Raw genomic sequence first — 144,179 nt, 5'->3', positions numbered from 1 at the left:
TCTCCCTTTTACCCCCACCTTCCCCTACCTTCCCTCTGATGTTTGATGGTCTTATAGATGCTTATATGTCTCTGGATCTGTTTTTGGCCATCAGTTTATGTTGTTCATTATATTCCACAAATGACTGAGATCATGTGATATTTATCTTTTATCTGATGGGCTTATTTTGCTTAGCATAATGTTCTCAAGTTCCATCCATGTTATTGCAAATGGTAAGAATTCCTTTTTTTTTTTCTGCAGCGTAGTATTCCAGTATATATATGTACCACAGTTTTTTAATCCACTCATCTGCTGATGGGCGTTTAGGCTGTTTCCAAATCTTAGCTATGGTGAATTGTGCTACTATGAACATGGGGTGCATATATCCTTTCTGATTGGTGTTTCTGAAAATTTAATTTTAGATTTTTAAACTAAAAATAAGAATATTTTCAGTTGCTTTGTCTATTGTTGGTAATCAGGCATTGTTTGCAATTAGAAATTTTATAAAGGTTAAACCATTCTTATATAGATTAAAGTCTAAATAAATTGAGACTAAGATTATATAAAACTATTCAGACAGTTTAAAATTAAACCCCTAGTTATGCTAATTTGGCCATGAATTTTGTGGGATGCTAATTTTGCCTTGAATTTTGTGGGATGCTAATTTTGCCATGAATTTTGTGGGATGGAGGAAAGGGATGGATGAAATACCTAGATAAATTATATGAGCCATCTGAATTTATTAGATAATTGTCCCTCCCCATTTTCCTTCATTGACCTTGGTAGGAAAATAAACTTATATAAAAAGCTTACTTGAGGATGATGATGATCAGCAGGAAGGTAGGTAGGGAGAGAGTGTGAGAAAGTGAAAGAGTGATAGAGGAGATTACAGATGTGTGTGGTGTGTGTGTGAGAGAGCTAGGGACAGATAGATTCTGCAGGTTATCCAAGGGGCTGCCAAACCAGGCAGTCTTAGACAGTGGAGCCCTACTCACAAGTCAGACACTTCTGGGCGACCAATGCTGGCACAGAGACCATGCCATCTTGAGAAACAGAGCTGCTTGAGACTAGGATTTCAGACACAAACCAGGACCCTGAAGCCACTGGGGACAGAGACCTGCAACCACAGCTTTAGACCAGCAGACAACAAGAATCCAGACATCTGAGTCAAAGAGCCTATCCTCCTCCCCTATTCCCCTTCCCGCAGGCTCTGGGATAGCACCATAGTAACTCATAGACCCGCTCCTTGCTGGGGCCACAGCGACCCTAAGGGAATTTGAGTTTGGGAGCACACACAGGGATCACAGCACTGCTATGGGAATTTGAGTGCGCACTCTCACAGAGACTGGTATCTGCTCCTTGTAATGCAATTGGGAAACTAAACCCAAAGTCCATGCAGGGCAGCAGTGCCACCTGACTTCGATTCTGGGCAAGTGCACACAGAAGTCTGTTTTCCACAGCACACACAGAAGCCTGTTTTCTGCAGCGCACACGAAAATCTGTTTTCTGCAGTGCAGGCATGCCACCGTGCAACCCAGTCTCCCATGGGGACAGGGACCCAGATTCTCCCTGAAAGAAGCAGCACTGAGCACCACTGACTTGACTCTGTTTCTTATAGTATATACCTGGGATCCCTGACTCACAGCTCATTCACGCTATGAGCCACTGACTCCAATTCTTGGTGCATGTGCACACAGGGACCCTGACCCTCAGTGAGAAGACACATGAGGAAACAGATACTCTGATACTCGATTCTTGGTGCAGACACAGGGGAACTCTGACTCCTGGAACACGCCAGAGGATTCTGATTTGAGGCACATGCCAACAGCGTACTGCAGGTGGGTCCCTGATTCTAGATGCACACACAATACCACACTGAATGCTGGTAACACTGACCCTGGGCGAGCCTAATTCCTACAAACCCATGGCAGCCACACATGTCTTAGTGTTAGAGTACTTCAGTGACATTTGGCTGGTGCGAAGCTTCCACTGCAAACAGCCCAGGTCCAGACAACTTGAAGTTTGAACCTTCTGGTGATAGTCAGTATGGGACACGACACAATCCCCAGAAGAAAGAAAATGAGGAATCGCAAAGAAAGGAAATCAGTGAAATTGAAGCATGCAACATGACTGAAAAGGTTTCAGAGTAATAGTTGTGGAATTCATACATTGGATGGATGAGAAAATCAATAACCTATGCAAGAATCAAGAAAAAATGAAAAGTGATATACCTATAATAAAAAACACCATGGAAAGTTTCAACAGTAGACTAGAAGAAGCAGAGGACCGAATTAGTGAGTTAGAAGATAAGGTAGAGAAACAAGCTCAATCTGAACAGCAACTGGAGAAAAAAAAACTAAAAAGCAGTAAGAGAGCCCAAGGGAGCTTTGGGACATGAAATGAAGTAACGTACGTATAATAGAGCTGCCAGAAGGACAAGAAGAACAGCAAGGATTAGAAAATATATTTGAAGAAATAATGACAGAAAACTTACCAGATATGAGGAAGAAAAAAAGTTACACAAGTACAGAGAGTCTCAAGCAAGATGAATCCCAAAAGACCCACACCAAGACTCGTCATAATTTCAATGGCAAATATTAACAACAAAGAGAGACTCAAAGGCAGCAAGAGACAGAGGGTTACCTACAAAGGATCCCCCATCAGATTACCAAATTATTTCTTAACAGGAACACATCAAGCGAGAAGGGAATGGAAGGAGGTATACAAAGTGTTGCAAAGCAAAGGACTGAATCCAAGAATACTCTATCCAGCAAGTCTATAAATCAAAATTGAAGGGGAAATCTGGAGTTTCCCAGACAAAATAAAAAAGCTAAGGGAGTTTATTACCACCAAACCAGCAATGCAAGAAATGCTAAAGGAAATGCTGTAAAAAGAAGAAATAAAAAGGTAAGAAGGAACACAGGCACAAAAATAGATACGATTACAAACAAGTACCTTTTCAGTAATAACTTTAAATGTAAATGGACTAAATGCACCAATCAAAAGACATTGAGTGGCTGAATGCATAAAAAAACATAACCCATATATATGCTGTCTACAGGAGATGCATCTCAAAACAAGGGACTCATACAGACTGAAAGTGAAGGAATGGAAAAATATCTTTCAGGCAAATGGAAATTAAAAAAAGTTAAGGTATCAATACTTGTATCTGACAAAATCGACCTCAAAAGTGAAGGCCATAACAAGAGATAAGGAAGGCCACTTCATAATACTAAAGAGATTGATACAATAAGAGGATAGAACCTTAATAAACATATATGAACCCAATGCAGGAGCACCCAAATACATAACAAAACTCCTGGAAGATATCAAGGGAGAGATAGACAACAATACAGTCATAGTAGGAGGCTTTAATACAGCACTGAAATCACTGGATATATCCTCTAGACAAAAACAAAAACAAAACAAAACAAAACAAAGCAAACAACAGCAAAGACACAGAATCCTAAATGACTCACTAGATCAGATGGAATTAATTGACATCTTCAGAACATTCCACCCCAAAGCCACAGAATATACATTCTTCTCAAGTGCACATGGGTCATTTTCAAAGATAGACCACATGTTGGGACATAGGCAAAGTCTCTTCAAATTCAAGAAGATAGAAATCATAACAAGCATCTTCTCAGATCATAGTGGCATAAAATTAGAAATTAACTACAATAAAAATAATCCAAAGAAATCAAACACATGGAGACTAAACGGCATGCTATTAAACAAGGACTGGGTTACCAGAGAAATCAAGGAAGTAATTAAAAACATCCTGATAACAAATGACAATGAAAACACAACAATCCAAAATCTATGGGACATAATGAAAGCACTGCTGAGAGGGAAGTTTTTAACTCTACAGGCCTACCTCAAGAAATAAGAAAAAATGATAATAAATCATCTAACTCTACAACTCAAAGAATTAGGAAGAGAGCAACAAGAAAAGCCCAGAGTTAGTAGAAGGAAGGAGATAATAAAGATGAGAGCAAAAATAAATGACATAGAAATAAACAAACAAACAAAAACAATACAAAAGATCAATGAAACCAATAGCTGGTTCTTTGAAAGGATAAACAAGATTGATTTACCTTTAGTCAGGCTCACCAAGAAGCAAAGAGAGAGGACTCAAATAAACAACATCAGAAATGAGAGAGTCAAAGTAACAACAGAACCCACAGAAATACAAAGGATTTTAAAAAATACTATGAACAACGTTATTCCAACAAACTGGACAACCTGTAGGAAATGGACATATTCCTAGAAAAATGGAACCTTTCAAAACTCAGGAAGTTTCTAAAAATCTTAATAGGCTATTAACTATGGAAGAAATTGAAGCAGGCATAAAAAAGCTGCCAGCAAACAAAAGCCTGGGGCCAGATGACTTCACAGGGGAGTTATACCAAACATTCAAGGAAGAACTAAAACCTATTCTCCTCAGACTATTCCAAAAAAATTCAAGAGGAAGGAATACTTCCAAGCTCCTTCTATGAAGCCAGCATCACCTTAATACCAAAACCAGATAAAGACAACACACTAAAAGAGAATTTAGAAAAAGAGTGTTGGAAAAATAATGTGAAAAGAAATAGAAAATAGAGAAACAAATAAAAACAGGGAAACAAAGAAACAAAGAATAATAAAAGAGATAAAATAATAATAATAAAAAAATAAACATGAAAAAGTTAAGTGTCATTCTTTTGGCTGGTTTACAATCGCAGTCTTCTGTACTGTTTTTAAGGCAGTCCCTTTGGACTTTCTGGAACTAGTTAGATTTTTTTTTTTTAAATCCTTTATGCTATTAAATCCTTTATGCTATTTAAATCCTTTATGCTTTATGCAGATACGAGGGTGGTATCTGAGTGTGGCTATATTGGTTGCCTGGAAACTGGAGGGAGGGGCTATCTCTTCAGGACAAGATGGCTGCCTAGGTCCCAGGCTTATACATGACTCAGCACCATACATACTGCCACTCCTCCTGGAATCCCTCTTATCCCCAGACTCTAAGAGTCTGCACCTTCTTTCTCACCCCAGCCCCCGGTAAGTGTCTGTATCCCAAAGTTCCTATGAACTAGGCACAGTGGAGGAAGGCTCAGGACACAGAGAGAGGAAGCCTGGGCCTCTTTGTGCTCCTCTCCTGACAGTGCTGTGTGGTCTGGCCAGCCCTGAGGATGTAGCTTTTTGTGACTGTGGACCCAGATCTAGAATCCCCTGAAGTCCAGCAGTCCTGTGGCCCTTCTTTCTATAGTCAGATGCTGTGCCTGTCCCCAGGGATGTGGGTTGGTGCTGTGGGGGTTCCCTCTGACCCTCTAGGCTCAGAGATCTGAGAGACTTTCCTGCCCAGATTCTCGATTTTACCTTTCTCCAGGGATCCTATGCCATTCCCAGCTTCACACTGTCTCATCAGCTGAGTCTCTTTCACCAATTCAGGTTGGATGTTATTCATTTCACCTGTTTTTCCTATCTTCTCCAGGACAAGGCCTAGGACACATCTATCTATTCTGCCACCATTTTGTCTCTCCCAGAAAAACTATTGAAAATGAATTTCAAAGAGATTATTGCAATGGGAAATAAGCAAGACAAGATAAAACATAAAATATATGTTGTGATAGATTTAATGGAGTTCCAGAGAAAGGACAAAAGAAACATAGTAATGTGAAAAGAAATTGTGGTTGAGAAGTTTCTGTAAAAAAATACCAATTCATAAATTCAACCAGTCCAACAAATCCTAAGCAGAAAATAAAAGAAATTCATTGCTAGATAAATCATAGAGAAACTACAATATATATTTTATTATATAATTTCCCTTCAAGAATATAGCAGTTATGGGCATCAAATTTCTCACAAATTAAATTGGAAATGAGAAGACAAAGGAAAATTATTTTAAATCTATCTTTAGAATATAATATTCAACCCTAGAATTCTATACTTAATGGAAATATATTTCAAATATATTTCAAATATATAGACAGAATAAAATAATTTTGCACAAAAATTCTTAATTTTTGCCAAAAGAACACACACACTAAAGGAAATTCTTAATTTTTCATTAAGTATAATAGAAGAAATTATACCCCAATGAATTATCATAGAAGCAAGAAGAAATGAAATGAATAGTGATAAAAATGATAAATATGTAGAAAAGGCTATATAAATAAATATTAGGTGTATAGACATATATATAGAAAAGATAGAAAAAAAGAGGGAGGAGAGGAAGATTAAAATAAAGTACACTTAGAATAAAAGTCAGGTACAAGATGGTAAAATAAAGTGTTATAAGTCCCAATCATTGTCCTGGAGAAAGATAAAAATAACAGCCAACATTTTGTTTTCATAATCCAAGGATATATATTATAATTTTTACTGTAACTAAAGTGTGTATAACTTTAAAACAAGTAGAAGGGGAAATGTAATAATAAAATTACTTAAAAATGAAAACCAAGGAATAAAATGATAAAAAATGGAAAATAGAAAACACAAGACATTTAAATAAGAAAATAGGATGATAGATTTAAAATCCAATGTAGGAGATTAAAAAATGGTGGTGGAAAAAGTGGAAGCTACACTGACACTCTCCCATGACCAAACTGGAAATACAACTAAAGTTCACGGGGAAAAAACAAAAACAAAAAAAAACACCTGAAAAATCAACTGAAGACTAGCTGGACAGAACCCTGATAACCAAGGATATAAAGCAGAGAATGCACAGAGACTGTTAGGAAGTGTGGAGGCACAGAAGGGCTAGCCAGCCTCCCAAAGACAGCAACTGAAGTTCTGGAGGGAATCTCACCTGGTGTGGGGGTTCACACTGAGAACTCTGGGCCCTAAATCCCAAAAGAGGCCCCACAGCCCAGAATACCAAAACTGAGACAAGTGCCTACATAATATCTGACTGTCTTCCAGGGGGAGAGATGGCTGAAGGGCCAATGCACAAAAATTCACATGCAGCAACTCACATTGTGATCTGGCAGAGAGAGGGCAGAGTAAACTGGAGCTGTGCAAGCAGAAGCCAGGATTGGGGACTCTGGTGTTGGAGCTCAGAGGCCAGTCACACAGGTTTCCTGTGCTGAGTCATTCCTTCATGATGCTGAGGACATCTTTCTCTGGTGAACCTTTGCTATCCCATTGTGTTTTTGCATGCGGGAAGGCAATTGCCCCACCCTGGTGGAAGACCTCTCACCTCAACATTTAGCTCATTAAGACTGTCAATAGGGCTGCAGGCAGAGCCATATCTCTGGAGGCTTTGAGTGTTTGCTTGATCTAATCTGGGACCCGGAGCTAAAAATAGCAGAGCCTTGTGCACATCTAGGTCCTTTTGAACATCACCCCACTCACCAGAGGGAGACATAAGGTATGGATTGCTGATAGCTCCTAACAGGGTATTCAGGGACAGTCACAAACAGCATGTGACATTGTCCTGCACAACTGACATTGCCCTGCACTAGAGATTAGGAGTCATAACAGATTTACCTAATACATAGACACAAACCGAATAAGTATCCAAAATGGGTAGAAAAAAAAAGCCCCAATTGAAAGAATAAGAGAATTCTACAGAAGAGCTAAATGAAATGGAGATAAAAAACTTATCAGAGATTGAGTTCATTATAATGATGGCAAAGATGCTCAACAGCATGAGAAAATAAACTGAGTGGCCAGATTATTATGATCTCTGAATGCATAATAATCTGGCCACTCAGTGTATATCCTATATAATAAAAGGTTAATATGCAAATTGTCCCCTCGACCAGGAGTTTGACCAGAAGTCAGGCTGGCCGGACCCCACCCATGCATGAATTAATGCACTGGGTCTCTAATATATATTATACACACTGAGTAGCCAGATAATTATGATCTCTGAAAGTGTAATAATCTGGCCATTCAGTGTGTGTATACACACACACACACACACACACACACACACACACACACACACACATATATATATATATATATATATATATATATATATATATATATATATATATATATATATCAGAAGCCCAGTGCATAAAATCATGCATGGGTAGGGTCCAGCCAGCCTGGCTAGGGGCAGGGGACATAGGCAGTTGGCCAGCCTGCCTGCTGGTCGAACTCCTGGAGGAGGGGACAATTTGCTTATTAACCTTTTATTCCTCTTACTTTTCTATCTTATCTTATGCTCTCTTTGATATCATTTGTGCTCTCTTTTCCTTCCCTAATTTTCTTTTCTCAGGTGGTTACTTATAGTGGGGTTATTGGTATTGTGAGTACATTTGTGCTTTGTTCCCTTTGTGTTGTGTCTTGTTGAGGTGAATTTTAACCTGTCTGGCCCAGAGCTAGACAGCAAACCACATTAACAAGACACCTGGAGAGGAAACTTCATCCAGGAACGGGTCATAACACCCCATACACAACTACAGAGGCAGGAAGAAGGTGGCAGTGAGAGAGAGAGAGCATGGATAAAAGAGGGAGCAAATGAGGAGTGTGTGGTCATGTGTGTGTGTGTGTGTGTGTGTGTGTGTATGTGTGTGTGTGAGCAAAGCGCAATTAGATCCCACAGGACCTTCAGGGGCCGGCTAACCAGGCTCGCATAACCAGGCAGCTTCTGCTACCATTGAAAACAGTACCAGGAGGCCGGCTTATCCCCAGAGGCCTAGCCTTTTTGAAGGGGAGAGCTACTGTAGCTGGGAGCCCAGACTTACCCACCTAGGGTGCCCTCAGAGAATACCTGGGACTCTACAGCCATCCCTGCCAGGGACCTGCTACCTCAGCTGTTGTCCAATAGTCAATGAGTATGCAGCCACCTTGGGTGCAGGCTCCTGTGAGTTCTGAAACGCACTTTCCTCTGACTGGCCCGCTTTAGCTCAGGGCACTGCAAGCATGCAAGCAGCACACACGTGAGCAACCTGCTCCTATCCAAAGAGCAGCAGCCCCACGAGAAGCTCCCACCACAGGCCTAAGAGAATCAGCCTCATGTGGCCTGCCCCTATCCAAGGAGCAGCAACTGTATAAAAGGCCCAATCCCCTGTTCTAGGAGCAGCAAAGACAAGAGCAGCCCTCCCCATCTGAGGAGCAGCAGCTGCAAGAGCAGCCCACCCATGATTGAGGAGCAGCGGCCCTGTACAGCCTGCCCCCCCCCCATCTGAGGAGCAGAAGCTACACGCAGCCTGTACCCTGCACCTGGTCAAGGAGCAGCAGCCATGCGCAAAACCTACCCCCATCTGAGGAGCAGCAGCCACAGGAGCAGCCTGCCCCCATCCAAGAAGAAGCAGCTGTGTGAGCAGCCTGCCCCCATATGAGGTACAGCAGTGGCATGAGCAGCCTACTCACTGTTGAAAAGCAACAGCTGCCTGAGCAGCCCAGCCTGGACTGAGAGCAACAGCCACATTAGCAGACCTTCCATGACCGAGGAGCAGCAGCCCTGAGCAGTCTGCACTGGTCAGAGGAGCAGTAGTCACACGCAGCCTAGACCTGTCCAACATGCAGCACCTGTGTGAGTGACCAGCCCCTGTCCAAGGAGCTGCAGCAGCTGCATGTGCAGCTCACTTCCACCCAAGGAGCAGCAGCGTCTAAGGAGAAGCAGCAATGTGATTAAAATGCCCCAATACGAGGAACAGCAGCATTGCAAGCAGCCCACCCCCATTCGAGGAGCAGCAGCAGCCCGCCCTGGACTGAGAGCAGCATCCACAAGAGAAGACCACCCATGTCTGAGGAGTGAGAGCCCTGCACAGCCTGCACTGGTCTGAAGAGCAGCAGGCACATGCAGCCTGCACCTATCAGGTGATCAGCAGCTGGGAGTGGCCCACTAATGTCTAAAGAGCAGCTCACCCTCATCCAAGACACATCAGCCTCATGATCAGCCCACCCCCATCAACTGTGTGAGTAGCCTCCCCCACCAGCCAGAGGACAGAACACTGCTGTGAACAGCACCCACCAGAGAAGCTGCTGCTACCCGAGGAGCATCCCCTGCGTGACTCGACATCTAGATCAATTGGTGAGACCAAAAATGGATAGACAAAGTAACCCATAAAGGAAATAAAAAGAGGAAATGCCAGAAAAGCAGTTAAGGGAAACAGAGGCAAGCAATATGTCAGAAAAAGAATACAGAATAAGGGTCATACAGTTCCTAAAACAGATGGAGAAAAAAATTCAACAACTTACATAAGAATCAAGAAGACATGAAGAGTGATATAGCTGCAATAAAAAACACCATGGAAAGTTTCAATAGTAGACTAGGAGAAGCGGAGGACCAAATTAGCAAATTAGAAGACAGGGAAGCAAAAGACACTCAAACTGAACTGCAATTGGAGAAAAAATTAAAAGACAGGAGGAGAGCCTAAGGGAGCTATGGAACAACATGAAGCAACATACGAATAATAGGGGTGCCAAAAGAAGAACAAGGGTTAGAAAACCTATTTGAAGAAATAATGTCAGAACACTTCCCAGGTGGGGAAGAAAAAAAAAAACACACAATCACAGATAATCCAAACAAGATGAACAAAAAAGACCCATACCAAGACACATCATAATTATGATTGCAAATGTTGGGACAAAGAGAGAATCTTAAAGTCTGCAAAAGAGAGACAGAAAGTTATATATAAGGGAGCTCCCATTAGATTATCAAATGACTTCTCAGCAGAAACACATTAATCCAGAAAGAATGGAAGGAAATTTACAAAGTGATGCAAAGCAAGGGACTGAATCCAAGAATACTCTATCCAGCAAGGCTATGATTCAAAATTGAATAGGAAATATGAGCTTCACTGACCAAAAAAAGGCTAAGGGAGTTTATCACTACCAAGCCAGCAATGCAAGAAATGCTAAAGGAAATGCTGTAAAAATAAGAAATAAAATGGTAAGAAAGAACACAAGCACAAAAAATAAAAATGGCTACAAACAAGTACCTTTCAATAATAACTTTAAAGATAAAAGGACTAAATGCTCCAATCAAAAGACATCCAGTGAGTGAATGGATAAAAAACCTGACCCATATATATGCTGTCTACAAGAGACGCACCTCAAAACAAGGGACTCACACAGATTGAAAGTGAAGGGATGGAAAAATATCTTTCAGGCAAATGAAAACGAAAAAGAGCTGGGGTTGCAATACTTATATCTGACAAAATAGACCTCAAAGTGAAGGCCATAACAAGAGATAAGGAAGGCCACTTCATAATACTACAGTTATTGATATAACAAGCGTACATAACCTGGGTAAACATATATGCACCCAATGCAGGAGCACCTAAATACATAACAAAACTCCTGGAAGATACCAAGGGAGAGATCGACAACAATACAATCATAGTAGGGGACTTTAATGTTTCACTTAACATAATGTTCTTCAGGTCCATCCATGCTGTCACAAATTGTAAGTCTTCTTTCTTTTTTACAGCCATGTAGTATTTCACTGTGCGACTTTAAATCCTCATGACAAATCATTTATAATTTATATCTCAACTTAATTTACCCTCTCTTGTCATCCCTTCCATTTCTGTCTTTTCTTTAGAATTTATTTAACTCTCAAATGTTTACTTATCTCATTGTTGACTTTGTCCTTTAATGTTTACATGACCAGGGACAACTGATATGTTAAACTTTTTTCTTTCTAATAAAAATTATTCCTTTAGCCCATCTCATTTAGCAATCAATAGCATTAGAATACTAAGCTTAGTGCTTTGTTGCCAGAACTAACTTGCAGCTTTACTCTGTCAGCCATAAGATATAGGAAAATACTATTGCCTTAATTATTCATATTTCTCAGTTCAAAATTCTGTTTCTCCCACAAAAGTTTCAACTTCAGAGAGCTTCATTTCTCCATTATTTTTCTATTTATTTTTTTCAAGCATCCCTGATGTAGAAATTATCTTTATTTTAAAATATGGCTTATGACTAAGACTAAGAGGAAGGTAGTTTATAAAATATTGTAAGAATGACTTGTAAATGTTTTGGGAGTTGAACATTTATATAAAAAGAGAATACATCTCAATTACAGAGTAGAAGAATGTCTAATGTATGTAATACATTCAATTCGCTAATGATTTTCCTATGTAGAAATCTATAAAGTGAATTTCTTGCATTTTAGTTTTAAACTGTTTATAGTAACCACATAATTTATCTCTATTTTCTACTTTCAAATTATGTATTATAATATTTTTTCATTCCATTTAGACACTTTATTTTTTAATTTTATTTAAAAAAATTTATATATATATATATATATATATATATATATATATATATATATATATATATTATTGATTTTTTGCAGAGAGGAAGGGAGAAGGATAGAGAGCTAGAAACATCCATGAGAGAGAAACATCGACGAGATGCCTCCTGCACACCCCCCACTGGGGATGTGCCCGCAACCAATGAATATGCCCTTGACCTGAATGGAACCTGGGACCCTTCAGTCTGCAGACCAACGCTCTATCCACTGAGCCAAACCAGTTTTGGCTCCATTTAGACACTTTAATTTGCTTCAAAATACACACTGAAATTTTATCTCACTTTATATAAAGTCCTAGATGGTTTCTCAGTAGTCTAGAAGTAGTTTTTGTGGCTTTAGGTTTTCTATTTACTAATATATAACATTGTTATTGTTATTGGACTTAATAACAAAATGAGTCATTTTGCTGATGCAGCTTGAGCAACCTAGAGCAAACTGACTGCTTAATGTCTAAGTTATAAGCACTGGAGTATAAATAGTTTTTAAATATATATTTTATTGTTTTTTTTTTTAGTAGAGGGGAAGGGAGACTGATAGTTAGAAACGTTGATCAGTGACAAACATTGATCAGCTGCCTCCTGCACACCCCCTACTGAGGATGTGCCTGCAAACAAGGTACATGCCCTTTACCAAAATCGAACTTGGGACTCTTCAGTCCACAGGCTGATTCTCTATCCACTAAGCCAAACAGATTAGGGTTTAAATATTTTTAAAGAGAAATCTTCTTCATTCATTTTTAATTACTTTTTATTAGCTGATTTAGTATATAAGAAAGATAGTATTCAGAAGTGGGATGAGCATTTTGTTTTCAATGCAGTTATTTAAATTTTATTTATGGTTATGCTTTTTATTTTTTCTTTAGTCCCTTTGTTTCCATAGTCATCATATAGTTAGGAAAAGCAGTCAGAAATAAAGTAATCCTTTTAACTGTACACAAGGGACAAATAACTACATTAATGTACAAAGGACTAGGAGTAGCTTTTGGTTAAACAAACTATATAATTCCAAGATAAATCTGATTATTTGTGAGCAGGCAAGGTGTGCACCGTTTTGCCATCATCAGTTACTCTATTAGAGTACCAATTCTCTACAGTGGACAACAGTTTTTGCTTTTTATCATAGTCACCACATTTTTTTTAGCTTATCCACTATTTTGATCACAGATTAATTTCACTGTAAAATATAAAGGAAAGAACCAAGATGGCAGCATAGGTAAATGCCTGGACTCGCTGCCTCCCACAACCATGTCAAAATTACAATTAAAATACAGAACAACTATTATCCAGAACTGCTGGAAAGCTGACTGAGGGGAAGTACTATAACTAGAGAGGTAAAGAAGAAAATACATTTGAGACTGGTAGGAGGTGCGGAGGTGAGGAATGGGCTGGTCCAGCACCTGAGAGTGTCACTTTTTTAATTGGGAGGGAGATCACCTCTGTGGAGACCACGGGAGGAGTGAGGAGTCCTAGCCCCACAGCATACCCTCAGCCCAGAGTTCCAGAGCTGGGGAAAGAAGTCCCTATGGGCAGTAAGAACTACAACTGTAAAAAACAGTGCAGTTTGGGGCTGAATGACACACAGGCTGCTAGAGACCCAGCAGCTCCTCTTAAAAGGCTGGCACCATAATTGAATTTACAAGCTCCCACGTCCTCTGAGCTTTAGTGCCAGGTGAGGCTCTGAGGGACTCAGACACATATGGGGGAAAAATGTATTGTATGGCATTAGGACAGGAACTTGGGGAAGGTTTTCTTCCCGACAGAGGTGCTCACAGCAGGCATTGTTTCCATGCTGGGCCCTCCCCAGTGCAGGGCTGACTGACAGCCATTTCTGTTTGCTTCCCCCTGGTGGTTCCCTGAGACCCCACCCCACCCAATTACAACCCCACCCAAGCTGTGTGCAGCAGCTTTTGCATATGAATGGTGTGTCCTTAATCAGGCTAAAACTTTGACAACCAAACTGAAGCTGGGTCAGGGAGCCCCAAACCTATCAATAAAAGGCCCAAGACCCTGCACCAGCACCAGCCTGCCTGACTTAACAGCTGTGCCTTGTCTGGGCACTTCCAAACCTGATACAAAGAGGAGGAATCTGAAGATCTCTCTGTAGCTCCTAGTGGATGATCTCAGGCAGTAGCTGACTTTATGTCTCCCTGGAGACCCAGCAGCCAGTGTACCCAGTGGTCAGTGTTAGATCATACCAGATTATAATTCTTCATATCCATAAGCAACACACTCAAGGAGAAGACTCAGTGAGCACCTCTGAAGCAAGTCCTGCTGAATAGGGTGTCTCCTGAATAGCAGCTCTCCCACTATAATTGCAGCTGGTCCCCACAGCCAATTGGTCTGGCATTCAATTCCTCCCAGTAATAACAATAGCAATCAAGGTTCAACTACAACACAACTGTGCACACAGCCCACAAAGGAGTGCACCAAAAATGTCCACCTCTGGTGATTGGGGTGACTGAGCCACTGGGCCCTATAAGATACTTACTACACAAGGCCATTCTATTAACTCCAGGAGACCTAGCAGCTACCCAATACATAGAAACAAACACAGGGAAGCAGCCAAAATGTGGAGACAAAGAAATAAGTCACAAATGAAATAAATGGAAGAAAGCAAACTACTAGACATAGAGTTCAAAATCAGTTATAAGCTAACTCAAAAAAATCTTCCAGAAACCTCCAAGGAACTTAATGCCAATGCCAAAAAAATAATAATAATAATAATAATAATAAATGGAAAGGACCAGTCAGAAATTAAGCATACATTGACTGAAAGAAAAATAATAATATACAGAAATTCAACAGTTGACTAGAGGATACCAAGAATATAGTCAAATATTTGAAATACGAGGAAGCAAAAAACACCCAACCAGAAAAGCAAAAAGAAAAATCAATCCAAAAATATGAAAATAGTGTAAGGAGCCTCTGGGACAACTTCAAGTGTACCAACATCCAAATTATGGGGGTTCCAGAAGAAGATAGAGAGCAAGTACTGAAAACCTATTTGAAGAAATAATGACAGAAAACTTCCCCTACCTGGTGAATGAAATAGACTTACAAGTCCAGAAAGCACAGAGAAACCCAAACAAGAGAAATCCAAAGAGGACCACACCAAGACACATCATAATTAAAATGCCAAGGGCAAAAGACAAAGAGAGAATCTTAAAAGCACCAAGTGAAAAAGTTAGTTACCTATAAAGGAGTGCCCATATGACTGTCAGCTGATTTCACAACCAAAACTATTCTGATCAGAAAGGAGTGGCAAGAAATATTCAATGTGACGAATAGCAAGAACCTACAACCAAGATTACTTTACCCAGCAAAGCTATCATTTAGAATTGAAGGTCAGACAAAGAGCTTCACAGACAAGAAAAAGCTAAAGGAGTTCAACACCACCAAACCAGTATTATATGAAATGCTGAAGGGTATTCTTTAAGAAGAGGAAGAAGGAGAAAAAGGTAAAGATAAAAAAAAATTATGAACAACAAAGTGATAACAAATACATATCTATCAACAAGTGAATCTAAAAATCAAATGAATAAAAAATCTGATGAACAGAATAAACTGGTAAATGAAATAGAATCAGGGGCATGTAAAGGGTACAGACTGATGATTCTCAGAGGGAAGGGATTATAGGGGAGTGTAGGAAGAGATTAGAGAAAGATCTTATATGCATTTATGCATTACCTATGGACACAGAAAATAGAGTGGTGAGGGCCTGTCGTGGGGTGGGGGCTGGGTGGAGGTGAGCTATGGGGCGAAATTATTGTAATAATCTCAACAATAAACATTAATTAAAAAAATAAAAGGTAAGGGACTTTGAGGTAAGGTAAAGTCCCTTACCTTTAATTAAAAAAATAAAAGGTAAGGGACTTTAATAGTCTCAACAATAAACATTAATTAAAAAAATAAAAGGTAAGGGACAGTTTATACTCTGTAAAAAAAGCAAATAGATGAATCTGATAACCAGTTAGGTACTGGCAAGCAGGTTATGAGTAAGTCATCTAGGGTGACCCCTTTTTATCTAATAGTTTTTACAAGAACAACATGTAACCTGTGACTGTCCTAGGGAAATCAGGACTATGGTTACCTGGAGATAGAAGAGTGTGAAAATAAGAAAGCAGGTATAAAGTAAATCTCCAAAAGAAATTTACATTATAAGTAAAAAGAAAAGTAAGATACAGACCTAGAGAACAGCTAATGGTGGATCTGACAAAAATATCACAATTACAAATGTCTAGTTCAAAAGGCACCCTGGGTTACTAAAAACACATTTCATAATCCCTTAAAAAACAATAGATGGGCCAAGCCAAAAAAGTCACAAAGTTATGACATTTATTTAAATGTATTAAATGTACAATCAATAATTTGATATTTCACAAAACATGGATATAATGACCAAGAATAATAAAATTTACTCATACCCATTGTTCTATCTTGTTGTATGGCAAGCAATCCAATAGAGGGAGCACATGTTAGTAAATGTTGACATACTGTACTAGGTCCGTGGTCAGCAAACTGTGGCTCGCGAACCACATGCGGCTCTTTGGCTCCTTGAGTATGGCTCTTCCACAAAATACCATGGCCTGGGCGATTCTATTTTGAAGAAGTTGGATTAGAAGAAGTTTAAGTTTAAAAAATTTGACTCTCAAAAAAAATTGCAATTGTTGTACTGTTGACATTTGGCTCTGTTGACTAATGAGTTTGCTGACCACTGTACTAGGTAAACCAGACCCCCATGAATATCGATAATAATGTAGGTATACAAATAATATAATTAATCTGTGACTTAATGTTAGCTTATACTTCATGAAGAAATTACTGTGAATATCTTCTGCCTTTGAAAACAAATCGTGTCTTCTCCCTTGCAGTAAATTCTTCATATATGTGCATACTGTTTCAGAGAAAGGGCAATTTCCAATTTCTCCTTTAGAAGTTTCTCTCAGAAGTTGCATGTAGGAGGAAAAGATAGTTTTGTGCAATCTTCTACATTAATAATGGCAGTATTTTTTTGAGACATGGTTTTCATTTATACTTTTTCAGAAATAATATTTTTATAAAATATTTTATTCTCTGAGCCTTTTATTGTGCACAACTAATATATTAATTACTTAATGCTAATCTTGTTAATCTTGAGGAAGAATGAGAAATAACACAAATATTCTTTTTGGTTTGGAGGGATCATATTTGTTTCTATGGATTTGTGGTACATATTTATACTGCAAAATCTGGCCTCAATTTATGAAGATCAGGCCATATCAACAGTAAAAAAGTTTGGTATGGTTTTCTAGCTTCACAAAACTAATGAACACAGTAAAAACCTATTTTATAAGTGTAAAACATCTTTGATTTTTAGTTCATTAATGCAAACATATACTGTTTGAAAACAAAAATGTCACCAAAGTCCTAATGATCTTTAGTTACTGATTTCCCCCAAAATATAAATAGCTTTAACTTTTAAAATAACTTGTATAAAGTTACAAATTTAGGAAAATTATAAAGAATAAAAATTTGTAAATATTCAAAGAAAGGTGTTAATATTATTTTGATGTACATATTTTTTACATTCATTCTAGTCACGAATTTATATTTATGTATATACTAGGGAACCAGTGGACAAATTTGTGCACCTTGAAAGGAACTGTGGCCTGCAAGGCTGCCGTGGGCACAGGGGCGGGTCTCGGGTCTCGGGTCATCCTCTGCACCGGCCCCCGTTGAACCCGCTGATGGCGCTGAGTGATCAGGAATGGGGCCAGGTATGAGCAGCAACTCTGGTGCTGGCAGCAGGTGCAAGCAGGGCCAGAGCCAGCAGCAGCTACAAGCACCCGTCAGGACCACAGTGTGTGGGAACAAATAATTTTCAGTAACCACCAGAGGTTCACCCCAATGACAGGGACTGGCACCTCGCCTTGGTCTGGCACCACCGCTCACCTGCTCCACCATCCTGCGGCGGCTGATGCCCACCATGTTCCATGCTCTGTTACCTGCTGCAGATGCCCGCCATGTTCCACGAGTGTCTTCTGATGGTCAGCATACATCATAGGGACTTGTTGTTTGCTTGTTTGGTTGTTCTGCCATTCAGTCTATTTGCATATTAGGGATACACACACACACACACACACACACACACACACACACACACACACACATTCCATTCCTTTTTTATTCTTCTTCTAAAATTTATTTTATTGTTAAAAGTATTATAGATTTTTTCCCTATTCCCCCCTCCCACTCACCCTAGTTCTTCCCTGTTGTGTGTGTCCACAGGCTATGCGTATAGTATTTGATTAATCCTTGCCCTCTGAGACCTGTCAGTTTGTTCCATGCTTCCATGTATATGCCTTATTTTGTTTATCTGTTTATGTTGTTTTGTTAGATTCCACATAGAGTGAGATCATGTGGTATTTGTCTTTCTCTGGGTGACTATTTTGCTTAGCATAACAATCTCTAGGTCCATTCATGTTGTCTCAAAGGGTAAGAGATCCTTCATTTTTATAGCTGCATAGTAAGTATTCCATTGTGTACATGTGCCACAGTTTTTTTGTTTTGTTTTGTTTTATCCATTCATCTACTAATGGTAAGTGCTGTTTCCAGATTTTAGCTATTGTAAATAATGTTGCTATGAACATACGGGGTGCATATATTCTTTATAATTGTTGTTTCAGGATTCTTTGAATATATCCCCAGAAGTGGGATTAAATTATACCTTTAGAGATATATGTAAAAAGTTATTGCAAACCCAATGTCATCTAGATTTTTTTTATATGTTATTCTGTAGTAAATTTATAGTTTTGATTTTCCCTTTATGTCTGTGATTCATTTTGAGTTAATTTTGTGAAGAATGTAAGGTCTGTGTCTATACAAATCTTTTTACATGTGGATGTTCAGTTGTTCTAATACCATTGGTTGAAATGATTATCTTTGTTCAATTGTATTGCCATTGCTCTTTTGTTAAAATTAATTACATCTATGTGTGCCTATTTATAGGCTCTCTGTTCTGTTCTGTTGATTTGCCTGTCTATTCTTTCACAAATTACTCTCAAATTATAATAAATCATAAGGTCAGTTCTCCAACCTTCTGGTCTTCTTTTTCAATATTATTTTGACTATTCTGGGTTGTTTTTTGTCAATATAAACTTTAGAAACACTTTTTTCAATATTCACAAAATTATTTTCTAATATTTTTTTCATACACTATGTCATTCAAAATGTTTATATTTTGAATGACAGTTTACTTTCAATATTATTTATATTGATTTCACGTGTGCCACATAGTGGTTAGACAATCATATATTGTACAAAGTGTTCCCATCGATATTTCCAGTACCGACTGGACAACATGTATAGTTATTGCAATATTATAGACTATATTCCTTATACTGTATTTTATATCCCTGTGGATATTTTGTAACTACTGATTGTACTTCCTAATCCCTTCACCTCTTTCCCTCAGTTCCTAAACTCTTCTGTTTGGCAACCACCAGTCCATTTTTTGTGTCTATGAGTCTGTTTTAATTTTATTTGTTCAATTATTAGATTCAAAATATAAGGGCAATCATATGGTATTTGTTTTCTTATGACTGACTTATTTTACTGAGCATAATATCCTCTTGATCCATCCATACTGTCACAAATTTTAGGATTCCATTCTTTTTTATGGCTGTGTACTATTCCTTTGCATATATTAGGATGTACCACAACTTTTTTATCCACTTGACTGCTGATTGGCACTTCATATCTTGGCTATTGTAAATAGTAGTGCAATGAGCATATGGGTGCATATATTCTTCCAAATAGTGTTTTGGGTTTCTTCAGATAAATCCCCAGAAATGGAATCATTGGGTCATAAGGCAGTAGCATTTAAAAAAAATTTGAGGATCCACCATACTGTTTTCCATAGTGGTTGTACCAATCTGCATTCCCACCAACAGTGCACAAGTGTATCCTTTTCTCCACATCCTCACCAGCACTTTTTGTTTGTGGCTTTACTGATGATAGCCATTCTGACAGGTGTAAGGTGCCATCTAATTGTGGTTCTATTTTGAATTTAAAATTGTATTAGTAATGTTGAACATCTTTATATGTCTATTGGCCATCTATATATCATCCTTGGAGAAGTGTATATTCAGGTCCTTTCCACATTTTTAATTGGATTGTTTGTATTTTTGGTTATGAGTAGTATGAGTTCTTTAAAATTTGGATATTAACCACCTATCAGAAGTGTCATTGGAAAATATCTCCTTCCATTTAGTACTTTATTTTTTAATTTTGTTTATTGTTTCCTTGTGGTATAAAATGTTTTTCAGCTTAATGTAGCTCCATTTGTTTATTAATTTATTTTTAAAAATATTTATTGTTGAAAGTATTACATAGGTCATCCATTTTCCTCTATTAATCTCTTCCAGCTCGCTCCCGTCCCCTCCCCTCAAAACCTTCGACACCCCATTGTATCCATGGGTTATGCATATATGCATACAAGTTCATTGATCTATTCCTACCCACCCTCTCCTGCCTTCCCTCTGAGGTTCAACAGTCTATTCAGGCTTCTGTGTCTCTGGGTCTATTTTTGGTAATCAGGTTATTTAGTTCATTAGACTCCACATATGAGTGCGATAATGTGATACTTGTCTTTATCTGACTGTCTTATTTCACTCAGCATAATACTCGCCAGGTCCATCCATGCTGCTGCAAATGGCAAGAGTTCTTTCTTTTTTATTGCGAAATGGTATTTCATTGTGTAAATGTACCATGGTATTTTAATCTACTCATCTGCTGTAGTTATTGGTCTATTCAGGTTTACTGATTCTTCCAGATTGAGCTTTGGAAGATAGTATTTTTCTAGGGATTAGGTCTATTTTATCCAGGTTGTCCACCTTGTTGTAATATAGTTATTTATTTATTTATTTATTTATTTATTTATTTATTTATTTTTACAATCTTTTGTATTTCTGTGGGGTCGGTGGTTACTTCACCTCTTTCGTTTCTGATTTTGTTTATTTGGGTCCTCTCTTTTTGTTTCTTGATGAGTCTGGCTAAAGGTTCATCAATCTTGTTTATCTTTTCAAAAAAGTTCCTCTTGCTTTCATTGATATTTTGTTTTTTGTTTTTTATGCTATGTCATTCATTTTTGCTCTTATCTTTATTATTTCCTACTTTGTAGGGTTAGTTTATTATAAGTTTTTCTTGTTTTTAAGATAGGCCTGTAATGCTAGAAGCTTGCATTTCAGAACTGCTTTATCTGTGTCCCAGATATTTGGGGTTGCTGTGTGTTCCTTTTCATTTGTTTCCAGGAAGTTTTTAATTTCTGTCCTAATCTCTTTGGTAACTCATTTATTGTTTAATAACATCCTATTTAGTGTCCATGTGTTTGAATGTTTTTGAGTGTTTTTATTATAGTAGATTTCTAATTTCCTTCCATTGTGATCAGAAAAGATGGTTGATATAAATTAAATCTTCTTGGATTTGTAGAGACTTGTTTTGTGTCCTAACATGTAGTCTATATTTGAGAATTATCCGTGTGCACTCGAGAAGAATTTATATTCTGCTCTTTTGTGGTGAAATGTTCTGTAAATATCAATTAATTCCATCTGATCAGATGTGTCATTTAGGTCACTGTTTCCTTATTGATTTTTTTCACTAGAAAGTTTATCCAGTGATGTCAGTAGGGTGTTAAGGTCCCCTACTATGATTGTATTGCTCTCCTTCTCTCCCTCAAAATCTTCCAGAAGTTCTTTTTTCTTATGTTTAAATGTACTTATATTGGGTGCATATCTGTTAACAAGAATTATATCCTCTTGTTGTATCTATATTTTTATTATTGTGAAGTGGCCTTCATTGTCTTTTTGGTATTTTGTTTTGGCCTTCATTTTGAAGTCTATTTGTCAGATATGAGTAGTGCTACTCCATTTTTTAAATTTCTATTTGCCTGGAAATTTTAAAATATCCTTTCACTTTCATTCTGTGTGAGTCTTTTGTTAGAAAGTGTGTTTCATGTAGACAGCATATATATGGGTCATGTTTTATAATCTATACAACTATCCTGTCCTCTGATTGGAGCATTTAACCAATTGATATTTAAGTATATTACTTAAAGGTACTTATTTATTATCATTTTTATTACCTTTATCCATATGATCCTTTTTTCTCTTTCTTCTTCTTAAAACAGTCCTTTTAATATTTTTTGCAGTGTTTGTTTGGTGGTAATAATTTATTTTAGCCTTATTTTGTCTGTGACTCTGTTTTACCTTAAATTTTGAATGACAGCCCTGCTAGATAGAGTAACCCTGTGTTTAGTCTCTTTATGTTCACTACTGTGTATAAGCATTCCATTCCCTTCTTGTCTGAAGTGTTTCTATTGAGAAATCAACTGACAGTCTAATAGGAGCCCCTTTGTAGTTAACTTTCTATCAATCTCTTCCATCCTTTAAGATTATTTCTTGTCTTTAATGTTTTCCATTTTAATTATTATGAGCCTAGGTGTGGGTCTTCTGGGGTTAATCTTGACTGGAACTATCTGTGTTACTGATCTTGAGTCATTTTTTTTTTTTAACCAGGTGAGGGAGATTGCATTATTTCTTCAACCATGTTCTCTGTTCCTTTCTCAGATTCTGCTCCTTTTGTTACCCATATAGTGTGAATGTTGTTAGGTTTCATATTGTCCCAAAGCTCCCCTAAAATATCCTCCTGCTTTTTAATTTCTTCCCTCATTTTCTGCTCTATTTGGAGATGCTGAGAGAACAGAATACAATACAACACAACAAATTGCAAAACAAAAGAAATAAGACTAAAACATACACAAGGCCCCTACAACAACAACTAAAGCAATTGCCAGAGAAGAGAGAATTAGAAAAGAGAGCTATAATGATAGAAGGAAAGAAATAACAAAATATAAAGAGAAAAATAACAAAATAACCAACCAAAGGAAAAAACCCACACAAATGAATAAACAAACAAAAAGAAAAAAAAGGCAGGCAATATTAAAAGCAATGTGTAGATACAGATCTGAAATAAAAAAAAGTAAGAATAAGGAATTATGGAAATAGGAAAATATAAAATGATTTAAAATAAATGAGGAAGAAAAACAAAGCAAAACGAGTTGAAAAGAAAATAAAAGAGAGTGCAGAGGGGCGGAGCTTGAAGATGGCGACCGAACAGTCGGACTTGTTCTGACTCTGGTCCCAGAACAGATAAAAGTAACATCTGAGTCGCTCAGGGAGGGTTGATTGGCAGCTGAGGGGCAGCAGAGGTTTCAAGGAAGCTAGGCAGCGATCCGCTGGACAGGATTTCCAGCCGGTGGCCAACACAGCCACAGCGGCGGCCGCGGCGGCTGCGGCGGCGGCAGAAGCAGCGGCGGCGGCGCTGTGAGAAAGGAGTGGCTTCTCTGAGGCCTGGAAAGCCCACTGCGGAGAGCTCCATCCAGTAGCTGAGACGCCCGAGTTGGCGCTGGCGTGTGGATTCAAAGGAGTTCTTCGGTCACCCACGGAAAGGTCAGAATTTGCGGGGAAAGCCTGAGAGATCGCGGTCCCGCGGTGCCGGCAGCCACAGTAGCCGGGGAGTTCCGGCCCTGCCTCCATGCAGCGCCCACAAAGCTGAGCCCTAAGAAGGCTGCAGCGACATCTAGTGCTGGGTTTGGCATAAGCTTCCCCAGAAGCGGGAATTTTTTTTTTTTTTTTTTTTAAAGCCAGGGGACACGGGACAGAGTGTTAAGTATCGCGGCTGTCCCGCCAAGGGCGGAGCATCTGGACACCTCGGCGCCTGATCCCCTTCATCCCCTAGCTTCGGAATACTAGGGAAGGACTGCCTAGTTGGGCATATCTGGGGAATTTGCAGGGAGAAAGTGCCTCCCTGGAAACAAGGGATCGGAGCCAGAAGAGATAGTCTGGGAGCCAGCTGGCACCCTGCCAGCTAGAGCCATAGAGAAAGAAGGCCGGAGCAACCAAAAAGACTGGGAGGTCAAACCGGAAACACTGACACCTAAGAGCTGAATTACAAACTGCCCTTCTTTTTTTTTTTTTTTTTCCTTTCTTTTCTTTTGTCTTTTAATTAATCAAAAATAAATGGACACAAATATCTAAGATATAGTCTACTAAAAATTAAGGATTATCTTACAAAACTGAGGTGCAGTGGAAAGCTGGGAACTGCAAGACTGTCTGGTCCGAGAATCAGAAGTGCCAAATACATTAACTGAGGAAGTGAGTGACCAGTACTGGTCATTTTTATGCTAATTTTGCTATACTTTACTTTATTTTCATTTTTTACATCTTTTATTTAATTTTCATTTTTCATATCTTTTACTTAAGAAACAATTTTTTTTCTTTTTTCCTTACTTGATTTTACCTTTTCAATTACTACATTTTTCAATCTCTATCACTATTACTACTGCTATTTTGCAATTTTTTTAAAAAAAAATTTTATTTATTTATTTTTTCTTTCTTTCTTTTCTTTTTTTTCTCTCTCTAGTACCATTTTATTTTTTCTTTATTTTACATTGGGAGTAACCTTCATTCTATTTTAATCTCTACTATAGCATCATTCAACCCTATCTCAACTCAACCTTTACACTATCACTCTCTTACTAAACTTTACCCTTTAGTCTACAGTTTATCCTATCCCTTTCCGGCTTTAGTTTTTCCTCTATTCTCTCTCTATACCCCCTGCTAAAGCTCTCACTATACTTATAGACCTAAGTTCCAACCCCTGATCCAAGTGTATAAATACCAATCTCTGCACTATATTAACTAGTTAAAAAAAAAAAAAATCCATTCTCCCCTCTATCCTTTTCGCATTGTATGTGTGAAGGTTGATTATTGTGAATTTTTATGCCTTTTAGTGAAATTGTTATGCTTATTCCTGTATTGTTATTGTTGCTTTGTATTTTTTTTTAAATCCTCTGTTTTTGTTTGTTTATTTTACTTCTGTATATCATAGCCTTACTTAATAATAGTGGATATTGTAGTTTGTATTAATCTCCAAGTATTGTTACTGGCATTGGCTGGGTCCAGAGGTTTTTCTATCGCAATTTTCTCCATATATATATAGTTTGTTTCCCATTTCTCTTTTAGTTTGCTTCTTCTCTCTCTTTCTCTCTCTCTCTCTCCCTCTTCTTTTTTTCCCTGTTTTCCAACTTCATTTTGTCATTACTTTTTTCTTCTTCTTCTTTTTCTATCTCTTTATCCCTCTTTTTTTTTAATTTACTTAATTTTTTTTTTAATTTTAATTTTATTTTTTTTTAATTTTTCTTTATTTTATTTTTACCTTTATTCCTTCTCTCCTATCCCCTAAGTTGCCTTTCTCTAGTGGTCACCTTTATTAGAGGTTATTAATATTGTAAATACATTCCTGTTAAGTGCCGCTTGTGTTGTACCTGGTAGTGTTGTATTTTGTACCTCAAAATCAACGCAGGAGAAGGAATACCACATAACCAGACATCCTGAAAAGAGAGGCCATGGGGAGACAAAAACATAGTCCGCACTTGAAAGAAAAGCAGGCATCACCAGAAAAGGAAGTAAATGAGCCAGAGGTAAGCAGCCTGCCAGAGCAAGAATTCAGAGTAATGATCATAGCATGGCTAAAAAGAATGGAAGAGAAATTTGACAAAAGCCAAGAAGAAATGAGAAAGAACCATGAGGAAATGAAGGAGAGCCATGAGGAACTGAAGAAGAACCAAGAAGAAATGAAAAGTGACATCGCTACCATGAAGAACTCAATAGAAAGCATCAAGAGTAGACTAGATGAAGCAGAGGACCGCATCAGTGAGCTAGAAGATAAGATGGAAAAAAATACCCAAGTAGAGCAACTTCTAGAAAAAAAGATTAAAAAGCAGGAGGAGAGCCTACGGGAGCTTTGGGACAAAACAAAACAAAATAATATTCGAATAATAGGGGTTCCAGAAGGAAAGGAAACTGAGGTAGACATGGAAAAAGTATTTCAAGAAATAATGACAGAAAACTTTCCTGAAATAGAAAAGAAAAAACCCACACAAATCCAAGATGCCCGCAGAGTCCCAAGCAAAATGAATCCCAGAAGACAGACTCCAAGGCACATTATAATTAAATTGGCAAACAACAAGGACAAAGTAAGAATCTTAAAAGCAGCCAGAGAGAGACAGAAAGTTACATACAAAGGAACCCCCATCAGACTAGCAACTGATTTCTCAACAGAAACTTATCAGGCCAGAAGGGAATGGGATGAAATATACAAAGTCATGCAAAGGAAGGGTCTGAATCCAAGAATACTGTACCCAGCAAGGCTATCAATCAAAATTGAAGGGGAAATCAGGAGCTTCACAGACAAAAAAAGACTGAAGGAATTTATCTCCACCAAACCAGCAATGCAAGAAATGCTAAAGGGTCTACTGTAAAAATAAAGAAATAAGAAGTGAAGAAGGAACACGGGTATAGAATAAAAATGGCGTCAAATGAGTACCTATCAATAATAACCTTAAATGTAAATGGATTAAATGCTCCAATCAAAAGACATAGGGTAACAGATTGGATAAGAAAACAAGACCCATACATCTGTTGTCTACAAGAAACCCACCTCAGAAAAAGAGATGCACACAGACTGAGGGTGAAGGGATGGAAAAAAGTTTTCCAGGCAAATGGAAATGAAAAAAAAGCTGGGGTAGCAATACTTATATCTGACAAATTAGATCTCAGAGTGAAGGACATAACAAGAGATAATGAAGGCCACTTCATAATACTAAAGGGAACAATCCAACAAGAAGAAATAACCCTGGTAAATATATATGCACCCAATACAGGAACAACCAAATACATTAAAAAACTGCTAGAGGACATTAAGGGAGAGATTAATAGCAATACAATCATAGTAGGAGATTTTAATACCCCACTGTCACCCTTCGACAAATCATCTAAACAAAAAATCAGCAAAGAAATATCAATCCTAAATGACTCACTAGACCAGATGGAATTAATTGACATCTTCAGGACACTCCACCCCAAAGCCACAGAATATACATTCTTCTCAAGTGCACATGGGACATTCTCAAAGATAGACCACATTTTGGGACATAGGCAAAGTCTCTTCAAATTCAAGAAGATAGAAATCATATCAAGTATCTTCTCAGACCATAATGGCATAAAACTGGAAATTAACTACAATAAAAATAATCCAAAGAAATCAAACACATGGAGACTAAACAGCTTGCTATTAAACAAGGACTGGGTTACCAGAGAAATCAAGGAAGAAATTAAAAACATCCTGGAAACAAATGACAATGAAAGCACAACAATCCAAAATCTTTGGGACACAGCAAAAGCAGTTTTGAGAGGGAAGTTCATATCCTTACAAGCCTATTGCAAAAAACTAGAAAAAATAGTAACAGATGATCTAACTCTACAACTCAAAGAGTTAGAAAAGGAGCAACAAGAAAAACCCAGTGTAAGCAGAAGGAAGGAAATAACAAAAATCAGAGCAGAGATAAACGACATAGAGACCAAAAAAACAATACATAAGATCAACAAAACCAAGAGCTGGTTCTTTGAAAGAATAAACAAGATAGATGGACCTCTAGCCAGGCTAACCAAGAAACAAAGAGAGAGGACCCAAATAAACAAAATCAGAAATGAAAGAGGTGAAATAACAACAGACCCCACCGAAATACAACGGATTGTTACAAAATACTACGAACAACTCTATTCCAACAAACTGAACAACCTGGAGGAAATGGACATATTCCTAGAAAAATACAAACTTCCAAAACTCAATCAGGAAGAATCTAAAAATCTCAATAGACCAGTGACTTGGGAAGAAATTGAAACAGTCATCAAAAAGCTTCCAGCAAACAAAAGCCCAGGGCCAGATGGCTTCACAGGAGAGTTTTACCAAACATTCAAGGAAGAACTAAAACCTATCCTCCTCAGACTATTCCAAAAAATTCAAGAGGAAGGAACACTTCCAAACTCCTTCTATGAAGCCAGCATCACCCTAATACCAAAACCCGATAAAGACAACTCAATGAAAGAGAATTACAGGCCAATATCCCTCATGAACATAGATGCCAAAATCCTCAACAAAATTCTAGCAAATCGGCTCCAGCAGAGCATCACAAAGATCATACACCATGACCAAGTAGGATTTATACCAGGAATGCAAGGTTGGTACAATATCCGCAAATCAATAAACGTGATACATCACATAAACAAGTTGAAAGATAAAAATCATATAGTCATATCAATTGATGCAGAAAAAGCATTTGATAAAATCCAACACCCTTTCCTGATAAAAACTCTTAATAAGGTGGGAGTACAAGGATCATACCTCAACGTAATAAAAGCTATATATGATAAACCCACAGCAAACATCATACTCAATGGGCAAAAACTAAAACCATTCCCTCTAAGAACAGGAACAAGACAGGGATGCCCACTATCGCCACTCCTCTTTGACATAGTACTGGAAGTACTAGCCATTGCAATTAGACAAGAGGAGGAAATAAAAGGCATCCAAATTGGAAAAGAAGAAGTAAAGTTATCCTTATTTGCAGACGACATGATATTGTATATAAAAAACCAAAAAGACTCCATTAAAAAACTAATTGGCTTAATAAATGAATTTGGCAATGTAGCAGGATACAAAATTAACACCAAGAAATCTATGGCATTTCTATACACCAACAGTGAGTTTATAGAAACAGAGACTAAAAAAGCAATTCCATTTACGATCGCACCAAAAAAATTAAGATACCTAGGAATAAACTTAACTAAGGAAGTAAAGGATCTATTTGCGGAAAACTACACGACACTGAAAAAAGAAATAGAGGAAGATGTAAACAGATGGAAGAACATACCATGTTCATGGATTGGTAGAATCAACATCATCAAAATGTCCATACTTCCTAAAGCAATCTATAAGTTCAATGCACTCCCCATTAAAATACCAACGGCATATTTCACTGACCTAGAAAGAACTCTCCAAAAGTTCATTTGGAACAATAAAAGACCCCGAATAGCCACAGCAATCCTGAGAAAGAAGAGTAAAGTAGGAGGTATCTCAATACCAGACTTCAAACTGTATTACAAAGCCACTGTTCTCAAAACAGCCTGGTACTGGCACAAAAACAGACATATAGATCAATGGAATCAAATCGAGAACCCAGATATCAACCCAAATCACTATGCTCAATTAATATTTGACAAAGGAGGCACTAATATACAATGGAGTCAAGACAGTCTCTTCAATAAATGGTGTTGGGAAAATTGTACAGATACATGCAAAAGAATGAAACTAGATCACCAACTTACACCATACACAAAAATAAACTCAAAATGGATACAGGACTTAAACATCAGACGGGAAACCATAAAAATACTTGAAGCATCCACAGGCAACAAAATCTCAGACGTATGCCAAAAAAACTTCTTCACTGATACTACCCCTAGTGCAATGGAAGCTAAAGAGAAAATAAACAAATGGGACTACATCAAAATAAAAAGCTTTTTTACAGCAAAAGAAACCATCAACAAAACAACAAGAAAGCCCACTGTGTGGGAGAACATATTTGCAAATGTTACCACTGATAAAGGTTTAATCTCCAACATCTACAAACAGCTTATACAACTAAATAAAAGGAAGATGAATGATCCAATTAAAAAATGGGCAATGGACCTAAATAGAATATTTTCAAAAGAAGACAGAAGGAAGGCCAAAAAGCACATGAAAACATGCTCAAAGTCACTAATTATCCGAGAGATGCAAATCAAAACAACAATGCGGTACCATCTCACACCTGTCAGAATGGCCAACATCAACAAATCAACAAACGACAAGTGTTGGCGAGGTTGCGGAGAAAAAGGAACCCTCGCGCACTGCTGGTGGGAATGTAGACTGGTGCAACCACTGTGGAGAACAGTGTGGAGTTTCCTCAAAAAACTGAAAATGGAACTCCCATTTGACCCAGTAATCCCACTTCTAGGAATATATCCCAAGAAACTTGAAACACCAATCAGAAAGGATATATGCACCCCTATGTTCATAGCAGCACAATCTACAATAGCCAGAATTTGGAAACAGCCTAAGTGTCCGTCAGCAGATGATTGGATCCAAAAACTATGGTACATCTACACAATGGAATACTATGCTGCCATAAAAAAGAAGGATTTCTCATCATTTGCAGCATCCTGGATGGAATTGGAGAACATCATGCTGAGTGAAATAAGCCAATCAATGAAAGAGAAACACCACATGACCTCACTCATTTGTGGATAATAAAGAACATTATAAACTGGTGAACCATAAGATAGATATAGAGACAGTATATCAACAAGTAGACTGTCAAGTTACAGTGGGGACGGGAGGAAGATCTGGGGGAGATAATAGATCAACCGAAGGACTTGTATACATGCATATAAGTGCAACCAATGGACACAAAACTCTGGGGAGGGAGGGGATGTGTGGGAGGGAGGTAGGGGGTAAAAAAAAAATCAATAAAATATATTAAAAAAAAAATAAAATAAAAATGGAAACATCATAAAAAAAAAAAAAAAAGAAAAGAAAATAAAAGAGAAAGAAGATAGACCCTATAAGAAAAGGAAAAAAAGGTATGATAGCAGGTGAAAATGAAAAGAAGGAGAGAGAGAAAGAATAGGAAAAGAGAAGAGGAAATATATATATATATATATATATACACACACATACACATATATTAAAGACTAATAATAACAAGTCAGGGAAACATGAAACATTTTTTAAAAAGGAAAAAGAAAAAAGGGGTGGGGAAGAATATGAAGGTGCAGATCTGATAAAAAGAAAGTGAGAATAAATAATTAGGGTCATATAGAAAGAAAAAAAAATGGTTTAAAATAAAGGAGAAAGAATGGAAAGGAAAAAACAAACAAAATGAAATAGAAGAGAAAGAAGATAGACCCTATAAGAAAAGGAAAAAAGATATGATAGCAGGTGAAATGAAAAAAGAGAAAGAGAAAAAAATAAATAAAGAAATATTGAGTAGGAAAAGGGAAGAGGTAACTTAGATATATGAATGAAACCATAGAGACTAGAATAATAACAAATCAATAAAGCAGATCTACACCAATAAAAGAGAAACATGCAAATTGACCACCCCTCTGCTACAACCACCAGATAATCAGGAGCGAGTATGCAAATTATCCCAACAAAGATGGCGGTGGCCACGGAGCTGGAGCTAGCAGGAGTCTTCCAGCCCACCCTGGCCTCCACTCAAGGAGTGGCAAAAAAAGGGTGGCTGGGAGCCCTTGCCTCTGCTCAAGGAGTGGCTGGGGGCCTGGGTCGTTGGGGGCATGGTCAACCTGAAAACAGCCATCAGCCTATCACCCAGGCTGGCCAGGCACCCCAGTGTGGACCCCCATACCAAAGGGACTGTGGCCAGCCTGTAAATGGCCCTCAGCCCCTCACCCAGGCTGGCCAGGCACCCCAGTAAGACCCCCCCAGCCTGAAAACAATCCTTAGCCCCTCACCCAGGCTGGCCATACCTCCATGGGGTGAGGGTCCCCACTGGGGGGCTTGGCCAGCCTGCAAACAGCCCTCAGCCCCTCACCTAGGCTGGCCACCCCCCAGTGGTGATCCTTTCACCATGGGAGCGTGATCGGCCTAAAAACCACCACAGGCCCCTCAGTCAGGCCACCCCATGCCCCAAGGGAACCCCCACCCTTCAGGGCAAACCAACTCGTCCCCACCTGTGCACCAGGCCTCTATCTATACTAATAAAAGGGTAATATGCTAATTAGACTGGGAGACCTTCCAGGAGACCTTCCAGATGTTCTTCTGGACAAACCCATGGTGGCAAGGCCGAGGTAGAGGTGGTTAGAGGCCAAGAGGGGAGAGCAGTTGTGGGTGATCAGGCTAGAATGGGATGGCAGTTGTGGGTGATCAGGCCAGTCAGGGGGGCACTTTGGGGTGAGCAAACCCTCAGTGGAGGTCAGTTGGGGTGATCAGGACACTGGGGGGGGCAGTTTGGGGTGAGTAGGCCATCAGGGGGGGCAGTTGGGAATGAGCAGGCCAGTGGGAAGGGAAGGTCCAGGTGAGCAGGCTAGCAGGGGTGCAGTTTGGGGTGAGCAGATTGGCAGGTGGGAAGTTGGGGGCAAGCACACTGGCATGTGGGGCAGTTGGGGGTGATCAGACTGGTGGGGTGCATTTGGGGGCAAGCAGGCCAGTGGTGGGGGGCAGTTGGGGATGAGTAGGCCAGCAGGCAGAATGGTTAGGGGCAATTAGGCAGGCAGGCAGGCGAGCGGTTAGGAGCCAGCAGTCCCAGATTGTGAGAGGGATGCCCAACTGTGTTAGGGGTCCAGTTTAGGCCTGATCCCTGTAAACCAGCAATAGGACATCCCAGATTGAAGAGGGTACAGGCCGGGCTGAGGGACAACTACTCCTGCCCTCTGCATGAATTTCATGAACCAGGCCACTAGTATATAAATAAAAAAGGGAAGAAAAAGAAAGGAAAGAGAACAAAAATTTTAAAAAGGAAAAGAAAAGGAAAAAGTGGAGTTTCTTTCAGCTAAATTTAGTGTCCCATGGAACTACACTTTGGATACTACTCTTCTACTGTGGCTTACTGTTCTATATGCCAATTCTGGGCTTCCCATGTGATATTTCGGTGCTAACTCCTTTGGCTTTCAGCAACCTACTTGAAGTTTCAAGTGATCCACAGTTTGTGTCTATCTCCCCAGAACTTGGCTGCAAGCAGAAGGGACCTATCTATCCTCTAAAGCAGTGTTTCCCAACCTTCTCTCATGATGAGAATCACCTGGTGGAGTTGTTAAAACACAGATTCCTGAATCCCAACTAAGAAGTGCTAAACTAGAATTTTTGAGAACATATAGGTAAAATTGCATACCTAACTTAGTGCTCTGTATATAAAATCTGTCTTAGAGCACTAGTTAAGTATACAATTTTACCTATATGTTCCCAAAAATTCTAGTTTAGCACTTCTTAGTTGGGATTCAGGAATCTGTGTTTTAACAACTCCACCAGGTGATTCTCATCATGAGAGAAGGTTGGGAAACACTGCTCTAAAGCAGGCTTATTAGCAGCACAGGGCCCAGATCTGGGTCAACAAACTTCACCTGGTTCCTGAGGCTCCACTTCTCACCTTTTCCTGGTAGCCATCTGTTAATCTTAATCCCTCAATAATCTGTTTCTGAAAGGGTTTTAGGTGAGGGAGGTGCTGTTCAGATTTCAGGGAATGCGGTGGGTGTGTATCCCTGTCCAGAGCTACTCCTCTGTGAGTAGCCCAAAATATACTCAGCCCTCAGCTGGGCAGAGATCCTTGTATGATCAGTGAGATAAGCTAGAAACCTGGAGTTTTTATTAGCTCTCTCCAGTGGGGAAAGTACCACTCTGTTTCTCAGGATATTGGTGTAGACATCCCTCCCCAATCCAATCACGGAAGCTCCCTGAGACTGTTCAAACCCATAGGCTTGGCCTCTGAAAAGGTCAAAATGCAGGGTGTGGCAGGCAGAGCTCCTGAGGGTGTGGCATGCCATATCACCCAAGATGGGTTTTTTCTTTACCTGCCCGTGGTTACTGTAAGCAGCTAGCTCCTCTCTGAAAAAATGGTCATTTTGGTTTGGGTGTTACAAGTGAACAATCAAATGTGAGACTCCTGGCTACTGCTTTTCCATGTCTCTTGCCAATGCTTCCACTCCCTAATCTTTCTTTAGGTACCTCAAGTCCAAATCCCTGCCTCCCTCCCTGACACAAATCCTCAGGTTAGTAGCTGCATATGAAAACTCATGCCTGGATTTAGAATTAAAAAAAGAACCCTGCTGGCGTGGTTCAGTGGTTGAGTATGGACTTACGAACCAAAAGGTCACGGTTTGAATTCCTGTCAAGGGCACATGCCCAGGTTGCAGGCTCAGTTCCCATTGTGAGGTGTGCTGGAGGCAGCGATCAATGATTCTCTTTCATCATTGATGTTTCTTTCTCTCTCTCCTCCCTTCCTCTCTGAAATCAGTAAAAGTATTAAAAAAAAAAAAAAAAAAAAAAAAAAAAAAAAAAAAAAAGTAAAGAAAAGAAAACCAGAATCAAACTGTGGCTTTCTCTCTGACTCCCTCTGGTCTACTTTCCAATTTATAAATGCATCAAAATTACCTAGGATTAAAGTATCCCAGGATGTAAAATACCTGTTCTTTAATAATTGTAAGGCATTGATGAAAGAAACTGAAGAAGGCACAAATAAATGAAAGGATATACCATGCTAATTAAATGATATTTTAAGTGTTTATATTACCTCAAACAATCTACAGATCCAATGCAATACCATCAAATTACCAGTGATATTTTTTAACAGAACTAGTACAAGTAATCCTAAAATGTATAAAGATCCAAAGAAAAATGCAAATAACCAAAGCAAACTTACAAAACAAACAAAAAAAAAGGAGCAAAGTTATATGTATCATGCTACTTGCTTCAAATTACACTACAAACTATAGTAATAAAAACAGTATGGTACTGACATAAAAACAAACACATAAGTCAATGGAACATAATGGAGAGCTCAGAAATTAACCCACATTTCTATGACCAGTTCATTTAATGATAAAGGTAGCAAAAAAAATATACTATGGGGTAAAGACAGTGTCTTTAAAAATGGTATTGGTCTGCCCTAACCGGTTTGGCTCAGTGGCTAGAGTCGGCCTGCGGACTGAAGGGTCTCAGGTTTGATTCTGGTCAAGGGCGGATACCTTGGTTGTGGGTACATCCCTAGTAGGGGATGTGAAGAAAGCAGCTAATCAATGCTTCTCTCTATCCTTCTCCCTTCCTCTGTAAAAAATCAATAAAATATTTTTTAAAATGGTATTGGACACACTTTATTATTTGTTCTGTTTTAAACCTGAATCTAATAAAATATTGAATGTAAACTATAGTGACTATATATATATATATATATATATATATATAATATTTACATATATTAAAATTTTTAATTAAATTTATTGGGAGTGACATTGTGAAATAAAATTATATAGGTTTCAAGTGTACAATTCTATGATACATCATCTGTATATTGCATTGTGTGCCCACAACCCAAAATCAAATCTTCTACCATCACCATATATTTGATCCCCATTACCCTTTACTACCTACCACTCACTTTCCCTCTGATAATCACCATACTGTAATTATTGTCTGATTGTCTGAGCTTTTTGTTCATTTTTCTTGTTCATATTTTGCTGATAACCCACGTGTAAATGAAATCATATGGCTTTTAACTTTTTCTGTCTGACTTATTTTGATAAGCTTGATATTCTCAAGTTTCATCTATGTTGTCACAAATGGCAGTACTTCATCTTTTCTTATTGCTGAATGGTATCCCATTGTACATATGTACTACATCCTTATTTTATCATCTATTGAAGGACACTTTGATTGCTTCCATGTCTTATTGGCTAAAATTAAGAATAGTACGATGAACATATGGGTGCATGTATCTTTGCAAATAAATGGTTTCAGATTTTTTTAGTAGATACTCTGAAGAGGGGTGGCTTTGTCATAAGGTAACTATTCTTATTTTTTAAGGAACCAAGATACCGTAGTTTTTCACAGTGGCTGTACCAGTTTATATTCCTACCAGCAATGAATGAGTGTTTCTTTTTTCTACACCTTCTCAAACACTTGTCTTATTGATAATAGCCATTCTAACAGTTGTGAGGTGGCATCTAATTATAGCTTTGATTTACATTTGCCTATTAACTATTGGAGTTTATTATCTTTTCATGTATCTGTTGGCCATGTGTATGTCATTTTGAGAGCTGTCTATTCAGGTCCTATGCCCATTTTTAAATTGGATTGTTTGTTTGATATTGAGTTTTAAGAGCTCTCCACATATTTTGAACACTAACTCTTTGTAAGAGCTGTTGTTTGCAAATAGCTTCTTTCATTCGGTTGCCTGCCTTTTTGTTTTGTTAGTGGTTTCCTTTGCTTTCCAGAAGCTCATAAGTTTGATAAAATTCTATTCATTTACCTTTGTCTTACTTCCCTCGCCTTTAGGAACAATTCATAACATACTCTCTAAGACCAAGATCCATATATTTAGTACCTATGTTTCTTTGTAAATTATTGTTTTAGGTCTTATATTTAGTTTTTTGATCCATTTTGAGTTAACTTTTGTATATGGGACATTCAGTGGTCTACCTTTATTCTTTGGAATGTGGCTTTCCAGATATTATGTATTCATGTATTGAAAGAATCAACATAGTTAAAATGACTATATGTTATCCAAAGCAAAATATAAATTTAATGCAATCTCCATAAAAACAACAATGACATTATTTAAAGAAATAGAACAAATAATCATAAGAATTATATATATCTACAAAGATCCCAAATACCTAATGCAACTGAGAGAAAAAAAATGAAGCTGGGGGTATCACACTCCCTGGCTACAAATTATACAATAGAGCAGTAATAATAGAAACAGCATAGCATTGGCAGGAAAGAAAAAAAAAAGACACGGACCAATGGAACAAAATGAGTGCCCAGAAATAAATCCATATGTATATGGATAAATAATTTTCAGCAAAGGAATAAAAAACATACAATGGAAAAAAGAAAGCTTCTTCAATAAATGGTGCTGAGAAAAGTGGGAAAGCCACATGCAAGTTATATTTTAAAAGATTATTTTTCCTGAGAATGGAACACTATACTGGTTTAAGATATACAAGGCTTGTTTGGGGATAAAATTGGTCAAAACTATTCACAAAGTTTATTGACCTTAAGTGCCACTTCCCTAAGTTTGCCAATGAGTAGGTCTACTGGTTGTTGTAAATGATTTTGCAGGGTGGGCACTACAGATTTCCACGTGTTCTAATTAGATTTCGTGTTCAGCTTTGTTTAGAGCCTGTATTCAGCATTGAGAAGGGGCATAAATTATCTTGCTCCTTGGGGCCTGTAAGATGTTTGGGAATAAACTCAGAATGAAGGTATCACACTCCCTGAAAAGTTTATTCTTGGAGATTGGAATATGAGATTTATTAGGAATGGGAGTTTAATATTGATAATCTACAGGTAGAAAAGTTTAAATACCTTGTGGGGATTTTCTCCTGGGAAGCCACTAACAAATTTTAAATAGAGAGTATTGACTTGATATAATCAGTAGTGATCTAAAATTCATATCTCAAAGCATTTGGCATGTTTTCAATTTTAATTTGCAGCCATTGTTACTTTAATTTTAATATCCATTTATTTATTTATTTATTTTGTTCTATGAATGTGTGAAACTAAATACAGCAAATATCTGTCAAGTTTGCCAGCAAACAACTGAAATATGTAATTAACTTCAATATTAGATAAATACAACTTTTACAAAATATGTTTTTATTGATTTTTAGAGAGAGAAGAGGGGAGGAGGAGTAGAGAGATAGAAACATTGATTAACAGAGAAACATAATTAATTGGCTGCTTCCTGCATGCCCCCTTCTTGGGATCAAGCCCACAACTTGGGCATGTGCCCTGACCAGGAATTGAACTGAGACTTCCTGGTTCCTGGGTCCATGCTTAACTACTGAGTAACTCCAGCCAGAGGCAGATAAATACAACTTTTGGTTTTATATACAATTTTATTGTTTTCTTGCTGTGTGTTTCTAACTTGTACATGAATACCTAGGCTGCAATGAACATAGGAGTGTATATATCTACTTAAACCAGTGTTTTCATTTTCTTCAGATAAATATCAAGAAGAGGAAATGCTGGATCACAGATAGTTCTATTTTAATTTTTTTTTTTTTTTTTTTTTAGGAACCACTATGCTGTTTCCTATAGCAGCTATAGTAATTTACAATCCTACTTATTTGTTCACATTTTTAAAAAAATTAGTTTTATTGTTGAGGGTATTACTGATGTCCCCCTCCCTCCTCCATTAATCCGTTCCACCCTATTCTTGCCCCCTCCCCAGATCTCAGACTATTGTCTGTGTCCACGCATTCTATGTGTGTATATATATATATATATATATATATATATATATATATACATACATACATACATATACATTCTTTGGTTAATCTCTTCCTACCCAATCCTAAAATAAAACCCCACAAACATGTGGAGGTTAAACATCATGCTACTAAACATCAAATATGTTATCAATGACATCAAATACGTATTAGGTCTATGCCAAAAGGAGCCAGGCCAAGAGACGCTGAGTGAAAGGTGAACAATTTTATGGTACACAGATGATGACTGGTATGAGGTTACATCTTCTTGTGGTTTTGACTTGTTTGTCCCTGACAGTTAGCGCTTTTTTAATTTAAATTTAATTTTTTATTGTTTAAAGTATTACATATGTCTCCCTTTTCCCTCATTGAGCTCTCCCCAGCCAATCCCAACCCCCAGCACATGCCCTCACTCCCCTAGTGTCTGTGTCCATTGGTTATGCTTATATGCATGCATACAAGTCCTTTGGTTGGTCTTTTACATCTCCCCATTCCCCCTTCACCCCTCCCCTACCTTTCCTCCAAAGTTTGATGGTCTGTTTGATGCTTTTATGTCTCTGGATCTAATTTTGTTCATCAGTTTATGTTCATTATATTCCACAAATGAGTGAGCTGACAGTGATTTTGAGCATCTTTTCATATGTCTGCTGCCCATCTGTATGTTTTCTTTAGAGAAATGTGTATTAGGTCATTTGCTCATTTTAAAATCAATTTATTTTTATTTTTTTGATGTTACATTTTATGTGTTCTTTATATATTTTGGATATTAACCCATATCAGCTATATCATTTACAAATATTTTCTCCCATTCAGTATGTTGTCTTTTCATTTTGTTGATGGTTTCCTTCACTATAAAAATGGATTTTGGTTTGTTGTAGTTCCATGTGTTAATTATTGCTTTTGTTGCCCTAGCCTGAAAAGACATATAAAAAATGTTTATCAAACCAATGTTAAAGATTTTACTGCCTAGATTTTCTACTAGAAGTTTTATGGTTTCAGTTCTTACATTAAGTCTTTGATCCATTTTGAGTTTATTTAATATATAGTATAAGAAAGTGGTCCAGCTTCATTTTTATGTATGTATTTGTCCAGTTTCCCCCAAATCAATTATTGACCTGTCTTTTCACCATTATATATTCTTATCTCCTTTGTTGTAAATTAATTGACAATATAAATGTGTGTTAATTTGGGGGGATTTTATTCTGTTCCATTGATATATCTATCTATTTTTATGCCAGTATTATATTGATTTTTTATCTTTATCAATTTTTTAAATTAAATTTATTGGGGTGAATTGGTTAATAAGATTTTAAATGTTTCAAGTCTACAATTCTATGATACAGTACCATGGTTACTATAGTTTTCTGATGTACTTTGAAATAGGGGAGTTTGATATCTCCACTTGTGTTCTTTTTCAAGATTTCTTTTTCTACTTAGAGTCCTGTGGTCCCATATAAATTTTAGAATTATTTGTTCTAGTTCTGTGTAGAATTTCATTGTTTTTATGGTAGGGATTGCATTGAAAATGTATATTGCTTTGGCTAGTATCAACATTTAAATAACATTAATTATTCTAACCATTAGCATGTTATACCCTTTCATTTTTTTTGTCATCTTCAGTTTTTTCTTGGTGATATTAATTGCTAGATTATATGTTTATTTTTTAAGAAACTAATTCGTAGTTTCATTGATTTTTTCTATTCGTATTTTGTCTCTAGTTTATTTAATTTTCATTCTAAATTTTATTATGTTCTTCCTTCTACTCACTTTGTGCTTTGTTTGCTCTTTATTTAATAGTCCCTTTACTTGTGAGATTTATTTCAGATTTCCCTTATTTTTTGAGGTAGGCTTGTATTGCGATGACCCTTCCTCTTTGATTTGCTTTTGCTGTGTACCATAGAACCTAGAGTGCTGTGTTTCAATTTTTATTTCTCTTAAGAGATGTTTATTTAATTTCCTATTGTTAGGACTTAAAAGGAAATGCAATTACTAATGGTCATTTGTAAGATTCCCACCACAGGAGAACAAAAGACCAAGAAAATCTCACTGGACACCTTTAGTCAGACCATGTAAGGAATGGAAACAGACCTGAAGGCACCTGATAGCACATATACATTCCATCTGCATTTACAAGCTCACTAGCTCAGTCCCCAGACCCACTGATGACAAGAGCTTCCCATCAGTGACTGAATATAAGGATGAAACTCCAGCTCCTGGGTATTGTCATCTTTGACCCAATGTCCCCTTGGCTCAGTGCTGTACAGCCCTTCCCTTTGAATATCTCATCCCCCAAACCCTTTCCCTAAATAAATTTAATTTTTTAAATCACCATAGGAGATAGCTATTTAGCCTACCCACATTCACCATCCACTACATTCACCTTTCACTTGTTAAACTCTCACAACATCTCTTGGCCTGGCTCCTTTAAGTGTAGACTTAACACATATTTGATATCTTTGAAAACAAACTTATTTAGTAGCATGATGTTTAATCTCTACATGTTGTGAGGTTTTTTAAGTTATCTTTTTAAAATTCATGTTATGGTTGAAAAGATGCTTTATATGATTTCAATAATCTTTAATTTATATAAGATTTATTTTCTGACCTAACGTCATTAATACAGGAACATGTACCTTTTTTTTTGGATAGAATGTTTTGAAAATATCTATTATGTTTATCTGTTGTAATTGGGTTGGGTAAGGCCAATGTTTCCATGTAGAATTTATTTCTGGATGGTCTATCAGTTTATATTAAATAAATAAATAAATAAATAAGATACTAAAGTCCTGTATTATTAATGTAATAGTTTCAATTTCTCCTTTCATTTCTGTTAAAACTTGAATTATATATTTAGGTGCTTCCATGTTGGATGTGTAGATAGTATCAAGAATTATATCCTCTTATTTGATCTTTTTATCATTATGTAATGCCTTCATTTACCTCTTTTTTTTTCATCTTTGTTTTAAAGTTTATTTTGACTAACATAAGTATTGGTACCTCAGCTTTTTTTCTTCTTTTCATTTGCATAGGATATCTTTTATTTTATCCCTTCACTTTTAATTTGTGACTTTAAATCTGATGTAAGTCTCTTGTAGGCAGCATATGTATGGGTTTTATTTCTTTACCCATTTAGTCTCACAATACCCTTTAATTGGAATATTTAGTTCATTTACTTTTAAAATATTTATCAACAGTTATATACTTAATACCATTGCATTAATTATTTGCTGTGGGGTTTTTTGTAGTTCTTTTCTGATTTTATTTTGTTGTCTTGGTCTTTTGTGCATTAATGACTTTCTTTAGTGCTGTGTTTAGATTACTTTCTTTTTTTGGTTTTCATATTTATTATAGGTTGATGGTTTGTGGATATTATAAAATTATTATATGACACTCTATGTTTCTAGCTGTCTAAGGAATATGTTTTCTACTTCCTCCCCATGTTTTATGGTTTTGATATATCTTACTATTACATCTTTGGCGAGTATGAGTACATATCAATTAATTAATTGTTTTAAATACACATAATTTTATTATTTTTTGTCTTTTAACCTTCAAATTTAAGTTTCAGCATCTTCTTTTCCAGTTAAAGAAGTCTTTTAAACATTTCTTACAGTGCAGTTTAGTGCTGATGAAGTCCTTTAGCTTTAGCTTTGGCTCATCTTAGAAATTCTTTTTCTTCAATTCTGAATGATAACCTTTCCTGTTAAAGTAATCTCAATTGTAGGATTATTTTGTTTCATTACATTGAATATATTGTTTCCTATGTGTGCCACATCTGGCACTGCTTGAGAATGGCTATGATGGAAGAAAAAGATAGCCTCCACATTTGCCAGGGTTGGAGCTGTTTGGGAGGATCATGGCCAATGTGAGCAAGTTGGACAATTTTGAATCTCAGAGGTATTCCATAAAGGGAAGAAAATATTAGCCAGGTTAATGGAGAATGTCAAAATTGGTATCACTTGTGTCAGTCCAACTACGTGGAAGGAGAGCACAACAGAGAAACAAAGAAATGGCTCCTACAAGTGCTTTCTGCGCCCCTGGCCTTCGTTACAAAATCAGTCAAAGTAATCTTTCACTTATGTCACAAACACTTTTCAAACTGCTGTCTCTGCATTGAAGCTCAAAGTGAGGAAGTTTGGATGTGGCTCCTTTCAAGGTTGAGGCTAATTTATTTGCAGTGTTTTGCTCTCTTAGATATAAGGCTGACTTGTTCTAAAACCCAGAGTTATGGCAGACCCTCTTCCTTGTGCAAGTCTTGCAGTTGGAGAACCTGATGTGGCACTCCAACCCTTTGTTTCTAAAGTGGAACTACTGCTGTTGTGACAACCTTCCCACTTATGAATTGCTGTCCAGACATGTCTCACTTTCTGTTAGCTGTCTTAATGTCTTCTTTATATCCTTAGTTGTAGTAGAAATTCTGTTCAGTTATTCCTTAGATCACTCTCGGCCAGTGTTGCTTTATTTAGTTATTAGAGGCCCAGTTTATTTATTTAGTTATTAGAGGCCCAGTGCATGAAAATTCATTCACTCAGGGAGGTCCCTCAGCCCATCCTGCACCTTCTCACAACCCGCGACCCATTGAGTAGGGTCCCTAGTCCTGGCCAGAGATCAGGGCCTATCTGGGCTTTCTTTTTCCTTGCTGCAGGCAATTGGCCCCACCCACACCACTGCCACTGCTTGCCTTCTGTGCAGCGATTTCTTGCTGGCCACACACCTGCCACAGAGTCATTGTCAGTGGCCTCGACCTACCTCTTTCTTATCTGGAGGTCAGGGCCAGCTCTGCAAGGGGCCGTCTGCCTACCTGATCGCCTCTAACCACTGGTTTGTCTACCTGATCACCCCTAACCACTTGCTTGGGAGCAGGGCCAGCCCGGGGAGGGGCCATGGTAGTTCTCATCTCTGGTTGTTCTGGTCTTTCCACTTATGGTGGCTGGCCTTTTATTATATAGGATAGCTTAGTGTGTCAATGGAAATGAATACATGCTATATCCACTCCACCATATTGACCATACTTCTGAGAAATATTTGTATGTGGAATGTATTGAATCTTTGTCACATATAGTGCAAATATTTTTTCTTTATTATTTTAATTTTATTTTTCTGATTTTACAATTTATTATCATATTAAATACCTTGGATTGACATTTAGACAGCTTTCTCTTGGTCATACTGGGACTTATTAATCTCTTTAGTATCTATACACTTTTTTTCAATTACAATTCATTTTAAATATTATTTTGTATTGGTTTGAGGTGTAAAACATAAGCAGTTTTTATTTGTCTTTTAACTTTGATCACGGTATGATTTTTCTCAATAAAATATACTGTTTTTTTTTCCACTGCAGCATAGTATTCCATTGTGTAGATGTACCACAGTTTTTAATCCACTTATCTGCTGATGGGCACTTAGGCTGTTTCCAAATCTTAGCTATTGTAAATTGTGCTGCTATGAACATAGGGGTGCATATATCTTTGTTGCGGTAAAAAAAGGAGTTCTTACCATTTGCAACAACATGGATGGAGATGGAGAGCATTATGTTAAGTGAAATAAGCCAAGCAGAGAAAGATAAATATCACATGATCTCACTCATTTGTGGAATATAATGAACAACATAAACTGATGAACAAAAATAGATCCAGAGACAGAGAAACATCAATCAGAACGTCAAACCTCAGGGAAGATAGAAGACCATGGGAGTAAAGGGGAGAGATCAACCAAAGGACTTATATGCATGCATATAAGCCTAATCAATGGACACAGACAACAGGGAGGTGGGGGCATGAATCGGGGGTGAGGGGTAATGGAGAAATAAGGACACATATGTAATACCTTAATCAATAAAGAAATAAAAATAAATAAAAATAAATAAAATATACCTTGAGATTATTATGCTAAGTGAAATAAGCCAGTCCATGAAAGACAAATACCATATGATCCCATTTATATGTAGAATTTAATGAACATAATAAACTGATAAAAAAAATATAAACACAGGCATGGATACATGGGACAAACTAAACAGAAGGGAGGGGAGAAGGGTGTGGGAAGAGGGGAGTGGATGAAAGAAGGGATTATCCAAAGAACATACACTGAGTGGCCAGATTATTATGACCACCTGATGTTTGTAGTCAAATTAGCCATACACTGCATCATATAGGATATGGAAGCCGAATACCTGTTCAAACACCTTTGCTGTCTGCAGTTTCCAAGATAAAACATTGCCAATTCCCACAGGAACACAAGGATTGGACATTCGAGCATTGGAAAAAAGCCATGTGATCTGATGAATCAGGTTTCCAGTTGCATCATCCAGATAGCAGAGTGAGAATTTTGCAGAAACAGCATGAAAGCATGCACCCCACATGCATGAGTACTACCCTTCAAGCTGGTGGGGGCAGTGTTATGGCTGGGGGAATATTTTCCTGGCATGATTTGGGCCCTTCAATTCATGTGGAACAACATCTAAAGAGCACAATATACCTAAGTATCATTGTTGATCAAGTTCATCCTATCATGCTGATGGTGTTCCCAATGGAGATGGCTTCTTCCAACAGACAATGCACCATGCCACAGTGCTTGTATTGTGCAGGAGTGGTTTCAACAACATGAGGGAGGCTTTACCTTGCTTAGGTGGCCCCCTCAATCACCAAATCTCAATCCAATTGAGCATTTGTGGGACGAAGTTAAAAGAGTCATCAGCCAGCTGGTTCCACAACCATCAAATCTCACAGAACTAGACAGTGCTATTCATCAGGCATGGTGTCAGATTCCTCACATCACCTTTCAACATCACGTGGAGTCAATGCCAAGAAGAATCACTGCAATATTGAAGGCAAAAGGTGGCCCAACGAAGTACTGATGGGGTGGTCATAATAATCTGGCCACTAAATATATATATATATATATATATATATATATATATATATATATATATATATACACACATACATACACTAGTGGCCCAGTACACAAAATTCACCCATGGATATATGGAAGTGATGGTTCCCTCATCCCAGACTGTACCCTCTCCAATCTGGGACCCCCTGTGTAATTGGGCCTAAACTGGCAGTCGGACATCCCTCTCACAATCAAGGACTGCTGGGTCCCAACTGCTCGCCTGTCTGCCTGTCTGATTGCTCCTAACTGCTTCTACCTGCCAGCCTATCACCCCCTAACCACTCTCCTACCAGCCTGATTGATACCTAACTGCTCCCCTGCCAGCCCAATTGCTCCCAACTGTCCTCCCCTAACTGCTCTCCCCTGTAAGCCTGGTCACCCCCAACTTCCCTTCCATGTAGGCCTGATCACCACCAAATGCCGTGTCCTGCAGGCCTGAATGCCCCCAGCTGCCCTCCCCTGCTGGCCTGATTGCCTACAACTGCCCTCCCTTGTCGGCCATCTTGTGACTACATGGGGGCAGCCATCTTATGCGAGGGCATTATAGTCATTTTGCATATTACTCCTTTATTATATAGGATAAACTTCTCTTTTAAATAAATTTAATTTAAATATTTATATAAAACATTAAACATAAAATAATAAACCCAACATATATTAACATAAATAAGTTTTGAAAAATAAAATTACATTTTTCCAAACCAAATTAAAATTATTGAGAACTGTGGCTTTGTTTTACAGCATTTGCAACTTTTTAAATGTTTTATCTCTAGAAAATAGCTTTTAATAAAGTGACTCTATTCTTAAGGTTTGACTCTTAAAAACTTTCAAGTCCATCTGGTCCCTCCTTCCCTCTTATCCTACGGCTGGGCCAGATGGTAAGAAAGCATACACATTAAGCCCTTGACACCAGTGGGAAGTTCAAAGCATGAAAGTCTTGGTACAGCCATCCCCTAAACAAAATCAAATCCAAGCCCATTCTTTTTATTTTTAAGCCATTTTAGGATTTGTGGAGAACCTTCCCCACTGTCCTCAGGAAGCCTTATTATATGAGTAATAAATCTTGGCAAAGTATTTTGGTTTATGTGTGTCAATATTCTAACCAAATTGTGGGTGGAGAGTCTATCCCAGCACTTTTGTTTGACCATAACACAGCTGAATTCTGCATTTAGTCTTTTGTGGCCTCTTAGTTCAGTAGAAATAGTGGGAGAAAATCCAGCATTTCACAAACATGTAATTTGAAAAAAAGGACATTTTAATGACTTTTCTTTTGTAATTATGGATATACCTCTTTGATATTATACCAAAACTTGGTAAGTGTTAGCTGCAATAAGATAGTAGCAATGTGCCCTGGCTGGTTTGGCTTAGTGGATAGAGTGTCAGCCTGAGGACTGAAGGGTTCCAGGTTCAATTCTAGCCAAGGGCACATGCCCAGGTTGTGGGCCTGGTCCCTGGTAGGGGGCATACAGGAGGTAGCCAATCAGTAACTTCTTCTCATCATTGATGTTTATATCTCTCTCCCTCTCCCTTTCTCTCTGAAATAAATAAAAATATTTTTTAAAAAGAGAGTAGCAATGTGGAATATAAAGCCATGTTAATGTATTTGACATTTGGAAAATGCACAAATCACTAAATATTGATACATTTTATTATATAATATCCAAAAACTATAATCCTTAACTTCAATATCCTTGTCATAACAACACTTTTAATTATTGGGACCTTGCCTGTAGAGACCCACCTGAGAAGGCACATGGACATTCTTTTAATTCTTATCAGCTGAGCCCTAGGCAGAGTCCTGTTATCAGTACTGATTTCTTATCTTTATCCATGTACTTGGAATAAGGAACAAATACTGTGTTTCCCCGGAAAAAAAAGACATCCTCCGAAAATAAGACCTACTTACAGGTTTCCTTCTGAGTGAAATATAAGGCATCCTCCCAAAAATAAGGCCCCCCTAGGCTAAACATGAGAGATTTGGTTCACTGATTCTGAAAGAAATGGAGTCACAAGAAATTCACCAGGAAATTCAGGAATTGGATTGTTATGATGATGTTCCAGGAGATGATGACATGATTGTCATTGAATAAATGAGTAAATTCTTGATACTGTAGGATTCACGCTTTGTCTGGTTTGTGTTGACAACTACCGTACTACCATACTGTATACAGGTAATAAATTTCCTTTATTTTCATTTAACAATAAATGTGTGCCGTATTCTTCTTCATGGAAAAATAAGACATCCCCTGAAAATAAGACCTAGCACATCTTTGGGAGCAAAAATTAATATAAGACACTGTCTTATTTTCGGGGAAACAGGGTAGAACCTTGACTTACCCAGGTCTTGATATGATAAATCTTGTCCTTGTACCAAAAAATGAGGAACTTACCCAGGTCTTGATGAATAGGACCTGGGCACACTCGAAACTCCTTTTGACCTTAAACTTCCCCTTTGGAAATCAATAAATGTGCTGTGTTGTCTGTGGTGGGTGTGACTGCCTCTCCATCAGAGAGATGGCACCCACCTAGCGCCCAGCTTGATGAATCTATTTCTGCCTCTTGTCTCTTTCTTTCTCTAATTTCTTAATCCCCAGCTCCTCCACTCAGGAACCTGTCATTTTCCTTGATGGAAACGAAAAACAGAGAAAATGCCCACCGCACTTGCCAAATTCACAGTACCAGATGGAAAAATTTTAAACTACTAATTTTTTCTAGAAAGATCAAGTTTTATTGTTGGAAAAAAATAATGTCAGTTTTTTTTTTTTACATTGAAGTAGCTGTCTTGCTTTCTTAATTTAAAAGATAATAGCTGCTAAATACTCAGAACTAAATAACTATATTTTGTCTATTAGTCATTATTTAAAATAAAAATGTGTTTTATTAAAAAAAAAAATAAGTAGCAGATTGTACCTCAACAATCAGAAAACCATCATACATCTTTGAATGTAAAATGAAATACCAGCAATTAGTGGAAGTATATAGCAAACATGCTTTATGTGTATATGACATTTTATCACAGAATCACTACAAATTTGTGTAAAGAATTAAAATTTAATAAAATATTATATTTATTATTTTATCAAGAATATTTTTATGTGAAACTGGCTTTAATTTTTTTACTGGCATATGTGTGAAAATGAAGAATACAATGATGAGCAGCAATTTGGTGATACACATTTGATTTTTGCTAAGATGCTAGAACATTTAATCCTCATTGCCTTTGCTCCATCTATGAAAAGGTATACACAGTTAAAAATAGTCAGATTAAGACTGGTATCTTTATAGAACTAATTTTAATGTAACAAACTGCATGAAAGGGTATTAGAAATCCCAAGCTTTGTTGAACCACTCTTTGAGAATCACATTTGGGGGCTTAGAAAAGGGGACAATCTGTGTCAGTTGGTGTAGTTTTGGAGGACTTCATACAGATGTATGATTTGAGTTGGAGCCATAAAGACTGAGATTTGGACAGCTACTATGAGCCACAATGACCAGGTATATGGGAGAAAAAAGTTATCTGGTATAAGATTTCAGAGTAAAAGAAAAGTGGATATAAATAACCCAAATAGAATTGGATATAGGAATAGAGTCAGGCAGTTTGGTAATCTATGTATATAAAAGCCTAATATGAAAATAGACCAAACAGGGGAACAACCCTACAACTGGACAACTGAACAACTGGTCGCTATGATGTGTGCTGACCACCAAGGGGCACACATGGAACAGTGTGCTGCAGTGGGATGGTAGAGCAGGTAAGCAGGGGTGCCAACCAAGGTGGGGTACCAGTTGCTGTCATTGGGGTGAGCCTCTGGTGGTTACTGAGAATTATTTTCTCCCACACATGCTGCAGTCCCAACAAGCGCTCACACCTGCTTCTGGCACCTGGTGCCGGTCTTGATTGCTTGGTGCTGTCAGCATGTGCAAACTACGGCTGCTGGCCCCAATCGCCCCTGAGGACTTCTCCACCTCCCTGTGCTCCTGAGTGATGATTGGGGCAGCAGCCACCACTTGTACCCACTGATGATGCCAGCCCCACTCGCACCCACTGCTGGCACTGGCCCCAATCACTCTGCACCATCAGCATGTGTGAGTGGGGCAAGTAGGAGTGGCAGTGGCAGGGGTGGTGCTGCTGGCACACAGGGGACTGGGGACTGCAGTGGGAGGGGCTGAGGAGGGGCGTGGAGGGTAGGCCGAGACCCACCTAGGTGCCCACTGCAGCTTTGTGACCCACAGTTCCTTTCAAGGTGCATGAATTCATACACTGGGTCCCTAGTGGTCCATATAAAAGAAGACAAGTATCTTTGAATGTAAAATGAAATACCAGCAATTAGTGGAAGTCAAATATTCAATAAAATGAAGACCCTTCATGTTTATAAAGACAATTAACACTTTTCAAAGATCTTATTATAAATTAAGTGGAAACACAAACATGATTTTGTTAAATAAGAAACATATTTACCTATAGCAAATCAGCTATACATCCCCACAAATATTACTTTAGAAATTTCATTGAGTGTCTCTGCTCTTATTTGATTCAACCACTCATTCAATTTTCTAAGAGTCATGTTCATAAAGAAAAATTTCTGAAACAATTGCTGATTTCTTTTTTCTTCTTCACTTGGGAGAGTTTGTTTGTGTTGATGGCTTCCATGTTCTGTATAGGTCAATAAAAGAATCAATGCTTACTTTCAGCATGGCTAACAGATGAAATGCAGTCAGGACAACCATAATATCAGCTTTGCCTAGACTGAGTCCTGATTTGGGACAAAAGAACATTTCAGAAGGTACTAGAAAGCACTAGAATATACCAATAATTTTGGATACAAGCAACAGTTTTGATAATTTTCTCGGACCAAGCAAAGAAGTTCATATGTGTTTTTCTTAGTTAACTTTGTTTTTTGCCTATAAAGTTTTAGAGGCCAGCAACTTTTTAAAGCACAGTTCATGGCAAAGAGCAATTGCTTTATCTTATTATGGCTATGTCAAATTAGACTCTTTCCACCCTCATGCAAATTGACAAGTTGATTGAATGAATGAATGGTCTTGTTGTTTTGGTTTCTTAGGGATTATATATAATTGGTCCCCTCCCCTTTCCATTTTCCATTCCACAATTAAACACACTTAAATATTTCACAGTAGAAAAAATTGCCTCCAAGAAGTTAAGGTTTTATTTAATATTTTAAGATTTTTTCGATTGATTTGGTTTAAACTCCCAGTAGGTTTAAGTACTTGGAGTGATCTCTATTTTTTTTTTAAAGAAAAAGGTCTGTGTGTGTGTGTGTGTGTGTGTGTGTGTGTGTGCACACGCACGCACGCGCAAGTACATGTGTTGTTATAATGTATGCATGTCTTCTCCAAATTGTTTCAATAATAAAACATATTAATAAAACATCATTAAATGTATTTCTTAAATAAGTGAAAAGGAACCAAATGCATAAGATTTTTGGATAGAAATAATATACTGAACTTATTTTGAATTATGAAAAAGGTCTGTGATACTTCAATGCTGAGAGAAATAAATATTATTACAAAAACAATAAAACCATTGTATTTATACAGAAGTACTTAGTCAAATATTTTAAAGTGAAAATACATTAATTTTGAAATTAAATTTCTTATCACAAAAGCAGTACTTATTCATTATGAAAATCATGAATCAGAGTGTACTTAGAATTTCTAACCTATTTTTTGGAGGAAGTCATGCTTTTCAGTAATATTGCGTATTTAAAAGTTTTTCTCCATTGCAACAGATACAGTGTTTTACATATGTCTGTCAGTGTTTATTAAAACCTCAATTCACTGTGTCCCAACTAGAATATCATAGTAATCTAGGATTGCCAGATAAAGTAAATAAATATACAAGATTCCCAGCTAAATTAGCGATTTTTTTAGTTATGCATGCCTCAAATAGTGTATTGCATTTTAACATTCAACTCTATAGCTTGAACTTTAATGATATCCCCTCCATTTCAGAAAATGAATGGTGACAATTAAAAATAACGAAAATCTCAAAACAAATGCTTATTAGGGAATCAGTAACACACAAAACAAACACAACAAATACATTTCAGACCTTAGCACACATTTAGCCTATTCTCCCATATTTATTAGCGTCTCCATTGTCAACTGGTGAAAGGCAGATCCTTATTAAAGTGGAGATGTCCAGAACCCAGAGTGTTTTGTAGTCAGACAGACTTGCCACCAGTTCTCAACTTTTAATTTCTTGTTTGTAATATTGTGTAACATCTCCTTAAAATGATTGCTGTGAAAATTAATTAAAATGACATGGAAAATATAGGGCATGTATTTATTTGGCTGTTTCTTCAGTGAAGTAAAAGTAGTTTAAATATATTTACCAAACTCTACTGGAGCAAAATTTTGGAACAAGTATATTTTAGACTTTGCTTTTACATTTATTATGAAAAATCTCAACTCTGTCTAAAGATAGAAAGAATAGTAAATAAATTTCATTTATTAATACGTAGCTTTAATAATTATGACTATTTTGCCATTCTCATCCTCTTTTTTAACCCCTGGAGAATTCCAAATTATATCCCCACACAATAAACTTTTATCTATACAAGTTCAATATTTATTAGAAACACATTTAAAAATAAGGATTCAACTCCTTTTCCAAATATTATCTGGAAATTAGAATCACATCTTTGATTATTTCAACCTTGATATTAATTGGTATATCTTGTAAATTCAATTTCTAAGGGAAATTCGTATTGAGATATCTAGATTTATAGCACTCCAGACTAGAAATGCAAATATTGTTGCAATATTTTGTTTTATGCAATAAAAGCACAAATCTTAAGCCCCAAAAATTAAAAGCAGTATAACAGAAACATAAAACAAATCTCTCAAGTGAGAAAATTTTACTTGCCATAGCAATTGTATTTTTACAACAATGAAATGAAATATGTACTTGGAACTAACTGAAGGCTACTACTAGGTATATTTTACACCGAAATCCTTCAGTTCTTAAGATGACTTGAAATCTACATAGTAATAAATGAAGCAAGATCAGCTAAAAAAATTATGTGGGAATATTCTAACAACCTAATTGTTTCATCCTCCTTATCTATGTAAACATTAAAGCTAAATAAACAATTGCTGACTCACATAATTATTAAATTAATAATTTCCACATTAAAAGTGAAAAGCCCAAATGAAGAATAGATTACATATGCATATAAATCTTCTAGTGTACTGTGTAAGGACAATTTAACCAATATTAACACACTGAAAATCTTACATAATCCAGTGGGAATAGAGTGGAAAATGGGAAGAGATGCAGCATTGAAAGACCTGGAATATATTCCACCCTTAACTAGCTAGATGGCATGAACAGGACACTATACAGTGAATGCTTTCCACTGTAAAGGTGTTATTTACAACAGACCATTTTTACTGCTATTTGCATCTATTTATTTTCATATGAGCAAAAATTTCGTGACTTTATTGCAATAGCAAAGCTGCCAGGTGATTTGGAGTTGCCGTAGTAACTGTTTCCCACCTAATAGTGGAATACACAGATGTAAATATGTATACAAGTTGAAGGTATCAATGCCTGAGGGCTGCATAAAAACACACTGTCAATTTCAGCATCTATTCTCAGATTATATGCAGTTTTACTCAAATAAGCTTGCACTCAAATATTTCCTCTTTCCTCCCTTCTTTCATCTAACCACATGTGGGGTTGTTCACCCTTCTGACCTCCAGAGGTGAGGTGATAATGGAGAAGGGCAGGGCGAGAAAAAGATTGATGAATATTCTGAATAGAGCTAATGGAAAAACAAAGCTTGCTACATTTTATCCTTCCTTGTAAACAATCCTTGAACACAGTGGAGTTAGAGATTTTTCTTTTTGAAATCAATGAATGCTTTGTACTTGAACTGGAAATCTGTTAGCATCTACATTCAATAGGTTTGCATCACTAACGTGAGCCAAACCATTCCAGTCTGTTAAAATACTGGCATCTGAGCAGAACTTTGCCGGGGTATTCTGTACGTGCAGGTATTATTTAACTGGAAACTGGAAACCGGTCAAAATGGGAACAGACATCTTCTCTACTACTAGTTTCCAGTTTCAAGTTCAATATCTGCAAGTACTAAGTACAATCAGTGTTTTATTTAAATATGTAAATTTATTAATTTTACACCAGTGAATTTTAGGAATGGAGCCTTCATGGGACTTCTTTTTCCTACTTGCTTTTCTACTCCGTTACAAAATTCTCTTCTGAAGTTCCCCCATCCTTTCATCACGGTACTTAGATTTTACTAAGTAATTCATGAATGCAGCTAAAAAAGAGAAGCCTTTAATAGCTAATCTGCATTTTTGTTTCAGCATAAAATGGCAGTAACAATTTTGATAAGGTGCACATTTTACAGCGTGGAACAAAGAATAATACGTTAGTTTTGAACTTTTATGATCTTGTATTATAGTCTACAACAGATGCTGTATTCAAATAAACTGTCAAAGTGAAGAAGGATTAATAACTGTCGTAGTATATAACCTTTTACATACCGTAACTGTATCCCAAGGAACTGTACATTTTAAGATCTATTGCCATATTTCATTATTGTAATTATAAATAAAAGATCCTTTCAATTATAGAAAAAAAGTTACCAAAAGGAGCAAAAAGAAGTAACAACTTATTTTGTAGATTTGTTTTATAGAATTTATTTTAATATAATATTTCCATTTTTTCCTGACATGATCAGTAGATGAAGTTAAAAGCAGGCCCAGAGAAGAAAAATATTAAGAATAATTTTGAATTATGAGATTCTGCTTTTCAGAAGACATAATGTTAGATTGACCTGTCTTTTTGTTGGGCTATCACTGATGGGCTGTCTTTTATCTGAAAATATTTAAAATGCCTACATATATAGTTCTTTTCATGGGCCACAGGGTCATATGTAGGTGACCACAGAACCAATATTGGTATTTTCCAGACAAAGAAACTGAGTCACAGAGTGGTTTAGGGACAACCCCAAGATAACTACTTTAGCATGTGGTTCTATTCTATATTTTCATAGAGGAATTAAAGAAGAAACCCATTTTGTTTTTGTTCAACAAAATAGATCCAGAGACATACTAGTAGAAGCATGGAACAGACTGTCAAATCTCAGAGGGAAGGCTGGTGGGAAGAGATCAACCAAAGAACTTGTATACATATATGCACAATCCTTGGACACAGACAATAGGGCGGTAGAGGCCTGGGGTTGGGGGTAAGGGTGGATTATAAAGGAGAAAAAAAAGGGATATATGTAATATTTCCAACAATAAAGATTTTAAAAAAGAAGAAACCCAGACCTTCAGACTCCTGTTTTAAACATTACTTATTTTACCTTGGTAACAACAGCCCTATCAGAGGAATTATAAAATAAATTCCACCTCAACGCTGCTAAGAATTTTTGCACAATAAAATCGAGAGATCTCTTTTGATATCAGAGACCACTAGTTTTATAATTAAGTTTAGCAAAGGCAAAGAGACTGCCTATTCATTTCAAACTGTTCAAACTTTCAGCAGCATGACTGTTAAACATTATAAGTATTTTAAACCATATGGGAGTCAGAGAGCTCCCTTAAGATACTTAGGCCTAAAGAAAGTCAGTGATAGGAGAATAGCCTTAGATGGACTTTAGGACCACCTTATGGAAAGGTTAGAGAATTTCGAGATAGGATACTTAAACTCCAGACCCTATCCAACTATGTGCCTTTGTGCAATTTCTTTACTTCTCAGGCCTCTGTTTTCCAAACTTTAATAGGAGGTAGTTAGACTAGAATTAGTGACTCTGTGAAAGTGAAGCAGGGGTGGTCACAAAAATAAGTTTCAAATAATGATGAAAACACAGGACCCTCTCACTAGAAAATGGCAAATAATCATAGACCCACATGCACCCCCATGTCTATTTACACAACATTATACTAAAATTTTGAGATTTGTGACCCCTTAAAATCTCATACGTAGACTCCAGTTCCAGAGCCTTGCAGTAAACTCTCTTGGCACTAACAAAATTTGATTATTTTTTTCTAATTTAATTATATATGATTCATTTATGCAGACTACATAAGATAATTACTCAGTTAAAATACCTGGAACCTGAGACAGGCAGGACTATTTTTTAGCATTAGCTGCCCTACTTGGCTGGTCTCACGTTCTCATGTTCAGTAGGGACTTCAAGCCTTTCAAGAACTTATAAACATTTTCAGAACCTGAAATATATGCAATGGCTTTAAAATATGCAAAGAAAATTCTAATATAAAAACTTAACCACATGTTTAAACTTCTATGTATTATAACTCATCAACTAGTTAACTGTTACTCAATTTTTAAATAATTATGCGTAAGTACAATAAAGGTTAAATCACAGCATATTTTTCTCATCAAACACGTTTTTCTTGTATAGCTTACTCAATTCAATAATAACAAAATTATTTAGACTTTTAAAGCAAAATTATTTTTAATAAACAATTGGTATATTTTAATATTTTGTCATATGATGTGGAATAGGGGGGGGGCTTCCAAATCTAAGAGTATCTAAGGCCTAAAAAGGTCTCAGAACATTTTTGGTTCAGGGCCTCCCCTTCAGCTTTCTGTAAGGAAGTAGCTTTTTATATCAGGGCCCTAATATTCACATATACCAGGACCCTAAACCTGAGAACTTTATTTTCAATGAGAAAGTTGAAAGCAGTTGCAGGAGCAGGGAAACCTTGAATGTTAGGCTCCTACCCTGAAATTGGGCCAGGAGAGAGCAAATGGAATGTAAGTGGAGAGAGGAGAGAAAACAGGAAGCGTTTTGTTTTAGAATTTCAATGTTGGCTGAAGTAGTCTCTCTCTCTGTGTGTTTTTTCAAAGGACTTGGGTGTGTGCATGTATTTTTAACTCTTTACTATAAAACCTTCTAAGTTTGCAGAAAGAATTATATAATGAACTTCATGTACTCACTTGGTAAGATTTAATGAGCCGTAATATTTTCCCATATTTGTTTAATCTATTTTTATGAATTATTTTACAAATAATTTTAGATATCATGATATTTTACCCATACCTTTACTCATATGCTTCCCTGGATATTAAAGGTAAGTTTGTATATCATAAGAAGTATCATTTTTATACTTATAATTGAATAATAATTTCTTGATGTAATTTAATTTTTAGTCTAATTCAAATCCCCCTACTGTCCACAAAATGTCTTATATAACTTACTCAAATCAGTATCTAACCAAACATCATAAATATTTTTTCTAGCCTTACATATCCCCTATTTTTTCTTTACAAACTTGAGCTGGTAAAGAGATGGGAACTGTAGTTATACAGAATGTTTGATCTTCTTACTTTAGATACTTCCTTTCTTGTGGCATTTAATTCATTTCTCACACCCTTTTATTTCCTGTAAAATTAAAGTTAGGTATAGAGGCTGAGTAACATCTTTTGGCAAATATGTTGCATGGGCGTTGTTGCATATTTTATATTGCCTTTTTTCAAAAGGAATATACTGTCTGGTTGTTCAATTATTAGTGATGGTGATTATTGGTTACTGGTAACAAACTTGGTCCCTCCATTTTAAAGTTTTATTTTCTCTCTTGCAACTAGCAAGTGGAATGAAACTTTTGCCATGTAGTTTTTGAAGGATGAGAAGGGGTAAGGATAAGAAGTGCATGAGAAGAATTCTGAAATGTAGTTTATTACCTTATTAATTTTTTCAAATGGTATTTTTCACTTTTGGTGCTTAAGATTGTCCTCTCTCCTTTCTTACATCCTTGCTTTCTATATGAAATATTGACAAGTTGCCACTGATTGCATTATTTTAGAAATAAACTTATAAAATATTTAAATAGTTGCTTTTAACTATTACAATAAATTTCCTATCGGAAATTACCTAAAAATCCATTCCTTCTAGCAACTGTTTTAATAGAATATAGCGGTTTTCAAGACCGTGATGTAGAACAAAAATATTTTGGAAAAAATATTTAAAGTAAGTTTTTGTTTTTTATCTCTTTATTTCACAGTATATTACTAACCTTTACGAATGCTTATACATATTTTTTTTCCAGCTCATTTGCAGCAAAGCACTTTGTATGATTACAATAATGTCGTATCTCTCCTTATATTAATATTATTTGTGCTGATTTTACTGACCTATTAAGAATTGCTAAAACTGTAGGCCTGCCTAGTTTGGGTCTGTCTTCAGTGAATTGAGGTGCCCTACTAATTGAGTAATCACAACCAGTTGCTATATTTAGTAGGAAATAATTTTATTTTTATAACAATCATCTGTAAAATTTTAACAAAAATTGCTTTTGAAGAATTATTCTTAATGACTGATTTTTATAAACTCTCCTGCTTGAGTGAAGAATTTGAATGCAGAAAGAAACAAAATAATCTGAAATTGCCTCAGGGAGTGAGGTCAGGTGAAGGTTAATCAAAGGAAGTGACAGTGAAATGACATTCATGGCTTTTGGTAAATTTTTAATCATTACAAACACACCCTGGAGCTTGTGCATGTGGACATGTGTGTTCATACACACGGTATTAAACTCCTTAGATATAATTTTATAAAATTAGATGACTTTTTAATTTTATTCCTATGATTTGGCTTTTTGCCTATGTTTGTGATTCAAACAAGAAGTTTTTAATTTGAATAATAGGATACATTAAGGTAGCTATGATGTGTAGAGGTATTCAAGTTATTATTTTTTGGCTTGGAATAAAATTAATTTTAAGACACCATTGAAATAGATTATTTTACATATTTAAAATTTGTAGGGGGCATAAAGTAAAAAAATGAGGAATTATTAGAATCAAATGTTTTGGTCCAAAAAATCTGCAAATAGACAGCTACTATTTCTATACATACTAAACTGGAAATTGAGGTTATGAGCAGAAATGTCCTTTGTTATGAGGCAGCTTATACATATGAATGTTTAGTTTTATTTTTTTTTCAATTTCAATTTATCTTTCTTTTTCTATTGAATTTATTGGGTAACATTGGAAGAATCTTTAATTAAAAACACAATTTCTTGTTAGGAAATTCTTAGAGTGTTATGTAGGTTCTCAAATAATAGTGTAGTGTTCAAAAATACCCGACTCAATATTAATTCATTCCTTTTGCTGTTTTCACTCTACTTTTCTAGATAAAAGTAAAAATAAAGTGAATAAAAATGCTTTAAGATTGATAGGCATGTTGAATCTATTCAGTTTCTGCAACAATCACTTTGGTACTATCTTGATTTAGCAGGATGGAATTTACTATTAGTGACTTTATTACTGCCTGAGACAACTGCCTCAAACTAAAACATAATTTTTTTCCTTTTTATTATATATTATTAATGTTACTTAGAGATTTTGTGGTTGTGGAGCAGGGATTTCTTTCTTTTCTGATTTCCTCCAAGTATATTGCCCCAAAAGAAGAAAATGAAGAAACTAAAGTGTCACTTTATTCATAATTACTAATATGAAATTTGGGAAAAAACAAATATTTTCCTACTCTCTTAAAGTGTTAGATTGCCCCAGTTATCATATTAATTTTCTATTAAGATACTCTAGAGATTTATTTCTTTTATTAACATGGATAATTGTAGTGCTATATATCTGAGCACGCATTGGAGGACCTTTACAAACTTAAATCAGAATGGATTAGCAGAAATTTGTCCTGAACAGGAAGCCTTTCATGTGAAGCAAAACTGATGAAGTTTGCACTTTGTTGGGTCTGCAAAATTATGGAAATAAAAACAAGTTGTCTATGCTGCTATAACTTTGCCTAAATTCTTTCTCTCAAAAATCTGTGTATGTGCGCGTTGTTTTTTCCTTTTGAATTTACCTCATTGGGGCAGAAAATGAAGCCGGTAAGATGTATACTATAGAATAAAAATGACTGTATATTTTAACATTTCGAAAACCTGTATTTCCCCCACCTAAAACCTATGTGTGTGTTGCAAGGAAGACACTTCTAAAAGTGGAGTGTTTTGACAAAAGGGATTTTTAAAAATGGGGGGGGGGGCAGCACCAAAAGAATTGGGTGTTTATTTGTTAACTTAATTAAAAAGTCTATCAAGGTAGTAACAAAAATTCAAACACACAACCTTGGAAAAACTGTTCAGCTGTCAGTTCTGCTCCCAGCATGGCTTTGTAACTGATTTTTCTTTTAGTTTGGGGTGAAAAGGGAAACACTCTATTGCCCTTAGACAAAGAGAAAAGGCGTTACTTTAAATATCTGGACAGTCACAACTACAGCATTTATATAAGGGGAGGTCAATAAAAAAGGGGGGTAAATAATCTGAGAGCAGTTTATGGTTAGATAGGGTAATTACTTATAATTTAGACTTGCTCTATGGAAGTATAAGTGACTCAAAATGGAACTAAAAGCCAGGCAGGCAGGTCTTATTTTATGGTCAATAATTTAAAATTGTTCAAGGACTGGTTTAGTTATTTATGGATCTTTAATAGTGTAACTCCTAAATGCAGATAAATATTGTCACTTAATCTCTGAGTTTGTTTCCTATCTATAACAATAAAGCAGATAATATTTACTTCAGAGGATTATTGTGAGTATTAGAATGGAAAGAAAGAATTTTAAGCCTTGTCTGATTGGGGGCCTTTGTATATGTATAAAATAAAGTGGTAAATTGAAAAATTGTCCAGAGTATCTGGGTGGAAAACTCATTTTAGTCTTAGATTTTTTGTAATGATTTTAAAGGAAATGCATATTGTATTACTTTAGCCAGCTTTATATTTAACTTTCTTCTTTATGCAAACTCTACAAAAATAAAATTTTACTCCCATATCAAAGGTTTCAAAGCTATAAAATGCTTTTAAAAAAAATTCTTGTTAGTATTTAAAGTTGTGAAATTCTTTTTTCCTGGTAGGGCTTAATAGGGCTCATAATACTAGTAGTCTGAATAGACAAGATAGCAAATATTTTCTTCTTTGTAAAATGAAGGCAATTCATTGAACTGTTGTGAAAATCAAGCACCATAATATTTGTAAATATATTTTACAGAAAAAATATGTTATACAAATGTTAATTGTTTTTACTTATTTTTCATGTTGGCTTTTGTACATGTACTACAGTTTGGGAATTTACCCTTCGAAAGAATTTTTCTGGCTATAGGCCTAGGTTCACACTCTTTTTCCCACATAAAACCTTTGTGTATGTCAAACTCACCTTATTTTCCTTGTAGCAAAATTAGGTGTTTACTTTTGGTTCACTAAGGTGATAGTTTAAATTTATGTTATTCAAAAGAAGTGATGCAAATTGGCCATTGTGTAGATAAAACTTGTTGCCATATCTTATTAATGTTATGATTTAGCTGACAGAGCTAGCCGGTCACAAAATAAATTACAGAATTACAAACTTCTCATTATATGATTTTCCCATACTCTGTGTTTTCACATTTATGTTGTTACTACATTAGCAAATAGAAATACATTTATGCTCTTAAACATTTTTCAGGTAATAAAAAGATTGACAGTAAACATTTATTGTACAGAAAGTGGTTTGGAAATGTGTTTGAAACTTAACAAAAATGTATGGTTTAAGACTTGGCAGTGTTTTAATATATGCACCTCCCAAGTTTTACCCAGCTGGAAAGAGGAAGCCCTGATGAATTTTCATGCCTTCTGGAGAGCTAATGACGATATTTGTTGGTGTGGAGATTTTCTTGGGAACTCTCCAGAAGAAACTCTTCTCCTTGAGCTGGTGAAATTTGAAGAACAATTTCAAACAGCAAGTCTGTTGTCAAAAGAAACAGATGGGGCAATTTCAGATCACTTCTTACAGTATCTAAAATTAATTTACAGTAAAATACTTACCTAACTAGGGGCTAATTTCTTTTAAGAATTTCTGAACTGGAAAATGAGCTCACCAGCTTCCTGCTTGAAATTTCTCTTTGTAGAACTGATCAAGTGGAAGGATGGGTATTATCTGAAATGTAGATCTGGATAAAGAACATTAACAATAATGGTATTTCTTCACAGTGCTCATTTGGGAATATGAGTGTAGCTAGACTATAGAGAGTAGATGACTTCACTTACAATCCATCTGTTCTCAATGGGGTCATAAGAAGGTCAAATGTTGTGCCACCTTGGGCTATTTAGCAAAAAGTAAGGCCTTTTCTCTAACCCTCGGCCTTCTTTTATTTTCTTGGAGATTGGTTTTTTTTTGGCAACAATCCAAAGTATTAATTCCATGGGTTGAAGACATTTAAAATGGAAAATGAAAATCCCTCTTGACTTCCAGTAACTGATTATTTTACTACTAGCGTTAGGTGAGGGACAAGAAAAGCTTCCATTTTTTTTCCTACAGAAGAAAGAATAATTGGGACACTGAGATTACAATTAAAATATGTTTTAAAGAATATGAAAGAGACTTAGAACAATATGTACAGAATATGCAATTTTATAATTAATTTCTCTAATATGAAGTAATATAATTTGTTATCATTATGCTAGTCTTTGATTCATTTTACAAACACTGAAAAATATATTTATAAAATTTTTCTTTCTGGACTTCTGCAGAGGTGTGTTGTGACCTAGAGGAAGATACTTTCCATGGAATAATGGTACATGTTATCTCATTAATGCAAATCAAATTTTGACAAATATGTATATGTCTAGGAGTTTTGGTAGCACTATTCGCTATTAAGAACTCTTCCTTAAAATATTGTTTGAAATAAATGGCTTCAGTACTAGTGAGGTATGTAGCGTAGGCACAATGCTATCTTATAGTTTTACTTGTCAATTATACTTCAGTAAAGCTTAATTTAAAAAGTAAAAAACAAAAGAATCTGGAACTACCTAACATTATACATCAAGGAACCATAAATACATTTATTTATATAATTATTTTAAATTTTCCTGAATTTGAGTTTCCAATAGAACAAATATTAATGGAAAAAACCTGAGCTACCCGGCCTACGCTAAACAGGCAATTTTGTGTGACTATGATAATATGAAAGATTAGTGACCAGTTTTGAACATTTTTATAGTTTTGCTTGGCTATCAATAATGCATAGTTAAGCAATGCTCCAAGAAGTAAACAATAAGGTGATACGAAAGATGAAAGGGCTCTTAAAGACCATCCAGTCCAGCCCATTTATTTAATGAATAGAAAACTGGGACCCAATATAAATAAACAGAAGTAATTAACATGTAGTTTTCCTGGATCTGCATTCCTTTTACTATACTTTCAAAATGTGTATAGGACAAACCTTTGTGTTAATTTCAGCCATTTGCTATCATTACCACAAATAGGTCAGTTTGGTTGTTTGCTTTGTGGATAAACAATATGCACTTTGAAAAAATCTGTAATTCAAAATGGTAGTATATTTGTCTCACATAAATATGATCTCTGTCCTATAGAATCAGAGAATTTAGAGTAAGAAAAGACCTATCCCTACCAGTATAAGATTCTATTTTTCAACATCTTTAATAACAAGTCACTTAGTTTTTTTGCTTGAATACAGTCTAAATGAGGATATTTTTATTTATTTTTTTATAAGGCCGCCAAATTTATTATCTGATAACATTGTCAGAAAATATTTTATAATATTAATTTGATATTTAACCCTTTTGTAACTTGCATCTATAATTTTTTCCCCTCACATGGGACCATACAGGAGAAACCCAATTTATTATTTCATATGATGGAATTTCAACACTTAAGAAAATACAATCATGCCCCTCCTGTCTTCCAATCTCTCTCAATTCCTTATATAAGAGCTTTTCCATAGACTTTAAGATCACATAGGCTATTGCTTCATTGTCTTCATTTCCAGTGAGCCAGCAACATTCCTTTAAAAATGATACAGAAACCAAGATGACATTACGGATTTATTCTGAGTAGTTCAGATGCAGAAGAGAACTTTTGTTCAGAAATTCTTATTTGCCATAGGCTATCATTATTTTGATATGTGATAGTGTGCCACATATTTTGATAGTATGTCAGAAACTTTTGTGCTATTTGCATAAATTATCTAATTTAATCTTCACCATAGCCCTATGGGATAGGTACTTCTATTATTCCTACTTAATAGCTGAAGACTCTGAGAACCAGACATGTTGAATAAGATGTCCAAGGATTCAAAGCTAATAGATGGCAGGTTTGAACTCAAAGCTTGCTTAACTCCAAGCAAGGTGCTGACTCCCATAATGCATAAGTGAATTATTTTATTTCCATTCTATGGCTGGCACATTTTTATCTTACCCATAGTCTTGAGGTCTTCTATTTTACAGCAAAAGTTAAATTTAGTTTGTATTGCACAATTTACTTTAAATCAATCTTTAGTAGAGAGTTATTTTATCGTCCATTTTCTTATTAGTTTTGGTCTAACTTTCTATCTTTTTAAATTCTGCTTTATATCTTATATTTTTGTCATTCATTGAGTTGCACAATAAGCCATTAATATCTGTGTTTATTTATCTCTAAATGTTGAACATGACAGGGAATGTCTTCCAAGTTGATATGGTTCATTAACTCATATTCTTGGTATGATTTTAAAACCTGTGCAACCTCACTTAATAGTACTGCCATGTAGCTTTTATTTTCCCATCTAGTTTACAAAGATATTATGCAAAACTGTCAATGACTTTGCTAAAATAAAGTTATGTTGTAGCTGTAGCATCCTTCCATTGACTGAACAATTATTTTTTGAGCATTTGCTAGACAACAGTAGGTTGCAAAGATGACTATTGATCTCAAAGCACCCACCGTTTAGTAAAAAAAAAATGTCTACAATGTAATTAACTGTAATATACAATAAACAGTGCATATGAAAAAGAGTTCAGATAATATACTTTGGTGGGTCAAGGGCAAGAGGGATTTTTTCTTGTTTGTGAAGAGAAAGAGAATGCTTAATCTATGGACCTTCAAAAAGGGAGACTTGTTTAATTTGGCAGGATTGCATATTAGTGGACCTATGCAAAAGCTTAGTGATAACTTCAACATGAGCTAGAAAGAATAAATCTTTAGAGGCATTTTTCTGTCAGAACCAATTGTTGGATATTTGAGAATTTAAACTAGGGTAAATCAATTTTGGAAGTTTTTTGCTTTAGAATTTAGAACACAGATATTTTGTGCTCTGCTAAAAAATATACTAAGCTATCTCCTTAAACTGGGAAGAGTTAGCTATTTTAAGACTTTTCTTTTCCAGTAACCTAAAGAAGCATTTTCTTCTCTTTATGGTCATTTACATCATACGGGATCACTTTAGCTAAACTCTACATTTCCCAATCTGGCTTCCTCTCATAACCCAACTGCTTCTCACAGGGGGTTCTGCCCTTTTGTTGTTCTGAATATTTTAAATACTTTAAAATAAACAGAACCAAACAATTTTAAGCACAGCTACACAATACTTTTCTGAAACATGCATAAAATCTTCACAAATTAAATATATGCCTGTATGCTACTAAATCATCAGCTCAATTCAGTACTACTTGCATTTTGTTATATAGATATAGTGACCATATACTCTGCATTTCCCAGGACATTTACAATTTCAAACATTTTATCCCTTGGTGCTTTAATTACACTAATATCTATAGGAGCATGTGTCCTAGTTCAAGGGTAAGAAATTTTATTAGCTGACTTCATAAAATACTTTGAAAATTGATTAGATTACTTACATGAATCACAGGTTTTGGTGTTCTATAAAATAAACATAGATGTCTTTATAATTTGATATGTTGGTCTTTCTATTTATGTCCATCTCCTTAACCTAACACATGGTTTAAGAACTCATGAAGAAATTAAAATCTAGCCAAAACCGGTTTGGCTCAGTGGTAGAGAGTTGGTCTGCGGACTGAAAGGTCCCGGGTTCGATTCCGGTCAAGGGCATGTACCTTGGTTGCAGGCACATCCCCGGTGGGGGGTGTGCAAGAGGCAGCTGGTCGATGTTTCTCTCTCATCGACGTTTCTAGCTCTCTATCTCTCTCCCTTCCTCTCTGTAAAAAATCAATAAAATATATTTAAAAAAAGAAATTAAAATCTAAAAATATTAATCTTGGTAACATTAGATATAATTCCATTCTTTATAAGCAACAGAATGTAGGTAAGGTTATAAAACTTATTGACATAAGACAATAGTAGACATGTAGTTATTCTTTAGCATTTCTTAAGGTTCCACAAAGGCAATTTACTATATAGCAACACATAAAAATTAATTATTAAACATATTCTCTTCACTAAAGTTATAGTCACTTATTATCTCTGATCCTCAATTTCTGTTTTAATAAAATGAGTATGACAATAACAACTTGTACTATGCATGTATTATAAAGAATAAATGAGATAATTGTAAATTGCTTAGCAATGATCCTGCTACAAAATAAGTGTTCCATAAATATTAATTATTAATATTATCATGATAGGAAAATATATCTTTGATGAAGTGCAATGGTACATTGAAATGGGAAGATAATTCTAAAGTTGAGTTGATAGATAATAGGCAAAGCTAGTGAGAGGAAATATCCCTGGAGGAGATAAGTCTTGAACAGTGAATTAGGAAAGGAAAATACAAATTGAGTGGGTGGTTAAGAGGATAGCGGGAGACACTTACAAAACAAAATGAACTGTTATTTGAAACTAGGGGCCCAGTGCATGAAATCCGTGCACTGGGGGAGGGTCTCACTCATCCCCCTCAACCCACCCTGCCCCCTCTCACATACTGGCAGCTCTCAGAGGATGTCCTACCTACGGCTTAGGCCCGTGGGGAGCAGGCCTAAGCTGCAGTCTGGCCTCCCTTTGTGGAGATGACAGGGCTGATCAGGGAAAGGCACCAACCCCAACAACCCACTGCTGCAGCCACTGCCAGTCACCTCAGCCACCAAGATGTTTTCATCAACACGGACTCTGGTCCCTTCAACATGAAAAAATGACAACTTTCTTAAAATGTTTTTTTGTTTTATTTTTAATATATTTTATTGATTTTTTTTTAGGCATTTTCAAGATGTGTCTTTCATAGAATATGATCTTCCTTCCTTCCTTCCTTCCTTCCTTCCTTCCTTCCTTCCTTCCTTCCTTCCTTCCTTTCTTTCTTTCTCTCTCTCTCTCTCTCTCTCTCTCTCTCTCTCTCTCTCTCTCTCTCTCTCTCTCCTTCTTTCTTTCTTTCTTTCTTTCTTTCTTTCTTTCTTTCTTTCTTTCTTTCTTTCTTTCTTTCTTTCTTTCTTTCTTTCTTTCTTTCTTTCATCTTTTTTTCTCCTCACCTGAGAATATGTTTCCATTGATTTTTGGAGAATGTGGAAGGGAAAAAGAAAGACAGAAAAAAACATCAAAGTGAGAGGAACACTGATTGGTTGCCTCCTGTATGAACCCTGACTGGGCCCCAGCCAGGGAGGAGCCTGCAACTTAGGTACATGCCCTTGATCAGAATCTCACCCAGACCCTGCAGTTGGCAAACCTAGGCATTATCCATTGAGCCAAACCGCCTAGGGCAGGATATTACATTTTTTAGCCTTCCAGCAGCGGACCTTCTTTGTTTTCTCCAGGACTGTGGTGGAAAAGCCCTAGATCACCTTTTTGAATCCCAAGGTACTAAAAATATTACCAGTGGCATTCAAGGAGCTTAGCCAATAAGCCATCTGAAAAGGTGTTTCTTCTGTAGTTCACACCTACCTCCTCTGATCTCTGGCTCCACCCTTGCCAAGACCTAAAGCCTCAGGGACTATGCAGGAGCTGACCCCCCCCCCCCCACCAGTTCCCTCCAATCGCTGGCTGCACCCCTGCCAAGGCTTAAAGCCTCTGGCCCTGGGAAGGGGCCCTCCGGCTGGCTCTTTTCACCCAGCTCTGCTCCCAGCCAAGGCCAGCAAGGGCAGGAAGAAAGCTTGGCTTCCTCCATTGTAGGGGAAACCCAAGCCTCCCTTCTGCTCTCCATGGCTGCAGCCATCTTGGTTGGGTTTATTTGCATATTCACTCTTGATTGGCTGGTGGGCGTAGCTTGTGGTGTCATGGAGGCATGGCCAATTTGCATATTACTCTTTTATTAGATAGGACACATGTGTCAAACACAAGGCCCGCAGGCCAAATCCAGCCCGCCAGGCCTTGCAATGTGGCCCGCACCGCGCTGTCATCACTGCACTCCGCTGTCAGTTTATGACATTGTCAGTTTATGACTGTTCAGTAAACCATTCGGCCCGCGATTTAGGCTGGATTTTAGATTTTGGCCCCTCTCTGATTGAGTTCGACACCCCTAAGATAGGAGGATTGAAATCTGGTTATAATAAGCAAATAATTCTATGTAGTAACTTTGCACATATTGATAATTAAATGTTGCAATATAGGCTTCTTATTGTTTTTCCATTGAGAATATTTTAGTCATATATGGTAGTTGGATTCATAGGTTAAAATATTCAGCAATATGAATCCATTATTGCTAGAGCTTCATATTTTCCCCTATTACTTTTTTTAACCTAATTTCTGTAGTGTATCAAAGTCTTAGTCAAGATTGTGGCCTTTGTCATATTTTGGACTGTAGTTCCAGTCTTTACATGGTTTGTTGGTGATTCACTTTGATGAAAAATAATTATTCTAAAATATACATTTTAGAATTTTTATATAATTCTTAGATCAAGTGCTTTACTTCAATTACCTAATTTAATCCTTATAACTCCCCATAAATAGGTAATATTTCCATCCTCATTTTGCACAGGAATAAAAATAGGCACTGAGAGGATAAGTAAATTATTGAAGGCCACACAGTTCTACTAATTAATACAACTGAATTTTAATAATATTTCAGTTTGTAGATAACACTTTTAAAAACATTCTAGCAACAAAATGTTCCTTTTACTAAATTTGTTTTTGCATTAATAAATATTCTTTGAATGTTTGACATTTTAAAATAACCTTTTGAGAGACTTTCATGCTGTAATATTAGTATTTCTATTCTTTTATGTATTTGCAACTTTATGCATAGTGTATGTAAGTTCAGTGGCTTCAGATCTGAAACTTAATTTTTCTCAGTATAGCTGCATTAGCATTCAGCTGTGAGTATGTAAGATAATAGTATTAAAAGCAACCTTCCATTCTGTTGTCATGGATGCAGCACAACCCAATACTAGTGGCACTATACCATTAGTCATTGTACAAACTCATTTTTATCTACCAATTTTAATTTAATTACATGTGAAATTTAATCACCATTATTAAAAATCCTTTCTATTTATTTGATATGTGAAGCATTAAGTATTATAATTAATTGACTATCTTAGAATGTAAGAATATTTTGTATAAAGCTTTTTTAATCAAAGTATTTCTGTCACTGTTACTTTTAAAAATCAGAAATAAAAACCATGAAACATTGCTTCTTATTATCAAGAAGAATATTTTTTCTTGATTAGGTTAGTGAGTCAGTGCATACTCTCTTCAGAGTATGTTGTGTGGGGAAAAGTAGTATTATTTTATACATATTTGATAGAAACAGCATGTATATTTTCTGAATTTGTAGATAATTTAAGTCTTCATATGCTTTTTAATATATCTGTCATCCAATTCTAAAGAACTTATTTAGTCATAATAGCAATACATTTTCTTTTTAAAAGTATTTTTATTGATTTCAGAGAGGAAATGAGAGGGTGAGAGAGACAGAAATAACAATGATGAGAGAGATCATTGATCAGCTACCCCCTGCATGCCCCTAACTGGGGATCAAGCCTCCAACCTGGGCATGTGCCCTTGACTAGAATTGAACCAGAGACCCTTCAGTCCATAGTCCGAGGCTCTATCCACTGAGCCAAACCGGCCAGGGCTACAGTTTCTTGATGTAACTAATGTTGATAGTGAAAAAAAATTGAACATAGAAATTCTTGCCCCAAATCTGATGATCATATCTGGACCTTTAAAAACAATACACAACTCTTTAGAAAGCAGGAACTTTATGATTTTTCAAGAACTCAATTTATCTTATACAATAACACTAACTATCTCTAATGGCAGATTAAAGTAATCTAAAAATAGCCAAATCTGTAGTTGGTTGCCTAGAAAGTACTAAGTACAAAGATCTTCCTTTTCTTGGTGAGTATATATTTGTTTTATCTTATTTTGAGTAAAACACCTTTTTGTGATATTAGTTCCATAAAAGAGCTCTATGTCTCTTTTTTTCTGCCCAAAAAAGACAACTGGTGTTAAAACTTAAAATAACAAATAAAGAGATCTCTATGTGTTAAAAATATTTTCCTCTTCTGTTAATTTATTTTGATTGAATTTTGATAAGCTGCTCTGATTACTCCATAATATTATAATCCTTTTTTTTCAGTTTAACAGTTGTTTTTCTGCATAACTTGAAAGTGTAAAATTGAGAATTTTAAAGTAGCTGCTGATATTTACTTTTTATATATTAATAACAAAATAATTTTGATTTATGTAATTAAATATGCCTTCTATTTTTTTATTAATTTGAACCATGCAGGTTGACTTTTATGTTATGCTTACACTAAACATGCATTACATTATATACATAAAGATACCATAGATTATATATGGTTTTAGCTGAGGGTGATTAGAAATAGGGGTTTATGAGCTGGGAAGAATCTGTGCCCACTCATAATTAAACAACTACAAAAATACATGCATCAGTCAGCAAAAGCAGGCATTAACATTATAGAGTGAAAATTAAAGAGTCAAACACCAAGCATCTGCCTGCTGCTTGACACTGAAGCATGGAGAACAGGATACACCTCTATGGATGGATAGCTTTCCTTATTAAAAAAACACAGTGGGAAGCACAGTAGGGGAACCTACTAAAACAAGGTTTTGTAATAATTTCCTTGAAAGAAATTTCCCAAGATAGCAACTCAAAAAGCTTTTAATCTTATGACTAGCTATAGAGTGTGCTTTGTATTAGGTGGTATTTAAAAACTCCATTAGTTTGCAACAGATCTGGTAGAGTTTCCCATACTCTTCTTTCTGGATCTTTATTTGTTCCTTATAAAATATTTTTGTTATGCACACTCATTAAAATGCATGCATACTTGAGAGTCTGGATTTCTTTAATAAATTTTCTCAACGACATATTAACTATTTTCATTTTGGATGACAAATTTGACTTGAAAACTGCCATAATTGAGTCACTGGATAAAATGATAAACTTTTATGGCTGCATTTTCTGCTTCATTCATTTAATGTCTCACATGTTTCAATAAGTGAATCCTGATGGCAATGTGGCATTCTTTTTCTTTTTTAAACTGAATGGAAGATAGACTTGAGTGCTGTAAACTTATCTCACTACAGAATATTCATTCCTAATGGTTGAAAATAAATATTTCAAATTCCAATTTTGAATGTTTGTTCATGACTTCAAATAGTAGTTTCTAATTTATTGTTAATTTTTAAAAAATATATTTTATTGATTTTTTAAATTGATTATGGTCTCACGTAATTGTTCTTATTCCCCCATTCCCATCCCAAACCCCTCCCTAGATATGCCCCCCAAGCCCCATTGTCCATGGCCACTGGCTAGGCCCATATGTATGCACACAAGTCCTTTGGTTGATCTCTTCCCCTTACCCACATCCTCCCTAACTTTCCCTCTGAGGTTTGAGAGTCTGATCCCTGGTTCTCTTTCTCTGGGTCTGTTTGTGTTCATTATTTGCTCTAGATGTGTGGGATCATGTGATCTAAGAAATACCCTTGTAAGAACCTAAACTGCAACAAGCCATAATGGTTATGCTGAGAGGCAAATGAATCAGTCTGTAGTGAGTTCCTTTCTGGGCCAACAGTTCTTTTGCATTCCAATTTCAATGCCAGATAGTTCCTTATGTGTACATGCCAGCCATGATATTTCAGATCTGGTTGGTGGACAAATGGTGGTAATGCAGGTCCGCCTGACTCTGGTTTGGTCCTGGGCATCCTTCAGCAACCCGCAGCTGCTGTATGCTGGTATGCTGAAGCGTCATCAGCATCTTCCATCTCTGAATTATGTCTCTTCTGTCTTCATGGCTGGAGCGCTTCTGTCTATTCCTCTCTGTTACCTAAGAAGACTCTACTTGTATTTGAAAAATAATTCTTTTATTTTGAACTTGCAAGTATCTGTTTACATTTTCCATTAAATATATTGGAACAAATCAAGACCTTGAAATAAAACTATCAAAATAAGGTTTTGTGATTTGTAATCCATTGATAGAGCATGGCTGATCAACTCTTGGGTAGTTAATATTTCTTAGGCAGATCTCTAGTAATGAGAGCAAGGATTTTTAATACCATTAATCTATTTACATACTATGTACATTTAGATAAATGTTAAGGTTTTGATTAGAAATAGACAGATAATGGAAAAATATATTTTGGAGTAAGTAAACTACAGTCTTGGAGACTTTGAATCCAAAAGGACACATAAAATTTTATATTTAAATAGTTATTCTACTCTTTTAAAATTTTATTAAAATTTTAAATTGAATTTATTGGGATAAACTGAATCTTATATAATTTTATTGATTTATTAGAGGGCTGGTGCACAAAATTTCTGTACAAGTAGGGCTCCTACACCTAGCTGGCGATCAGGGCTGATCGGGGCCTTCCGGCTGCCTGCTGGGGCCTTCCTTCCCCTACTGCCTTCCTTCATTCTTCACTGCCCCCTGGTGATTAGCATATGTCATAGTGAGCCATCAAACTCCCGGTCTCCTGTCCTGGTCGAACTCCTGAGGGGACAATTTGCATATTAGGACAATTTGATTTATTAATTGTGGATTTACTTAAATGAGCAAACACTAAAGATACACCTTGAAATTTACATGATTTTTTCAGAAACTTATAAAGATAGAACTTTAATAAATACAACTTGACTAGGAAGCAGTAGATAATATGATGCTTTCTTCCAATTTTGACTTGTAGATATTTTATTTTTATGTAGCTATTAGTAGCAACACATTAAATTTGATCCCCATTTGGGTACTCATATAAAAAATACACACAGAAAAACTTTATTGCTTAAGACAGTGGTTTTTACTTCTTGCTTAGTGACATGATTATAATCAGGTTTTTTAGTGTTTTCCTCATAAAGAGGTGCCACAACAATGTTTTATAAATATAGACCCAAAGGAAAAACAGTGAAAAAAATTGTTTACATGCTGTCATGATTTTAACATATATTTTTAATGTTAGCACTAATTCTGTAATTGGTATATACTAGAATTTTTTTTTATTAAATTTCTTTCTTAGAGTAACTTTGTAAAATTCACTTGTCTTGTTTTGTTTTTTCTTTAGTGTATTGATCATCTTCCTAGTGAATTGAATCTGAAAGTAAATTTATTTACTTCAAGAAAATTTGTCTAAATCAATAGAATTACGTTTTTGTGTCTGAAACTCTAAATTTTACCTATTTGATTTTTTTCAGTGTTCTGGAATTGTATTAGAAAAATATTTATTTTTTTACTCTGAGTGTGTTCTTTAATGTCAGGAATAAATGCAATTTCTACATTAATGTATAAGGTTTCAGATTTGCCATTTCAAAACAATATTTAATTGCACTTAAAATTAAATTGTCAATGTTATTGAAAAATATAATTATTTCAAGTTATTTTGGCATGGTGTTGAATAATTCTGAACTCTAAAATAAAGTAGTAAAATTAGCTAATGAGATGATTATTTGATGAGATAATTTATTATTATAAAACTCATATAACTTACCATTTTAGTAGTTTTATTTATTGTAACCTCAAAATCTATATATACTTCTGTAGGTACAGATTTCAGACTAAAGTATATCCATTGTTTCTTTAAAAAGTGAAACATTTTTATTGAGTTTTACATTAAAAATTTTATGCTTATAAAGTAATGTAGAACAGCTTTCATGTCATCACTATTGCACTGTTGTAACTGTAATAATATCATGCAAAGATAGAATATTATAAATATGGAATATTGTCACAGGTATAGAGCATATATACATTTCTACGTTACTAAAACATCAACATGGCTGTGAAGGGAAAACTACATTTCAACTTACATTAATGCATATGCTACAAAAACAATTAGATCTAATATTATTTGTTTACATATTTTTGGGGGATTAAAGAATTCCTGCAGAAAAACAATTAATATATTTTTAACTAAAGTTTTACTTTTGTAATCTATCCAGTGCTTTGAGTTCTGTCATTGATCTATGATTTATGTGATTTAAACCACCTCTTGGCTGTAACACTGGTTTCTGTCCAAGATGCTGAGTTGAATACTAATTACAAGATTAAATTTATGCTGCTGGGCTAAGCAGCTGAATGAGTTCTCCATGAAGGACTGCCTCTTTCCTCCAACCCTGCCACAGTTAAACCTTAGGGAAATATTTGTCAGAAAAAAGGATAAGTGGAGAAAAAAATGAATCAAATAAGAATGTCTTATTCTGTATGTTTTCGCGTATTAAATAATTATTTTTATATCACACAAATGCAATCATGAATGAATATGTGGTTGGTTCAGATACAAGACATCAATGTATATTTATCGATTCTGTGTGTGTGTGTGTGTGTGTGTGTGTGTGTGTGTGTGTGTGTGTTTCTCATCTAGGAACATAGAATAAACATTCAAATTAATACCAATTGCTTTATTTGAAACTCAGGTGAAATTAATAGCTAATATCCATTCTGGATAGTGACAAAACTTCCATTCTTTAACTGTACTCCAAAATCTTAAACTGAAACCAGTATTGGGCCATAGATAACTAATTATTAAAGTGAAACCAGTATTGGGCCATAAATAACTAATTATTTCACTGGAGTGAATTTGTTAAGGAGAGTAACTTGCAACAAGTAATCAACTGACTAAATTTTTGTTCAGAGCAGCAGTACTCAACTAGGAGTGATATTGTCCTCCAGGGGACATTTACTAATGTCCAGATTTGTTTTTGGTTAAAACAACTGGGTGGGCAAGTTGTTATTTGACACCAAGTGGGTCAAGGCCACTGATGATGTTTAACATTTACAGTGTACAACACAACTCCCCACAACAAATAATTATCTCACCCATATGACAATAGTGATATTGTTGAAAAACCTTTGTTTAGAAGTACAATGCACTTGCCAGCTACAGGTATATTCATATATATTGCTGAAAATAATAATAATTGTCATTGTTCATTTCCAAATAGAAATCACTGTAGATAACTGAGCCAAATAAATGGCAGGTTTGGCATGGTAGGATGTAGCTGTGACAATCATATAAAAATGCAAAACTAAAACACTACTATCTGAAATGTGACTTCTTAAAAATTCAGCTAGCCGGAGGGAAGCCTGGGTCCCTGGTGCTGGAGGGAAGCTGGTGCCAGCAGCCAGGGAAAGGAAGGTCTACTTTTGCACAAATTTTGTTCATCAGGCCTCTAGTATATATACATATCAATTATTTTTTTGAGTCCATCCAAATACACATTTATGTATTATTGATATATGCATCACTTTTAATTTGAAGGCTTGCGTTCTTATCTGTGTGTAGATCAGATCATTTTAGGCATATTTATAATTCCTGCTAATTTATAGTGTTGGATCTCTCTTGCAGTCATGGACACTTAATTCTGAGATAGTTGTGTTATTTACCCAGTACTTGTATTATTTCTCTAGGAATTGACTATATATTAGTTTGAACTCACTAAATTAATGTCAGTTTTGATATTATCAAACCCAGCAAATCAGCTGCTATTGTAATGCTGATTCTTCATTAATATACAAGGTCCCCCAAACCTGATAGATTACCAGGTTGTTTGTCTAGCCATCATGGGCTACCAAAACAAAATACTATAGACTGGGTGCCTTTTGTTGCTTATTCAACAAAAATTTATTTCTAACAGTTCTGGAATCTGAAGGCCAATATTCATAATGCAAAAATGGTCATATTTTGGTGAAGACCTTCCTTTTGGTTTGTATAAGGTAACTTTTTACTATTTTCTCACATAGTGAAAAGGGTAAGGGATCTGTGTGGGGTCTCTTTTGTAAAAAGAACTAATTCCATTCATGAGGGCTCCATCTTAAAGATTTCAATATATTAATTTGGTTAGGGGGACACAAACATTCAAACCATAGCAGTGGCCTATGCATGCATGTGGGGATGAGGGCGAGATTATTGACCAAAATGTTTCTGTAAACTGTATGTGGAAGTCTTGCATTTGTTCCTTTCCTAGCTATCCTTGTTTCCATTCGTCGCTTATTCACTGGCTCTAATCTAATGCCTCCCTCCACTCTGATGGTACAATATCAATAATTTCCCTTATTGCCTCTTTCTTTGAGGGCCTCCAATTAGTCTAATGAGAGAATAGGCTGGGGCTATTGCACAAATGGTGTGATATTGATCAGGTATGAGAACACATGATAGGGTTCAGCTCCAAATGTGAACTAGCCAAAATGTAGAGCCACCTGAAGTGGCAAAAAAAGAATTCAGGTAGATAGATCAATATGATTATTTCAATGAACCAATTAACTCTTCAAAGTTCCATTGTGGAAGCAAAAAATGAATTCTCTACAACTCATTTGAATCTATATATTTCATCAAATAGACATAGTTTAGTTGCTAAAAAACATTTTTGCTTTTTAATTTTTGTGTTCTCTTTCCATATTTAAGACTGACCTGCTTTATAGGATACTTTGCAGTGCTTTTTATAAATTATGTTGATAAATTATGTTGATAAATGTTATTTATAGTAGTCACTCTTTTTTAAAATATATTTTATTGATTTTTTTTACAGAGAGGAAGGGAGAGAGATAGAGAGCTAGAAACGTCGATGAGAGAGAAACTAGCTGCCTCTTGCACACCCCCTACCGGGATGTGCCGGCAACCAATGTACATGCCCTTGACTGGAATTGAACCTGGGATCTTTCTTTCTTTTTTTTGTTTTATTGTTTTTGTTTTTGTGTGAAAAACCAAATGCTTTAATGAAGCTATGGAGAACAGCAGTTCAAATATCACGGATACATTAATATTGATCCACAATATACAGTGCTGTGGACCACACAGAAAGCACTGCTGCACCCCAGCAGGTGACTACATTACAGTACCGAGTGTCCGAAAGAGACAGTCATTTGTCTTTTTTTTTTTTCTCAAGAAATAGGAGTTTTGTAATACACTGTTATCAACATAAACTTTTCCCCAGTGCATTTTTAAAAAATATTAGTAAGTGCATTCCTTTGTGCTTTATTTTGTACCTTTTATCTGGGTGCAGAGCTGTGGCCTGGGCCTGGGCCTCCATCTGGGGTGACTGAAATGCCAAACTTGTCCACTAGCCTCTGGGCACGGTGATGGAAATACCAAACCTGACTTTGCCAAAAACATGCAACCAACTTGGTCATGCTAGGATGACAAAGTTCTTTCCGGTTGTTTTTTAAAAATACAAAGCAATAAGAATAAATAAAATTCATAGGAAGATAAAAGAACCTGAGATCTTTCATTCCGCAGACCGACGCTCTACCACTGAGCCAAACTGGTTTCGGCTATAGTAGTCACTCTTTCCAACCATTTATAAGTAGAGATTTTTTACATTAAAATATTTATTTTTCAGAGAAAAACTGGAAATTCTTACTTCAAATTGATTTGGAACATTTGTTGACTTTATGTATATTGTTTTCTAAAGTGAAATGAAAATGAATTATGAAAGAAAAAACTCACTAGCTCTGTTGACTAAAAATGACTTATAAAATAGGATTTCATCCATGATTGCTGAAATTTTCTGCCTCAAAATTTTTCCAGCCCTGGCTGGTGTTGGGAAATGGTTAGAGCAGTGATCTGATCACCAAAGGGTCTTGGGTTCCATTCCTGGTAAAGGGCATGTATCTGGGTTGCAGTTTTGATCTCCTGTCCTCATTAGAGCATATGTGGGAGGCAGCCAATCAATGTGTATCTTTCACATTGATGTTTCCTCTCTCCCCCCCTTCTACCCTCCCTCTTTTCCACTCTCTCTAAAAATCAATGGATAAAAAATATCCTCAGTAAAAATTAACCAAAAAAAGTGTTTCCATACCAATGCTTCTACACAGTGTTGTATATTAAGTGAACAACAAATGAAAATACTCTTTGATTTTCTTCTTTTGTTTTAATTTGTCCTAACTAAATATTGATCTTCCCTTTACAATTTAGTGGTCTATTTTCATTCTGTCCATTTAGTTGTTTTCAGTTTTGATACCTGTTACTGAAAGAATATGCATATATTTTAAAGAGGATCACCCTCAGGTCCTTACTTCCAGTTATAACTAGACATAAATGTATGGCAAAATACTTAAGATATGATCTCCTAATTGGAATGCTTCATTAAACATCTCTATCTAGACAGTTTGTAAAACAGTGATAACTGGTGCTTGCAGTGATATCTCTGGGGCAGTCTAAGTTCTTAAAGTGCATCCTAAATCCTGCAAAATAAAATGTAGATAAGCTAAGGATAGTTTTAGTGTTCCATTTTTTTGTTTTATTTATCTAATAGGATATCTTCAAAAGTTGGGAATTCATGTGTGGCAAATGTGTAAATTCACTGTTAAACACGAATATATTAAAACAGAGTTTTATGTCTTCTTTCAAAAAGTGTCTATTTAGGTCCATTGCCCATTTTTAGATTTGATTGTTTATATTCCTTTTCTTAAGTTGTATGAGTTCCCTATAAATTTTGGAGATGAAACCCTTATCTCCAACATTGGCAAATATGTTCTCCCATGCAGTGGGCTTTCTTGTTGTTTTGTAGATAGTTTCTTTTGCTGTGCAGAAGCTTTTTTATTTTGATGTATTCCATTTGTTTATTTTATCCTTAGTTTCCATTGCCCTAGAAGCTATATTGGTAAAGATATTGCTATGACATATGTCTGATAATTTTGGTGCCTATGGCTTCTTCTGAGATTTTTATAGTTTTTCATCTTAAATTTAAGACCTCTATACATTTCGAGTTTATTTTTGTGTATGGTGTAAGTTGGTGGTCTAGTTTCATTTTTTTTTTGCATGTATCTGTCCAATATTCCCAACACCATTTATTGAAGAGGCTGTCTTGACTCCATTATATGCTCTTGTCTCCTTTGTCTAATATTGATTGAGCATAGAGGCTTGGATCTATTTCTGAGTTCTATGTTCTGTTCCATTGATTGATCTGTATGTGTGTTCTTGTGCCAGTACCTGGCAGTTTTGAGAACAGTGGCTTTGTAATATAGCTTGATATCTGGTATTGTAATCCGTTCTATATTCTTCTTGTTTCTCAATATTGCTTCAGCTATTTGGAGTCTTTTTTTATTGTAAATGATTTTTTGGAGAGTTTTTTCTAGGTCAAGTTTTAGGCTTTGCAATTTTTAAGTTTAAATATTAAAATGTTGTTTCTGGTTGAAAAGGAAATATTGAACATTTTTTTTTTTTTTAGTTTAGTGCAGGGTCCAGTATAAAGCCATGAACCCCAAAGTATTGATTACACTCTTATTAGATTTTCACCAATGCTCTAGATCAGTGTTTCCCAAAGGGTGGTACACATACCCCCAATGGTATGTGAAGAGTTTGATGGGGGTATGCGTTGCACCGGAGTTTGGAGTTTGGTGGGGATATGCACTGCACCATGCTTAGCTGTGCCTAATTCTACATTCTCATGAGTACAAGGGGTACTCAGTGTTACGAAAATTATAGAAGGGATACACATATGTCAAAAGTTTGGAAAACACTGCCTAGATAATGCACAGAATTATAAAAATAAAGACAATCATCAGTTTGGTCTCTATATTTATGAGTTTGTACCTTCATGGAGTTCCTGCGTGTGCAATCAAGATGGAGGGGGATCACAACAAATGGTACTCTATGGTGTCTCATAAGCCAGAGAGGTTTCCTGCAGTTCTCCTCCCACTTGATAGATGTTCTAGGGTTAGTAAATGAATTTCTTTCTTTTTTTTGTGGGTATTTTTTCTGTGACCCAGATCAGAAGTGGCCTCTCAGTACTGCTCTTATTACAAGTCAGTGGATTGAGGATGGATTTTTCCTCTCTCTCTTCTCTCTGCCTCTCTCTCTCTCTGCCTCTCTCTCTGCCTCTCTCTCTCTCTCTCTCTCTCTCTCTCTCTCTCTCTCTCTCTCTGCCTCTCTGCCTTTCTCTCTCTCTCTCTCTCTCTCTCTCTCTCTCTCTCTCTCTCTCTCTCTCCTCATACTTGTTTCAGTGTGATCTCTCTTTCATTTGCTGTGCAGAATGTGTTCAGAAGAAATTTCTCTGTCTATTGGTGTAACTTTGATCTATTTGTGGAAGGAAGTGAGTTCAGGATCTTTCTATACTGCCACCCTGGACCTCAGATGATCATGGCAGTTCTAATCATAGTTCTGGATGTGGTGGAGGGAAACTCACACTTCAGAGCTATATATAGGAGGTAAAGTTTCAAATTTTGAAAGTAAAAATGTAGTTCCTAAACTGGAGGATACTGGAAGACTTGGAAACTTTCTTTTAATGAGTGGGCTGGGCAGGGAGTAAGTTAGATTTCAGATATATTTGCTTTGGAGTTATTTAGTGCTTTTGAGAACCCTTAAGGAAGGTGAGATATACAACACACTCATTAACATGCAATCCCAAACAATTCATAATAACGATATGCTAGTAGATAGTTCAACCATTAGGTGCTAAGAGAGTTTCAGTAGAAGAATGGCAAGTTCCATTACCCCTTCCATGACTACATGGATTTGGACTTCATAGTGATGGTGGCGGAGTAATGCTATTTTAGATGTTGCTCATTTATATGGAAACTAGAGGCCCGATGCATGAAGATTTGTGCAAGAATGGGCCTTCCTTCCCCTGGCTGCCAGCATCACCTTTGCTCTAGCCCAGAGCCACCTTTCCATCTTCCCACGCTGCCCAGAGGCCCAGAGTGGCTTGGAGCAGTGCAGAATGCCTGCATCATCTCCATGGTGATGATGAAAGTGTCCCGCCCCCTGCTGCTGGGCACCTGTGTATGCAAATTAGCCCACCATCTTTGTTGTGTTAATTTGCATACTGACTCCTGATTGGCTGGTAGGCATTGTGAAGGTACGGTAAAGTTGCATTTTTCTCTTTTATTAGTGTAGATAATTCAAAAAGAGATAACAACCCACCTATACCTAAAGTTAAGTCAGTTCCCCCAGGCTGTCTATTGATGCCTATAATATAGAAAGATTGGGAATTACATATTTGGATGGTTTAAGGCCAGTTACACTAACTGAAATCTTGACACTGATCACTTATGAGCTCACATTTGTTTTCTACTAGCAAGTTGTAAGATGACTGGAGGAATTAGAATAAACATATAATATCCCAGGTAGCAGGGTGTCAACAAACATTCACCAGAAGTCAATCTTGATTGCCCTTTGTGGGAACCACAGTCAGATAAGTACATTGCAAATCTAACAATAAACATCCCTGGGCAGTTTTAACTCAATTTCTCCCATTTGGAGATTATCTTTCAACAATGTAATGTTGTTAATGAAACTAAACCCAGAAAAGATGATGGTAGAAAAAAAATAATTATTTTCTTTAATATTCTTTGAAATGAAATTATTTGATTATATATTCTGGATTTTTATTGATTTAAAAATGTTTAAATGATTTTCAATTTTAGTTTACATTCAATATTATATTATACTAGTTGTAGGTGTACAGCATAGTATTATAAATCTTTCCAAAGCTTCTTATAAAATTTGTTGTTCATTTACTATTTAGATAATTATTATACTTAATTGAAATGAATAATATTCTTAAAATAGTTGGTTAAAAAACCAGCTAACTATTTGTAATTGATTTGAAATTAATTAGACTTTAAAAAGGCTTTGATAGAAAATAAAATCTGTTTTCCCCCAACCCGTAATAAAGCAGCACAGCATCAACAAACTTTCCTGAATTTCTCCTTAATGACAGAAATGCTTTGATGTGTAAAGTTTTACAAGGGTCAGTACTATAGTTTTCAAGGGTAGAATTTTGTTTCTGCCAAGGACATTTGTCTTAATGTCATAGGAAAGTCTGGGTGCTTTTGCTAAACTTGAGCTGATCCAACGTTTATTTTTTTATTATTTTAAATTTTATTTTATTGTTTAAGGTATTACAAATAGTAGTATATATGTCTCCTTTTTTTTTTCTGCATTGACCTCTCCCCCTCAGGGAGTTTAGGCCCGATCCTGCTATGACTGGCAGTCAGACATCCCTCTCACCATCTGGGATCAGTGGCTTCTAACTGCTCACCTGCCTGCCCAATCACTCCTAACCACTCAAATGCCTGTCTGATCACCTCTAAGCATTCACCCGCCTGCCTGATCGCTCCTAACTGCCTCTGCCTGCCTCCCTGATTGCCCCTAACTTCTCACCAGCCTGCATGATTGTCCCTATTCACTCTCTTGAGGGTGGCTGGCCAAGGTGAGGGGCTGTGGTTGTCTGGTGTCTAGTCATTTTGGTTGTTCTGCCATTTTGGTAGCTGGGATATATATACATGAGGTCTGATGCATGGGATTCATGCACTGGTGGGGAGCATGACCTGCAGAAATTGGCCTGCAGAAATTGGCACTTTGTGGGAGCAGCTTCTTATCCCAATCAGCTGAGGAGTGCTCCTATTGTGTAAATGCACAGCCACCAGGAGGAAGCTTCTGCATTGAGCATCTACCCCCTTGTGGTCAGTGCAATTCATAGCGATTGGTTGACCAATTGTTTTGCTGTTTGGATTTGGCTTTTATTACATTTTATGGCTGAGAAGTAAGTATATAAATTATTTTGTTATGGTTTTTTAACTTTGGATAATATTCCTTATTTTTTTTTTTACTAAATCTTTATTGTTCAGATTATTATAATTGTTCCTCTTTCCCACCCTTCCCTTAGCTCCCCTCCACCCAGTTCCCACCTGACCCCATGCCCTTACCCCACCACTGTTCTCATCCATACATGTACGATTTTTGTCCAGGCTCTTCCCGCACCCCACACCCCTTTCCCTCTGAGGATTGTCAGTCCATTCCCTTTCTATGCCCCTGATTCTATTATATTCACTAGTTTATTCTGTTTATCAGATTTTTTATTCACTTGATTTTTAGATTCACTTGTTGATAGATATGTATTTGTTGTTCATAATTTTTATCTTTACCTTTTTCTTCCTCCTCTTCTTAAAGAATACCTTTCAGCATTTCATATAATACTGGTTTGGCGGTGATGAATTCCTTTAGCTTTTTCTTATTTGTGAAGCTCTTTATCTGACCTTCAATTCTAAATGATAGCTCTGCTGAGTATAGTAATCTTTGTTGTAGGTTCTTGCTAGTCAACACTTTGAATATTTCTTGCCACTTCCTTATGGCCTGCATAGTTTCTGTTGAGAAATCAGCTGACAATCGTATGGGTGTTCCTTTATAGGTAACTACCAGCTTTGTTCTTGCTGCTTTTAATATTCTCTCTTAGTCTTTTGCTCTTGGCATTTTAATTATGATGTGTCTTGGTGTGGTCCTCTTTGGATTCCCTTTGTTTGGGGTTCTGTGCACTTCCTGGACTTGTAAATCTATTTCTTTCACCAGGTGGGGAAAGTTTTCTGTCATTATTTCTTCTAATAGGTTTTCAATATCTTGTTCTCTCTCTTTTTCTGACACTCCCATAATTCAGGTGTTGGTATACTGAAAGTTGTCCCAGAGGCTCTTTACGCTACCTTTTTGCTTTTTGGATTCTTTTTGCTTTTTGCTTTTCTGGTTGGGTGTTTTTTGCTTCTTTGTATTTCAAATCATTGATTTGATTCTTGTGATTCTCTAGTCTGCTGCTGGATCTCTGTATATTATTCTTTATTTCAGTTAGTGTATGCTTAATTTCTGATTGGTTCTTTTTCATACCCTTGAGGGTCTCACTAAATTTATCTGCAGTTTCTAGAAAATTCTTGAAAAACCTTATAACTGTGGTTTTGAACTCCATATCCTCAATTTCTTTCATTTGTGACCTGTTTCTTTGTCTTCACATTTTGACTGCTTCCCTGTGTTGATAGAGTGGCTTTGTGTGCTAGGTGTTCTATAGGGCCCAGTGGCTCAGCCTCCCTAATTACCCAAGGTGGACACTCTTGGTGCACTTCTTTGTGGGCTGTGTGCACAGTCTTGTTGTAGTTAAGCCTTGATTGTTGTTGGTATCACTGGGAGGAATTGACCTCCAGGCCAGTTGGCTATGGGGATCAGCTGTGTCTATGATGGGACAACTTCTGTGCTGGAAACACCCTTATGAGGCAAGACTTGCTTCAGTGGCGCTCTGGTGCTCACTGAGTCTGCCCCCTGAGTGTGTCCTTTATGTATCTGAGGAGTTGTAATCTGGATAGTCCCACTCTGACGACTGGGTACACTGTCTCTTGTATCTCCAAGGAGGTGCTAATTTAGCATCTGCCTGAGGCCACCCAGCAGGAGCTACAGAGAGATATACAGATTCTTCTTCTTTGTTTAGGTTTTGGAGGTGCCCAGATGAGGCCCAGCTGTGAGGCAATACAAGTTTCTGTGGGGCCTTGGGCCTACTTTTGGATGTTCTGGGTCTCTCTCACTCAGCTGCAGTTTGTTAGGTAATTTTAGATTTCAAAGGACCAGGCCATTCATATGCAAAAGCCTCTGTGCACAGCTTGGGTGGGGCAGGTTCTCAGGGTGGAGCAAACAGCGATGGCTTCCCATCTGTCCTTCCCTAAGAGTCCCCTGGGCCTTAGTGTGCCTTGGTAATTGCTGCAAGCACCTCTGAGAAAAAGCCACCCTTGTATTCCAGCCTGATGCCAGACAGTTCAGTTTCTCCCCGTATGAGTCTGGGTCCCCAGAGTCAGGAGCAGTCAGGAGCTTGTGCCTCCCTCCCAAATGAAATAGACAGCTGTGTACTCAATTGCCAGCCCTTTCAGTGCGAGTGCCTCTGCACTTTACTTCCGCACCTCCTCTGAGTATCAGTGTGCTTTCCTCCTTCCTTCAAGTTGTAGAATTTCCACTCAGCCATCCTTTCTGTGGGTCTGGACGATGTCAATTTCATTTTTTAGTTGTAGTTTTGAAGTGGTTTTATGGGGCAGCAAGTTCAGGTGTTTATCTATGCTGCCATCTTGGATTCTCCAATAATATTCCTTATTAATGCAATAAATGACAAAATCTAATGGCAGGTCCAATTAACTACCACAATTTCAAAATTTTAATAAGTATGAATGGCATTTTAATATATCTGCAATAACTATAATATGACATAAAACTGTCTTTGGAAAAAGGGGGAAAAATGGTGGCCGAATGGGAAGACCTGTCATGCATCTCTGGCCAGGACCAGACTGGCAATACAACTCAATTAGAGAACATTCACCTGGAGAACTCATATTTCCGATTTATATATATTTAGGAGGTAAAGTTTCAAATTTTGAAAGTAAAAATGTAGTTCCTAAAATAGGAAATACTGGAAGACTTGGGAACTTCATTTTCCTGAGTGGGGTGGGAAAGTAATAAGTTAGATTTCAGATATATTTGCTTTGGAGTTATTTAATGCTTTTGAGAAACCTTGAGAAAGGTGAGGTATATAGCACACTTATTAAAGTGCAAACGCAAACAACTCATGATAGTGACATGCTAGTAGATAGTTCAGCATGCTGTTTCTTTAATTATTCTTTAAAATAAAATTATTTGATTATATATTCTGGACTTTTATTAATTAAAAATGTTTAAATTATTTTCATTTACAGTTTACATTCAATATTATATGGTAGTAGTTTCAGGTGTATAACATAATATTAAATCCAGCATTGTTTGATAAAAACTTTCAGCAAAGGCCACATATGACAAACCTACAGCCAACATCAAACTCAATGGGCAAAAAACTAACCCCCCCCCCCAAAAAAAAAAGTAACAACACAGGGATGTCTTCTCTCAACATTCTTATTCAACATAGTACTGGAAGTCCTAGCCATAGCAATCAGACTTGAGGAAAAAAATAAAAGGCATCCAAAATGGAAAGAAGGAAGTAAATCTGTCATTATTTGCAAAAGACATGATATTGTACATAGGAACCCTAAAGACACTATCAAAGGACTACTAGACTCAATAAACGTATTAGGCCACATAGCAGGATGCAAAATTAACATCTAAATATGGATAACATTTTTAAGGACCAATACTGAACTCTCAGAAAGAGAAATATCAACAAAAACAATCCCTTTTATTATGGAAATAAAAATTTCAGATACTTAGGAATAAACTCATCCTATCAGGCACTCTCCTCAGACTCCTGGGAAATTGGCTCTGTGCCCACCCCCCACCCCTGCTGCGTGCACATCCTTCTGCTGGTCTGTCAATATGCTAATTGGTCATTATTGGGATACCATAATGGAAATTAGCATATTACATCTTTATAAGTATATATTTTTAAGATACTATACTTTTAAGATACTATTAGCTGATGGAAATAATGCCCCCCCCCCCAAAAAAAAAATCTATGACTGAGTTTGGGAGAGAACTATGGTGGTTATTCAGATTAATTTTGGCATTTTAAAGGTTTTGTACTAAAGTCTGAGAATACCTACAATACTAAGAAATCTGCATTGTTTGTAATTTCATTTGAAGTATTCTCTGAGAATTTTGAGATGGACTTTTACTTTACAATGATTCCTTGCATCCATTTAAGAGTTGAGCAGCCTGTTTCTAATTTGCATAGTTTTAGAGCAAAAAATAAAAATAAAACTGGAAAAAATTTAGAATAAAGGAATTTGAAAACTTACCAGGTTTCCCGGATGTGGGTCCTTGTGACACCATTTTTTGACAAAAAAAAAATATTGCCATAATTTGAAACTTATTGATGTGAAAAATTTAAATCTGAATCCAGGTAGAAATTAATTTTTAGTTTTATGAAAAAAGAAACCATTATTTCCAGCAGTGCTCTAATTAAGCTTTTTTTTTTTAAGTATGATTTCAGAACCACCATTAAAATAATTGAGAGTGCCTGTTAAAAAAGTAAATTCTTGAATCAAAATTTTACATGGCAATACTAAGAAATTCTGCATTGTTTGTATTTTCCTGATATATGAATTTCCATCACTTTGTTTTTTGGTATACATTGTAATGTAGTATTGTTGTCATTGGAATCCTTATAAATAGTATATAGCTTGGTTAAAAATCAAAACCTGAGAATTAATATGCACATTCAATGCATTCACAGTTTTATGATGTATTGAAATTATTTCTTTCATTTTATATTCTCTTTTCTTTTTTGTTATCCTTACCCAAGGATATTTTTCCATTGATTTTTAAGGAGAGTGGAAGAGAAAGGGAAAGAGAGAGAGTAATATTGATGTGAGAGAAACACATCGATTGGTTGCCTTCTGCATGAGCACTGACCAAGGCCCAGGCCAGGGAGGAGCCTGCAACCAAGGTACCTGCCCTTGAACGGAATCAAACCCAGGATCTTTTGGTCTGCAGGCTGATGCTCTCCCCACTGAGCCAGACCTGCTAGTGCTCATTTTATATTTTTCACTTAACTTTGTTTTCCCTTTTCTCCTTTTTTTGTGTTTTGTTACTTTGTTTAAATCTCCCTGTATCCTCACTTTTACACTTTTGAAATTTGTATTTTATGTTGCTATTCTATTAACAACCAGACATATTTCTGATAAGATTTTTCCAAGTGTAGTTCATTAAAATTTAACAACATTGTCTTAAATTAAAAAGTTAAGAAATGTAAATTTCAAAAGCTGCTTTAAATTGTCTCTCAAACCACCCACAAACCAAATATGTGATTTATTTTAGAATATTTATTTTCAAAATGTGGTTAAGAAATTACTCACATTAGAATTACCTGAAGTGATTATTAAAGTTGTAACTACCTAGGGCAATTCCAGTTCTACTGAGTTAGAATCTCTGTGGTGAGAGTGGCAAAGAATCTACATTTTAAAATAAATTCCTAGTCATTTTCCTATGTGTACTAAAGTTTGAGAATACCTACATTAATGCCTAGTTCAGCACTTAGCACCTAATTTCTTAACAATACTTGCTGGTATTCTTTTCATTGAAATTGATATTTTATATAGATGACATGATTTCTTTCATCAGTGCAGATAATACAAAATGAATATTTATAATTTCTCTCAGAACTTCTGTGCTTATATCCAGAAATATATATATTAGAGGCCTGATGCATGAAATTCATGCATGGGTGTGTGTGTCCCTCAGCGTGGCCTGCACCCTCTCTAATCGGGGACCCCTTGGGGGATGTCTGACTGCTAGTTTAGGACAGTGTTTCCCAACCTTCTCTCATGATGAGAATCACCTGGTGGAGTTGTTAAAACACAGATTCCTGAATCCCAACTAAGAAGTGCTAAACTAGAATTTTTGAGAACATATAGGTAAAATTGCATACCTAACTTAGTGCTCTGTATATAACATCTGTATTAGAGCACTAGTTAAGTATACAATTTTACCTATATGTTCCCAAAAATTCTAGTTTAGCACTTCTTAGTTGGGATTCAGGAATCTGTGTTTTAACAACTCCACCAGGTGATTCTCATCATGAGAGAAGGTTGGGAAACACTGGTTTAGGACATCCTTCTCACAATCCAGGACTGTTGGCTCCTAAGTGCTCACCTGCCTGCCTGCCTGATTGCCCCTAACTGCCTCTGCCTGCCTGATTGCCCCTAATCACCTCTGTATGCTGACCCAATTGCCCTCAGCTGCCCTCTCATGCTAGACTGATTGCCCGCTAATTGCTTGCTCCTTTGAGCTGGCCTGGTTATGCCCTAACTGCTTGCTCCCCCTTGCCAGCCTGATCTCACCCCTAACTGGTTTCTCCCCTGCCATCCTGATCACCCCTAACTGCTTGCTCCCCTGCCAGCCTGATCACCCCTAACCACCTCTGCATTGGTCTCTACCATCAGAAAGAAGTCAGATGTCAGGAAGATCTCTGGTTAACCCAGTCTAGGTAGCATATTGCCCTTTTATTAGTATAGCTAGAGGCCCAGTGCACACATTAGTATAGCTAGAGGCCCAGTGCACACAGCAGGATTAGGCTGAAACCACCTCTTCGTCATCCCTTGAGGGGTCCTGGATTGTGAGAGGGTGCAGGCAGGATGAGGGACCCCACCAGTGCAGGATCGGGGCCAGGGAGGGACGTGGGAGGACTCCAGGGCGTGTCTGGCCTGTCTTGCTCAGTTCTGATGGACTGGACCTCTGCAGCAAGCTAACCTACCAGTTGGTGCATCTGCCGTCTGGTGGCCAGTGCATGTCATAGCAAGTGGTTGAGCAGCCTTAGCAAATCATTATCATATTATGCTTTGGTTGGTTGAATGGACAACTGAACACTTAGCATATTAGGCTTTTTATTACAAATGGTATGTACAAATAAGCAACTATATGTGTACTGTTATTAATTAAATAATAGGCATATTACATATTTCTTACCTGCTGCTTTTGCTATTGGTCATTGCTTGATTCACTGAAGTAGATAGAAGGAGAGACGTATAGAAGATAACCATGTAGAACTGCACAAAAGGAATTAATAAGAGCTTTGTTTAAGAGAATGAAGAATGCTGCTCCATATATGGGAGTAGGAAAGTTTGATCTAAAGTTCACCTATCCTGCATGAAGGCCAACCAAAATAGATCCACATAACCCTGTCCTCTGACTTTTTAGAAGCAAAATGAGTATGGGCTTTGGAGAATTCAAATCTAAGCTCTGCCATATATGAACTGTTTGACCTTGAAAAAGTTAATTTACCTATATGGGCCAATAGTTTATTCATAGCTAAGACTGGGAGTAGAAATTATACCTATGCTATTGGGTTGGTTTGCGTATAAATGAGATTGTATATATCAGACCACATAGCAAAATTAAGGGATATAATGTGTTCTCAACTTATGCTAATTTCCTTTCCTTTTCTTTTACCAACTTGCAAGCATGCTTTGATCAGAAACAAAACTACAGCAATGTTATTGGTAAGCTACTTGCTACTTTATGCCTTCCTCACATTTTGCAGTTTCTCAGTCCAAGTCTTGTACTCTGACTTATAAAGAAATCACATAAAATGTTTCTGAAGAATGTTGGTTGTCTCTCAGAAAACAATGCTCTGGTTTGCTTATACAGGTACCCAGCTTTTTCTCTGGGAGCAGAAAATGCAAGAATAAAAAATATATTTAGGTTCTACTTTATTTTGGTTAGTTGAGGGAGGAGAAATAGTTGGACTAAGAACTTATTGAAATCCTTTATTCAGAAAATCTGTACCTGCTGGTCTCTTTTGTGAATAGAAGAACTTGAACCATACTACAACCAGATATTATAGCCAAAATGAACTGTGCTGATTGACATAGTTTTTAATGAGTTATGATCTGAACAAAAATGTTTATCACTTACATGCACGCACACACAGAACTTAGCTTGAGCCAGTGTCAAATCTATATATTTTTGAAAGCCAGTAAACTGTAATTAAACTAGAACATCAACTACTTCTAATTAAGCCTAAGTACTCTACACTTCTGTATCAGTTTATTTGTGTTCTTGGTAGTGACAAAGCAAAATATTCAAACTGAGCATTCAAATCCATACCTCAACAAGTTTGTACTGCTATGAACTGTGGCTAATTAAAAGAGGAGCTGTTACTTGGCATCAAATATTTTGTGGTATTTGTATATATACAAATTCTTGATAGAAACAAACAACAGAAAAGCATACTTGAAACTTAATTTAACATAATACCCTCTAGATCCATTCATGCTGTCACAAATAGTATAATTCCTTATTTTTAATGGCCAGGTATCATTACATTTTATATATGTATAAAAACTTTTTTATCCACTCATCTATTGATGCTAAGCAAAATAAGTCAGAGAGAGAAAGAAAAATACCATATATTACTTATATGTGGAATCTAAAGAACAAACTAAACAATCAATATAGAAGTACTCATAGATACAGAAAATAGAGTGATGGTTGCCATTGGGGCTAGGGGGTCAGTGGATGGGCAAAAAAGGTGAAGGGATTAAGAACTACCAATTGATCATTACAAAATAGTCACAGGAATGAATATGAAGTAGAGTGGGGAGTATGGTCAATAATATTTTTTAACTATGTACAGTTCCATGTAGTACTTGAAATATCAGGGGGAACACAGTATAAAGTATATGTTTGTCTGACAACTACGCTATACCCATGAAAATAATACAAAATAGTGTTGACTGTAAATTGCGATTGAAAAATAAAATAAAAAAAAGAATGCTTGATCTGTGTCAATAGTTTCTTGTCATGTGTTCACAAATCCTTTCTATATTTTGAAATTTGAAAATACAGTGAATGCAACAAATGAAAGCTATCCCCAAGGAGCAGTTCACATCCGTTGTCCTTTTACTATTATTTCTTTATTTTAAAAATGTATTTTTATTGATTTCACATAGAGGAAGAGAGAGGGAGAGATAGAAACATCAATGATGAGAGAGAGTCATTGATTGTCTGCCTCCTTCATGCCCCACATGGGAGATTGAGCCAGCTAAGCTGACATGTGCCCTGATCAAGAATTGAGCTGCGACCTCTTGGTTCATAGGTCAACGTTCAACCACTGAGCCATACGGGCTGGGCTATTGTTATTTCTTTAATGGCTTGTTCTCCTAATGCTCTAAGATTTCATTGGCTGAGATGGTTAGTTTTCAGTGTCAATTTCTTTATTTGAAATAGTAAATATGATAGTTGGAGAGTGGTTTCATAGCCACATAATAGAGAAAAAGATATATAACATCAATGTGAATTGTTTCTGGGTGTGATGGCCAGAAGCATTAAAGGGATCTATTTTTACATGGCCTGACCAAATGCAGAGAAAGCTTTTTATATGATTTCTAAATGAAAATCAACAAAAGCAACAACAGCAGCAGCAATAATAATAATAGGTTTAACTGCATAAAAATAATTCAACAGATTAAATAAAATATAATTTTACTTGATTTTAATTAATTTCATTTCAATTTGCTTAATACACAAATATTTCTGAATGAAATCACTTATTTTCAAAAGAATTCAATGAACTCAGAACACTTTCTCTTTCATAATTACAGCAGAGAATATATAGGTTTTCTTCTTAGAGTTCCTTTTTGCCAATTGACAAGTGCACTTATTTTTACATATAAACCTTATTAAATGGAAGAGAGTCTACTCCTTCCTCTCATTTACTTTTCTCTTTTTGCTATAATATTATGATGTTTGTAAAAGCTACCATATTAGTGTAAAATTGTAAATAGAAGTTTTGCTTGGTTTTTAAACAATAGCAGTAATAAAGAAATTTGTGGTAAGCTATGAGGAAGGTACATATTATGGCACTTTCTTTTCCAGGATCTTCCTTCGTGCTTAAATGGGAGTCTCTAAACTTTATTTGAAAACTTCCACAGCTGTGGATTTTCTGTAGGGAGGCTGTGCATGAAATATTGCTAAAATATCTGATAGAATATAACATTATTAGAGGCTAATTTTATAAAAAGGTCTGAAATTTAAAGAAACTAAAAATACTAGCAAAGCCATAAATTATACAGATCCTAGAAAAAGTATAAAGAGAAGATATAAATAAGGTATTCCAAAATCAGTTACTTACATTTTAATAAAAAATTATCCTATGCATATATGATTCTCAGCAAAAAAAAAAAAAAAAAAAAAAAAAAAAAAAGTAAAAATCTGTTGTTTATCTAGTGGTAAGAGTGACCACATGGATTTGTGTTCCTCTTCAGGATCTTTTTTTTTTAAAAAATCTTTTTACAAATAAATTTTATCTTTTTATTTTAAAAATATTTTCTATTGATTTCAGAGAGGAAGGGAATGGAGAGAGAAATGTAAACATCAATGATGAGATAGAATCATTGATTGGCTGCCTCCTGTACACCCCCTACTAGGTATTGAGCCTGAAACCTGGGCATGTGCCTTTAACTGGAATCGAACCCAGGACCCTTCAGTTTGCAGGCTCTATCCACTGAGCCAAACCAGCTAGGGCAAGGATCATTCTTAATAAATAACTAAAAAATAAACCCAGAAAAACAGTTGTAATTTACTAGATCATTTATTAATTTTTTTTGTTTCTGTAAAGAAAAGGTTATTCCCTCATTTATTTATTTATTCAATCACTAATTTATTATGCTTTTACAAACATGTTTTTTCTTCAATAAAAAAATACTGGAAGTGCAGATATATAAAAAAGTAAGCCATCTGACTACAGTAATATGTGCTATTTAAAATCCCGATGAAAATGTTTTTGTTTTGTTTTTTATATATATTTTGTTGATTTTTTACAGAGAGGAAGGGAGAGGGATAGAGAGCCAGAAACATCGACCAGCTGCCTCCTGCACAACCCCTAACTGAAGATGTGCTCGCAACAAGGGTACATGCCCTTGACCGGAATCGAACCTGGGACCCTTAAGTCCGCAGGTTGATGCTCTATCCACTGAACCAAACCGGTTTTGGCAAAAAGGTTTGTTTTTTTTTTAATACATTGAATTTTCAGTGTTACAGATTGTCCCATCTGTCTGTAAAACAGATATTTTACTTCTTATAAAATATCTATGAAGACCGAAATTTAATGACAAGCTGAATTTCAAGGAATTTCTGGAAACGAGGAATAAGACAATTTGACTGACTATGCCTTTGTTTATTTGCATCTGTGTTTGGTTGGAATAAGTTCAAAATATTTTATTCAGTAGGTCAATTGCTGGAAGGGCGATGTAGGCTGTCTTGATCCAGGCTGGTGATCTGGCAAAAGGGGACGTTATTTACAAGACTAGATGTTGCAATGAAAATATTTTCTGGAAATTCATTGCTGCTACTGATGGAAAACAATTGAAAGCACATGTTTTACTTTGGGTGGGCTCAGCGTGTCATCTTTGGATGCAATGTCAGTATGTCATGATTCTAAACTATAAAATATGCCTGGGAAGATAATTGCTTGTTCAAAACATACTACATGGGAAATGTGGATTTCTGATTTATTTATAAGAAGTAATAACTAAACTTTACAGAACACTTTCTGTGTGCCTGGCTTTATATAATTACAATCTGGATAATCCCTGTAAAGCAGATACTCCTATGTCTTTCTTCTATAGATGAGGATACTGAGCCTATGAGAGATTAATTTGTATAAGATTCTAGCTTTTTAAGGATGAGGGTAAATTTTGAATCAAGTAATCTGACTTTAGAACTCAGATGCTTAACTATGATGCCAAGTCAATGAGGAGCATTTCAATTTTAGTACATGTAAAAATTTACAATTTATTATCATTGATGTGGCATTAATACAGGATTTTCTCAATCAATTTTTCTAAACTTTCAGATCCAACTTTCTAAAACTAATTAACATTTTTGTACCTCAGTGTTCTCACCTAAAACTGGAAGTATAAATATTTACCTCATGGGCTTGTTTTAATTGATAAATGAAATAATATTATTTATGTAAATTAACATATGTGCCAGATAATAAGTGTCATAAAATACTAATGAATTTAATATTTTAAATAATAATAATAATGATAATAAAAGTTCTTGGCATTTGTTGATGAATTACTAATGAACCAGTCATTGACTTAAAAACACATTTTGTTGATTATGTCTTGTATCTTCACAAAAATATGATGAAGCAAACACTTATTATATATATTTAACTGATGAGGCCACTGAGGCAGAGTAAAATTAATTAAAATTATGAAGATCACACAGCTAGCAAATTGAAGAGCCACAAATAAAAACGCAGGCAGTCGGGTATATTTCTGAGTGAAGAAAGGTCTTGCCTTTCTGTTTTTTGTTTTTTTCCTTTTCTTTTATTGATTATGGTCTCACATAATTGTCCTTATTCCCCCATTCCCATCCCATACCCCTCCCTAGATATGCCCCCCCCAACCCTCGTTGTCCATGGCCACTGGCTAGGCCCATATGTATGCACACAAGTCCTTTGGTTGATCTCTTCCCCTTCCCCCATCCTCCCTTACTTTCCTTCTGAGGTTTGAGAGTCTGATCACTGGTTCTCTTTCTCTGGGTCTGTTTGTGTTGTTCATTATTTCCTCTAGATGTGTGAGACTTGCCTTTCTGTTTTGTTTTGTGGCATCTTCTATTCAGTAATGGGGCAGAGTTGGCCAGCAACTATGTTCTTACTAATCTCTTTGCAAACACTTCTGATACTTGTAACAATTAAATGTTATATATTCCTTTCTGGAAGAATGGTGAAGGAAATTTGCTTGCTAAAGGAGAGCCAGATAGTAATATGGATGAAGCACAATAAGCAAGGGAGGGGGTGGTTGGAAGAGAGAGGAAGAAGGGATAAAAGAGGGACAGGATGGTAACAGGGAGAGTAGTTGGACAGCTGTTGAGTAATTACTTCCCCTTTTCCTTACTTGACAATGCTTTTTATTCCATTTAGAATTTCTTTATGTATAATTTAAAATAATTAACTTATCCAACTATTCTGTAATACCAATGATTTTATTTTAGGAGCCCTTTCCAATATGTTATGGGAGATATTTGTATTCAAATGAATATTTGAGCTAGTTGATATTTTATTCAGAATCACATGTACTACATTTAGTATTAATTATTTTTAGGATACCATCACATGAACCGGGTAAATTCCACTTTGGACAAATGGTTATTAGATTTACTCATCTGAAGCCTCCACATAACTTTAAAGGGTACAGAAAGCCCCCCTTCCCAAAAGGTGATGTTATAAATAATTGACCTGTTTCAATCTGTAAAAGGATTGCCATAAAATTACAATTTTAAAAAGAAAATGAACTATTGCTATACACATTGTCAAAGCCTGAAATTTACATCTTTATCCATTACTTAGTGTGGGGATTTTTATGCAAGATATTTGACCACTCTGTTTCAGTGCTATCAAATGTAGATCATCTATCTCCAGTTTTCTTTTTTTAAAAAATAGCTATCCAAGTCAACAATATGTACGAAAGATTATATACCATGATCAAATGAGATTTGTCCTGTAAATACTAGGTGGGTTTACCATTTAAAAATAAAAAAGTAGCGCCATATTAGTAGAATAAAGTGCACAAATGACAATAATTTCAATAGATTGGAAGAAGCAGTTGACAAAATTCAGTATTTATTCTTGGTAAAGAGTCTTTATAAACTGGAATACAAGGAAACCCTCAACTTTATAAATATCATGACATATTTTCTTCAAATCTATTAAACTATATCTAACCAGAGAGCAGCAAGTATTATTATTATTGATGTCTTATTGTTAGTAGGACTTGTTATTTAAGAAGTTGAAATAAAATAATATTAAAATAACAAAATTTTTCATAAATAAAAATTAAATCAGGTTAGACTGTTATGGTGATAAAGAAACTAAAACCCATTTTCATTAGAGTTAAAAAGGATTTGTTTTTAATTATGAGTAAGCTACCAAGTTTATTCAGTAATCAGCACATTTCATCTTCTAAAATTGGAATAATCCAAATGTGAGAGTAAGAGAAATATTCCCAAAGCTCTCACCTTTACCTCAGATAATAGGTTTGCACCTTCAGGGCTTATACATTTCTCAGATACTGTAGACAAAAGGCAAGGAGGACATGACTCTGTTAGGGCATAGCCATGATGGAATTATTTGCTTGCTCCTGATTTCTTTACTCCATTTCTGTTGTCTCTCATAAGTTGTATTTAGGCTCTATCTAATTAATGTTTGATTGACTTTTAAAAAAATCCTCACCTGAAGATATGTTTATTTATTTTAGAGAGGGAAAGGGGAAAGAAACATTGATCAGCTATCTTCATCTGCACCCTGTCAAGGAATCCTGGGGATTAAACTTACTTACCTGGGCTTGTGCCCTGACCTGGAATAAAACCCACAACTATTTGGTGTATGGGATGACACTGGAACAAACTGAGCCACACAGACAAGGGACTGTTCTTGTTGTTGGTGGTGGTTTTTGTCACAAATTGCATTCTCTTCATATTGCTGGTCAGTGGAAAAGGTATGTTACAGAATAAATCCACCTTCTTTAAATGTACTGTATGATGTTAACCTATGACAGTTTAAGAAGCCTGATTTCTTGTGAGGCCATTATCATGTGATTTAAGCCTCAGAAGGTAAAAAGCATCACTTCTGATTTGCTAACACAGTGGGGGCCCCTTTAGTGAATGTGAACGAATGAGCAAACTATTCCATCTAATTATGAGAACTCTAAGAGGATGATGAATATCCTGATAAATATCCTGAAGCACAGACAATCATTTTTACACTTACTATAGGTTGAGAACCACTAGCCAGGTCACATAGGACAATCGGAAAACACGGATATTTATGTTATGATTAATTAACATTTGCAAAATTACAATTATGAAGTAGCAACAAAAATAATTTTATGGTTGGGGGTCACCACAACATGAGGAATTGTATTAAAGGGTCGCAGCATTAGAAAGGTTGAGAACCACTGATTTAGAATCTCATAACCTTTCAACTTTGAAAGTAAATCATGTGATAATAGTTTCATAGTGTAGTTTACATATCTACATAATTCCCTTTTCCTTTCATCTGGGACTAAATTTATTCATGTCAGTGGCTGCAACCTTGCCTGTAATTCCCACCCTTAGTTATTCTTTGGATTAAAGGTTTGAAAGCTTTTTATGCACATGGGAGAAGGTTAACATATATATTTTTATTTGCTGTAACATCTTTTATAAGATTAGTTTATCACATTAGTTCTACATGCCAAGGAGGGGAAAGAGACAATAGCATGGATACAGAGAATATTAATAAAGGGGGAAAACACCTTAGTTTTGCAGATAGAGACTTCCTTGTTGCCAGAATGAAGATTGAAACCTCTCAGCTTATGGAATTATTAAGGAAACATTAAAGACATTGCTATAGGGTCACAAAATCAATGGGAGAGATATTCTGAGAACCAAAGTGCTTGAGTCTACTGGAGAGTGGTGAGGGTGAGCCTCATAGTAATTGGATCTCCTGAGGCCTCCACTGTAATGGCTCTTTCACTATTCAAGGATAGCCTTGGCCCAATTTTAGTTTACCAATATCTAAGCCACTGCTCTGAACATGTTCTAGGGTGGGAATTGGAACTGTAGTTAAAGCAGTCTCTGTCCTTGCCTTTCTGAAGCTCATTGACGATTGAGACAAATACCTCAGTTCCAAGTTCTGTCATTTTACTAAGTACTCAAAACTGAAAGAAAAAAAAAAACTTTTCCAAGCTATGATTTTCTCATCTGGAAAATTATATGACACCTTCATAAGATTTTTGAGATAATTCAATGGGATAAAGCTGATAAAAGATGAAATGGGATCCAGAAATGATGTTCTTTTTAGTTGGGATAATGGCAATGATGAAGGATTTAGTGAAATGCCTGACAGATGATAAGTACTCAATAATTTGTATCTGTTATAAGCAATTATCACTGACAGGATTGTGGTTTTCATGAATCCTAAGAGAACTACCTTGCCATAATGAATACAAGAATTAGCTATCCCAGAGGTTTCCCAATGCTCTTTCTTCCTCATTTCATTGTGAGCCATTGTGAGTCTGAAAGCAATTGTCATAATTTAGTATGTGTCAGAATCATCTGAGGAACTTGTAAAAAATATATCTCTTAGCACCATCTTCAAAAGTTTTGCCTCAATTGTTATAGAAATGGCTTCCAATATTTGAATTTTACACAAATGTATTAGGTGGTGCTAATGCATGTACTAGTATTTCTTATAACATTTTGAGATCGTCTAGCCTAGAAACTCTCCAAATGCTTTTTGGGAACACAGTGTTTTTTTGAAGTGTTTTACTATGCCTATCCTAGTTCTTCTCCAAACAACTGTCATGCCCAGGGGAAGAAAAGCCTATAAGAGATTACCATTAAGTCAGCCAGGATGGAGAAGAAGAATTAATATATCCAAGGATGAAAATATTTGTGGAGGGCAGGAACAGATACTTTCCAATTAGGCACATAGGATTGCCCCTGTCACTGTGGGCACTTAGGAAGAAACAGTGCTCCTCACATTCACTGAGTTGGAGAAGAGGCCAGGGTGCAGCTGGAGACTGTTATTCCGTGGCAAGAGCCTTGGCAGACCTCAATGAACAAAAATGTGGTAACGCAAAACTTTGCTAACTCAGTCTAACTGGGACCTGAATAATTTTTTTAAACATTTTGAATTAAAAAATTATAGAATATTAAAAGGCAGTTTTATTACAGTCAAGGAGCTACAGCAACCTGAATGAAACTAACAAAGTATTGCCAAGTACAGGGCCTCTGGACGCTAATGTAATGAATTGAGAATTACTTGTCATCAGGAATTTGTATGTTAATGGATTTGTATGTAAACGGATGCTTCAAAGATGCTTAAAAACAGTTTGTTCTTTTAAAGGATATAAATATGCTACTGGTAATCATGTTTTTATTATTTTACTTAACATCTGCTCCCCCCATTCCTCCATCAGACAGTCCAGCTAGAGCTTCTTCAAGTTTATCTGCAAAGCACTTGAAATCACAATTTTCATGTGAAGGGTGAAAATGTCATAAATTTTTGGTGAGTAAAATTAAAGTCTGAAGTGGAAAGGAGCTTAGAGATCATTAAGCCAAAGTTCTAGTTTTACAGCTGGAGAAACCGAGATTAATATTAATAGCAAGGATGTGACTTGCTCAAGGACATAACAAGGTTGTGATAGAGCCAGGATTAGATCTCAGAACTCCCACTTCTATAGCTGTCTGCTTCCTTCTCCGTGGAGCATGATACTACACAATGAATGCCATTTACTAAAAAGTATCCTGGCAAGTAATGCATGTTTTCATTATGATTCCTTTGTTAAGCAATTTCCTTTGTTACTGTCTCATGTGAATTAAAGTGATTCTATAGGAAGATGATAAGACCCACAAGTCTTATCATTCAAGAAGCAGAATTATAAATTGTTATTCAAATGTATAACATAGAATAATTTGTTAATAGGAGAAAATTGTTACTTGAAAGTGCAGGCAAAACATACAGAGAAGCAGAAACACATGGGGTATGTAAATGACAAGAGATTCAATTGGAGCTCTAGACTTATCAGCAAAATTGTGTCAGCAAGGTGTAGGACTATGATAGGCTGTGTATATTTTATTATAAATATAATAACTCCGTCTCCCACCAGTTGCTCTTTCTGTGCCTCGTTCCTTCTTCTGAGTTAAGAAAAAAATTCTTAAAGGATAAAGGAGATAAGTTGATTTCAAAGTATTTTGTTCATGCCATTCTTTTTTTCTTGTTGATACTATTACAGATGCCCCCCCCCTCATTTGCCCACCTGCACCCACTCCACCTCCTCTGACCTTCCCTACACAATTGTCTGTATGCATATATGTTTTTGTCTAATCTCTTCACCTCCTTTTATCCAGCCCCTCCTCCCCACCTTCTGACATCTGTCAGTCTGTTCCATGTATATATGCCTCTGGTTCTATTTTATTAGTTTATTTTGTTCATCAGATTCCACATTGGTGAGATCAGGAGGATGCCCAAATGGGAAAAGTATTTTAATTTCCACTGGCCACTCGTGTTGTTATAGGTCAAAGCTAGATGGCAAGATAATTTATTATCCACCTGAACACTTTTGAGCTTGAAAGGGGATGGTATTAATGGGAGGTAGAAGGAATAAACTTGGGACTATTCAATAGAAATGTGGTTGGTAATCTTTGAAAACAGATGGAACACAATGTTAAAGAAAACAGAAAACAGCAACACCTGATTTAGATATCCACAGTGATGGGGAGGACACATATTAAATTGGTACATAGATGTTACTATCACTTAACATTGGCTATTATAAAAACTCAGTCCTTTCTTATCTTAAAAATGCTATCTGCTTAAATTCAGAAATAATTAAGGTCATGGATTTCTATGGAAAACATGAATTGGAGTGTCAGCTCTGTTATTTATTAGCTGTAAACTTGGGCTTAAGTCACTTAATATTTCTAAATTTCAATCTGTAATTTATAAAATGTGGATAATAGTAATAGCTATTATTCTATAGAAAGTGCATACCACATAGTAAGTGCTTAGTAAATGTAATAGCTATTAACATTACCATCATTATTATACTGATGTTAAAATGGTAGGTAGTTCATTGTAAGAGGAAGGTTACTGCTTGAAAATTAAGTCACATAAACTGATTTCTTTGGATTTTGTTTTTAGTAGATGCTGTGAAGACACATTATGTAAGAGAGAGTTAGCATTTTTATTCCATAGCAATAGTGTCTATATCCCAAAATAGCTAAACATATAATTACACTAAAATAATACTATGAGTGAAACCATAGTATCATCTATTAGGGTTTGCGTTATGTTGCTATATATAAAGATCCACAAGATAACATTAATATACACTTTGGGCCGAGACTGGTTTGGCTCAATGGATAGAGCATCGGCTTGGGGACTGAGAGGTCCCGGGTTCGATTCCGGTCAAGGGCATGTGCCTTGGTTGCGGGCATATCCCCAGTGGGGGGTGTGCGAGAGGCAGCTGATCGATGACTCTCTAACGTCGATGTTTCTAGCTCTCTATCTCTCTCCCTTCCTCTCTGTACAAAATCAATAAAATATATTAAAAAATATATATATATACACTTTGGTACTAAGAGGTAAATGTATACCTCCTGATAAATAGTATTCTGCATGATAAATTACCCCTTGCTAATAGGAAGTTTGAAGCAAAATGTGAATGTTAAACTATAGCAAACTATGTTTTACCCCGTTTTTCTTTTGCCTGTATTTTTTTTTATTTAAGGTATCTCAATTTATAGTTCTTTGAATAAGAAGGATATAGATATTAATTTTACTTAACTTATATTAAATAAACATTTAGATGTAATTTGGATTGGGATTTTCACTTAAAACCATTCTATTGCACTGTCAGTACACAGATTTACATAATTTTGGTTTATGTTAGTCTGTTCTAATTTTAAAATTTCTCATAATATCTATGACTGCCACTATCTTTTCCAGGATAACTACAGGAGCCTTCTAACTGGTATTCTGCTTTATTTTGTTCCCAAGGAGTTTCTTCTCCCCAAAGGATTTAATTCTATCTTTTAAAATTGTAAATAAGATCTTTCCCTTCTTTGCTTAAAACTCTGTAAGTTAAGTCCATTATATTTATAATAAAATATACATAGCCTATCATAGCTCTACATGATCTGACTTTTACCTACCTCTCCATTTTCATTTCATCCTACCTTCTTCCTCACTCACAATATTCTTAGAACACAGATGTCTTATCTTTCCTCAAAAAACATCAAGCTCATTCTTGCCTTATGATATTTGAGCTTTCTGTTCTCTGGCTGGCCTGCTATTCATAAAGATCTTTGTTTGGACATCACTTTTGTTATTGTTGTTAAAATATCATTTATTTCAAGTAGTCTCCCTTAATTATCTAAAGTAGCTCTCAAATATCTATCCCATTACCTTATTATTATTATTTTTTTTGCCATTTGTCATGATGTGAAAAGTATCTTATTTGTTTATGTATTATCTGTCTTACCATTTTAAAAAGAAAGTTTATTATAAGCAGGTACCTTGTCCATCTCATTTTCTGGTGTATCTAATTAACTGCTGTAAAACAGTGTTTAGCACATTGTGGGAACTCAATAAATACTGTTGAATTAATAATTATAGATAAGCAATTAATTTTTAAATATTTTGAGGAAACAAGCTCATTGCCTTATATTGAGTAGGGTAAAACATTTAATATTCAAAATAAAGAAAGGTTTTGATTATGCTAAATTATATGATCTATAACATTGATAATGACTTAATAGAAGTATTAAGTCAAATATTTAATATCTCAGTGTTTTTTATTTCAAAAATAATCTCAACTTAGAAATCCTTATTTATTTTATGTTTGTTGTTCTGAAATTTGTCTGATGTCCTGTTTATAGTTTTTTTTAAAAAAAATAATCTTTCTAGGAAGCTATAATATCAAATATCCTATATAATAAAAGCCTAATATGCTAAATGTCCAGTCGGCTATTCAACCAATCAAAGTGTAATATGGTAATGGTATGCAAAGGCTGCTCAACTGCTCTTTATGACGTGCACTGACCAGGAGAAGGCAGGCGCTGATCAGTAGGTTAGCTTGCTCCTGCCGCTCTGCTGATCGGGTCTGAACAAGATGGGCTGGACACACCCTGGAGTCCTTCCACTGTCCCTCCCCAGCTGGCCAACCTCTTGCATTCCTCCCCAGCCCTGATTGTGCACTGGTGGGTCCCTTGGCCTAGACTGTGCCTTCTTGCAATCTGAGACCCTTTGGGGGATGCCAGAGAGCCAGTTTCAGCCCTATCCCACAGGCCAGCCTGAGGGACCCACTGGTGCACAAACTTGTGCACCAGTCCTCTAGTATTTTATCTAATTGGAGTAAATTAGAATGTATAATTGCCTCATGCTTCTTTATTTTTTTAAAGTATCTAGATTTTTTAAAATATATTTTATTGATTTTTTACAGAGAGGAAGAGAGAGGGATAGAGAGTTAGAAACATCGATGAGAGATAATCATCTGTCAGCTGCCTCTTGCACACCCCCTGCTGGGGATATTCCTGCAACCAAGGTACATGCCCTTGACCAGAATCGAACCTGGGACCTTTCAGTCTGCAGGCCAATGCTCTATCCACTGAGCAAAACTGGTTTTGGTCTCATGCTTCCTAATTAAGAATTAGGTATCTCTGTTCTAGTCTGTTTAAGTGAAACCAAAATCTTTTGGCACAAAATACTAATCTAAAGTGGTATTCTTTGTGTTGACACTAGTTTGTTGTACTTTATCCTGTCTGGAACTCTGCAGAATTTTCCTCAACTTGTTGCATTCTTTGACAGAGAATAAACGTTTAAGTTAGATCAGTTTATTCTATTAGATATTGCTAAAGATGTGTTCAAATGGCAACCTAGACTTAACATTTATTTGACATAGCCAAAAGGTTAGTTATTTTAGACAGCAAATGGAAAATTGTGTTCATATATCTGGATAAGACCTTTTAGCAGCTCTCAGAAAGAAAATAGAAGGCTGATAGTTATATCCAATTTTCTTTACTTTTATAGCCCAAGAACCTCCTAGAGTCACTTCTCCTATATTATGTTAGAACATGTGATGACTTGGGCTTATTGACATAACTGACTATGCCAACAGTTTTTGCTTGGAATGGCTTAGAGCATCTGAAGAACTGATTTAATCTTAGAGGTTTCTAGAGGAGGTAGGGCACTTTATCATTCATTTATTTATGTATTTATGTATTTATGCATTTATGCATGTATGTATTATTGACTCTATATACCTAAAAAAGGTTTAAGTCTCTTTGTCTTATTCTTTCTTCTTTTCCCCCTGTCCTCCTTTTTATATTTTAACCTGATATTGTTTGTTCCTTTTTATTTGCCTTCTTTTATCTTTGTACCTTAATCTTTTTTTAGGAACAAAGTTTTCTTCTTGCTCTTTATTAAAACTTCTCCATAGGACAGTAACAATCTAACTATAGTTAGTATTTTTTGACCTCCTACTACGTACCCAGTAATGTGGAGCAGTAGTGTATTATTTTTCAATTATGCTTCTCAGAGTCTGATGTTATGACTAGGTACTACTTCAGAACCAACTTGAGAGTGAGTTGTAGGAATTAAGTGTGTGGGGGAAAAGTATGGATAAATGGATGAACCCTGAGCCACCAATTCATTTAGGACAGCCTATTTTACACATTGGCCTTCCATGTTACTTATTTTCTGGGAAAAAATGAGGTTCCATTATTAAGGAAACAGGTGAAAATTATTAATATTGTGGAAAGAGCAGGCATGGACATTGGAGCCAGACAAACTGAGATCAAATTTTAGTTTGAACTCTCTGTGTCTTAGAGTCTATCCATATATCATTGGGTGATTTTTTAAAATTTCTTTATTGATTGAGGTATTACATATGTATCCTTACCCCCCATTACCTCCCATGATCTTATTTAAGCTCTCTAAACAACAGAAACCTCATTTCATATTTAAAGACAATAATATTTATTGCACAAAAATTCTCATGGATAAAATAAGATGAAATAGACATAAACACACCTATAACAGCATCTGGCACACAGGGGGCGATCAAAGGTTTACTTATCTAAGTGCTATCATGGAGGGAAAAATGTAAATGAATATTCTCATTCATAGAAAGCTTATATTCTAGCTAGGATGAACAGATCAATATATCTAAGACATTTAAATTATAGTTTACTATTTTATGATGGCATCTATAAAGAAATATTATTTTGAAGAGATTGAGCTACATGAACCACAAGGTGTGCCTTCATTTAGTTCAATGGTTCTCAGTTATCAATATGAAGCTGAATCAACTAGGGAGTTTTAAAATAACTAAGACACACCCCAGATAAAATAATACAGGATTTATAACATTCCTAAAACATAATAAACTTCAAATAAATGGCAACTGTTATTATTTGCTTACCTTATCTATGAATATGTCCAAAAGCAAAATCCAAGAACATTTATTGGGACAGGAGCAAAGCTACCTAGAAAAAATTATTTTTTAAGAGTTATCTTGGTCTTTTCAAATATAGATTTGTTTAATGAGTAAGTAATTATACTATTTGAGAATTAAACATACATGTGAATAATAATAATGCATATGGTGTAAGAAGAAAATATGCTATTCAGATATATATAAACTATCTTCAATGGGGCAATAGGCAATGGGGTTTTCTATAAAATTTTGTTTATTAGATCATTATCTTAATTCTGGAATGCATTTTTTCATTGAATCCAAATTTAGGTCCCAATTAGTTTTCCTAATCAATTCCCAGTGGTCAATATAACTCATTATTTTGTGAATTATTGTACAAATACAAATGGCTACTCAGTTGAAGAAATGCATTTTGAGAAACTGCATTTTGATCTTAGCTTGGACAAGAAAAATAGCATAATCAGGAATTTTTGCCCAGTCCTCCTTTTAATTTTATTCTGTGATTTGTGAAGAATATCTTTAGCAGTGAGGATAGAAGGAAAATAGTAGTCCTGGACATTAAACTTGATAAGTATTTTACACTGACTAAAAGCAATTATCTTTCTAGGTTAGATGCTGTAGTTGAGGAACTAAAGAGAGTGACCCTTTTGTGAGGGAAGGCACAGAGTTAAGGGATCTGACACATTTTCTCATATTCTGCTCCAGTGTGATAAGCTTGTCATCCAAATACCACACGATATGGCTTTAAATAATTAACCTTATTTCTTTGATCTTTTGTTTTATTATCTATAAAGCCTAGATAATAATACCATATTTTTGTAATAGTACCAACAATAAAAACAAAGTAAATTAAGCTAGTGTGATTATTTTTTGAGAGAGCAAGGTAGAGTTCCTTTTATTATTTAAAGTCTTCTTCCTTCTCCCTTATTTAAATAATTTACCCATAAATGCAATTCTTCCAAGAAAATTTAGAATATATGGCTTACTTATATAAAAAAAGAAAATTCCTTGTTATTTTTTTGGCATAAAGGTGAATTTTATCATTTTGGTGCATTTTCTTACTTTTTTCTAAGCCTATTATATATATACTGTTTCTATGCCTATTTTACATATATATACATACATATATATATGTGTGTGTGTGTGTGTATATATGTATATATACTGTTAGTGTAATTTACACCATGCCTGTGCATAAAGCATGATGGTCTATTTACAATTTTGTAATAAGTTTTAAATTAAAAATTTATACCAAGTTTATCTCTTTATGTTTCAATAAATTTAATCTTATCCTAAAAAAACACTTTGGGAGATATATGTTTTATTTGTATTTATATATAAATTTCTCTATTTTCATATAAATTTATATGTATATTTATAAAACTAGAAAGTACAATTTGCTATATATATATTACTGTTCTAAATACATATATTTACATATGTATATGTTAAAGTTTTACATATATCACAGGTGACATTAACTTAAATAAAATATCCATGACTAGTGGGCCAAATGTATATGTAACATATACATTTACATATGTATATGTTAAAGTTTTACATATATCACAGGTGACATTAACTTAAATAAAATATCCATGACTAGTGGGCCATCCAGTGATAATGAGAAGTTCGCTGAAACCGGTTTGGCTCAGTGGATAGAGCGTTGGTCTGCGGACTGAAAGGTCCCAGGTTCGAATAGAGTCAAGGGCATGTACGTTGGTTGCGGGTACATCCCTGGTAGGGCGTGTGCAGGAGGCAGCTGGTTGATCTTTCTCTCTCATTGATGTTTCTAGGTCTCTATCCCTCTCCCTTCCTCTCTGTGAAAAATCAATAAAATATATTTTTTAAAAAGGACTGATTCTATATTCTTAGAATTATAAAACTCATTGTTCTTTGAAAAAAATAATTTAATCTATCGGATGCAAGCTATTCACTTTTATAATAGCATCTGCTATGCCCAGATCTTCTTGGAGTAAAACTGACTTTCTGATTTCAATCCTTATTTGTTCAATAAAATTTGTTGGTTATCTGTGAATATGTTGTTGTTGTTTTTTACTTACTTTGAAATATTGAGTTCCATTTGACATATCTGACTAGGGATTTCATGCTCAAATGATTGCTTCCAGATATGTGTTCATATGCTCTATAGTCTGTATTTGTTTTAGTTACCCAAAATTTTTAAACCTTGGCTTGCATTTTGGGGTCCTACTTGGATTGTATTCCTTTTTTTTTTTTTTTTTTTTTTTCTTCATCCTGACTTCCCAACACTTATTACATTTGGCTAGTTTTCTGGTCTATTACTTGGACTGCTATCTCAAGCTACTTCACACTGAACTTCCCAATAATAGTAATAGTGTTCACTTTGTAAACTTAAGTGATAATGATTATCTCAACTCAACCTCTAGTAGGTGGCAGTTTTAGCTTTTCAGTTTAAATTATGGTAGATCACAAAGATTTGTTGTGCTGAAAAACCAAACCGGGGAAAAATTCTTTAAGATATGCTGCTGGGCTAATTTCTAGCCCTTGCATTTCCATGTTCTTTATATCAGGATTTCCTTGGCACAGGGAATCATCCCTTTCCCCAATCCATAATTGTCATCAGAAACTGAATAAGTTGGACTAAAGCTTCACCATGGATCATATCTTCCTTGCTATTTATCTGGTGTCAGTCTTGGGCAAGTGTTTTTTTAACTGGACTGTTGCCTGGACACTTGTCTTCATATCCTATGTGTGAACCCTTGCTTTTGTGTCTCTGTCCAATTACAATTGAAAAAAAAATGTCATTGATTCACTTCTCTGAGAGTCCAGAGTTCTTTTCTATGAACTCCAGGATAATAGTTGGTATGTTACTAGCTACTGGCAGAATTCCTGTGAGCTAATTATATGAAATTCAGACTTTCACAGCAAATTAGATTTCTTTCTCTGCTCCACTAGCCTTATTAGATGGGTTTAAATCATACTAACGAATAATAATGAATAACATTAATTTAATGCTAACTATGTGCTAAGATCTAATATATGCACTTTCAAAGTATTTAAATCACTCGTACCTTACAGCAAGCCTGAATAAGTAATGCTATTTTGCTTGAACTACCTTCTGTCTGTGACCATATCCTATGGATATACATTTTGTTTCTAGACTAGATTTTCTTAACATTTGTAACAGTCTGTCTCCTTTCCCCGAATCCCTAAACCACGATGTGTCCCATTAGTGAATGATCTATTTTCATGCCTTTGCTTTTCTCATATTGTAAAAGACCATTCATTCCATCAGGCATAGAGAGTCATGCTGTAACATATAACCATGATAAATCTGTGGTGTTTTTATGGTGATAATGTAGCTAAGGATTTGGAATCCCTGGTTAGATAGATTGGGTTTCAAGTGCTAACTCTTTTTAATTGTATGACCTTGGGGCCAGTTTTTTAATTTATAAAATAGAATTACTAGCAGTAATTATCTTCATAGAAATATTATAAAATGAAAATGATTTTATGTGTAAAGTATATAGCATGGAAGATAATGGCACATAATGAGCATTCTAAAATGATAGCTAATACAAGTATTCATTGTTCCATGTTTTTATTAATCATTGAATATCATTGGATTGTGTTCTGTCTTTAACATCCTTAGTCAGACAAGTGAAATTGTATAAAATATATAATTATTTAAACACTGAAAACAATATTTTTTATCTTCAGTATTTTCTCTATTTAAATATTAAGAATTTCCTGAATAATAACCCATTTCCTCACACCAGTAATAATGCGTTTTGAAAAAAAGGTTCATTTGTTAGAAAAAGTAAATATTTAAAACATTGATATGACTTATAGAAAAGCAAAGCATCAAATGATTAAAATAAAGTTTAAAATAAATTAATAGAATGTTCAATTTGCCTCAGGGACATTGCCAATGGAAACTTACTTTTAAATTAAAATTGGATGTGGTAATAATTAACATTAGAAGATAGAAATAAGGATATGTTTAAAGAAGAAATTGATTAGTGACCCAAAATACCATATATTTATGTCATGTGCTTTTATTTTTATTTTATTTTTTTATTTTAGACAAAGTTATAAAGTTTTTTAGGGCTTAGCTTGCCCCATCTGTAAAATGGTAATAGAACTTGATTAACCCTCTTATGGAGTACTAAGAATGTCAAAAGCCAAATGAAAAGTGTACATTGAAGAGTTTGTTAATATTAAGAGTACCTTTACACAATAAAGTATTATCACCCCTCTTCTAATACTAATAACTTACTACTTAATGATCTATGGCTCTGCTGGGCAACAAGGTAAGCATGGCCTATACAGTAACTTAGAATCATGGCAACATTCATTTGTGGCTAATACCAGTGTTACAGCAAGTCTAATTTACAGAGAAGAAAATGGAAGTTTTCAGAGGTTATATAGATATGTCCGAGTCAACCATCTAACATGAGGTAAATGGAGACAGAATTCAGTGCTATCTGACACTAGGCCCATGATCCTATTCATCCCTTCATCTTGGTTCTCTCAGAGTTGTTTTCTTTATTTAGAGGCAAATTTTTCCAGTTGGATTATAATATATACATACAGATAATCATATTGCATATATATGTCCATAATATATTGTATATACACTAGAGGCCTGGTGCAAGAAATTTGTGCACTGGGGGGGGGGGGGGTTGTCCTTCAACCCAGCCTGCACCTTCTCCAATCTGGGACAACCCTCTCACAATCTGGGACTGCTGGCTCTCAACTGCTTACCTGCCTGCCTGATTGGCCCTAACTGCTTCTGCCTGCCAGCCATATCACTTCCTAACTACTCCCCTGCCAGCCTAATTGATGCCTAACTGCTCCTTGGCAGCCCAATTGTCCTAACTGCCCTCCCCTGCCAGGCTGGTAACCCCTAACTGTCTTCCCCTGCTGGCCTGGTCCCCTCCAAATTGCTCTCCCCTGCTCGCCTGATCACCCCAACTACCCTTCCATGCCAGCCTGGTCACCCCTAACTGCCCTCCCCTACTGGACTGGTCTCCTCTAACTGCCCTCCCCTGCTGGCCTGGTCGCCCCTAACTGCCCCCTGCAGGTATGGTTCCCCTCACTGCCTTCCCCTGCAGACCTGGTTGCCCACAACTTCCCTCCCCTGCTGGCCATTTTGTGGAAACTATCTTTGACCACATGGAGGCAGCCATCTTGTGCGAGGACATGAGGGTCAATTTACATACTACCTCTGTATTATATAGGATAATGCATATGAGAAAGCCAAATATCTATTAACCCATTGAAGTTTTTTTTTATCAATTCAGTTGTTAAAAAAAAAAAAAGACAAAGAGGGTAGCATGAATGAAATCAGCATTTGTATCACTTCAATTATATAAATTTTAGTCAAGACAAATAAGTGTTTGTTTTTTTACCCAATAATACCCATCTCTATTTTTTACTGTGGTAAAACATGCCCAGTAACTTTTTATATAAATAAAGGGATCATACTTAGGTACCTAACTTTCTTCAAGTCACAGCACTTTCTTAAAGTAAATATTTATTCATTTTATAAAAATGATATGAAATTATATCTAAAAATAATTTTAGCTGTACACCAAATATTCTTGTTATACAGTACTTTTGTTGTTCAATTCTAAATGATTTGTAATTTTCATTGTCATTTCATCTTCAACTCATGAATTGTTTGGTGATGCACTTAATCAAAATGTGATGTTTCTCCATATATAATTTTTTTCAAGAGAAAATTATTTTAAATATAATAATGCTACATGAAATAAATATCAATGTTTCAAGAAAAGCTATTTAAATATAATAATGTTACCAAAACTGTACTAACATAGTATAATATCACAAAAGTTGTAGTAAATATTAAAAATGTACAATAACAGGATTACTTCTATTATATTCTAAAATATTTTTAATCTGGCTCTATTTTGGTTAAGCAGTTTATGTTGTTCATTATATTCCACAATGAATGAGATCATATGATAATTGTCTTTCTCTGACAGGCATATGTCACTCAGCATAATGGTTTCCATCTCCATCCATGTTGTTGCAAATAGCAATAATCCTTATTTTTTATAGTAGCTTAGTATTTCATTGTGTAGATGTACCATAATTTTGTAATCCACTCATCTACTGATATGCACTTAGGCTGTTTCCAAATCTTAGCTATTATAAATTGTACTGCTATGAATATAGGGGTGCATATATCCTTTCTGATTGGTGTTTCTGATTTCTTGGGATATCAAGAACTACTGGGTCAAATGGGATTCTATTTTCAATTTTTTGAGGAATCTCCATACTGTTTGCCATTGGTGGTAGCACCAGTCTGCATTTCCACCAGCAGTGCAAGAGGGTTCCTTTTTCTCTGCATCCTCAACAGCATTTGTCCTTTGTTAATTTGTTGGTGACAACTATTTTGACAGGTGTGAGATGGTACCTCATTGTCATTTTTGACTTGCATCTCTCAGATGAATAGTGACATTGAGCATGTTTTCATATGTCTCTTGGCCTTCTTAGGTCCTCTTTCAAAAAGTGTCTATTTAGGTCATTTGCCCATTTTTGGATTGGATTGTTTATATTTCTTTTGTTAAGTTTTATGAGTTCCCTATAAATTTTGGATTTTAAACCCTTATTAGAGATAACATTGGCAAATATGTCCTCCCATGCAATGGGATTTCTTGTTTTGTTGATTGTTCCTTTTGCTGTGCAGAAGCTTTTAATTTTGATGTAGTCCCATTTGGTTTTTCTCCTTAGTTTCCTTTGCCTTAGGAGCTTTATCTATAAAGATATTGCTCCAACATATGTCTGATATTTTGCTGCCTATGAAGTCTTCTAAAATTTTTATGTTTTCACATCTTACATTTAACTCCTTTAGTCATTTTGAGTTTATTTTTGTGTATGGTGTAAGTTGGTGGTCTAGTTTCTTTTCTTTCCTTTTCTTTTCTTTTCTTTTCTTTTCTTTTCTTTTTTCTTTTTTTTTTTTCTTTGCAATTATCTGTCCAATTTTCCCAGCACTACTTTAATGAAGAGACTATGTTGACTCCATTGTATGTTCTTGCCTCTTTTGTCAAATATTAGTTGGGAACAATGACTTGGGTCAACTTCTGGGTTCTCTGTTCTGTTCCATTGGTTTATATGTCTCTTCTTGTGCCAGTACCAGGCAGTTTTGAGAACAGTGGCTTTGTGGTATATCTTGATATATGGTAGTGTGATCCCTCCAATATTGTTCTTCTTTCTCAAAAATGCTGCAGCTATTTGGGGTCTTTTTTATTCCAGATGAATTTTGGAGAATTTGTTCTAGGTCTTTGAAGTATGCCGTTGGTATTTTAATGGGGATTGCATTTAATCTATAGATTGCTTTGGGTAATATGGACATTTTAATGATGTTGATTCTACCAATCCATGAACACGGTTTACTCTTCCATTTGTTTATGTCTTATTCTATCTCCTTTTTCAACATCCTGTAGTTTTCTGAGTACAGGTTTTTTACCTCCTTAGTTAAGGTTATTCGTAGGTATCTTAATTTTTTGTTGTTGTTGTTGCAATGGTAACTGGGATTGTTTCTCTCTCTCTCTCTTTTTTTTTTTTTTAGTTTTTCTGTCTGCAAGTTCATTATTAGTGTATAAAATAGCCATAGATTTCTGGTTGTCAATTTTGTATCCTGCTACATTGACAAATTCATTTATTCTGGTAGTTTTTTGATGGAGTCTTTGGGGTTTTCAATGTGCAATATCATGTCATCTGTGAATAATGACAGTTTTACTTTTTCTTTTCCAATTTGCATGCCTTTTATTTCTTCTTCTTGTCTGATTGCTATAGCTAGCACTTTTAATACTATGTCAAACAAGAGTGGTTAAAGTGGGCATCCCTGTCTTTTTCCTGTTCTTAGGGGAAATGGTTTTAGTTTTTGGCCATTGAATATGATGCTGGCTGTAGGTTTGTCCTATATGGCCTTTATCATGTTGAGATATGCTCCCTCTATTCCCACTTTCCTGACAGTTTTTATCAAAAATGGGTCTTGGGTTTTGTCAAATGATTTTTTTGCATCTATCGATATGATCATGTCATTTTTGTTTTTCAATTTGTTTATGTGATATATCATGTTTATTGATTTGTGAATATTGTACCAACCTTGCATCCCTGGAATAAACCCCACTTGGTCATGGTGTATGATCTTTTCAGTATATTCTGGATGCGATTTGCTAATATTTTGTTTAGGATTTTAGCATCTGTGTTCATCAGGGATATTGACCTGTAATTCTCTTTCTTTGTAGTGTCTTTATCTGTTTTTGGAATTAGGATAATGCTGGCCTCATAAAAAGAGTTTGGAAGTGTTCCTAACTCTTGGATTTTCTGAAATAGTTTGAGTATTAATTGTTAGTTCTTCTTTGAATGTTTGATAAAACTTCCCTGTGAAGCCATTCAGACCTGGGCTATTGTTTGGTGGGAGTATTTTGATAACTGCTTCTATTTCATCAGTTGTTGTTGGCTTATTCAGGATTTTTAACTCTTCCTGTTTCAGTTTTGGGAGATTGTATTTTTCTAGGACTTTGTCTATTTCATCCACATTGTTCAACTTGTTGGCATATGTTGTTCATAGTATTTTTTTACAATCCTTTGTATTTATGTGGTGTCAGTGGTTACTTGTCCACTTTTTATTTCTGGTGTTATTTATTTGGGTCCTCTCTCTTTGTTTCTTGATGAGTCTGGCTAATGGTTTGTCAATTTTGTTTATCCTTTTAAAAAACCTGTCCTGGTTCTTCATTGACTTTTTGTATTTTTGTTTGTTTGTATATAGCCGGTATGTTATTTATTTCTGCTCTAATCTTTATTATTTCCTTCCTTATACTTACTCTGGGCTATTTGTTGTTGTTGTTATCTTTCTAGTTCTTTAAGTTGTAGGGTTAAATAGTTTATTGTTGATTTTCCTTGTTTTTCGAGGTATGCCTGAAGTGCTATGAACAACTTTTTGCAGTCATGTTGTGCGTTCATTTTCATGAATTTTTAAATTTCTTTCATGATCTCATTGTTAACCCATTTATTGTTTAATAATATGCTATTTAGCTTCCATGTGTTTAATGTTTTTGGGTGCTTTAACTATAGTTGATTTCTAATTTTATTCCACTGTGATCTGAACAGATGTTTGACATGATTTCAATCTTCTTGAACTTGTAGAGATTTGTTTTGTCCTAACATGTGGTCTATTTTTGCAAATGATCCATGTGCACTCGAGAAGAATGTATATTCTACAGATTTGTGGTGAAATGTTCTATAAATGTCAATTAAATCCAACTGATCCAGTGGGTCCTTTAGAGTCTGTGTTTCCTTGTTATGCTTTTGCCTGGAAAATTTATCCAGTGCAGTCAGAGGAGTGTTAAAGTCTCCTACTATGACTGTATTGTTGTTGATCTCTCTGCTAATGTCCTCTAGAAGTTTTTTGTTTGTTTGTTTGTTTGTTTATTTGTTTTTTAATATAGTTAGGTGCTCTTTGTTGGGTCCTTATATGTTTACCAGGGTTATATCTTCTTGTTGGATCAATCCTTTTAGTATTATGTAGTGACCCTTTTTGTCTCTTGTGATGGCCTTCATTTTAAAGTCTATTTTGTCAAATGTGAATATTGCCAACTTTTTGTTTGTTTGCTATTTGCATGGAAAATAGTTTTCCATCCCTTCACTCTCATCCTGTATGTGTCTTTTGTTTTGAGGTAGGTCCCTTGTAGACAGCATATACTTAGGTCATGTTTTTGTATCCATTCTGCTACCCTAAGCCTTTTTATTGGAGCATTTAGTCCATTTACATTTATATTACTTATAGGTACTTATTTATTACCATTATATTTCTGTATGGCTAGCTTTCTCTCTGTGTTTCTTCTGTTTATTACAGCAAGCCCTTTAGCATTTCTTGTAATGCTGGCTTGGTGGTGAGGAACTTCTTTTGCCTTCTTTTTTGTTTGGGAAGCTCTTTATTTGACTATCTATTTTTAATGATAGCCTTGCTTGGTATAATAATCTTGGTCCGAGATCTTGCTTTCCATTAACTTGAGTACTTTATGCCATTCCCTTCTGGCCTGTAGAATTTCTGATGAGAAATCAGATGTCAACTTTATGGGAACTCCTTTGTACATAACAGTTTTCTTTTCTCTTTCTGCCTTTATAATTCTCTCTTTGTCTTTAATTTTTGGCATTTTAATTATGATGTGTCTGGGAATGTGCCTGTTTGGGTTCTTCTTGTTTGGGGTTCTCCTGTGCCTCCTAAACTTGTTTGACTTTTTCCTTTACCAGGTTAGGGGAGTTTTCTGTCATTATTTCTTCAAAAGCCTTCTCTATGCCTTTATCCCTTTCTGCCTCTTCTGGCACAGCTGCTATTCTAGTATTGTTATGTTACACATTGTCCCATAGCTCCCTTAAGCTTTCGTCACATTTTTTCTTTTCTTTTTTTTTCTTTTTGATTTTCTGATTGAGTGATGTTTTCAACTCTGTTTTCTAATTCACTGATTCAGTCCTCAGCTTCCCCTAATCTGCTGTGTATTCCTTCCAATGTGTTCTTTATTTGTGTTATGTCATTCTTTTTTCATAGTTACTATATCTTTTTTCATGCTGTTGAACATCCTTACCATCATTACTCTGAACTCTGTTTCAGATAAATTTCTTATATCTGCTTCATTTATCTCTTTTTCTGGAGAATTCTCTAGTTCTTTCATTTGGGGGCTGTTTTTTTGTCTCAGTTTGGTTTTCTGTTTGGGTTTGTGACTATGGATTAGGTAGATCCTTTACACTTCTCAGTCTCTAGTGCAGGACAGTGTTAAAGGCTATTTCTGACTAGTTAGATCAGGCCTATATCATGTGCTTTTAGATTCAAGGTCTCTTTCAATATGTTTTAAATTTCTAATGAAGTTCTTCCCCTTAGTACTTTTCATATTTCTTAATTCCTGGCCATCCCCATTAGTCAACACTCCAAAACTAAGAGTTCTATATGTGAAAGGAATACAGCAATTATTGGAGAGATATTAAAAAGTGTCAGAAAGTCTCTAGTCTCAAGGAGTTAATCATCCAGAGCTATAAAAATCTTAACTAATAATATTAGAAAACACCCAGAAACATGTAAATTGACTGTACCTCCTCTATGCCCACAGCCAATCAGAGTAAGTATGCAAATTAACCCAACAGAAATGGAGGTTAATTTGCATACATACCTCAGTCCCAGGAACCTCCTAGGCACCCAGGTCACTCCTAACCAGCCATCAAGCAGAGGCTTTAGGCTTGAGAATGGGCCGAGCCTGTGATCATAGGAGCAGGGGAACCCCTTCCTAAGCCTAGCTTGGGAAGGGGCCAAACCTGTGATCATAGTTGAGGTGGGGAACCCCCTTCTCAAGCCAAATTGAGAGATAAAAATCATATAGTCATATCAATTGATGCAGAAAAAGCATTTGACAAAATCTAACACCCTTTCTTGATAAAAACCCTCAGCAAAATGGGATAGAGGGATCATACCTCAACATAACAAAAGCCTTATATGAAAAACCTACAGCTTAACATCATACTCAATGGGCAAAAGCTAAACCTATTTCCCCTAAAACAGGAACAAGACAAGGATGCCCACTTTAACTATTCTTGTTCGACATTGTTCTGGAAGTACTAGCCATAGCAATTAGATAAATAGAAGAAATAAAATGTATCCAAATTGGAAAAGAAGACATAAAACTGTCATTACTCACAGATGACACACTGTACAGAGAAAACCATAAAGACAGCTTGAAAAGATTATTAGACTTAATAAATTTAAGTCTAATAATCTTGCTGAATTTGTCAATATAGCAAGATGCAAAATTAACACCCAGAAATCTATCTATGGCTTTTTTATACACTAATAGATAACTAATAGAAAGATAGATTAAAAAAGAAACAAACAATCCCATTTACCATTGAACAGAAAAAGTAACATAACTGGGAATAAACTTAACTAAAGAGCTAAAAGACCTGTACTCAGAAAACTATAGGACATTGAAAATGTGATAGAAGAAGACATAAACAGATGGAAGAGCATACCATATTCATGGATTGGTAGAATCAACATCATTAAAATGTCCATACTACCCTAGGCAATCTATAAATTCAATGCACTTCCCAATAAAATACCAATGACTATTTCAAAGACCTAGAACTAACTGTCCAAAAATTAATCTGGAATACAAAAAGACCCCGAATAGTGACAGAAATCCTGTGAAAGAAGACCAAAGTTGGAGGGATCACAAATACCAGAAAACAAGCTGTCTTACAAAGCCACTGTTCTCAAAACGGCCTGGTACTGGCACAGGAACAAACATATAGACCAATGGAATAGAATAGAAAACCCAGAATTTAACCCAAACCTTAATATTTAACAAAGGAGGCAAGAACATACAATAAAGTCAAGACAGTCTCTTCAATAAATGATTCTGGGAAAATTGGACAGATACATGCAAAAAAAACCCCCAAAAAACAAAAAAACAAACAAACAAAAAACTAGACCACCAATTTACACCGTACACAAAAATAAACTCAAAATGGATAAAGGACTTAAACATAAGACAGGAAACCATAAAAATACTAGAGGAATCACCAGGCATCAAAATCTCAGACTTATGCTGAAGCAATATCTTCACTGGTACAGCGCCCAGGGCAATGTAAACTAAGGAGAAAATAAACAAATAGTACTACATCAAAATAAAAAGCTTCTGTACAGCAAAAGAAACCATCAACAAAACAACAAGAAAGTCCACTGCATGAGAGAAGATATTTGCCAATGTTATCTCTGATAAGGGTTTAATCTCCAAAGTTTATAGGGAACTAATACAACTTAACAAAAAGAAGATAAACAACCCAATCAAAAAATTGATAATGGACCTAAATAGATACTTTTCATAAGGGGACATAAGGAAGGCCAAGAGACATATGAAAACATGCTCAAAGTCACTAAGCATCTGAGAATGCAAATCAAAAAGAAGATGAGGTGCCATCTCACCCCTGTTAAAATGGCTATCAGCAACAAATCAACCAATGACATGTGCTGTCGAGGATGTGGAGAAAAAGGAATCCTTGTGTCCTGCTGGTGGCAATGCAGACTGCTGCAGCCACTGTGGAGAACAATATAGAGTTTCCTCACAAAACTAAAATTGGAACTGCCATTTGACCCAATAATCCCACTCCTAGGAATATATCCCAAGAAACTAGAAACACTAATCAGAAAGGGTATATGCTCCCCTATGATCATAGCAGCACAATTTACAATAGCTAAGATTTGAGAGCAGCCTAAGTGACCACCAGCAGATGAGTGGGTTAAAAAACTGGTACATCTTCATAATGGAATACTGTGCTGCACTAAACTACCGTGTTTCCCCCAAAATAAGACATCCTCTGAAAATAAGACCTACTTACAGGTTTCCTTCTGAGTGAAATATAAGGCATCCCCTGAAAATAAGCCCCCCCCCCCAGGCTAAACATGAGAGATTTGGTCCACCGATTCTGAAAGAAATGGAGTCACAAGAAATTCACCAGGAAATTTAGGAATTGATGATGTTCCAGAAGATGATGACATGATTGTCATTGAATAAATGAGTAAATTCTTGATACTGTAGGATTCACGCTTTGTCTGGTTTGTGTTGACAACTACCGTACCATATACAGGTAATAAATTTCCTTTGTTTTCATTTAACAATAAATGTGTACCATATTCTTCTTCATGGAAAAATAAGACATCCCCTGAAAATAAGTCCTAGCACATCTTTGGGAGCAAAAATTAATATAAGACACTGTCTTATTTTCGGGGAAACAGGGTAGAAGGAATTCTTACCATTTGCAACAGCATGGATGGAACTGGAGAGCATTATGCAAGCAAAATAAGGCAGTCAGAGAGATTAATATCACATGATCTCACTCATTTATAGAATATAATGAACAACATAAACTTATGAACAAAAATAGATCTAGAGACAGAGAAGCATCGATCCAACCATCAAACCTCAGAAGGAAGGTAGGGGAGTGTGCCAGTAAAGGGGAGAGATCAACCAAAGGACTTGTATCCATGCATACAACCCTAACCAATGGACACAGGCACCAGTGGGGGAATGGATGGCAATGGGGGGATAAGGACACTTATATAATACCTTAATTAATAAAGAGAGAGGAAAAAAGAAATACCAGGAAACTATTCCAGATTAAAGGAGACTAAAAAGATATAACAATTAGTGCATTATGTTTTTTAGTATCATATTCTAAAGTAGATAAAGAAAATCAACAGGACACTGTGATTAGTATGTCATATCAATGTTAATTAACTGACTTTGATAACTGAATATGGTTATGTAATATGTTAATTATGGGGAATCTGGGTATAAGGGTATAAGGTTTTTTGTACTACTTTTGAAACTTTTGTGTAAGTATGAAATTATTTCAGAATCCTAATTTCATAGAAACAAAGACAAAACTTATGGCTGTCAGAAGGGTAGGAATGAGAGAATGCGTGAAAATGTGAAGAGGAAGATACCGTAACCAGTAATTTTGTGATAAGTTTGCACAGTGACAAAAATGTAAAATCCCTATATTATACACCTGAAACTACTATAACTAACAAATAATTGAATTCCAACTATACTTAATAAAAATAATTAAAAGGAACCTGTTTCATTAAGTGTTCTTGTGTTAGGATCAGTGAATGAATACAAATTGCTTACTTTTATTTTCAGGCTTTCCAAAGATTTAAAATTCCAAGCTTCCTTTAGTACTTCATTATTCTGTATTTCACTTCTTTTTCCAAATTTTGGCTAATGTTTAAACTAACCCTTCACCTCTGCCTTCCTGCCATGTAAAGGCTTTCTTTTCCTTAAGGGAAAACTTAAAACTCCCATTTCCCAAGATTGGTTGGACCAAATATAATATTGTCCTAAACTTAACATTTCAGGAAGCAAGGTCAAAAATCAACTTACCATGCATAGACCAAGTTTATTAGACATTGCTGTCCAGATCACATTGCCTTTTTTTACCTCAAATATGTTTTCCCATATTTTTTAGTTCACAAGGAATTAAAGCACAGTTTGAAGATAAAGCATGGTAGGGCTAGTGATCAAACAGGAAGCTTCTCAACAAAAGCCCCTTTCAACAAAATATTAAAATAAAAGTTGAAGAAATTAATTGCATTGCAAATGCTCTAATAAAAATGGAAAAGGCAAGAATTGATTCATTTGTTAATAGATATTGTTATTTATAGATTTAAAACTCAGTAGTGGCTGAAATAATAATAGCTATTATTTACTGATCATGTTTTTGTTTCAGTCACTGTGATATGTTCTTTATATACATTTTTTCCTGTTTGAGTCTTCCTATGAAGCAAATACTATTATTATTCCTATTTTGTAGAGAAGGTTATAAAAATTAAGAGATTTTGAATATTTTATGAAAGGTATATATCTAGTAAAGTCTTAATGTTATGAACTAAGTTCTATATGCATTTATAGTCCACAAATATTGCACTATCTCACACAGACCAAGCTCTGTCCAAAACATCTAGGCAATGACCAAAAAACTAAATACTTCTTATATTTTATTTTTTATAATATGTAACATTGGGATATTTGAATCATCTAATCATTTAATACCATTAAAACACAGTATCTAAATATTTGACTTTGTTTTCTAGTTTGGGTCAAGAGATTGGTCTTTTTCTAGAATCTAGACCCAAAGATGATTGCACGTATTTTGGATAGTGCAGTAAATTAAACAAAGTACAATAATATAATACCATTCTTCCATATTTATTACTTCAGATTAAAGTAGTGAGTTCTCCAATGATTTCCCTTTCATTTGCATTTAAGTTAAGTTTTCAGGTTAGTTCACTTTGGGATCTATATTATCAAACAATTAAAATGTATGTAAAATAGAGATTAGGGGCAGGCAGATTTGATAAATGATTCCTACAAACACTGGCTTGCTCCTTTCTGACTGAGAAGAATGGCAAATTTTCTTAGTCCCTCCTAATATTTGTTTTTCTTTTTTGGAAATCAGTAAGAGAATAAAGGAGTAAAACGTCAAAACAATTGTGTGGGTAAAAACAAATTTCTTTTGTGGAGTTCCTTTACTGTTTTTGTAGTTTGGCATCTCTCATCATCTCAAAATATCATCTCACCCAAACTGTGGAAAGAAAGACACCATTTGATTTCCCCCTGGAGACTGTGAGAATGAAAATGGTAACTTTGTAATTTTAGTTCCACTTCAGACAGTATTATCCAGTATAACATAGTTGAATGAAACATGTAATCCCTAAATATATAATTACATAAGTTTTATCATTTTAACTTGGTTTCCAAAGGAAAAAAATGTAGACTAACTCTCCAAAATGCTTTCCTCTTTTATTGCCAATCTTAGCCAACTAAACATCACATTACTTGCATCATTAACAATGCAAATTAGTTTTTGTTGTTATCTCATATAAGGCTATAATTAGAAGCAAATATTTAATGCCCAGATCAAAAATTTAAATCTTATACCCCAGAAATTGTGTTCACTAGCTACATGAAGTTAAGGTAAGAAAGATTACATGTACTGCTATTTTTGTTTATTTAACATTTCTTGGTATTTCTTCACTATCAATGGATTACTTTGTAACTATTCATTAAAGAGTAATATGGTCATATACTCTTTCTTCCCTAATCTTTAGATCTTCCAATAGCATAAAGTGTTCTACATTTAACATTATTTAACCTGAGTGAATATTTAGTAAGTACAACATCTGAACTTTTAATTTTATATAATTTTAACACTGAAATCTTCATAATGTATTCAGGAATTTATTTATTAACATTTGTTTTGATACTGCAGTTTAAAATATTTGTGAATCTACTGAACATGCAAATGGTACTTTGAGCATTAACAGCACTCTGCAAATAAGGTATTTTCATTTTATCAATTGTGTAAAAACTATCTATAGGATGAGGATAATATTTTGTTTGAGATGGTCATTAAGGCAGGCTCATTCTTTGTGGACTGAATTTCCCAGATTTTTTTCCCCAACTCTACTTTTCACTAGAAATAGTATAGGAACATAGAAAATAACTCAATTAATCCTATGAAGTATAGTCTCTATTAATTAGAATGATAGAAACAATGTTTGTTAACCCAACAAATCAATTTTAAAAATTCTCATTGTGGCAGTTTTGAACTAAATGTGTAAAAAAGGTATTCTGTTTTAGAGTGTTTGCAAACTGGTGATAAAAATAATAATAAAAACTAAGTTCAAGAATATGCCTTTTATATGGACCAATATTTAAATAATCCACAGATGAACATGATAGTGACACAGTTTATTTAAATTTGTATTAAAGTTGTTAAAATTTGAGTTTTAATAAAGGATATTAAGAACACACTTGGGACTTGTTTTAGTCTTCTGGGTTGCTTCTAAGTATATTAGCTTAATTTAATAATTTCTACTAATGTCACACATTTGCAAATCTTACCTAATAAAAGAGAAACATGCAATTTAACCATCACTCTGCTATGCCCACAGCCAATCAGAGTGAGTATGCAAATTAATCCAACAAACATAGAGGTTAATTTGCATATGCAGGCTCGTAGCAGTGTGAAGCCTGCTATGAGGGAAAGGGGGGCAGCAGAGGGAGCTACTGGAATGGTGCTCTGGACAGAAAGAAGGACTTGCCAGCTCCTGGACTGCTGAGGTGTGGGGACTTGCCAGCTTCTGGGCAGCTGGGAGTGAAGCCAGGGAAAGGAAGGCCTATTCTTGATGAATATCATACAGCAGGCTTCTAGTTTTAAAATAAAGACAAGTCCCTACATGAAAAAGAACAATAGAAAAAACCAGAGGAACATAATGATTTTTTTTTTAAATTTAAGCAACACCAATTATAAGTGATTATATTTGGATTGAGTTTCTTTAGGAAATAACATGAAAGGTGTCCTATAATGAAGGAAAATGGGATTATTTTTGGCCAAATTCTAGGATTTGAAATAGTTTTATCCAGAGGTCACTTATTTACATTTGAATGGTAGCCATGCTCTTTCACCTCTCAACTTTCATTCAGCAGGATATAGTTTCAAACATTTAGAAATAATTTATTGACCAAGTAGGATTTATTCCAGGGACTCAGGGAGAGTACAATATCCCTAAATCAATAAACATGATGCATCACATAAACAAAATGAAAGAAAAATCACATAATCATATCAGAAGGCATTTGACAAAATCCAACACCCTTTTCTGATAAAAACTTTAGACAAAGTGGGAATAAAGGGATAATATCTCAACATAATAAAAGCCATAGATGACAAACCCACAGCCAACATCATACTCAATGGGGAAAAACTAAAATACTTTCTCCTAAGAACAAGAACAAGACAGGGATGCCCACTTTCACCACTCCTGTTAGACATAGTACTGGAAGTGCTAGCCATGGTGATCAGATAAGGAGAAAAAAATTAAAGGCATCCAAATTGAAAAATAAGTAAAATTGTCATTATTCTCAGATGACATGATACTGTACACAGAAAACCCTAAAAACTGCATCAAAAATCTACTAGATTTAATAAGTGAATTTGGTAATGTAGCAGGATACAAAATTAACACCTAGCAATCTAAGCTTTTTTATACACCAATAATGAACTCTCAGAAAGAGAAACTAAATATTGAGTCCTATTTGAAACAAAATATACCATTGCAAGAAAAAAATTAAGATACTAGGAATAAATTTAACCAAGAAGTTAAAAGACCTGTACTTAAGAAAATTATAGGACACTGAAAAAGAGACAGAGGAAGACATAAACAAATGGAAGAATATGCCCTGTTGAAGGACTGGTAGAATCAACATAATTAAAATGTCCATACTACCCCAAATAAACTATACCGCAGATTAAATGCAACCCCCATTAAAATACCAAAGGCATATTTCAAAGACCAAGAAAAAAATTCTCCAAAACTTCATCTGGAATAAAAAAAGACCCCAAATAACTACAGCAAATCTTGAAAAAGAAGAACAATGTTGGAGGGATTACAATACCATATATAAAGCTATATTACAAAGCCACTGTTCTTAAAACTGCCTGGTACTGGCACAAGGACAGAAACATAGACCAGTGGAACAGAACAAAGAACCCAGAAATCTACACAAGCCATTAAGCTCAATTAATATTTGACAAAGAAGTCAAGAGCATACAATGGAGTCAAGACAGACTCTTCAATAAATGGTGGTGGGAAAATTGGACAGATACTTGGGAAAAATGAAGCTAGACCACTAACTTACACCATGCACAAAAATAAACTAAAAATGGATAAAGCACTTAAACGTAAAATGGGAAAACATAAAAAAAAAGTTTAGAAGAAGACATAGGAAGCAAAATATCAGACATATGTCCTAGCAACATATTTGCCATACAGATTCTAAGTCAATGGAAACTAAGGAGAAAATAAACAAATGGGACTACATCAAAATAAAAAGCTTCTGCACAGCAAAAACAAACAAACAAACAAACAAACAAAATCAACAAAACAATAAGAAAGCCCACTGCATGGGAGAACATATTTGCTAATGTTATCTCCCATAGAGTTTAATCTCCAAAATTAACAGAGAACTCATACAACTTAACAAAAGGAAGATAAAAACTCCAATCCAAAAATGGACAAAATGGGGGGAAAACTGGTCTGCAGAACTTGTTATCTAAGTGTAGAGGCCATGGAACTGTGAACAATGCACTGCCCTGGGTGGAGCGGGGGGGGGGGGGGGGGGAGGGGGGGGAGAGGAGTTGTTATGCTGGTGCCAGGAAAGACCATAGGATGTAGCCTGACACCTGGGGGCCTTCCTTCAGAGCCATGATGGGGTCAGGGGGGATATCTGCAAGACAAAGACCCCAGAGGGATATATATAGACAGACTCTCTGCATGTTTCTTCACTCTGATTTGGAAATTATTCCCAGAGTCCACTAGTGTTAATTAGCAGGGTCCCTCCCTTTCTCTAGGAAGCATGTTTGGTATTTCTTTGGTCTTCTGTAACAAAAGGACCTAAATAAACACTTTTCAAAAGAGAACATAAAGAAGGCCAAGAGACACGAAAACATGCTCAAAGTCACTAATCATCAGAGAGATGCAAATCAAAGCAACAATGAGGTACCATCTCAAACCTGTCAGAATGGCTACCATCAACAAATCAACAAATGACAAGAACTGGCAAGGATGCAGAAAAAAAGGAATTCTCATGCACTGCTGGAGGGACTGCAGACTGGTACAGCCACTGTGGAGAATAGTATGGAGTTTCCTAAAAAAAATTAAAAATGGAACTCTAATTTGATCCAGTTATCCCACTTCTAGGACTATATCTTAAGAAATCAGACATACCAATTAGAAATTATATGTGCACCCCTATGTTTATAGCAACACAATTTACAATAGCTGAGATTTGGACACAACCTAAGTGCCCATCAGCAGATGAGTAGATTAAAAAATACTGTTGTACATCTACACAATGGAATACTACGCTGCTATAAAAAATAAAGAACCTTTACCATTTGCAACAGCATGGATGGAACTGGAGAGCATTATGCTAAGCAAAATAAGCCAGTTGGAGAAAGATAAATATCACATGATCTCACTCATATGTGGGATATAATGAACAACATAAACTGATGAACAAAAATATTACCAGAGACACTAAAGCATCGAACAGACTGTCCAACCTATGAGGGAAGGCAGGGGGGTGTCAGGTAAAAGATCAATCAAAGGACTTGTATGCATACATATGAGCATATCCAATGGACACAGACAATAGAGGGATCAGGTCATGTGCTGGAACATGGGGGTAGCTGGGAAGAGGTCAATGGGGGGAGGGGAAGGAGTCTCATGTAATTCTTTAAACAATAAAGAGTTTAAATTAAAAAAAAAACAACACTTATTTAAAAAATATGTTGTATAACTGCTATATATTTGCCAGGTCCTAATATAGGAAAAGTATTATCTTGTTTAAAACTGATCAAGATAAACAGGCTTTCTCCCACCAAGGCTGCTTACAGTGAAAACAGTACATTTAACATAAAACCACACTAACATTTGATCTAGCTATGTTTTGAGAAGCATTCTAGAAGTGAGTGTTGTATCAAGTCTATAGGGTGCAAAGAATGCTTATTTATTTATTTATTTATTTATTTATTTATTTACTGTCTAAAGTTTTACATATGTCTCCTTTTTAAGAATGCTCTTTGGAGAAAAAATATAAACTGAGTTTAGTTGACAAAGATGATTTAAGTTAGTCATATGTACACTAGGAATAAGGCATTTCAATATAAATGTTCAGATTAGTACAGGTCAGACTAACTTTACTGAACTTAAGTTTCATTGTCTGTAAAATTGACATACATATGAATATATATTTTCTGTAAAATATACATTGCATGCAAAATTGACATATATATATCCTATATAATAAAGAATATGCAAATTGACCACTTCAACACACAAGATGGCCACCCCATCCTATATAATAAAAGAGTAATATGGAAATTAATCATCACTTCACTATACCCACAAGCCACGCCCATCAGCCAATCATAGAAAGTGTGCAAATTAATCCAGCCAAGATGGCTGTGGCCACAGAGAAAGCAGGAGGGAGGCTTGGGTTTCCTAGGCAATAGAGGAAGCCAAGCTTTCCACACACCCTGGCAAGTCCAAGCCTCCACTTAAGGCACATGTGTCAAACACAAGGCCCGCGGGCCAAATCCAGCCCGCCAGGCCTTGCAATGTGGCCCGCACCTCGCTGTCATCACTGCACTCCACTGTCAGTTTATGACATTGTCAGTTTATGACTGTTCAGTAAACCATTCGGCCCGCGATTTAGGCTTGATTTTAGATTTTGGCCCCTTCTCTGATTGAGTTCGACACCCCTAACTTAAGGCTACAAAGTTTCAATTATAGAAGGTAAATAAATCCCCTGGGACCACAGAGCCAGCAGAAGGCTTGGCTCCACTCTAGGCTACAAAGTTTCAATTGTAGAAGATAAATTCCAGAAACCAAGGCTTCCACTTGGGTCTCCAAGGGCATGGCTGTCCTGCAAACCACCACAGGCCCCTCACCCTGGCCACTCCTTGCCCCAAGGGAACCCCCACCCTAATCTGGGACACCTTTCAGGGCAAACCAGCTGACCTCCACCTGTGCCCCAGGCCTCTATCTTATCTAATAAAATAGTAATATGCAGATTGACCATCACTCCAACACACAAGATGGCTGCTCCCATGTGGTCAAAGATCCTACCTCTATGTGGACACAAGATGGCCATCACAAGATGGCCAGCAGCTGAGGGAATTTGGGAGGGAGCAGGCTTGCAAAGGAGGACAGTTGTGGGTGATCAGGCAAGTATGGGAGGGCAGTTGGAGGGACCAGGCCTGCAAAGGAGGACAGTTGGGGGCGATCAAGTCTGCAGGTGAGGGCAGTGAGGGGAGTGGTTAGGGGATGATCAGTCTGGTAGGCAGAAGCAGTTAGGGGCAATCAGGAAGGCAGGCAGGCAGGCAAGCAGTTGGGAGCCAGCAGTCCTGGATTGTGAGAGGGTGCAGGCTGGGCTGAGGGATACCCCTGCCCCCTACCTCGTCCATGAATTTCATGCACTGGGCCTCTAGTGTGGACATAAGATGGCCGATACTAGATGGCTGACAGGGGAGGGCAGTTGTGGGCAATCAGGCCAGCAGGGGAGGGCAGTTGGGAGTGACCAGGCCTGCAGGGGAGGGAAGTTGGGAGGGACCCAGGCCTGCAGGGGAGGACAGTTGGGGGGGACAAGGCCTGCAAAGGAGGGAAGTTAGGGGTGACCAGGCCTATGGCAGAAAACTTCCATGATATTGGCAAGAAAAAAAAACTATGCAAGTTCAAGGAGCACACAGAGTTCTAAACAAGATGATCCCCAAAAGACCAACATCCCGACACATTGTCATTAAATTGGAGAACACCAACGACAAAGTAAGAATCTTAAAAGCTGCCAGAGAGAGATAGAAAGTTAACTACATGAGTTTTCACATTAGACTATCAACTGATTTCACAGCAGAAACACATAAAGCTAGAAGGGAATAGAATGAAATATACAAAGTGATGCAAAGCAAGGGACTGAATCCAGAATACTGTACCCAGCAAGGCTATCATTCAAATTTGAAGGTGAAATCAGGTACTCTTCAATAAAATAAAATAAAAATAAAAGAGGCTAAGGGAATTTATTACCACCAAGCCATAAATCTAAGAAATGTTAAAAGGATTGCTCTAAAAAGAAGAAATAGAAAAGGGAGAAGGCACACAGCCATAAAGAACAAAAATGGCAACAAATAAGTATCTGTTAATAATATTAAATGTAAATGCTCCAATCAAAAGACATAGGATAGCTGAATAGATAAGAAAACATGACCCATACATATGCTGTCTATGAGATGAACCTCAGAACAAAGGATTCACATAGAATGATAGTGAAGGGATGGAAATTCTTTTTCAGGCAAATGGAAATGGAAAAAAAAGCTGGGAGAGCAATAGTTATATATGACAAAGTACACCTTAAAGTGAAGGCCATAACAAGATATTAAGGAGGGCCATTTCATACTACTAAAGGGAGCAATTCTATGAGGTATAACTCTGGTAAACATATATGCACCTAATACCAAAGCACCCAAATAAATAAACATCTGGAAGATATCAAGGGAGAGAACAACAGTAATACATACATGGTAGGGGACTTTAATACCCCATTGAGACCACTGGGAAAAAAATTATAGACAAAATATCAACAACAACAAAAAAACAGCAATCCTAAATGACTCACTAGATCTGTTGGAACTAACTCACATCTTCAGAACATGTCACCCCAATGCTATAGAATGTACATTATTTGCAAGTGAACAAAGGACTTGTTCAAAAATAGTCTACATATTGGGACACAGGCAAAGTCTCTTCCAATTCAATATGATTGAAATCACATCCAGCATCTTCTCAGATCACAATGACATAAAAGTAGAAATCAAATCAAATAAAAACAATTTTTAAAAAATCAAGTACTTGGAGTTTAAATAGCATGCTACTAAATAATGCCTGGGTTACCAAAGAGATCAAAGAAAAAATGAAAAGCATCCTAGAAACAAATGACAATGAAAACACAACAATCCAAAATCTATGGGATACAGAGAAAGCAATCCTGTGAGATGAGACAAATTCATAGCACTACAAGCATACCTAAAAATAAATAAATAAATGAATAATTAAAAAGGAAAAATGTTAATAAATTATATAACCCTACACCATAAAGAATAAAAAGAGAGAAACAAGAAAATCACAGAGTAAGCAGAAGAAAGGAAAGATCAAAGTGGAAATAAAAAAAAAAGAAAGATTAATAAAACCAAGATCTGGTTCTTTGAAAGGATAAACAAGATTAATGAACCTCTAGCCAGGCTCACCAGGAAACAAAGAGAGAGGACCTAAAAAAACAAAATCAGAATTTTTAAATTTTTCTTTTATTAAGGTATTATATTGTACATAGCTTACCATTGTCCCCACCACCACACTCCCATACATGCACTCACCCGCCGATGTTTTGCGTCCATTAATTATACATATATGCATGCATACAAGTCCTTCAGTTGATCTCTTATCTCCCCCATCTCTCCCTAAACTTCCCGCTGTAATTTGACAGTCTGTTTGATGCTTTACTGCCTGTGTATCTATCTTTTTGTTCATCAGTTTACAAAGTTCTTTATTATCCACAACTGCGTGGGATCATGTATTTTTTTTTTCATTGACTGGCTTATTTCACTCAACATAATGTTCTCCAGTTCCATCAAGATTGCTACAAATGGTAAGAAATTGTTTTTTTATGGCAGCACAGTATTCCATTGTATAGATGTACCATACTTTCTGATCCACTCATCTGCTGACGGGCACCTAGGATGTTTCCAAATCTTAGCTATTGTAAATTGTGCTGCTATGAACATAGGGATGCATATATCCTTTCTGACTGGTGTTTCAAGTTTCTTAGGATATATCCCTATGAGTGGGATTTCGGGGTCAAATTTTTTGTTTTTTGAGGAAACTTCATAGTGTTCTTCACAATGGCTGCACCAGTCTGCATTCCCACCAACAGTGCACGAGGGTTCCTTTTTCTCCTCATCCTCACCAACACTAGTCTTTGTTGATTTGTTGATGATAGCCATTCTGACAGGTGTGAGATGGTACCGCATTGTTTTGATTTGAATCTCTAAGATGATTATTGATTTTGAGCATGTTTTCATGTGTCTCTTGGCCTTCCTTCTGTCTTCTTTTGAAAATATTCTATTTATGTCCATTGCCCATTTTTTTATTAGATCATTTATCTTCCTTTTATTAAGTTGTGTAAGTTGCATTTAGATATTGGAGATAAAACCTTTATCAGTGATAACATTTGCAAATATGTTCTCCCATGCAGTGGGCTTACTTGTTTGTTTTTTTTGTTTGTTTGTTTGTTTTGTTTGTTTTTTTGGTAGTTTCTTCGCTGTGAAAAAAGCTTTTTATTTTGATGTAGACACATTTGTTTATTTTTTCTTTAGCTTCCATTGCCCTAGGAGAAGTATCAGTGAAGAAGTTCTTTCGGCATATGTCTGAGATTTTGCTGCTTGTGAATTCCTCTAGTATTTTTAATGGTTTCATGTCTTATGTTTAAGTACTGTATCCATTTTGAGTTTATTTTTGTGTATGGTGTAATTTGGTGGTCTAGTTTCATTTTTTGAATGTATCTGTCCAATTTTTTCCAACACCATTTATTGAAGAGACTGTCTTGACTCCATTGTATTTTCATGCCTCTTTGTCAAATATTAATTGAGCATACTGGTTTAGGTCGATATCTGGATTCTCTATTCTATTGCATTGGTCTATATGCCTGTTCTTGTACCAGCACCAGGTTGTTTTGAGAACAGTGGCTTGTAATACATCTTGAAATCTGTTATTGAGATCCCACCTACTTTATTCTTATTTCTCAGTATTTCTGTGGCTATTCAGGTTATTTATTTATTTATTTATTCCAGATGAATTCTTGGAGAGTTCTTTCTAGGTCTGTGAGTTTATTTAAATGGGGAGTGCATTGAATCTATAGATTGGTTTGGGTAGTATGGACATTTTAATGATCTTGGCATTTAAATGGGGAGTACATTTAATCTATAGATTGCTTTAGGTAGTATGCACATTTTAATGATGTTGATTCTATGAATCCATGAACATGGTATCTTCTTCCATCTGTTTATGTCTTCCTCTATCTCCTTTTTCAGTGTCCTGTAGTTTTCTGCATATAGGTCTTTTACCTCTATAGATAATTTTATTCCTAGGTATCTTAAATTTTTTTTGGTGCGAAGGTAAATGGGATTGAATTTTTAGTCTCTCTTTCTGTAAGTTCACTATTGGTGTATAGAAAGGCCATAGATTTCTAGGTGTTAATTTTGTATTCTGCTACAATGCAGAATTCATTTATTAAGTCCATTAGTTTTTTGATGGAGTCTTTTGGGTTTTTTTTATGTACAATATCATGTCATCTGCAAATAAGGACAACTTTACTTCTTTTTTTTTTTTTTTTTTTTTTTTCCAATTTGGATGCCTTTTATTTCTTCTTCTTGTCTAATTGCAATGGCCAATACTTCCAATACTATGTCAAACAGGAGTGGTGAGAGTGGGCATCCCTGTCTTGTTCCTGTTCTTAGAGGAAATGGTTTTAGTTTTGCCCATTGAGTATGATGTTAGCTGTGGGTTTATCGTATATAGCTTTTATTATGTTGAGGTATGAGCCTTCTATTCCCACCTTGTTGAGAGTTTTTATCAAGAAAGGGTGTTGGATTTTGTCAAATGCTTTTTCTGCATCAATTGATATGACTATGTGATTTTTATCTCTCCATTTGTTTATGTGATGTATCATATTTATTGATTTGCAGATATTATAACATCCTTACATTCCTGGGATAAATCCTATTTAGTCATGGTGTATTATCTTTCTGATGTAGTGTTGGATCCCATTTCCTAGAATTTTGTTGAGGATTTTTAAAAAATATATTTTATTGATTTTTTACAGAGAGGAAAAGAGAGGGATAGAGAGCTAGAAGCATTGATGAGAGAGAAACATTGATCAGCTGCCTCCTGCACATCCCCTACTGGAGATGTGCCCACAACCAGGGTACATGCCCTTGACCGGAATCGAACCTGGGACCTTTCAGTCCTCAGCCCTATGCTCTATCCCAGGGGTCTTCAAAGTACTGCCCGCGGGTGACATGCAGCCCCCAGGGGAGTCTGATCCTGCCCACCAGGTTTTTTGGGCAGCGAGCGCAGCCAAGGTGTTACAGTAGGGATTAGTAGTTCATATAGTCCGGCCCTCCAGCTCTCTGAGGGACCGTGATCTGGCCCCCACTTTAAAAAGTTTGAGGACCCCCTGCTCTATCCACTGAGCCAAACTGGTTTCAGCATTTGTTGAGGATTTTGACATCTATGTTCATGAAGGATATTGGCCTGTAATTTTCTTTCATTGTGTTGTCTTTATCTGGTTTTGGTATTAGGGTGATGCTGGTTCATAGAAGGAGCTTGGAAGTGTTCCTTCCTCTTGGATTTTAGGGAATAGTCTGAGGAGGATAGGTTTTAGTTCTTCCTTGAATGTTTGGTAAAACTCCACTGTGAAGCCTTCTGGCCCTGGGCTTTTGTTTGCTGGAAGCTTTTTGATAACTGCTTCAATTTCTTCCATAGTTATTGGACTATTGAAATGTTTAGGTTCTTTCTGATTGAGTTTTCAAAGGTCATATTTTTCTAGGAATATGTCCATTTCCTCCAGGTTGTCCAGTTTGTTGGAATAGAGTTGTTCATAGCATTTTTTAACAATCCTTTGTATTTCAGTGGTATTTGTTGTTATTTTACGTCTTTCATTTCTGATTTTATTTATTTGGGTCCTCTCTTTTTGCTTCTCAGTGAGCCTGGATAGAGGTTAATTAATCTTGTTTTTCCTCTCAAAAACCAGCTCTTGGTTTTGTTGATATTTTTTTTTTGTCTCTATGTCAATTATCTCCACTCTGATCTTTATTATTTCCTTCCTTATGCTTACACTGGGTTTTCCTTGTTGCTTTCTTTCTAACTCTTTGAGTAATAGGGTTAGGTAATTTATTACGATTGTTTTTTGTTTTTTGCAGTAGGCTTGTAGAGCTATGAACTTCCCACTCAAGACTGCTTTCACTGTGTCCGTAGATTTTGGATTATTGTGTTTTCATTGTCATTTGTTGCCATGATATTTTTTATTTCTTCCTTGATCTCTCTGGTAAACCAGTCATTGTTTAATGGAATGCTGTTTAGACTCCATGTGTTTGATTTTTTTTGATTGTTTTTATTGTAGTTGATTTCCAGTTTTATGACATTGATCTGAGAAGATGCTTGATATGATTTCTATCTCTTGAATAGAAGAGACTTTGCTTATGATTGAACATATGGTCTATCTTTGAAAATGACCCATGTGCACTTGAGAAGAATGTATATTCTGTGCTTTGGGGTGAAATGTTCTGAAGATGTCAATGAATTCCATCTGATCTAGTGAGTCATTTAGGATTGAAGTTTCTTTGCTGATTTATTTTAGAGCAGTTGTCCAATGGTAATAGTGAGGTATTAAAATCTCCTACTATGATTGTATTGCTATCATTATCTCCCTTTATATCCTCCAGGAATTTTTTTATGTTCTGTGTGCTCCTGCATTGGGTGTGTATATGTTCACCAGAGTTATTTCTTCTTTTTGGATTGCTCCCTTTAGTGTTTTGAAGTGGCCTTCCTTATTTTTGTTATGTCCTTCACTTTGAGATCTAATTTGTCAGATATAAGTATTACTACCCCAGCTTTTTTTTTTTTTTTTTCATTTTCATTCAACTGAAAAATCTTTTCCATCTCTTCATCCTCAGTCTGTGAGCGTCTTTTTTTCTGAGGTGGATTTCTTGTAGACAGCAGACATATGGGTCTTGTTTTCTTCTCCAATCCTTTACTCTATATCTTTTGATTGGGGCATTTAATCCATTTACATTTAAAGTTATTATTGATAGGTACTTATTTGTTGCCATTTTTATTATTCCTTCTTCACTTCCTATTTCTTTCTTTCTTTCCTTCTTTCTTTCTTTCCTTCTTTCTTTCTTTCTTTCTTTCTTTCTTTCTTTCTTTCTTTCTTTCTTCCTTCCTTCCTTCCTTCCTTCCTTCCTTCCTTCCTTCCTTCCTTCCTTCCTTCCTTCCTTCCTTTCTTTCTTTCTTTCTTTCTTTCTTTCTTTCTTTCTTTCTTTCTTTCTTTCTTTCTTTCTTTCAACAGCATACCCTTTAGCATTTCTTGCATTGCTGGTTTAGTGTTATTAAATTCCCTTAGTCCTTTTTTTCGCTGTGAAACTTCTGATTTCACCTTTAATTTTGATTGATAACCTTGCTGGGTACAGTATTCTTGGACTCAGACCCTTCCTTTGCATGAATTTGTATATTTCATTCCATTCCCTTTTGGCCTGATGAGTTTATGTTGAGAAATCAGTTGCTAGTCTATTGGGGGTTCCTTTGTGTACAACTTTTTGTCTCTCTCTGGTCACTTTTAAGATTTTTACTTTGTTGTTGGTGTTCAGCAATTTAATTGTAATGTGCCTTGGTGTCGATCTTTTGGGGTTCATTTTGCTTGGGACTCTGTGAGCTTCTTGGAATTGTGTGGGGTTTTGCTTCCCCATATCAAGGACGTTTTCTGTCATTATTTCTTCAAACTGGTTTTCTATTCCTTGCTCAGTTTCCTCTCCATGTGGAACCCCAAATATGAGGAGGTTGTTTTGTTTCACATTGTCCCAAAGTTCCCTTAGGTTCTCCTCCTGCTTTTTAATTTTTTTTCCTAAAAGCTGCTCCACTTGGGTATTTTTCCCTCCTTTTCTTCTAACTCTTTGATGCAGTCCTATGCTTCTTCTAGTCTACACTTGATCCTTTCTATTGAGTTCTTTTCTGCAGTGATGTCATTTTTCATTTCTCCTCCATTCTTCTTTGTTTCCCCTCGGTTCTTACTCATATTGTTTAATTTGTCTTTCTTTCTTTCCAGCCACCTTATGACCATTTCTCTGAATTTTTTCTCTGATAGGTTGCTTGCCTCCATTTTGTTTACTTCCTTTTCTGGTGTTGCCTGCTTTTCTTTCATATGTGGGCTGTTTCTTTGTCTTCCCATGGTCTCTCTTCTCTTAATGTTTGGTTATGCCGTTCTCTCTCTTCTGCATTGATTTAAGGGCACAAAATGCAACAAAACCAAATAAAACACAGAAGGCACTGAACAGAAATGGATTCATGATACTAATAACTCCATATAAAGGTGACCACCAGAGAAAGGAAAACTAGGGAATAGGAGAGAAAGAAGAAGAGGGGAAGAAAAAAAAAAAAAAAAAAAAAAAAGAGTGCCAGAATGAAAAAGGGGCAATTTGGGCTGGAGCCATCTGCAAGTGGCAGCTACTTCCCTGATTGCCCCTCAGAAGCAGGGGGAGGTGGAGAAGCCTTCAAAAAGTCATTGGGGATGCCAACTGCCACTTGCACCTGCTGATGGCACCAAGTTATTGGGACTGGCGCTGGGCACTGGCAGTGGGTGTGCGTGGCTGCTCTGGTGCCAGCTGTGGGTGCAAATGGGGCTGTTACTGGCAGCAGTTGCAAGAGACGGATGCCAGCCCCAATCGCCCCTCATCATTAGGGAGGTAGAGAATCCCTGAGGGCCAACTGGGGCTGGCAGTTGCTACTCACACCCACTGATGGCACTGAATAATCAGGGCTGGTGCTGGGCACCAACAGCAGGTGCAAGTGTGGCCAGCAACAGCATCAGGCACGAGTGCTGAGCAGGACCATGGTGCACAGGAGCAAAGTATTTTCAGTAACCATCATAGGCTTTCCTTAATAACAGTGACCATCACCCTGCCTTGGTGTGGTGTCTCCTCTCATCTGCTCCACCATCCTGCTGTGGCTGATGCCCACCATTTCCCATGCTCTTCCGCCTGCTGCCAATGCCCACCATGTTCTGTGTGTGCCCCCTACTGGTCAGCACACGTCATAGCACCTGGTTGTTTGGTTGTTCCCGTTTGGTCTATTTGCATAATAGGGATATGTCTTATATAATAAAAGTATAATATGCTAATTAGACCGGTTGTCCTTCCAGATGACTTTCCAGATGAAACTGGGGCTGCAAGGGAAGTCAGAGTTTCAGGTGCCAGAGAGAAGCAGGTGCTGGCAGCCAGGGGAATGAAGACCTACAATTGCATGAATTTCGTGCATCGGGCCTCTAGTATATATGTATAGTTGTTTTATAGTTTAGAACATTTTCTATTCTTAAAAATGGTGCAGGAGTTCTTGAAAAGAATATGTCTTTTACTCTTGACAGTAAGAAGTTCTGTAGATATATGATTGGTCTAATTGCTTATAGTGTTTTTCATGTATTTTATTTTCTATTTGCTGTAATACCTACTTGCTCTGTATTATTTTATGTTGGATATTTAATTCTTCAACTCTTAGTAATTATCTATTTATCCTCTCATTTTTTGAATAAATCTTTATTGTTCATGTTATTACAGTTGTTCCTCTCTCCTTCCCCCCTCCCTGCATAGTTCCCTTACACCCGGTTCCCACCCCAACCCATGCTCTTACCACCGCCACCACCCCCATTGTCCTAATTCCTAGATATAAGACTTTATTATATACCCCTTTCTCCCAAGAATTCTCAGTCCATTCCCTTTCTATGCCCATGATTCTATTATATTCACCAGTTTATTCTGTTTATAAGATTTTTAATTCACTTGATTTTTAGATTCACTTGTTGATAGATATGTATTTGTTGTCATTTTTTTTTGTTCATAATTTTTATCTTTACCTTTTTCTTCCTCTTCTTAGAGAATACCCTTCAGCATTTCATATAATACTGGTTTGGTGGTGATGGACTCCTTTAGTTTTTTCTTGTCTGTGAAGCTCTTTATCTGACCTTCAATTCTGAATGATAGCTTTCCTGGGTAGAGTAATCTTGGTTGTAGGCTCTTGCTATTCATCACTTTGTATATTTCTTGCCACTCCCATCTGTCCTGCATAGTTTCTGTTGAGAAATCAGCTGACAGTCATATGGGTACTCCCTAGTAGGTAATTGTTTTTCTCTTGCTGCTTTTAATATTCTCTCTTTGTCTTTTGCCCTTGTCATTTTAATTTTGATGTGTCTTGGTGTGGTCCTCTTTAGATTCCTTTTGTTTGGGGTTCTCTGTGCTTCCTGGACTTGTAAAATCTATTTCTTTTACAAGGTGGGGGAAGTTTTCTGTCATTGTTTCTTAAATAAGTTTTCCAATATCTTGCTCTTTCTCTTCTTCTGGCACTTTCATAATTCAGATGTTGGCACACTTTAAGTTTTCCCAGAGGCTCCTTGCTCTAGCTTCATACTTTTGGATTCATTTTGCTTTTTGCTTTTCAGGTTGGTGTTTTTTGATTCTTTGTATTTCAAATCTTTGACTTGAATCTTGGGATCCTCTAGTCTGCTGATGGATCTCTGTATATTATTCTTTATTTCAGTCAGTGTATGTTTAATTTCTGATTGGTCCTTTTTCATATCCTTGAGGGTCTTACTAAATTTCTTGGAGGTTTCTAGAAGATTCTTGAGTAACTTTATAATCATGGCTTTGAACTTTATATACAATATTTTGCTTTCACCCATTTCTTTCATTTGTGATCTTTTTCTGTCTCTTCATTTTGGGGGCTTCCGTGTGTTTGTTTCTATGTACTGGGTAACTGCTTAGTCTCCTTGAGTTGATGGAGTGGCTTTGTTTTCTAGGTGTCCTATAGGGCCCAGTGGCTTAGCTTCCCTAATTACCTGGGGTGGACACTCTTGGTGCACTCCTTTGTGGGTTGAGTGCACAGTCTTGTTGTAGTTAAGCCTTGATTATTGTTGGTATCACTGGGAGAAATTTACCTCCAGGCCAGTTGGCTATGAGGACCAGTTGTGTGTACAATGGAAGAACTTCTGTGGTGGAGACACCCTTATGGAGCGGGACTTGCTTCAGTGGGGCTCTGGCACTCACTGAGTCTGCCCCTTGAGTGTATCCCTTATGGATATGATGAGTTGTAATCCAATATGTTCTCATTCTGACCCTCGGTATACTGGCTCTTGGATCTCCAAGGAGGTGCAAGTTGAGCCACTGTCTGGGGTTGCCCAGTAGGAGCTACAGAGACATCTGCAGTTTCCTCCTCTTTGTATGGCACTTGGAAGTGCCCAGATAAGGCCCAGCTGGGAAGCAATGCCACTGCTGCTGCCAGGTAGTGGGCCTTCTTTTGGAATCTCTGGGGTTCTCTGATCCAGCTGCAATTTGTTTTAAGCAAAAGAACAGGCCATTCATATGCAAAAACCTCTGCTGACAGCTTGGCTGTGGTTGTAAATTGGGTGGGGCAGGGTCTCTGGGAGTCACCATGGTGGAGCAAACAGACATGCTTTCCCTGAACTGGAGAAGTCTCTGGTTCTCCATGTCCCATGCCCACATGCAGGAACAATGATCACTGCGAGTACCTCTATGAGTAAGCTGCCCTCATGTTCCTCTCCCAGTGCCAGACAGTCCAGTTTCTCCCCATATGTGTTTGAGTCCCCCAGAGTTTCTCCCAGAACTGGAGTTCAGAGAAAGTGGGAGCTTGTATCTCCCTGCTGGTTTAAAAAGTAGCACATCCAGGTGCAACACTTTCTGTGCCTCCACACTTCTTATGGGTCTCAGTGAGCTTCCTTCAACTCTCTATTTGTGGAATTTCCACTCAGCCAGCTTTCCCATGGTTCTGGGTGGTAGTTGTTCTGCTGTTTAGTTGTGGTTTTGATGTGGTTGTGAGAGGCAGCAAGTATAGGTGTTTACCTATGCCACCATCTTGGTTTCTCTAATTTCTCATTTTTAAAAGTTTTATAATTTATATCTTATTGGCTCTGTTGGCAAGGGCATATATATTTATAATTATTATAATTTCTTGATGCACTAATTTTTATTGTTATACCATATCTTTCTTTATATATGGTATAAATTTTTATCTTAGAGCCTATCTTGTCTCTTATCTGTGTAGATATTTCACATCCCCTTTGGTCATCATTTGTATGATGTATTTTTTAGATGCTTTTATTGTAATTTTGTGGGGAAGCATAGAACTTGGTTGGAAAGTTTGTAAGGAGGAATCTCTGAAAGCTTGGAGGCCTTTCCAAACAAGTCTGACCCCCCCACTCCCCAGGTGTTTTACTAGAATCTTTATATTTAGACTTCAAAATGTCCTTTTTTGAAAGACACTACAGATGCAGGTGGTTTTTCAAGGATGCTTACCCTGCAGATTGTATGTAGAGGTTAATTTTAGTTCAAGCTATTGTGTTTTTTTATATCTATATTTTACTTATTTTTTACAGAGAGGAAGGGAGAGGGATAGAGAGTTAGAAACATCGATGGGAGAGAAACATCGACCAGCTGCCTCCTGCACACCCCCTACTGGGGATGTTCCCACAACCAATGTACATGCCCTTGACCAGAATAGAACCTGTGACTTTTCAGTCCGCAGGCTGATGCTCTATCCACTGAGCCAAACTGGTTTTGGCAGTTCAAGCTATTGTGACAACAAAAGCCTGAGGAGTCAGGTTAACAGGGATATTTGCTCCTAAAGCAAACTAGCCCCTTAGCCTCTCTTTCACAGAAACATGTGTCAGAGCAATCATTCATCCATTGCTCAGGGTCCGCTGCTCAGCCCCGACATAGTTTCAATCATTTTTCAACTAGAACTATGTGTCTGTGATACACAGAATATAAATGAACATATATTTGTTAATTCAGTTTACCAATCTGTGCCATTTTTGTCAGTTTATATTTATTTTTCATTTTTATTTATTGATTTGAGAGAGAAAGAAAGATCAATTTGTTGTTCCACTTATTTATGCATTGATTGTTTGACTCTTTTTTAAAATATATATTTTATTGATTTTAGAGAGGTATGAAGAGAGAGAGAGGAAAAAAACTTCAATGATGAGAGATAATCTTGATTGGCTGCCTGCTGCTCGCCCCCTACTGGGAATTGAACCCAAAATCTGGGCATGTGCCCTTGACCAGAATCAAACTAGAGATCCTTCAGTCTGAAAGCCTATGCTCTATCCACTGAGGCAAACTGACTAAGGATGATAGCCCTGACCAGGGATCAAACCCACAACCTTAGCATATAGGAATGACACTCTAACCAACTTAGCTACCCAGCAAGGGATTGGATTATATTTAAATTAATTATTGGTAAGATAATATTTGCACCTGACAATATGCTATTTTTTAAAAAGAATATGATTAATATTTTGTTTCTTAACTTTTCCGTTACTACCTTCTTTGGTGTTAAATTTTCTGGTATTCCATTTTAATGCCTTTGTTTATTTATCATTTTAATTATTTTTAGTAGTTTCCTGAAGATAACAATTAATATCTTAAATATTTCAGTTTAGGCTAATATCAACTAAAGTTATTTGTAATTTTTTCTCTCCAATTATACTCTACTTCCTCCTCCTATTTTGTGTTATTATTGCCACACATATTTCATCTTTTATATTTAAGAGCATCAAAATAGTTTTGAATGCTTTATACAATTGTCTTTTAAATAAAATTGAATAAATTATTTAAAATAATTTAGATAATTCTTTATATTTACCTCTGTAATTACCTTTATCAAGTGTTTTTCATTTCCCATGTGAATTTGTATTAGTATCTAGTGCCCTCTACCATGTCCTTCTTAGTGATTCCCTTTAATTTTTCTTATATGGCTGGTTTATTAGCAACAGATTTTTCTCAATTTTTATTTGTTTGGTAATATATTAATAATTTCCTCAATTTTGATAGTATTTCCAGACAGAGAATTCTTGGTAGACAGTTTATTTTTCCTGGTAACACTTAGAATATGTTATCTCACTGTCTTCTGGCCTACATGGTTTCTGATGACAAATCAGATCTTAATCTTATTGAGGAACTTCTACCTGATAAGACACTTTTTTCTTGCTGCTTTCACAATTTTCTTTGTCTTTGACATTGATACATTTTTATGGATCTATAAATAGGTTTCTAAATGTATTCAAATATATATTAATGTTTTCCATCAAATTAGAAAAATTGCCATTACTTTTTTAAGACAGAAGACGATTATGTTTAATACACAACATTGGTAAGACCAAAAATAATAAAACACCACAGTAAAAGAATAACAAAACATATGGTATTTAATTTGCAATGCATAAGAAATGATTAACATCTTTAGTTAAAAACAAGCTCTTGGAAACCAGTAACAGAATCACTATAAAGCAAGGAAACTGGAAAAAATAAAACTAAATAATATAAATGATGATTAAGCATTTTTTATTATTGTGCTGAGCAGTGACAAATAATTTTTCTGCAATATCACACTGAACAGAATAAAGACACTAACATATAATGTTTTTCAGTTTTGAACAAGGCTGTGTAGTTTGAACTCTCATAAAACACTGGGAGGCAGATTGATGAGGAGTATCAACAATTAGGGGGAAAGCTAGTTTAGAATCAAAATATACATTTTGAATGTCCTTAGCCAGAGCTTAGTTGAACAAATTCAAAAAGAGTGACCTAAAAGAATGTTTAGTGCAGAGAAAATATGTATCTAGTATAAGCCCCTAAAACATTACTTGACTAACAATTTATCCGCACAACCCAAAAGGGTGTGCACAAACTGTATTAGTACGGTAGTAGATGATAGCATAGGGAATACAGTCAATAATACTGTGATCAGTATATACAGGGCCTGGCAGGTACCTGAAATACTGAGGGACATTTTTGCAGTACACCTGAAACTAATTTATAATAATAAAAGAGTAATATGCTTATTAGACTAGACGTCCGCAGTGGAGGGGTCCGAGGCAGAGGTGGCAAAAGCCCCTGATACATGAGTTTCATGCATCGGGCCTCTAGTACTAAATAATAATGAATGTAAACTAATTGAAAAGTAGAGAGAGACAGTATATAATAATGGGTAGCAAAATTGAAATATTATGAATATGTCATTTAATTCTCTCTGATGTAGTGAGTCATTTAGGATTGCTATTTCCTTGCTGATTTTTAGGCTAGATGACTTATCCAATGATGTCATTGGTGTACTAAAGTCCCTTACTATGATTTTATTGCTGTCGATCTCTCCTTTGATATAGGCCAGAAGGTTATTTTTTTTAAATGTATTTGGATGCTCCTGCATTGGATGCATATATGTTGGACAGAATTATATCCTATTGTTGTATTGATCCTTTTAGTATATGTAGTGGCATTTATCATCTCTTGTTATGGCTTTCACTTTGAGGTTTATTTGTTAGGTATAAGTATTGAAACCCCAGCTTTTTTTTCATTTCTGTTTGCCTGAAAAAAAAATTTCCCATTCCTTCACTTTCAATCTGTGTGAATCCTTTATTCTGAGGTGGGACTCTTGTAGATAGCATATATATATATATATATATATATATATATATATATATATCATGTTTTCTTATCAATTTGGCTACCCTATGTCTTTTGATTGGATTATTTAATCCATTTACATTTAAGTTTATTATTGACAAGAGGCCCAGTGCATGAAAATTCATGCAATGGAGGGGTAGTCCTAGAGCCCGGCCTGCCCTCTCTCACAGTCCAGGAGCCCTCAGGGGTGGGAGGCAACTTGGAAATCAGGGGAAGGCGATATACCCATCACACCTCTGCTGCTGCCACTGCTGGCAGCACAAGTCTCGGCAGCCCTGGTTATATGAGCCTCAGACATCCTTGGGCAGCTGGGCAGCAGCCATCTGAGACTCTTGCCAATTTAATTACCATGTGCATTGGTGTGGGTCTTTTGGGGTTCATATTGCTTGGCACTCTCTATGCTTCTTGGATTTGTGTGACTTTCTTCCTCAAGCTGGGAAGTTTTTGTCATTTATTCAAACAGATTTTCTATTTATTGCTTAGCTTCCTTTAATTCTGGCAACCCCCAAAATAGGCTAAGAGTTTATTATCACCAAGGATGTTGTTTTGTTTTAAGTTGTCCAAAAGTTCCCTTACACTTTCTTCCTTTTTTTCAAAAAAAAATTTTTTCCAGTTCCTGCTCAGCTTGGGTATGTTTCTACTTTGTCTTCTAACTTGCTGATTTGATCCTCAGCTTCTCCTAATCTACTGTTGAAGCCTTCCATTTTGTTCTTTATTGCAGTTACTAGAGGCTGAGTGCATGAAATTCATGCATGGCGTGGAGGGGGGCGGTGTCCCTCAGCCCAGCCTGCAACCTCTCCAATCTGAGACCCCTTGAGGGATGTCCAACTGCCCGTTTAGACCTGATCCAGGTGGAATCAAGCCTAAATGGGCAGTCGGACATCCCTCTCACAATCCAGGATTGCTGGCTCCCAACTGCTTGACTGCCTGACTTCCTGATTGCCCACTAACCACTCCCATGCCAGTCTGATTGATGTCTAACTGCTCCCCTGCCTGCATGTTTGCCCCAACTTCCCTCCTCTGCAGGCCTGGCCACCCATAACTGTCCTTCCCTGCAGGGTTTATTGCCTCCAACTGCCCTCCCTTGCAGACCTGATCCCTCTCAACTGCCCTCCCTTGCTGGCCATCTTGTGGTGGCCATCTTGTGTCGTCATAGGGGCAGGATCTTTGACCACATAGGGGAAGCCATCTTGTGTGTTGGAGTGATCAATCTTCATATTACTCTTTTATTAGATAGGATAGAGGCCTGGTGCATGGGTGGGGGCCACCTTGTTTGCCCTGAAGGGTGTCCCGGATCAGGGTGGGGGTTCCCTTGGGGTGTGGGGTGGCCTGGGCGAGGGGCCTATGGTGGTTTGCAGGCCAGCCACACCCTCTGGTGACCCAAGCAGAGGCCCTGGTATCTGGAATTTATTTACCTTCTATAATTTAAACATTGTACCTGGAGCAGAGCCAAGCTAGCTCCATGGCTGCAGCCATTTCTGTTTGGATTTGTTTACCTTCTATAATTGAAACTTTGTATCCTTGAGTGGAGGCCTACACCAGCCAGGGTGTGTGGAAAGCTTGGCTTCCTCTATTGCCTGGGAAACCCAAGCATCTCCACTGCTCTCTGTAGCTGTAGCCATCTTGGCTGAGGTTAATTTGCATACTTTCTCTGATTGGCTGGTGGGCGTGGCTCGAGCAGAGTGATAGTTAATTTGCATATCATTTTTTTATTAGGTAGGATGTCATTCTTCATTTCTTCTTGATTCTAATTCATGTTGGTGAAATTCTCATTCATCTCCTAATTCTATTAGAGTTGTGTGCATTTGTTATCCAGATGTCTGAACATCCTTATATCCATTACTCTGAATTCTCTGTCTGACAAATTATTTTTAAATGATAAATTTTAATGAATTATGCACTACACTGATCAGATTATAATTGAAGAACTTTGGCCCATCTCAAGCATTACATTTCTTAAAACATATTTTTATTGATTTTAGTGAGGAAGAGGGATAGAAAGATACTAGTAACATCAATGATAAGAATCATTGATCTGCTGCCTCCTGCATACTCTCTACTTGGAATAGAGCCAGCAACCCAGGCATGTGCCCTTGGCCAGAATCAAACCTGGGAGCCTTCATTCTGCAGGACAATACTCTAGCCACTGAATCAAACTGGCTAGAGAGACAACTTACTTTTAATTCCTTTTATGGTGATTCCCCCTTTTTTGGGGGGAGGGAATCATTTCTTTGTATCCCAATATTTTCTGTCCCATTGAAATTGTTTCTATATCTTAGATCCAGCTGCTATGCCATTGAGGTTCTTTTGGCAGTAGTCCTATGTAGTTGGCAATTTGTAGGACCCAGTGGTGCAGTCTCTCAGGTCACCTAAGCTGGGTG

This window comes from Pipistrellus hanaki (assembly GCF_964339955.1).
Source record: "Pipistrellus hanaki genome assembly, chromosome: X".
Taxonomy (NCBI): domain Eukaryota; kingdom Metazoa; phylum Chordata; class Mammalia; order Chiroptera; family Vespertilionidae; genus Pipistrellus; species Pipistrellus hanaki.
This window is presented reverse-complemented; position numbering follows the sequence as displayed.